Source organism: Culex quinquefasciatus, chromosome 2, assembly GCF_015732765.1.
Source record: "Culex quinquefasciatus strain JHB chromosome 2, VPISU_Cqui_1.0_pri_paternal, whole genome shotgun sequence".
NCBI classification, from domain to species: Eukaryota; Metazoa; Arthropoda; class Insecta; order Diptera; family Culicidae; genus Culex; species Culex quinquefasciatus.
In genome coordinates this window covers 8,352,559-8,462,434 of record NC_051862.1, presented here as the reverse complement: position 1 = coordinate 8,462,434, position 109,876 = coordinate 8,352,559, and the positions used below count along the sequence as shown (strand labels likewise).

Here is a 109,876-nt window from a genome sequence, read left to right as displayed (position 1 = left end):
GTGCTACATACTAAACTCGCTGTTTTTAGCTGTTTTGTTCTGTTTTGCCGGCAAGTTGGCTCTCACACATTGCGATGATGGTGATGATGCGCGGGTGTTGATGGCCAATTTTGATGGGATTCTATAGGTGGCCTCCAGGTCGAACATTTGGAATCATTTTTACGCGCACGGGTGAGTTTTGGAGAGGCCTGATTTGTGGTGGTGGAGCGATGTTGAAATGAAAACTACACGCAGAATTGTTAAAATTTCCTTCGTTTGGAATATCGTTGAAACTATAAATTTTCCCATATTTTTTTTTCGGAGTTTTTTTATGTGATCGTCAAACTCCTTAAGCTTAAATATGTTTCTATTGTAAAATCTTTTAAATATTTTTTGTTATTTTCCAAGTAAACTGATCGAACAAATATTGAAAATTTTCATAATTAGTGAAGCTTTGCCAAATAATTAATATTTTGTTTATTTGTTTATTCAAATATTTCCGAACACAAAACATCACATAAATATCACAGTTTAAATTATTACAGCTTTACACCAAAATCCGTCTCTCTTTACCATTTGCCAGTAAACTGATACACCGCTCAAAATGCTTCTATTGAAAACAAAAAATTACAGACAAATCTGAAAAAAAAACTTTATATCAAACTCATGAAACAAAAGTGACAATGACCAGAAAAAAAAACTAAATAATTGCTTGGAAAATAAAGAGTATGCTTTTTGCAATTATCGACATAAACTTCGAAACATATTTGCAACGGCCTAATGCAGCTATAAGAATTTTGGCTGATTTCCTTTGAAAGGACAAAAGGTAAAAAGTGAGATAATTGAGAAAAGTCTCAACTAATACATTTTAATACATTATAACAAAATATTTAAATTATTAGTTTATTTACTATCTTTTAACGATTTCAAAAGTGAGCAGATCTTGACTACTGACTATTTTCTAAGTATTTATTTCATCAATTTCAAACGTGTAGGCTTAATGATTTTTTACAATAAAATTGCTATTTTCACGGGGACCACTATCCGAAAACACAAAAATTCAAGAAAATTTCAAAGAGCGTAAAAAATGCTATCTTATTTTATGAAATCATATGTTTAACAACAGGAATGACTTTCGCATATTTAATTAAATAATTTAAATAATTCTGGAAGAGGCTGATTGTTATGATTAAAATAGTATTTGAAAGCCCAATTCATTTAATCTTCAATAAACCAAGTTTCAATGTAGAAAACTACTATTAAACAGAAATGGTAGTCAAATTGTTATTACACGGAGAATTTACCTAGCATATTATACAGCATCATTATTATTCAAAAAGTTTTCACTATAAGTCGTAAAAACTCTCTACCGTACTGTATATGTAAATTTCACTAATATGTTATATGATTTTAAGCAAACTCAATCATGCTAAAAATGACAACAAATGTAGGAAAATTGTTTTGTCTTCAGTTGACTGCACTTCTATTTTCACTAAACAGTTCAAATTATTTGAAATATAAACAATTTTTGTTTCTAAAAAAAACAACATTTTCTTAACATCAAATTGAGAGAAGCATTTTTTTAATTTGAAGCAAACAGCTCTATACATTGTTTAAGTTATATGCTACTGTGAAAAAATATCAAAAAGCAATAAATTTTTCAAAAAAAATCCTAATTTGTCAATCTGGTGGTTCCAAAACTCAAAATCAGGGAAAAAATCTTAAAAGTGCCAATTAAATAAATTAAAACGTGAAAATGAGATGATGAGATGAAAATGATTTATTTCAAATTTAATTAAATTCTTTCAAAAAAAAATATTCAGCTTTCGGTAAATTTTTGGGAGTTTGTCCATTCTTTCAAACATGAACAAAAAAAACTCAAAAAGAACTGAGTCTGAACTTAAACATTTTTTAAATAATTTCATTTTATTTCAAAGTAAAATATTTTTGCTGTTGATATAATTTTCACAGTTTTGAAACATAAACCCTTTTTCCCAAAATCAAGCATATTTTGAATCCTTTCACATTCATTCGCTTTTACAGGCGTAGGAAAAATACGCTCGTAAAAAAAAATCTTTTTTAGTTACCATTTTGTTAATTTGAGTGATCTAACATGACACATATGACGTCAAAGCGAAAAAAAACTTTCAATAAGGCTAGTACAAATATTATTTAAAGTTTCTGTTCCTCGGCTCTGGTCGAGGTCGAGGGGCGGGAGGTAAAAACATATTTTTTTATGCTATCAAATTTTAAAAAAATATTATTAAATTAATGATAATTTTTCTGAAACTTTGTCGTCAAATTTAAAATTTGAAAAAAAAGATTAAAAAGTCTTCATTTGATAAAAAAAAATACATTTACACAGAAAGAATGGAAATACTCACAGAAATATGATAAAAAAAATATTGATTTTTTAAAAAGAAAAACACAGAAATATATGTTATTTATTGAATATTTGATAGCAAAACAAAACTGGAAAAGATTTCTTTTTTTCCAAAAACACATTTAAAAAAACATAACTATATGACACGAAATGGCGTCTTTTTGTCTCTTAAAACATAATATTATGATAAATCACAAAATTGAAAAAAAAAACGAATTTTGGAACATCATTTTCTTCTAAAAATATTTGATAACTTTCAAAATAATCCTTGCACCTTTTTTTCTAAAAAAAAAACCAAAACTTAAAAAATGCGCAAAATCACCCGATTTTGTAAAGAGTTGCTTATTTGTCTTGTTTATTATTTTTCCGCCTAGACTAATTTTGCACCAAAGCAAAGGCAATGTTACGTAACATACTCAAAAATGGGAGGAGTTCATTAATATGATTCCAAGTATGATTTTTAGAAATTAAAACCTGGAATTTTCGACGCGCCGCGCGCAAAAACAGGAAAATAACTAAAACAGGGGGGCACTAAAACACTCAAATTGGGATTGATCCAAACACTTTTTTTCCGCCTGGGTTCGTAAAGAATTCCTGTATACATCTTTCCAATACCCAATTTTCATATAAGAAGTCAGATAAAATAAAGAGAATCAAAAAGAAAAATGTACAAAAAAAACAAAATTTTGGCTTGGTTTGAATAAAATAAAAACGGAGATGTATTCTACATGTTCTAAATGTTCTTACTTGCATCAACAAAAATATACGGTTTATTACCCAATTCAAATTCTATTGATCCACTCTGAATCGCAATAATAACAGTGTTTTCACTGTCAATTTACATAAATTCACCATAATTTTGCTAGTAATGCGGCTGAAAGAGCACAAATTTCCAGCCGGTAACCGAAAACAAACACAGTTCCAAATTACCGTGTACTTTTGCCAATGCGTCAGATTTTACCTGCAACACACGATTCGCTGCCAGTTTCCCGATCATCAACCAAAAACCCTTCCATTTTCCCATCGCACTCACTGCAGTGCTATGCAGCACCCCCCCCCCACCATTCTAATTCCAAATCCAGCACCCGGAAACGCTCGTCTGCCTTTTGGAACGGAAAATGCATTCACAAACAGCCCAGTCACGTGTGTTTGTTTTAGCACTCACAAATCGCAATGCCACCCCCGCCTTCCACCTCCACTCACTTTATCAGAAACGAGACGAGGCAAACCCCATTCATCCTGGAATCAAATTATTTCAAAATTGCTTTTCCCCAACTCCCTTAAACTCCCTGCTCAACTCCCCCACCCTGCCGGAACTAGGGAAAAGGGTTGTTTTGGAGCGAGCGGATAAAGTGCAATAAAGTGACCGTTTTAAAACCAGCCGGCGCGTTACCAAGCGCCATCAAATGGTGTTTTATTTCAATTTTCTTTTTTTTTGCTTTTCTTTTTTTGTGCGATGTTTTTCAATTACATCGCGCCGGTTGGTGTTTTGTATTTAGAACACGCAATAGCGAGAGCGCTTTGGTTTATGTTTAATTTATTTTCCAAATTTCATTTTAAATCCAATGACCAGAAGCGGGTGCCGCACACAATGCGTTGGGCGGTGGTGGTCACAAAACACCACCCACCACCCACCTACCAACGACTGGAATACTTAAATAATGTGAGCTGTAAGGTTCGGGGGAATGGGCCAAATGGGTTGGATATCAAACTTTCAATACTTTTGTTAATTTTCATATATCATTCAATGCAAATCATTATACCATCAATTACATCATAATTATCACCATTACAACCCTAGTAACATTTTTAAACTTACAGGTTTTATCATGGTTCTGAAAACCCTCATACGGCCTAAATTAGCTTTTATGGCCTACTTAAAACCTAAAATGCTACTAGGGAAGCATCGAGGTTCATAGCTTAGACAATTTTGTTTTTACAAATCAAAATTTTTGCATCTTATTTTCAAATGTTTTTTTTTTTTAAGAATAGGAAGTAGCAATCCTTCACGAAAACCAAAAATGTATTTTTATTTTTTCATTCGTCTAAAATTGTTGTATTGGGCTGCTCTATGATTATAAAACAATTTGGCATCCTTGGTTCGCCATTCAAGTCACCATAAATATTTGATGCCTTCCATATTGATCCTTGCACTGTAACTTGGATTTGGCCCGCACTTTTCTCTCGCACTTTTGACAACAAGAATTCGAAAAACTAGGCAATAGCAGTTGTTTATTTACATTTCCAGTCGCAGTTTCCACCAAACTGGACATTCGCACTTTAAAATTGCGATTGACAGGTGAGCAACATCTGCTCGCTTTGATCATTTTTTGAGAAAAATAAAATTTCCCAAGCCAGTTTGACAAGTCGCAATAGTGCGATCGATAGCAATAATTTAGTGCGAAGTCCAAGTTAGTGAGAATTGCGCAATACGAAAAAAATAGATATTCTGAAATCTGTATCTTGGGAAAGACAGGTAACGATCATTGCTAAGTCAAAGGTAGGTTTATAGTTACAATCTTTACAAAAATTTACGTATTTCTTACATTAACGTTCTATCACTATCACGAATTCCCAAAATACATATTTTTAAGATTTTTTTATATACTTTATAAAACCAAAAAAGACTTCTCTTGAGCAATAGGACAAGAGCAAACAACTTGTCGCAGAGATATAGATGTCACCAGAACAAATAAAAAAAACAACATTTATAAACAGCTTAGACTCGATTATCCGAAGCTCCGATTATACGAGATTTCGATTACCCGAAGCTCTCCAAAGAACCTCCAGATAATTGTATCACAAAAATGATTAATAATTTATTTTTGGATTTGATTTTTCTGACTTCAAATTTGATTGATCTATTGTCTGTTTAGTTACAAACAGACATCCTCAATATTTCATGGCCGTCATTTTGGATTGCTTATTTTAAAAGATCATATCTGGAGAACATATATTCGAGCTCAACGACATCTCTAAAAAGGCATCGACACATTTGTTACGTGATTCGATTATCCGAAGTTTTTTTATGATCGAGTCTGTACTGTACAATCAAATTATCTACCGAAAAGTGCTCAATTTCTCAAGCATTGTTTTCGAGTTTAAGTCTAAGTGACTTCAATCTCATTTAAAATAAAATTACCATTCGAAATTCTGTTTTTTGAGCAGAGATTTTATAATCAAGTGAGAAAGGATTTTATAATCAATTTGGTAACTTTGGTAAAGTTGGAGATTGTGATTAAGACTTTTCAGAAAAAATTAACGCACAAAAAACCCCGATTTTTTTTTTACTTTTTATTAGTAACAGATAAAATTCCATATTACAGATATTAAAATTTTCAATCATTTTGGATATGTTTCACAAAAGTTTAGTTTTTAACATTGGAAATTGTAGCATTAATTTCTGAGAGTTGACAATGAGAAAAACTCTAAGATGCTGTAACTCAAAAACCAGCAGCGCGATCAACTCTAAAAAAAGTAATTTTCACAGCTTCTCAAATATATTTTTTGCAGTATTTTGAATGCTCCAAGACATTTTTTTAAAGTTCACCGTAAAATAACTAGAACTTGGAAAAGGGCATTTATCAAAATTGTAAAGTCAGTTTTGATTGCAAATTTTATTATTCATCTAAAAATATTTTTTTGATATTTGATTTGACGAAACATATTTTTTTTTTAAATCATGAAAATATATAAAACCAATTTTTTTTAAATCCACAGTGACTTGTTGCCACTAAAAGTGGATTTAAAAAAAATGGTTTTATATATTTTCATGATTTAAAAAAAAATATGTTTCGTCAAATCAAATATCAAAAAAATATTTTTAGATGAATAATAAAATTTGCAATCAAAACTGACTTTACAATTTTGATAAATGCCCTTTTCCAAGTTCTAGTTATTTTACGGTGAACTTTAAAAAAATGTCTTGGAGCATTCAAAATAACACAGGATTATTTTTTCGTAATTAAATTTTTCTGAAAAGTTTATGATCGAAGACCTGGTGTTAGGAAATCCAATGCATCGACAAATTTCCTTCAAATTAAAAAAAAAACAAAGAAAAGTTGATTGATGAAAGCGTGGAGAATTGCTCAAATGCTTAGTATTAGACGAACACAGTTAAAAAAAACTATTTAATAATAATAAATAATTAAAGGGCCAAATCAAAGCATAATTAAAAAAAAAAGTAATTTTTATTTGATCGATTCTATTTTTCATAAAACATTAATTTTAGTAATTCAATTCAAAACAAAGTTTTTTTTTTTTTTTTTATTTGAAAAATAAGTAATTTTATATAGTGGTTTTGTTTACATCCTAATAGTCCTAAGCTAAACTTACAGCTATGCCGAAAACACAACATAAACGAAAACTAAAAATTATCTGAAAATTCAATAGATACTGATTACATATGCATATGCTGCAAATTGTGAATTTAGGGCCAAACATTGAATATTAGGTCTTTTTGAAATGTCAGTCTAGATTTTAAAAAAATTAAAATATTATTTTCGGAAAGATTGAAATTTCGGAATTTCAGTAGAGTAGTTGCTGAGATATCGACACTTGAAAGTGGTGGGTTGTTTGGGTGAAACTTAGAAAACATAAATTTTCCTGTTTTTAAACCTTTGCATGGCAATATCTTAGCAACTAAACGTCGTATCAACAAAGTTCAAAAAAGCAAAATATAGAGAATTTTCTCAGCTTTTCAAAAATATTTTTTCAAAAGTGGGCAAACATGGGCACGAATTTTGGACAAACTAATGATGCAAAATGGCTTCTTTGAGCATACCGAAGGCACCAAAAAAGTTTCAGCCGGATTAAAAAATACAAAAAATAAAATTTAAAAAAGCCCCATTTCTTAGAGACTGCTCCATAATCAAATATTTCATAATAATTATTTTGATAGAAATTAATGCAGAACCGTAGCCAGGGGAAAGAAGAGAAAGATCTATCAATCAATTCAAACTCAAACTCATTATTAACATATTTCTTTCTCCCAAATCTGAAATTTAATTATCCGTAGCTTTCTTAAAATCATCGAATAATGGAATCAAAGACAAATTCATTATTTCTCACTTTTAACACAAAACTCGAGTTCCGCTACCCAATTTTAGTTAAATTTGTATAAATGATTGTCTTTACATTTCCAAATGCTTTTTTGTTTTAACTAAAAAAAAATATTGGGTCATACATATTTCTGTAACCCCTGATGACGCTATAAAATTTTGTGCATGATACAGAATTTTGATCGAGATTTTTTATGACTTTGGTAGGATTTTTCAATCTAACTTAACATTGACTTCTACCACAGACGAGAACACTATGTTTGTTTTGAAATCATTAAATTATAACACATCTTTATGCTAAACTTGTTCGTAACAATTAAAACCCTTAAAACCCTTTAATAAACACTTTCCTTTTTTTCTACTTTCAGATGTTAAACTATAGTTTTCAAATTCAGCAAAAAAAAAAACCTGCCCCAAAGCTCATCACACCTCATCATCCCCCACTCTCTCACTCTCTCCATCATGCCAGTAAACCAGAACCCATCAAGGGCGCGTTGAGGTGCTAAATGTCATTAAACATGGTTCTGGTTCAGCATTTCTCCACCAGGTCAAACGAGAACAAAAAAAAAACCGCGCGGTCAACACAAAACACGTGGCATAAAACACAACCCGGACGCGGACTTGGGAAGCGAGGAAGGATGGTGGCCGGAGTTCGAATTGCAAACGTTTGCCATTCTGGCTATTCGGGGCTATTAATTTTCACGAGCGGACAGCGATTTGACACCTGCGCGCACCACGTGGCTATCAGGACAGGGCCAAATAAAAGCTCTCACGCCAAAGTCATCACGAGAGAAAAAAAAAGGTGAGCTTTTTTTATGCTGCCTTTGTTGAATGTTAAATTACATTTATAAAAATTAATTGCTTGTGTTACATGATTGCGGCAATTAAACTCTGAACGGAAGAGACAGGAGGGAAAAATAATAATCATCACTTGTTTGCTGACTTTTTTTTTATTCGACCTAAATCCATGAGCACTACCTGGGATTGTTTGCTGGAAGCCAATTTATTATATTTATTTGTTCGATTAATTTATTTGCATCACAACTGGTGCAACTTAGCAAACACTTCAAAGTAGAGCACATTTGTTTTGTTGAACAAACACTTGATTTTACTGGCTTAATCAGCATCAAATCGCATTAAAATTATGAAAAAAAAAACATGTTTTGACAAAATCTCTTATCATGGACCGTTTGTTTTCTCTCAAACGTCCACCAGTAATCAGAAGGAAAACAAAATTATCTCAGATTCCGTTGAACCTCAATTCAGCTCCGAAAAAAAAAATGCGAAATTTGTCCTTCAAATTAGAGGAAAGCGTAACATTTTCATTCCAAATGAAATAAAAAAAGGGGAAAAACTAACCAAGCGTCAAGAACAACCCACATCATAGAATCTGCAACAATTTCGCAACCCGCATTCCATCGGACACCATTCATTTTCAGCCACTTCCGGGGATCCTTCGTTTTCTGGACCCTTCACCGAAACTGGCGCGTCAATTAAATATTATCTTTTCACTCTCATCAGGACTGTGCGAGTGAGGAAGATGAGAAAAACCTCTTCCTACCCCCCGATGGGATGTTCTCACTCTAGCGAGTTGGCAAATAATGGCCAACGGGTACGGGAAAATTAAGATGTTCAAATTAAAATTAATAAAATCAAACATTAAACTTCTATTTTTCATTCTTCAATCTTCTGTAATCAATCAAAATTTTCAAACATCAAGTTACAAACTTTCAAGCATCAATCTTCAAACCATAGAATTCATACAATAACATTCAATCTAAAAATTTCAAACTGCAAGCAGAAAACAAAATTTATTTTAAATCTGTCTTCAATGTTGGGTAATTCTCTACCAACTCACACGAAATCGGGAAAAGTTGCCCCGACCGCTCTTCGATTTGCGTGAAACTTTGTCCTAAGGGGTAACTTTTGTCCCTGATCACGAATCCGAGGTCCGTTTTTTGATATCTCGTGACGGAGGGGCGGTACGACCCCTTCCATTTTTGAACATGCGAAAAAAGAGGTGTTTTTCAATAATTTGCAGCCTGAAACGGTGATGAGATAGAAATTTGGTGTCAAAGGGACTTTTATGTAAAATTAGACGCCCGATTTGATGGCGTACTCAGAATTCCGAAAAAACGTATTTTTCATCGAAAAAAACACTAAAAAAGTTTTAAAAATTCTCCCATTTTCCGTTACTTGACTGTACATTTTTTTGGAAAATGTCATTTTATGGGAAATTTAATGTACTTTTCAAATCTACATTGACCCAGAAGGGTCATTTTATCATTTAGAACAAAATTTTTCATTTTAAAATTTCGTGTTTTTTCTAACATTGCAGGGTTATTTTTTAGAGTGTAACAATGTTCTAAAAAGTTGTAGAGCAGACAATTACAAAAATTTTGATATATAGACATAAGGGGTTTGCTTATAAACATCACGAGTTATCGCGATTTTGCGAAAAAAAAGTTTGCCTTGAGTTTTGAGCTGACTTTTTCGAAAATATTCAAAACAAACCAAATTGACAACTAAATTAACGCAGAATTTCAGTTCAACTAGCTGATTTTTACACTTCGATAGTTAGGCGGCTATAATCTCCTGTCACTCACAGCGAAGGAGAAACGTGATTTTATCTCGCAATAAGCAATACAATAGTAATTGTCTATATAGTAAGCAGAGGCGACGCGTGGCCAAAATGTTTACCTGTTCAAACAATCTTTTAAGTAATTTTCAAGTTTTTAGCTCAACTATATTTAAAAATATCTTTTATTCATAATAAAGAGACATTAGATAATGTTAGCAACATTGTTGTGAGAATTGTTGATCACATGATTTTTATTGAAATAGTAACTTTTATAAATTACAGCAATGATCATTCTTTAAGAAGTGTAAAATTGAAATGCATTTTACATTGTAGTTTTCTATAATTTGCTTGTTTTGTCAATAACAAAAAACTAAATCAAAACTTAAGGCGTAATCCAACCACAAGTTTCTCCCTGGAGTTTTCTTTAGAATGAACTTCTCTTATGTTCCATTGGATTAGATTAGAGCAAAAATTATTCATTATTTTCAAATCTCACTAAGAAAAGATTCCGGATGTTGACCCTTCTAATCCTGAAATCACGTGCTCTAGTTTCCTGACCAAAACAATTAGGCCATAAAAAAATTGTATATTTCATTTCTCTTAAAAATTTCCCTAAAAAGACTAGAAGGAAAATAATTAATATCGATGAAAGTTAAATTTTTCATTAAACAAAAACTCGTGCAATCGATTGGACGTTTAACGTTTATTTTTGCATTGATTTTCAAAATGGGCTTTTTAAGCATATAACAAATTTTGAATTGATAGCCACAAATAAACAAATATTTTTTTTAGATTTGAGATTTTTTTGTTATTTTACTGCATCTCATATCTCAATATAAATCCATAAAATAAAATAAAAATATCACTTTTTACAATTTTCCGAAAAAAAATTACACGATCAAAACTCAAGAATTCAAACCAAGTAGACATTATTACGACAGCTTATTTAAGCTTTGTTTTGATTTTTGTTTTTGTACAATTAACAGGAAATTATTGTATGCTTGGTAGGTTAAAGCTTTTGTCCTATTTTGTTCCAAATTAATTTTCAAATCTGCCGGTGAACTTGCCTGCTCACTTTTAACAGAGCTATTTATTACTTTATTTCAATTAAAAACGCTTTTTGGAAGCAATATGCCGTTCTACTGTTTATAACAATTAAAAAAAATATTTGAGCGAACACGCCAAATCGTCTTGGAATCATGGAACAGCCAAGCGCATTCGTATCCATAGAGCTCTCAATGAAAATCTAACGCGCATTGAAAATCCTCCCAAGCAGCCGCCAACCTGTTCGGATTTCTCCATGCACGAGTTCCCATACAACGCATCCAAAAATACACAGAAAACCCCCCTTATTTGTACACGCTGGACGGTATGAATGTGGTAGTTCAGGCTGTGCATGAAAGCTTTTGCACAGTCGACATAAAAGCGCGCGAGCCGAGACACGAGCAGGGAGAGAGCAAAGTTCAAAAAGAGAGAGAAAGCTCCATATTTTGCTCTCTCCCTGCTCGTGTCTCGGCTCGCGCGCTTTTATGTCGACTGTGCAAAAGCTTTCATGCACAAACTGAACTACCACATTCATACCGTCCAGCGTGTACAAATAGAGGGGCTTTCTGTGTTATTTCGGAAGCGTTGTATGGGAACTCGTGCATGGAGAAATCCGAACAGGTTGGCGGCGTGCGCGTTAGATTTTCATTGACGCTCTATGATACGATTGCGCTTGGCTGTTTCATTATTCCAAGAAGAGTTGGCATGTTCGTTCAATTATTTTGATGAACATATTTTAATTCTTTCTTCAAAAAGAAATCAAAATGATCACCTGTCCTATGAACAGGTTGAACAGGTGGACGCGACCGCCTCTGATAGTAAGTCATAATTTGTTGACAGTAAATTGTCGACGGTAGATTGAGAAATCACGATCGAATAATTTCAACTGACCATCGAGAAAAACTCGGTTTGTGTTCCAAGCTTGTTTTCAAAATTTAAATAGTCCAAGATCACAACAAATAAAAAATTGAGGATTCAACAGACTTACCTTTTGACGGGTGCGACAACGGTTTGCTATGATACCGGTTTTTCTATGCGCACCATTTCTCGTCACAACCCAAACCCAACACAGCTCGGTAGCTTGATCGGTGCACCGAAACCGAAGTTTGGTGTGACGGCGGTGTGGATCGGGTACACAAAACTGACATGGTTTCTGCGCCTACCACACGGGAGAAGTTTGGAACTCTTCATGCCTAGCAAGCCAACCGAACAACAGTTCTTAATGGTGTGGTTGTCAAAGGCAGTGCATTAGTATTTTAAAGGTTCTTGGTTCGAATCTCGACAGTTATTATTTTATTTTTTGAATGTTTTTTATTTGTTTAGAATAATTTGCTAGGAATAGAATTTCGTAGTGTCATGAAATATAAACTTTAACTTCTCATGCATAGAATCCTGAAATAGTCATTTTCACTTAAACCTGCCTGCATAATATGGAACGTTTTCTCTATTCCACTACAAAAATCCATTCAATTTTCAAACTCTTTGACAAATGCGTCGCAGGTTCGAAGAAGTTACTTAAAAAATGTATATAATCAGTAATTTTGACAGCAAATATTGAAAAAAAAACCTCAAAAATATTTGTACTCAGGATTGAACCAGGAACCTCAAGGTAAAAAGACGGAGACAACAACCGCCACGCCATCCCGAAGTTGTGAATGATGGCTGACAAACCTCAATCAAAACAATGTCGCCTCCGGTTTACTTGGATCAACCATATGTTGAGTTGCATCCTTGGTATACAGTTTGGGTGCACCGGTGGTGTACCAAGGTGCTTTCGGTACAGTTGCTATGGTGTGACAAACAACAGCTCGGTTTGGTTTCTAGAGTGACACGAAAACCGCACCACGGCGCACCAGATCTTGGTGTTCAGTGAAGCCTGGGATTCAAAATTTAAAAATGAACAGATAGATAGATAATTAGAAAATTAGAAAATTAATCAAATAATTTAACTAAAAAATATACAATCTAAAATTTTAAAAAATAAGATTTTAATTAAGATTTTTTTACATAAAAACCATATTTTTTTTTTTAAATTATACAAAACTTCTTTAATCATTTACGAAATTTTTAATAATTTTTTTCATAATTTCACAAAATCTTTTTTTTTCAAAAAAAATACACTTAAAAATAAAAATTATAAAAAATAGCAAAATTTTAAATTTTAAAAAGTTTAGGAATCTGAATTAAAAAAATATATTATATTTTTTTAAATTCTTCATAGTTTAAAAACCCCTTGAAAAATTAAAAAAAAAATATAAAAAGAAAAATATATAAATAAATCAAAATCTCAAAAATAAAAAAAATCTGAAATTTGTTAATTTTATTTTATATTATTGAAACTTTTATAATTTTTTGAGTTGAAGATCTTTTTAAAAAAAAAATCTTTAATAAACCAATTTAAAAAAAAATTAATACATTTTTGGACTAGAAAATTAAAATAGTTTTAAAATTTGAAAAAAAAACATAAAATCAAAAAAAAAAAGGTAAAATATTTCAAGAGTTACTTTTTTTATTTTATTTAGCTTTTAAAGATAGCAAACTTTTCAACAATTTATAAAAAAATGTTGCAATTTAGATTTTTTTTTAAACATGTTAATAAATTAAAAATTTTGAAAATAACTTCAAAACTTTTATTTTCTTTTTTAATTTTTAAACAGTTATTTTCAATTTTAGAATTTCTACAGACTTGTAAAAGTAAGAATGAAATCAAAATTTTGAATATTTATTTTAGTTTTGAAGATTTTTTAGATTTAAAATGAATAATATCAGTTTTTATATTTTTTTAATTTTAAAGGATATTTAATTTTGTGAGATTTCTAAAATTTTAAAAAAATCAGAAAAAAAAGTTTTTTACATTTTAATAAATTTTTAAATACAAAAACAAACTTAAGAAAATTAAAAATGCAAAAAAAAAATTTCACAGTTTTAGAGATTTTACACTTGGTTACAATTGAAAACAATGATTTTTTCATTCTTTAAAAATTTATATTCATTTTTAGTTTTTTTATTGGCAATTCTTTGAAACTTTTTTTTAAATTTTCGATTATTTTGTTAACAACATCAAAAACTCAAGAATGTTTCAAAAATTTTAAAGAAAGGAAAATCAGTTTTTATTGTATTTTTTAATTTCAAAGATTTTTATATATTTTTTGTATTTTTAAAATTTACAAGAATTTTTTTTTTTTGAAATAATTTCAACTAACCCAAGTCGCATGTACTTTTTTGTTTCAAAATTTTGTTTTTAAAGATTTTTAATTTTGTGAGATTTTTACAATTTATAAATTTTTTAAATAAAAAAACAAACTTAAGAAAATTAAAAACGCTAAATTTTTTAGAGGTTGTAGGGATTTAAACTTGGCTACAATTGAAAACAATGATTATTTCATTCTTCAAAAAATGATATTTATTTTAAGTTTTTTTTCGGCAATTCAAATCAGTTTTTATTGTATTTTTTTATTTCTAAGATTATTATATATTTTTTGTATTTCTAAAATTTGCAATAATTTACATTTTTTAAATAATTTCAACTAACCCATGTACATTTATTGTTTCGATCACGATCGTAATTTCTCGATCGACGATCGAGATTTCTCGGTACTGAGTCGTAGTTAGGTGTCATCCATAAAGTATGTCACGCTCTAGGGGGGGAGGGGGGGTCTGAGCAAGTGTGACATTGCATGTTATAAGTATAGGAAAAGCGTGACAAAGGGCGGAGGGGGGGTTAATTTTGGCAGATTTTAGCGTGACGTACTTTATGGATAAAGCCTTAGTCGATGGTTGATCGAGATAAAGAATTGCACAATGTTTGATGTTTTGACAATGATTGAAGCTAATAGTTTGAATCTGGATGATTGATGATTTTGAAATTGATGATTGAAATCTAAAGATTTATATTTTAAGATTGAAGTTATGAGTAATTGAGAATTGAAGATAGTATAATGAATTTTGATGCAAGAAGAATGAAATTCAGAGGTTCTAATTCTAGAACTAAACTTTCAAGCTTCAAATTTTATTTTGAATGAAAGATTGTTGTATTCAAGAAGTAAGAAGTAAGAAGTAAGAAGTAAGAAGTAAGAAGTAAGAAGTAAGAAGTAAGAAGTAAGAAGTAAGAAGTAAGAAGTAAGAAGTAAGAAGTAAGAAGTAAGAAGTAATAAGTAAGAAGTAAGAAGTAAGAAGTAAGAAGTAAGAAGTAAGAAGTAAGAAGTAAGAAGTAAGAAGTAAGAAGTAAGAAGTAAGAAGTAAGAAGTAAGAAGTAAGAAGTAAGAAGTAAGAAGTAAGAAGTAAGAAGTAAGAAGTAAGAAGTAAGAAGTAAGAAGTAAGAAATTGAAGAAAATTATGAGTTTGTTAAAGTTTATGCATTTAGAAACAGTTAATAACAATTGCTAAAAACAATCAATTTATAAAATGACCACCCCTAACCGCCACCTCCCAAAAAATCATCCTTATCTTAACTCAAACCATCCCGCGCAGATCTCCCTTGCTTCCTAGAACGATGCCATAAACTTAAAAGCAATTTGCGTTTATCTTATTAGTCGCAAAAATATTTCCCTTCAGCAGCATCTCGGCAGCTTTAAACGTTTCACAAATTTCGTGAAGCTCAGAGTTCCCATTTTCAACTCATCCGAGCAAAAGTTAAAAACGTTAACATACCGACGAGACAGTTTTTTAGTACAACGCTGTTCTTAGTGAAAGTGTAATTTCGAGGACGGTTCAGATTTATGCATTTTCCGTGGGGGTGGTGTTAATTGGGAAAAAAGAAGTGGAAGATTTGATAGCTGACGAAAGTTGGGAAGGAAAAATTCGGAGCGCGGAAGTGAAAACGATGTCGGAGCGTTGTTCTGGCAAAATTCAGAATGGCCGGAGGAATAGAGGTAATTGATTTCGTTTCTTAATTAAACTGCTGCTCGCGATAAGCGGCGACCACGATGTAGCAGGTTCATTTGATGATGATTTCTGGGAAGTTGTTTGGCAATTTCGGACTTAACAGTGGGGTAGAGCAGAATATGGGAAAATGTTTAAAATGTTTGATTCTGAAATGTTTTCTTCAAGTTTGCTCGCATGTTCATACTTTTTTTTTAATTTAGTGATTTTTTGTGACCACTCATAATCAGCCCACAATCCCCAGAAATTAAAATATCCCCTCATCGAATTAGCTCCCCTAATGAAACGTTTTGTTTGCTTGTTTGTGTCCCCTGATGCTGCCACTCCTCAAACTCAACTTCTTTCTCATCAATTTGTCCACTCCTCCCTACAGGCGGCCTGTCCCGGCCGGAAACGTCGTCGTCCTGCCGTTTGATGTCGATGCTGATGTTGTTGCTACTCGGCGCCATTCCCTCGTCGACGCAGCAACAGCAATACTCGGCCGGTTGTGACTTTTACCAGGACGTGGCCTCGGGCCAGTCTTATGCCATCTATTCGCCCAATTACGGCGCCCCCTATCCGGTCAACATCCGCTGCCGCTGGACGCTGGCCACCACGCCGGGCTCGAGGATTGCGTTGACCTGTCCGGACGTGGCCATTCCACAGGTGAGTTTTGGAGGATTTTTTGTCATGTTTCAACGTTGCTATTTCTATGGATCGTGCCCGGTTGCAATCTTTTTGATCTCTCCGAGGACAGTTTTGGTTTCCTGTGAGTGAAATCGGATACGCGACGAGGCGGCGTCCGGGCACACTGGGACAAATTTTTGAACTCTAAACTCTTATCTCTTAACTCGTTGACTCGTTGACTCGTTGACTCGTTGACTCGTTGACTCGTTGACTCGTTGACTCTTGACTCTTAACTCAATATTTATTTCCAACATTTTGTCCAAATATCTAACCAAACTCCACCACCGTGCAAATCCCACCAGAGTCCTGACCCGGATTAACCAAAATCGTCATTTTGTTTTCCGCTTCTCTATCGCTCACAAAATCTAAATTTATTTCCACCGAAAAAAACAAAATCCAACTCACCATCAAGAGCGCCTCGTGTTACTACGACAAACTGCTGATTTCGACCGGTGGCCAGGCGAACCTGGGCGATGCCCGCGCCTACTGTGGCACCGGAACGCTGACGATGGAATCGACGGGCAGTTCGATGGTGGTCGCGTTGGACGTTCCCGCCAGCAGTGCGGGCGGTGGTCGATTCTACTGTACGGCCACAAAGCTGGACTGCGCCTGTGGGATGCGGCGAAAGGTGAGTTTGATTGGGACGGGGGCTGGTTGATGAAAGTTTATATTTTTGAGCTTTTTTTTTTGTTTGTTTTGGGCGTAGAAAAGAATTGTTGGTGGGACGGAAACACTGGTGAACGAGTTTCCCATGCTGGCGGCACTGGTTGATTCGACGGGAGGAGGAATCTTCTGTGGAGCCACAATCAGTAAGTTTTTATTTACACATGAACTTGAGAGATTATTCGTTAGTACTGCATCTTAACTTGATTAACATCAACTAGGGCCAATGCAAATATTTTTCAAAGTTCCACTCTGGACGGGGTCGAGGGGGGCAATGAAATAAAAAAAATATAAAAATTTAAATAGCAAGTCATAGTTTCAACATTTGTACGGAGAAATTGTTTTAAAATGCATTTTAAATTAGTTCAGTTGTTTTGCAATTATTCGTTTTCAAAAAATGTAAGATTTGACGAAATCAAAAAATTTAGCGAAATTTTGTAGTTTTTTGATAAAATATTGTTTTTGCCCCCTGATTTTTCGGGCCAAAATTCAGATGGGGGGGGGAGGGAAGACAAATGATTTTAGTCCATTCAAAATGTTTATGTTGCTTTCAGCGATGGAAGATCATCAAAAGAAAATCTTTGAACGTTCATCAAGAGAAAACATCCAAAGTGAGCATGGCTCTCCCCTCTCGCGCACGAAAGATCGGTAAAAGAAATTGAAAAAAAAGTCATCATCTTGATTATTCGGTTGAACATCTTTTTCACTACTACACTTGCAAGTGTAACGTCACACGTCGAAAAATGACCTGTCACATTTTGTAGATGGGCAATGTGTGTAAACAAAGCGAAATAATTAATTTTAAGTGGTGCTGCCAAGTAAATTCACTAAAAATCATCAACAGATTGATTTTCTTGGAGAACTTCGGGAACGATTTTCTTTCACGTGATTTGCCTCCTCTCTCTTTCGCGGGTGAAAAAAAAAGATTTTTTTGTGAATATTCCATCCCTGGTTGCTTTTAAAATTTTGAAATTATTTTCATATTAAAAGAGCAGAAAATTCACAAAAGTTTAATTTATAACATTGAAAATCGAATCAAAAGTTTCGAAGATTGTCGCGAGTTGAAAAATGTGGGCTTATTAGTTAACTCATTTTTAACACTGGAACGCCCAACGCATGTCCAACTTACACGGATGCCCAAGCCTCCCAAAAAAGGTGGAACGGTAACTTCAACTCGCTGGTTCTCGGGCATTACTCAACCAATCGGGACAATTCTTGTTTCCAGTGATTTGTAAGAATGTCTAGATGATCCTAAAATTTTGCAGAACTTGATTTGAACAAATCTGTAATTTCTGCGACCGAAAACATCGTTCCAACTTTTTTTAAACGACTGCCAACGCGAAATTTTTGTCGATTTTTTTTTACACGCGAAAAAAAAGTTGGAACGATGTTTTTGATCGCAAAAATTACAGATTTGATCAAATTAAGTTCTGCAGAGTTTTAGAATCATCTAGACATCTTAACAATTCACTGGAAAGAAGAATCATTTTGATTGGTTGAGTTATGCCCGAGAACCATTTAGTTCAAGGGTGCTCAAAGTTTTTGTAGGCCGGGCCAAATTTGAAGCTCAAATGAGCTTGCGGGCCAAATTTACAAAACAAGTTTAAAAAAAAAAAAATTACGTTATTTTAATTTAAAATACAAGAAAATACATTTACAAGTTGATTTTTTTTTTTAATTTATGTTATTTTTTAACATTTTCGTTCAAAATAATAAAAAACATAAGTCAGAATTTTAACATTTCAATGAAAAAAAATGTAAGAAAATGTTTAAGCACTCGTTAAGTTAAACATTAATCATTATTTTCAACAAAAAAAAGATTCGACAAAAAAAATTAACGAAAAAACATTTTAAAAAAAATCAAATTATTCGCTCTACAGCATTGCCTTGGCGTTCTCGATTGCGAGATTCCTACTCGAAACTAAGTGTCCGAAGGCTTGATTGGTTGAGGCAATTGCAAACCTCTTTTTACACCTTAGCTTCCATCCATCCCGGGATTCGAACTGACGACCTTTGGATTGTTAGTCCAACTGCCTACCAGCGACTCCACCGAGACAGGACCCAGGGAGACGACTCCTACACCTGGACTGAGCTAACGACCTTAACTTTTTTTTAAGGTTAGTCCGGGGCCAACATTTACTTCCCGTCCGACGGAAGGCGTGATCAGACAAATCTCGTCTCGAAAAATGCCACCGGGACCGTCTGGGATCGAACCAAGGCCGACTGGGTGAGGGGCAATCACGCTTACCCCTACACCACGGTCTCGGCAGAAAAAACATTTATTCATCGAAAATTCACTAAAATTCCAATAATTTTAAATAAACCCAAACATGCCCAAATGTTTCTAAACGCAGAGGAATGCATTTTTAATTGATTTCAGCTGATTGCACTTAAATTTCCATTAATTTTTCTTTTAAGTTTTTTCAAAAAATATTTTGGCTCCTGGTTTTTCGATCCGACAAAAGCTTTGTAAAATATTTGCAACAGCCTTGATCTTCCGATTTCAACATTTTGTCTGTCTAAATTAGATGGTAGTCAATCAGATTCGTTATCTATCTGAAATGAGTTCAAATCCCGAAGGAAGGTTTCTAAGTGCAAAGTTAGTTAGAGGGTCAGGGACAGGGTTCATAAAAGGGTTATTATAATATATATGACATATATGACTTTCAAATTAATATCGAATACTTTGAAAATACCTTTATTTTTGCAATTATTACAAATTTCTACCAAAATCAATTTTGAACATTTTATAAATATTTCCAAAAATGTTTGATAATTTTGTTGACGATATTTAATAGTTACTCCCATTGAAACGTGTGAAATTGTTTTAATCATTCAAATGTTTGAACAAAATATTAGTGTCCTAAAATGGGGATCAAAATATTGATAAATCATTAGTTTTTTATTAACAAAAACAAAAGATTAGCTCAAAAAAGATTAAAATAATTCTTAATGGTAAAAGAGTAAAAAATCACTTTACAAGTGGTCAACGGGCCATTTTACATAATCATTCAAAATGGTTCCGCGGGCCACGTTTGGCCCGCGGGCCATACTTTGGTCACCCCTGTCGTAGAGGGTTCATATTTGACATGAGTTCATCTCATGTATAGACAAACAAACCCTGAAAGTTTCATCCAAATCGGACCACCTCGATACGACCTCTAGAACAAACCGAGCAGAATCTACAAATACTGCCTCTTAAAGAGAAAATTGTTGAAAATTTTGGAAGTTTTTTTATATTGTAAAAAAAACTGATTTTTTTTGCAAAAAAAATGCTTTTATTTTAATTGAAAAAGGGCTTTTATTTTTATTAAAAAAAAAAGAAAAGGGTTAAGTCATTGCAAATTTGATTTTGCATCTAAAAAAATCATTTTGCATCTTAAAAATGATTTTTAAAATTATATTTGACAATAATTTTATTTTTTTCCATAAATCATTTTTTTTTTTTTCAAAAATTTGTATATCCGATACCAGATTTTGCACCATCCCAAACCGCAAAAGATGCCTTTTTTAGTCCACTAAGCAGTATAAAAAAATCGAAAATTAATTAAAACCAATTTGGTGATGAAAAGTCCCATTTTGTATGACAAGCCCGCAAAATTATATGGAGCCTTGTATAGAAAAACTAATGATGCAAAATTATTCATTTTACAGATGATATGCTTGGACAAAGTTCCATCCAAATTGAAATAATATAACTTTTAAGATGGTCGATTTCACAATTAAAAAAAATTAATTGGTTTTTATTGCATAAATATACGTTAAATAATGTATTCTTAATAGTTTATAATCGATTTAAAAAGTTTAGTTTCTAAATGAAAAATACAATTTTAAGCAATAATTATTTGTTTTGCCACTGTTTTGAATTATAGAGAGGAGGGGGGGGGGGGCAAGAATTTGAAACAAAATTTGTATTTTCCTAACGATTCGTTTTTCTTGTTTTTTTTTTTAACCATAGAATTAAATTTTAAGCCCTGCAGCAGTTGGAACAAATTTTCAAAAAACATGCACTTTTTGCTTGAACACAAATTATATAGGATTCATAGTTTTTATTTAGTCTTGAGAAGAATTTCGGTATATTTCTACACAGTAAAAAATGTGTAAATTAGGAAGGTGTAATTTTGGAAGGTTAAATATTTCCTCAATTATGATGTAATTTTACCTCGATTTAGACTGAAAAAAGTGACATTGCACCAGAAAAGTGGTAAAAAAATTACACATTTTCAGAGGGAAATTTACACACTTTTTCTAACATAAAATATGTACCCCTTCCCAGATGTAATATTACCATGATTTTGTTTACTGTGTAGTATTTTTTTTTAATTTTCATAAAAAATATATTTGAAATTTTTATCAACATTCATTCACGGTTTTTGGTATTTGACCGAATATGTTTTCAGTATTACAATAGGCCGATGCAAATATTTTTCAGAGTTTTTGTCCCTCGGCTCTGACCGGGGTCGAGGGGGGGGCAAAAAATAAAAAAAATATATATAAATATTGAAATAACCAGCCACAGTTGCAGCATTTGCATGGAAAATGTGTTTTAAAATGCACTTTACACTACTTCAGTTGTTTGCAATCATTAATTTCAAAAAAATAAATGAAAGATATGACGAAAACAAAATTTTTAGCGAAATAAAAAACTTAAACATCGAAAATTTTCAAGCATTCAACAGATTTTTAAATCAACCCAAACATGCTTAAAAAATGATTCCAAACGCAGGGAAATACATTTTAAATAGATTTCAACTGATTGTTCTTAAATTTTCATTGAAATATTGAAGTTTTTTTTTTTTTAATATTTATTTTGCCCCCTGATTTTTCAGGCCAACTTTGAAGGGGGGGAGGGGGACAAAAACTTAACATAAAATTTGTATTCGCCATTTGGTTTGTTAAAATTTTTAAAATTTCGTTAAAACTTTTTTTTACAAATCGATATCTTTGTAGAACATTTTCTAATAAAACTCTAGAAATGTTCGTTTAATGATTGTTTAACTGATCAAGAAAATTCTTTTCAAGATAAAGTTTTTTTTTTAACAGTAAAGAAAATCATTCCACCATCTTTAAATTGTTTAAATTAATGCATAACATAATTTTACCTACACATTTCTAAAATCATTAATGTCAATTTTAACATCCCCCAGTTACCAACTACCACGCCCTCACGGCCGCCCACTGCCCCCTAGGCCGTTCCATCACCAACCTGGGCCTGCTCGTCGGCGACCACGACATCACCTCCGGCACGGACACCTCGTACGCCGCCCTGCACCGGCTAGCCTCAATCCGGTCCCACGAGTCGTACAGCACCGTCACCAAGCAAAACGACATCGCGATCGTGCGAACCCAAACGGAGATCCTGTTCACGGCAGGAGTTGGACCGGCCTGCATGCCGTTCAAGTTCTTTGGGGCCTCGTTTGTGGGCGTTGAGTTGGAGGCGGTTGGCTGGGGATCGACGGACTTTGGCTATCCCAAGTCGAACGTTCCGATGAAGGTGGATCTGCCGGTGGTTGATCCGGGACGGTGTAATGGGAGTTATAGCTATTTCTCGAGTAGTCAGTTGTGTACCTGGAACGATGGGAAGGACACCTGCCAGAGCGATTCTGGGGGTCCGTTGTTCTATACGGATTTCTACAATGGATTGGTTTACTTGACGGGGATCGTAAGTTATGGTAGGGCTTGTGCAACTAATGATCCGAGCGTTAGCACCAGAGTTACGGATTTCATGAGTTGGGTTATTCAAAATACCCCAGAGTGGACTTATTGTTATCAATGAATGAATAAAACAAGGAACAAACAACGTCTACAGGTCTTGTTTATTTGAGATTACATGAAAAGTACTTGATTACACCAAGATTAAGGTGTTTGGTTCTGCTATCTGACTTCGTTGGAACCGTCTTCATTTCTCCAAATTTTGTTACGTTGATATCACTGAAATTTTGCAAACTGATCTGGTTGCTGAACTGCTCTCAACTCGACTGATCACATCCAAAATGCAACTAACAATACTAGCATTGTATCACCCACTACACCAACTTGTTTGAACAGTTGTACTTTCTGGAGGTCGTCACCAATTTCCAATGCCAATGCAATCGATCTTCCCTCAGTCTCCAAAATGATCTTGTTACGATCGCTACTGGTGCTCGTCACCACCTCGCTTCCCCTAACCTTCGCCCTTTTCGAGGGCTGCGACCAGCAATACCAACTGACCTCAACAGCCAACGTCCAGCTCATCTCCCCGTTCTACCCGAATCGCTACCCATCAGGCAGTTCCTGCCGCTACACGTTGATCGCCCCCTCCGGCTACACGATCGACCTAACCTGCTCGATCAAGATGGACACCACCGCGGGAAGTTCGGCCTGCTCGTCCGAACTCCTCTACATCTCAAAAGAGGGATTCCCATCCGTCGTTGGCAGTGAGTTCTTCTGTGGAAGTGGAACCGTTGCGCGACGATCGCTCTTCAACAAGATCATGATCGCGTACTCGTCAAGCAGTGCCAGCGCCGCTGGGTCGTTCAGCTGTCAGGTGCAGGTCAAGCCGCAGGACTGCGATTGTGGATGGTCAGTTACGCAGAAGATCGTGGGAGGTAGTACGGCGGGGGTCAACGAGTACACTTCGTTGGTTGGGCTGCTGGACAAGATCACCGTGAACGTGTTTTGCTCTGGGGTCATCAGTAAGAACCCAGCTATAACTCAGTAGAATCAGTACTAACGATCTCCAACAGTCAATTACAGGTACATCCTGACGGCGGCCCACTGCGTGGACAACACTCCGAGTCCGGATCGTATCCAAGCCCTGGTTGGCGATCACAACTACCGGAACGGTCTCGATACCCCCTACTCTCGGTTGTACGACATCGAGAGTATCGTATGGCACGAGAATTACGTCGCGTCGACTAGGGATAACGACATAGCGGTCCTAAAAACCACCGTGGACATGGAGTGGACTCGGGGTGTCGGACCAGTTTGTCTTCCGTTCAACTACTGGTACTACGACTTCAACACGCTGCAGGTTGACGTGGCGGGTTGGGGAACTACAAGTTTCGGAGGTCCACAGAGTACGACCTTGCTGAAGACCACCTTGGACGTGATCGCGAATGGAAATTGTCCGGTTCAGTACGTCAACAGTAAGAAGATTTGCACTTTTACACCTGGTAAGGACACGTGTCAGTTCGATTCCGGTGGTCCGCTGTATTTGCGTGGGGTTCAACGGATGTACACGATCGGGATCGTCAGCTATGGAGGAGCCTGTGCAGCGGCCACTCCGTCAGTGAATACAAGAATTACGGCGTATCTCGATTGGATACAGACCAAGACACCTGGAGCGACTTATTGCGTTAAATAAATACTTCATGGAAAATGTATTTTTATGTATGATTTTTTTTTTTAAATGACAAAAACAAAACCAAAACCAAAACCAAAACCAAAACCAAAACCAAAACCAAAACCAAAACCAAAACCAAAACCAAAACCAAAACCAAAACCAAAACCAAAACCAAAACCAAAACCAAAACCAAAACCAAAACCAAAACCAAAACCAAAACCAAAACCAAAACCAAAACCAAAACCAAAACCAAAACCAAAACCAAAACCAAAACCAAAACCAAAACCAAAACCAAAACCAAAACCAAAACCAAAACCAAAACCAAAACCAAAACCAAATTTTAAGAAAATTTAAATTGCATCCCTGGTTTTTCATACCATCGTTCATAAAATAAAAAGCTTTGTCATAGTAGGCATGAATGGAGCAAAGCTTGGAAAGAGCGAGCTTTGCTATAACGAAAAGCTTTTACGGCTCTCTATCAAACTTATAGCTCAGTCCGTTTTCACCAAGCCTGCTTTGTTATTCGATAAAAGCTTCTCTTCTGCATTCCATAGCAAAACAACTCTCATTTTTAGAAGTCATCATAACGAACTGGAAAAAGAGGATTTTTGCAAAGCCCATCGAAACATTTATTATTCTTGACTAGATTTTCAATTCCTAAATTCCTAAATCGACCTCACTGATATGTTTTTTACACCTTTCTAATCGAATTACAAACCTTGCCATCCTAAAACCCCTCCCCCTTTCGCAGTCTTTTAGGTACTCTTCTCCTTCGAGCTGGCCACGCACTCCCGAATCTGGTGCACCATCCACTGCACGCCGTCCTGCAGGCCCTCCCCGGTCAGCGCGTTGCTCGAGCTGATGTGCCACGGCTTGTCCTTGATCTTCTCCAAGCCCAGTCCAGCGGCGATCTTCACGCTGCTCAACGCGTCCGCGCAGTCCATCTTGTTGGCAAAGAACAGTATCGGAACCCGGCGGTTCGCAATGTCCTGGTGCTGCAGCAGCAGCTCCAGCTCGTCTTTTACGACCACTGAAAGAGAAAATTTAAATTCAATTGCGAATTTTAAAATAGCAACAAACGAAAAGTCACCTAGCCTCATTCGGTCGCTGGAATCGATGACGAACACTATGCCCTGGCAGGACTTGAAGTGGTGCTCCCAGAGACTGCGGTATCGCGTGGCACCGGACATGTCGAACGCCGTGAAGAAGACTCCCTGATCTGGAAGGTGAGTAGATAATGTTTTGAAATTTATTAGAACCGCATTCAATCTGAATGAAAGACTATAATTTCTAGTTCTATAACAATCATATTCTATTTAAACTATTGATATCATTAATTTTTAATCGTAAAACAACGTCGACGGTTTTATAAGGACACTTATGATTTTTTACAAAATTATAGAAGTAACTGTCGAAATCAGGCTTCAAAATTTGTGTGTTAAAAACATCCTAAAAATGTGAAAAACTATAAATTGTTTTCATTTTTATTTTAAAACAATTTTTGAACCTATAATCTTGAAAAAGACATTTTTAGTGCTTCTTATTAATATTCCAAATTAAAAATTGTGACCTGTTTGAAATCTACTGTTTAATGTCACCAAAATAAATTTAAAAATATTCAAGCTCATTCAAACTCTTCTAAATATTAACGATTTTCTTATATGAAGTCCTTTACCAAGTCCCAACCCTCCTCTTGACAGGCTTCGATCCAAAAAATCGCAATAAATATTTTTTAGGTATAAATCTTTAAAATGCATTGTAAAGACGAACCCTTGAATTCAAAAAATAAATCTTCGGTTTAAGGACACTACTTGTTTTATGAAAATATGCCAATGTTTTGAAAAAAATAGGTAGATTGCTGGGGTAAATTTTGTACCGTATTTTTGACAGACCGTATTCTTGACTGATTTTTGACCCTTACTTTTATGGCAAAATAAGTAGTAGAGTTTATATTTAAAAAATGAAATAACACTAAAAACGGAAAAGTGAATGGAAAATTATGAAAACACAAAGATAACTAGCAATCAAAAACAAAAACTTAGCAAGATAAATGCATATAAAAATACTTAAAATGAATGAAGAAAAACATAAGAAAGAAAACTAAAGTTAAAGTAAGTTTCGAGTAAAGAGAACAGAGAGTTCTGATCAATTTAGAAAAGCAATAGTGGAAAAAAGATTATTCTCGGTATTGGCATTTTTTTGTTTCTTTAGTATGAGTAAATAATATTTCCTTTTAATTCTGGATTAACAGCGGACCGGGAAGATAAAGTTTGAAAAACCGGAATAAAAAGATTAATACGACATTTTCAAACGTCAGTCTCTTTTTGTCAAATTCATTACTAGTTTCCCCTAAAATAATGCAGCAATTAGGCTAAAAAACAAGGAAAACTTGAAAAAGTAAAATTTGTAATGAAGTATTTTCCAACATCTTATTCAGAGATCAATAGATTGTTCCGTTTTACCTTTCTTCCAGAATTTTCAATCGTTTTATATTTTCAGTCTGTTTCTAATTGTAGATCGAAATTGCAATTCGAAGTATTTTTTTTTTTAATTGTTTTGTTTTTTGATTCCTAATGTTCGTATAAGTCATTTTTAATTATTAGTTTCTCCGTACACATTTGGAATCTGTCCGTGTCCATATGAAAATATTAGGAAATCTATATCTTGAGAAGTGATTTTCTTATCGATTACGTGTCCTCGGGAAAACATTTTTTTTCAAAAAAAATGGATCCACAAATAATATGATTTTTCACTTTGTATCACAAAAACTCTCTCTCTCTCCTTTTTTTATTTTTAGAAAATGCACTGTTTTCGAGTTAAACCATTTTTAGTATAATTGTTCGAAAAAAAATGATCTTCATAATCACGACTTACATTTCAAAAGGCCCAAATCATTCATTTTCCTGATAAAAAGTGAAATAAAAATTCGCTAATATTTTCCGTGTACCCATTTTACCGAAAAGTCCTAATCATAACCTATAATTTTGCCTCAGATACCAAATAGATTTTAAAAAATAATAGCTTTTTTTCTGAGATTTTCGTGGCATTTTGTTTGGACAGGTCTTAAATTTGTGTGAAGATTTGTATGGCAGGGATGGTATTTTCTCGTTTCCTCGCCGATGGTGAGGGCTTTTAAATATCGTCCCTCGCTCAAATCATCAAATTTTCGGCGTTCTCCCAAAACTACATCAAGAGAGCGAAGCGAAAACGACGCCGATGAAATAGCGAGCAACGAACAAACCGATGCGTAAGACGGAAAAAAATCTCTCACACGGCCAGTCCCCTCGCTCAAAAGGCAAGAGAAAGAGCAATCGTGAAATTCTCTCGCCCGTAAGCGCTGTAGAAATGAGTTCATTTGTGTGCGTGAGCTCCAGTGTACGTATACAGCAATTTCGTGTGCGTGTCTCTCCGGTTGGAACGATAGTTCCATCGGAGCCAGCGATACGGTATTTCTCGTCGGTTCGTTGGGCTTTCGATATTCGCGATAGCAAGCCGACCATCACTCGGCTGCGAAAGAGAAGAGAAATTTTAAGAGACGAGGAACGCACCGAAATATGCATCAATGATAGTGCGATGGTGATGGTTTACCTACCCTGTTGTATGGAAAGAAGTTTAAGAAGCAGTAGAGAAAGGTAGAGAATCGCTCCTTTGATTTGAAATGAGAAAAAACCTGAAAAATCAGAATTATTTTCTATTAATAAAAAAATTAATGTTTATTTTTTTCTGTAATAGTAAACATTTGAAAACAAATTCGTTTTTGATTTTTTTTTTTTTCATTTATTTTGAAGTTTAACATCGCAGAATTACAATTTTTAATGGTTTTTATTCTTTAAATAGCTACATTTTACTAGGAATTTTTAATCAAATTGTTCAAGAGTTTTGCTTTTATTGATAGATTTTAAAAATACTTAAATTTCTAATTTTGCCCAAGAAAATGAGGATATTTCGAAAATTATGGATGGCCCAAATTTTTTTTGTTCTATTAATTTAAGAAGTTTTTAAAGCATTTTTGGATAATATTCAGTTTGAATATTGTCTTGAGGGGTTCTTCTTAAAAAGCCTTATAAACGGATTTTCAGTGTTCAAGAATGTTTACAAGATACAAAAATTCAATAAAATAATCAAACTCACAACAACCAATCCCAATTTCAACCGCCAGGGAGGTGTGTTTCATCACTCGTATATTCCTATACGAACACACCACTCACGCTGCTCATCAACCGCGCCACAAGCTAAGCTCAAGTTTCCTGTTTTACGCCCTCGGAATGTGTTGACTTTAGGACTAGAACCGGCAAAACTTACTGAGCTCACAGCTTCTCCGCTGGTACACTCTCGAAAATAATATCAAAGAAGAAAAGTGCAATAAGTACAATGTTAACCCTTAAGTGACCAAGACTTTTTCAAATTTTTCAAAAACAGCTGAAAATATTACTAGAATTGCATTACATATTTATTATTCAACAATTTAAATGAAATTGATACCGAAAATGATGTAATTGACTGCAAACGGCTACGCCCGGTCTAATAGTCAAGATAATAAAGTAATCAACTCACACACAAGTTCGCCAAGTAAGTAATCTAGGAAGCCGAAAACAGCTGAGCTTGATGGTCAGAGACCAACCAGGCCTACTATTTGAGATTGATAGCGCAAAGCTTATATATTGTCCTCTGCGTTCGTCCCGAGCAGTTCAGTCAGTTCTAGTAGTTCGTACAGTGAACAACTCTCCGGCTTTTCTTAGTTCGCTTTTTGTTCGACAAGTTTTGTGGTGCAATTCAAGATGCGTATCGGATCAACCATTCCCAACTTCAAGGCCGACAGCACCAAGGGCCCGATCGATTTCTACGAGTGGCTGGGAGATTCGTTAGTGTTCTCTTTAGAATTTATTGCTTGAAAGTGAAATTAAAGCAGTTTTTTTGTGATTTCCATCAGATGGTGTGTGCTGTTTTCCCATCCGGCCGATTTCACCCCGGTTTGCACGACCGAGCTGGGCCGGATTGCGGTCCACCGGGAGCACTTTGAGAAGCGAAATGTGAAGATTCTGGCGCACTCGGTCGATGACCTCAAGTGTCACGTCGATTGGGTCAATGTGAGTGTGTAAATTGTCAATCGGCTAATCATTTATTTAGTGTTGTGATAACGATAGTTTAATCAACAAAATGTTGTTTGTTTGATGGTTTGTGATAGGACATCAAATCGTACTGTCCGGACATCATTGGCAACTTCCCGTATCCGATCATTGCCGACCCGAGCCGTGAGCTGGCCGTTCGGTTCGGAATGCTGGACGATAACGATAAGGACGATCCGGAGCTGGCCCAAACCGTGCGGGCACTGTTCATTATCAGGTGAGAATGAAAGCTATTATAATTTGAATCTTAATTACACTCAAACCCCGATGGTTTGACACCAACTGTTGTCAAACGAACGGGGTCACGTTTTAGTTTGACACACCTTTAACACGGAGTTCACACACACTACCAAGCGTTTGTTTTAATAGTGTGCGTGAGCGCCGTGTAAAAAGTGACAGTTCGTCACTTTTTAGTTTGACTTTGACCAACCAACGGGGTACAAACTAAAAAAGTGTCAAACGAAAAAGTGACCAACCACCGGGGGTTGAGTGTATTTGTATGCTTCTTACGTTTGAAAATGATCATAACATTTTTTAAAATTTCTTTATGAAAAATAATAATAAATAAGGATTTTTAATTGTTTTACCTGACCTTGATATCATTAAAAAAAAGCATCGAAATAAAATAAGTCGTAAGGAAGTTAACATATTTTTGCAATTCTGTTGTGAAACTACATACTTATTCTGTCAATCTCGAAATTTTTCAGCATCCATTTGAGTGTTGAAAAAGTCACCTTTTCAGCATTAGTATCGATAAGTAATACTTTTTGATACTGTTTTGAAGTTTGGCAAATAACATTCAAGCAGGAAAATGTTTTTAATATTTTGAATATTTTGAAAATTTTGAAAATTTTGAAAATTTTGAAAATTTTGAAAATTTTGAAAATTTTGAAAATTTTGAAAATTTTGAAAATTTTGAAAATTTTGAAAATTTTGAAAATTTTGAATATTTTGAATATTTTGAATATTTTGAATATTTTGAATATTTTGAATATTTTGAATATTTTGAATATTTTGAATATTTTGAATATTTTGAATATTTTGAATATTTTGAATATTTTGAATATTTTGAATATTTTGAATATTTTGAATATTTTGAATATTTTGAATATTTTGAATATTTTGAATATTTTGAATATTTTGAATATTTTGAATATTTTGAATATTTTGAATATTTTGAATATTTTGAATATTTTGAATATTTTGAATATTTTGAATATTTTGAATATTTTGAATATTTTGAATATTTTGAATATTTTGAATATTTTGAATATTTTGAATATTTTGAATATTTTGAATATTTTGAACATTTTGAATATTTTGAATATTTTGAATATTTTGAATATTTTGAATATTTTGAATATTTTGAATATTTTGAATATTTTGAATATTTTGAATATTTTGAATATTTTGAATATTTTGAATATTTTGAATATTTTGAATATTTTGAATATTTTGAATATTTTGAATATTTTGAATATTTTGAATATTTTGAATATTTTGAATATTTTGAATATTTTGAATATTTTGAATATTTTGAATATTTTGAATATTTTGAATATTTTGAATATTTTGAATATTTTGAATATTTTGAATATTTTGAATATTTTGAATATTTTGAATATTTTGAATATTTTGAATATTTTGAATATTTTGAATATTTTGAATATTTTGAATATTTTGAATATTTTGAATATTTTGAATATTTTGAATATTTTGAATATTTTGAATATTTTGAATATTTTGAATATTTTGAATATTTTGAATATTTTGAATATTTTGAATATTTTGAATATTTTGAATATTTTGAATATTTTGAATATTTTGAATATTTTGAATATTTTGAATAATTTGAATATTTTGAATATTTTGAATATTTTGAATATTTTGAATATTTTGAATATTTTGAATATTTTGAATATTTTGAATATTTTGAATATTTTGAATGTTTTGAAAATTTTGAAAATTGAAGATTTTGAAGATTTTGAAGATTTTGAGGATTTTGATGATTTTGATGATTTTGATGATTTTGATGATTTTGAAGATTTTGAAGATTTTGAAGATTTTGAAGATTTTGAAGATTTTGAAGATTTTGAAGATTTTGAAGATTTTGAAGATTTTGAAGATTTTGAAGATTTTGAAGTTTATGATGATTTTGAAGATTTTGAGAATTTTGAAGATTGTGAAGATTTTGAAGATTTTGAAGATTTTGAAGATTTTGAAGATTTTGAAGATTTTGAAGATTTTGAAGATTTTGAAGATTTTGAAGATTTTGAAGATTTTGAAGATTTTGAAGATTTTGAAGATTTTGAAGATTTTGAAGATTTTGAAGATTTTGAAGATTTTGAAGATTTTGAAGATTTTGAAGATTTTGAAGATTTTGAAGATTTTGAAGATTTTGAAGATTTTGAAGATTTTGAAGATTTTGAAGATTTTGAAGATTTTGAAGATTCTCTAGCCCCAATGTTACATTAGCTTTTGGATTGTGAACTAGTTGGAAAAAAGGCTGAAACTGGCTTTGTTGATTTTTTTCAATAATTTTTAAAATAATCTAACCACATGCATCACACGCTAATTCTGCATTATTTTAGATAAGCAGTTTTGTATGATGCTTCCAAATTTCATGCAACTAAATAACTATGCATTCATCTAATCCAATTTGGTGGCTATAATATTTACCCCCAGGCTGTGCTGGCCAAGATTTCAACGAGAAAAGTGCTGAAATATATTAAGAAAAAATCTTGAAATATTAAAAAATCGACTGATTTTGTACATGCTTCTACATGATCTGATCGGATACAAATAGGAAAGGAAAGATTTTCAAGAAGACTTCATGAAGTATTTTATGAAGCTTTGTCAATGAAAATCCTGAGAAAATCGTCACTTAGTTGCCGCTACTGAAAACATAAGAAATGTTTCCAATATTTCTAATCCCTTAATCAACTCAAGGCCAAAACTAATATAACTCAATTCTAATTCTTATTCCAGTCCCGATCACCGCGTCCGTCTGACGATGCACTATCCCACTTCTACGGGCAGGAATGTCGAGTAAGTAAACAACACCACACCATTTTTCCACTTTATGTAAATTTAGTTTGCTCGAGCCCCCGGAAAGAAAACAAATCATCCACTTGAACCTGACCAGACTCAATTAACATACTGCTTTTTTCATTACTCTATTTGTCTCTGCTCGGCCGGCCGACTTGACACTTGATCCAACAACCGACACTAAACCAGTGAGATTCTGCGTGTCATCGATTCGCTCCAGCTGACGGACCGGATCAAGGTGATTGCCACACCCGCCAATTGGACCGTAAGTTACAAACTGACATTTGGTCGAAAATTATGTGACTTAATATTCGTTACATTTTCAGCCCGGAACCAAGGTGATGATTTTGCCCAGTGTTTCCGAGTCGGACGCCGACCGGCTGTTCCCCAACGGAATCGAACGCGTCTCGATGCCCTCGGGCCACGTGTACGTCCGCACGACCACCGATTACGAGTAAAAGGGTTTGAGGGGAGATTTATTGTTGAAATTTAAATACTATTTTTAATAACGCTTCGAACAGCACTTTTCAAGTACACATTCCAATTGGCATCGTAGCAAACAGATTTATTTATCACAGCCGATGACACTCCCACGTGATCAATGCAAAACAACAATTTTGTTTTGATTTGCCACAGATAAGCAGACGTGAAATAAGGAACATTTTTACTGAAAAACCACCAATCACTCTACACTAGAGTCATCTTGTCCAGAGCAGTGGTGAGTACGAAATTGCCGTGGTGAGTTTCTGATTTACGTCTACTTGTCTGTAGATGCTTTGCGTCAAGCTAAATGCTGAACTATCCCACGACTATCAATTTTTAATAAGACTGCGAGAGGGCTGGTGTTGCGCCGGTGATACCTTATATAGACGAATCCAGTTTGAAATGGCCGCTAGGTGGCCAATGGTGTTAGAAATGACAGCTTCCATGTATTTGAATATGGGAGCTCAGGAAAATTAAATTTTTAAGCAATAAAATGATTATTTATGATAAAAGTATTGATTGATTAGGTGCACAAAATGTGGCTAGAATATTATTAAAATAAAAACTGTTCGAAAATTTTGCAATCGAGATAAGTACACCATTCGATTCAGCAGGAATTTTGGGCACCAAAAATATATAGTTTTCATATATTAAGTATTTTATTTTAAAAGAAAATTAACAAAAAGTATGAAAATCGAGACATTTAGTATGGGAGCTGTCAAATCTCTCACCATCAAAAAGCAGCGTTGAGCTTTCGCTGGATTTGTCTATTGAGGTGTTTTCGCCCGTCTGGACATGTCGTGCCCCGTGAGAAGGTCGTCTGTCTTTCAGACAAGGAAGGAAGTCGGAGAGATAATTGTAGGCGAACAGCCCAAGTAACCGCGAGGCACTAAATAGCGGCATTAAATCAGCATTATATTGGCATTTAATACCAGCAAATAATGCTTCAAAACATTAAATCAGCACTTTTCCCTTGAGAAATATTTCAAGTGGCGCACAGTGATGCCGATTTAATGCCTCACCGAAAGCTCGAACAAAAAAAACTGCTTTATCGACGTCAAGGCTGGGGGAAAAAAGGACAGCTAGCTGCTCCACACACTTGGTGGTGGGCCTCCTTTGTTTTTTTTTTCTCCTGTTGCGTTTCATGTGTGAGTGTGACACTACGATGTTATTCTTGCATTTTTCTCGTCGATCTCCAGGATGCGCGCCAGTCAACTGATGTATTCTGAAATGAGTGTTTGTTTTGAAAGTTTTAATCGATGTGGTTGATGCATCGAACATTAAGGAAGACTTTCTTTCTGCTGTTTCGAGTTTCTGGTTCATGAGAAAAACCCGTTGTCATTTTGTTGGACGAAAATTATTGACGAGTCACTCAGCAAATTGCGGCCATCCAGTCAAGTACAGTACAATCAATTACGGAAGGCTTGGGGTTAATAGGGACAAGTAATGGCTAACGGCTAACCTAAACTGTTTTTCCGAGGAGTGCTTGGTCCACGGTTGGCAAAATTTCACAAAGTGTATCAGACTTCCGGAAAGCAGCTTTTTGCTTGCGAGAAAAGTCATTCAATTTACCAGGGAACTTTTGATAATATCCTTTGTGCTATGGGCATATGTTTTGAAAAATTGGCTTAATTACAGGCTGCAGTTTTCCACAAAAAAAAAAATAACAAAAAAACACTTCAGTCAGCGGGAATTGAACCCAGTTCACGCAAAAATAAAACTGTTGCACACTGGGGGTAATGCGCCTTAGCCCGCACGCTTATTGGAACAGTATAACGGGAGAAGGATAAAAGTCAATAAGAGCGTGACTGGCTGAAATGTTTCCCGTATGGATGGGTTACTTTGTTGATAAACATCAAATGCTTTGAAGCACATTTTCAAGGTCGTAAATGGTGATTTAATGCCAGTTGTAATGCTGCAAAGTGTTGGTACTTTGAGGCATTCGCAAAGCTTATTTACTACTTCAAAGCATTCGAGTGCTGATTTAGTACGGAATAAATACTTCAATTTAGTGCTTGTGGTTACTTGGGAGGTTATTCATTTTGAACTCAGTACATGAAAACAAGAATGTAGGGCATGCAGAAGCTTTATCAACTACAAAGCGGATTGTTTGCTTTTTTGTCTCTTCCTCTTCTCAATAGTGATAATGACTCAGTTGGATTGTTATGCAAGCTTATTGCATGCATCACGAAAGCCCTCGAGATCAACAAGTTATCTGGCCAAGGGCAAATGTTCACAATATTTTGCTACTGGCATTGCATTTTAACAAGTTTGCCAAAACAATCAACAACAATATTTGGTTCAACAAATATTTCATGATTTTCAAATACTAACAATCAAGTCAACAGTCAATAGTAACCCCCGTCAAAGTTAACCCGAAAAATAAGGGGGCAAAAAAATTGGAAAGTGAAATCAATATAAATGCATTCCATTGCATTTAGAATCATTTACAGCATGTTTTAATTGATTTTAAAATCTCTGGAATTTTTGAAAATTGTCGATATTAATTATCGCAAAATGTTTTTTTTGCTATAATTTTTGTTTTCGTAAAATTATACATTTTTGAAAACTAATGATTGCAAAACAACTGAACTAGTGTAAAATGCATTTTAAAACACTTTTTCCATGCAAATGTTGAAACTAAGGCTTGTTATTTCAATATTTATATTTCTACAAGCCTTACCCGACAAACGACGTTGGTTGACGTCTTTAGCTTGTTTGCTTATTCAGCCTCTTGTGATCAAAATTTCAGTTTACGTAAATTTTCCCATACAATCTGCAGATGCTCCGGAATCGGTCCCAGAGTGGCCAAATTTGTCACTTTTTTGTGTGAGAACCTTTCTTGGGCTTATACGAACCCAACGCAACAAAAAGCACCTCGATCCGACGCTCCGTATTGAACTGATTCGCGTTCGAACAAAACTGTCGGAATTTTTAATAGATATAGATTTGAAAATGTGAATTTTATATATCAATCAAATCCCAATTTCAAATTCCCGACTTTTCTTGAACCTCAAATAATAGGCAATATTAATTATAAATATCAAACAAAATTTCTAAATAACAACAAATCTAACGATTGACAGATGCTGTAAAATTTAAGCATTGATAATTTTGATGCAGATAATCAAAAGCTTTACAATACATTACATTTCATGGTTCATGTTATAAATTGTCGAAAATAAAGTTTTGAATGAGATTGCAAAAAGTAAAAAAAATAACAAAAACATTTGTTTTAGTCATTCCATCACCCAAATTGTTTTTTTTTCAATGCCTTCTTTGAATGAAATCTGGACTCTACCACTAAATTTATTTTTTTATTTCTAGTTTTCATATAAATGAACGTTTGATGATAGTTTTTAATATTCCCAAAAAAATATTTAGAAATTAGTGTTAATAAATATGTTTAGTTGTAAGAATATTCCGAATTATTTGTGGATTTTGATATTTTATTAAGTTGTTGTTTTGTGGTTTTTGTTGTTTTTTTTTATTTTATTTTTTTTTTCATTGAAAAATCTAGTTAAATAAGCTAGCTTTACCACTAACTTTTTTCTAGATTTATGAAGAGACAATTAAAAAAAACATAATTTTAAGAAATAAAGCATTTTTTCCATTTAACACGAAAAACATTTGATTTTTTTTTAATAGTTAGGTTTCTAAGATTTATGAAAATCAAGCTGTATCTTCATTTTTTAATATACCTACTAATAAAAAAAATGCGAGAGTTAAGAAAATTGAAAAAAAACGCAAAGACTTAATGCATTTATGCCAAGTTGGAATCGTTTTACAAATATTCAAGTTATATGTCAAAATAGAACAGAGTATTTGAATAATATTTGTTTGAAAACTGTTAAAAAATATTATAGAACAATTCAAGAGTTACATTACGCGGGTTTCCTGACTATTTGACAACAAATCACAAAATCCGATTTTTCACGATTTGTGTAGCCACCCTGTTAACTGGTAAAACGTTTGCTTATGCCTTTTTTGAATCGAACAAAGACTTTTCAATCTTTTTTCAAATTTAAAATTTTGGTATCGTACAATTGTTGGAAAAAAATATTTTCTAAGATTTATTGATATTTTGCAAACTTGTGACTGAAGCATAACTGTAATAATTTGTAATCTCAAACAGCATTCGGTGATACTTTTTGCTTAAAATGGTTAAAATATGACTTAATATATAGTTTAATTGATTTTTACCGCAGAGACGATTCTGTGAACGGATCACTTTTCACAGAATCTATCGAATCCCTTACCATAACAAGGCCAATGGATTTTTTTATATTTTTAAATAACATTTTAAACTTTTGTGAAATTTTCTGATCCTTCAAAAAAAAAATATTAAAAACATTTTATAATTTGGTTGAAAATATGAGAAAAGAAAATTTGTCTTTTGTTAGAGGTGTTCTAACGTTAAGATAAAAAAAAATAATATTCAAAGAATTTTTGCAAATTTTTCTTTTTTAATATTGAAAAACGGATCAATAGATATCTTCAGTTGGAAATTAAAGGCTTAATTAGGTGACAAACTCAGAAAATTGTAGGCGAGCAGATTTTCAAAAAATATTTTTTCGGGAGTGCTTTTTTCAAGAATTAATTTTAAACTCAAAAAATCTCTAAAAAATCGAATATTTATACCTAAAAGTAGCTATAACTTGTAAAATATAAATATTGTAAAAGGTACATTTTATTTAAAAAAAAAAACAGTAAATTTCGATTGCAAATTCAATTTTGGTTTCGTAACTTTTTCATATTTTTCATCCTAAATTACAATATTTAAAAAAAACATTTTTTTCAAAAAAAACATATCTTGAGTTTTTTTAAAAAGCTCCTAAAGACATTTAAAACATAATAGCTTATAGGACCTTTTCAAAAAAATCTCTAGTTATCTCCTAAATTAGATTTTGCACTATCATGCACTTTATTACTATAAGTTGGCTCAATAGATGTTTTTTTCAGTCCCTTAAAACAAATTAAAAAAATCGAAAATTAAAAAAACTCCTATTTTGGGAATTCAACTTATAATAATAAAGAGTTAAATAAAGAAATGGGACTTTTTTCCGTGTGCTTTTTTCTGAAAAGTTCTAATGATAACCTACAACTTTGCCGAAGACAACAAATTGATAAGAAAATCCCTTCTCAAGACAGAGATTAGAAAATCACGAAAAAAAAAATGCGAAATTGTAGGGAACTACCTATTTTCATTTCATTTTAAAAGCGTCGGAAATATTCAATTTTTTTTTAAAATAGCGATAATTAGTTACATAAAAATACATTTTTAAAACTTCTATCAATCTCCAAATGCCGTTCATCAAACGACATTCATCGTGCTTTCATATTGAAACATCGATCACATCGCGCCACAAAGTCACGAAAAAACACAATTTATGTGACGTGACATTTGCGAAATAAAAATCAAACAAAGTCACGACACAACATAAACTGAAGCCAAAAAACTAAATAAAAACAAAAAGGAAGTCACGCTAATCGTTCACATGAAACTGCAACCTTGTCTACCCATTTTTGAGCGACTTCGGGAAGGTTCGCGTGTGACCAAGTCTTGCAAACCCCTTTTGACGAAACTAACCTCCAAAAAAAAGTGTGGTAAAATCGATAAACCTTGAGCATTCCCAACCATACGTTACACAAAATAAAAACCCCTCCATCAAGGCCTTCTAGATTGCATCAAACAAAACAAAAAAAAGCATGCACAACATTACTCACTCTGAAACCGCTCGATGCTGAATCCGACCGTCGGCACGATGACGTTACTGCGCTCGTCCGGGTTCTTGAACCGGTTCACAATCGTCGACTTGCCACTATTGTTCAACCCCACCACCAGGATGTTGATCTGCTCTTTTTTGATCTTCAGCATGCTGGACAGCTTGTCAAAGAGACCCATGGTTGCGTGCCTCCAGGCGATTGCCCCCCGTACAACTCCGCCAAGTATACCTTCAAGGCGCGTCGAATCGTGTCAAGGTCCCGCGCGCGATTCACACACTTCCGGCCGAACGCTGACCGCTGACGGATTGCCACCCCAGCGCGCGGCGACGACGACGACTGTGAACGGTGGCCACCTTATTGATCATACACATTGTTCTCTGGTCTAGTTAGCCTTGCACGGCGTTGCACACTTACACGTGTCCTTCGGCGGTTCCCAATGGCAGCCAGCGACTGTTATTTCCCTTCGAACCGCGTACGAGCATATATTTACGGCCAAACACAACATTAATCACACACTTTTCCGACAATTATATACTTTCTTCGAAATAGCAAACAAAAAACACCAAACTACTCCGCAGTAGCGAAACTTTTAAAAGATTTCCCCGGAAAAGATTTGCGAGCATGTGTTGCATAACTCAGGGCGCGTTGAATTTTGCATGGCCGCAGCAAAAACTTTTACATTCTCAGTCTGGGGGGGCGAATTTTGCAATACTTGCAACTGTTGGGCAGCGCGATTTGTTTTAAAATCTACACGGTTTGAAGTCTCAGCAGGCACTGGTACTGCCGCTTGCTGTCAGCTGTAAGGGTAGCGCACATTTTGGGAATGTTTGAGGTGTCGGTTGTCAGGGTAACGGCGAAACGAAGGTAGGGTTTGCGACGACGGAAACGCGTGATCCCGCGTGAAGTACTGGATAGTTTTGATCATTCATATAGTTGAGCACCAAATTAGAATTGCGTTAGAAAATTTAAAACAACTGTTCTGTATTGAACTTTTACAGAACGAGAATCAAACTAGCAGCTTTTTAATTCTTAATCCAACACAATACCATTGCGCTATACAGCGCTTGATGGTACATGAGAGACAGAGCAAGAACATGCTCTTCTCTTTGACCCATTATTCGTATTTGCGCCAGCGAAACAGAGTAGGGGCAGGGGGGGCAGAATGGCCCATGGGGGCAGAATGGGCCACCCTTGGTTTTGGGCTTTAGAATGGATTTAGACCAATTGTAAGGCAAGGGTCTTATAAAGGACGTCAAATAACATCACCATACCGAAAACGACGTTTGAATTCATTGTATTTTTCGAAATATGAGCAAAAATGTAAATTTATAGACAAAACTACGCAAATGTTGTTTATTTCGAGGTTTTTAAATAGAGTTTCTGAAAAGTTGGATTGTTTAAAAAAGTTTGCTCAATGCTTATAACGTTACTAGATGTTACTACCAAGGTATACAAACAACAACGGAACCTTAAAATCATTTAGAGGCTTGGTGGTGGAAGTGTTAAATTAAAATCCACTTGGGGGCAGAATGGACCACCCTTTTTCTGCCTTATAAAAACAATCAAATGTTATGAAATTTGGATTAAAAGGATTATTTCACTCCTGGTAGCTTCACAAATCACCTTTAAAGCAACAATAGTTGATTTTTCGGTTGTTTTGACGCTTATTTGTAAAAATAGTGTCTTATTTCAACATATTAACACTATTTTCAAAAATGTTTGTTTTGGTAAGTGACTATTTTTATAAAAGTGGTCCAACTTCATGGAAACTATGTTAGAAAGATACCTTAAGTCATTTCTTATCTCCCTTCAACGTTGTATTAGACGAAATGGCTTGTTTTCTAAGGTGGCCCATTCTGCCCCGCACCCTGGAAAAGTAGTCGAAAAAACATTTTTTTTAAAGTGGCTCAAAAATAGTTTTAAGCTAAAAATTTTCATCAACCAAGTATACAACATTGAAGGGAACATCCCAAAGCATAAGCCTACTACACTGAATTCAAAAGTTTTCATGTTTTTCTATGGTTTTTGGCGCATTTTACTTAGGCGGGCCATTCTGCCCCCCCCCTGCCCCTATTGGTGAAGACTGCAGCAGATCGCTGTCGGGTACTCTATTGACACAAGGGAAAAAACGGTTTAACGCATATTTTTGACAGAAAAGGTATCATGTTATACAGCAAATCAAGGATGGCAATTTTTGCAGCATTTGTTTCCTGTGCGTGTAGTAGTAAAGCGCCAAAACAGTTGAAAGTTGGGAAAAACTTTTATGAAAAAAAAAAATAAAGTGCTTCAGCTTATAGACTTGTTTTATTTTTCATCGTAGAACCACGATATCTAGGTTGAATCTACAGCTGGGGGAGCATAAGGGAAGCTAAAATATATTTAAAAAAATTATGATCATCTACAACATTTTCCAATTTGAGCAATTTTCTACGAAATCGGCCGATTTTGTGCATTTTTATTTTTTTGTATAGTTTGATTTGGCTCAAACTTTGTGACTAAAGAAGCCATTTTGTGTCATTGGTTTAACCATAAAAATCTCATTACAATTTTGGCAGCTGTCCATACGTAAATATTCGAAAATTTATTTTTTGAAGGAATTTTCTGATCGATTTGGTGTCTTCGGCAAAGTTGAGGACAGGGTAAAAATAGTAACACGGATTTTTTTGCCGAGATTTAAATTAACTTTTTTTCACAAAAAAAAATCAAAAAAGTCCAAAGGCTTTTCCAATTTTAGAAAATTTTATATGTTTAAGGACAAAAAACGCACAACAAATTTTGTCACCGAGTTATGACTTTTTGTAAAAAAATGTGGTTTTCGAAAAAAATAATGGAATCTAACCCAGAATATTTTGTTTGTCGTACTTCTCTTTCTCTTAAAAGCTGTGGGTTTTTATCCCCTAAAACATATCAGAAAAATAATTAAATTTAAAAAAACTTTTTTTTTTCTAAAAAAAAAATTGATTAAAAATCACCGAAAAAATAAAATTTTGAGTATTTTTTTCTGAATAGTCCATTTCGACCATTTTTATTTTTTTGTATTTTTGATTTGGCTCAGACTTTGTGGGGGCCTTCCCTATGACCAAAGAAGCTTTTTTGTGTCATTGGTTCACCCATACAAGTCTCCATAGAATTTTGGCTGCTGTCCATACAAAAACGGTACGTAAATATTCAAACAGCTGTAACTTTTGAGTGAATTTTCTGATCAATTTGGTGTCTTCGGCAAAGTTGTAGGTATTGTTGAGGACTTTTGAGAAAAAAATAGGTACACGAAAAAAAAAATTTGCAGATTTTTTTATAAACTTTTTTATCACACCAACTCAATTTCCCAAAATACGTATTTTTTTGATTTTCGAGATTTTTTTATATGTTGTGTTGTGTATTATATTTATATTGAGCCATAGAGAAACATGGTCAAAAAATCTGCCGCCGAGTTATAATTTTTTGTAAAAAAATCGAAATTTCATGCTAAAACAAATTTGAACTCAATTTTGTTATGTTAAATTGAATTTCCAATCGAAAAGTACTGAACAGATTTTTTGGCAAAGGGCTCTGTTTTCAAGATATAGCCACAAAAAGTTTAATTTTAGCGCAATATTTGCAGTTTTTCGATTTTTAAAAATAGTGACCATGAGTGACCATTTTTTTTAAGGTTCAGAAAATTTGCTATAAAATTGTCTAAGAGACATTGAATATTGGACCTCGGGTTTGCTGAGATACATCCGCTCTAAGAAAAAGAAACACGAAAATTGAAGTTTTATAAATCTCACCCCAACAACCCACCATTTTCTAATGTCGATATCTCAGCAACCCGAGGTCCAATATTCAGCGTCTCTTCGACAATTTTATTCAAATTACGTCAAATTTGTTTTCGCATGAAATTTCGATTTTTTCCAAAAATCACTATTATTTCAAAAATTCATAACTCGGCGGCAGATTTTTTGACCATACTTCTCTATGGCTAAAAAGTTGCGGGTTTTTGTCCCCTAAAACATATCAAAAAATCTCAAAAATAAAAAAAAATACGTATTTTGGGAAATTGAGTTTTTCTGAAAAAAAAATGTTATTAAAAAATCAGCAACTTTTTTCCGCTTACCTATTTTTTTCTCAATAGTCCTCAACAATACCTACAACTTTGATCAGAAAATTCACTCAAAAGTTACAGCTATTTGAATATTTACGTACCATTTTTGTATGGACAACACCCAAAATTCTATGAAGACTTGTATGGGTGAACCAATGATACAAAAAAGCTTCTTTGGTCATAGGGAAGGCCCCCACAAAGTTTGAGCCAAATCAAAAAATACAAATAAAATCCATTTCTGGTTTTGTTAGAGAATTGCTCAGCTGCCTAAATTGCATGGAGACTTGTATTACTGAACCAATAACACAAAATGGCTTTTTTGAACATAGAGAAGGCACCAGAAATTCGGGTAGAATTGCTCATTTATCATAATTTACCATTGTCCCTCCTAATAAGTCGAATGCATTCCAGTGCTTGTTCACGCTCTACCGCACTTGTCGAATTTTCAGCGGTTTCTTCGAGCAAACGAATCGTCTTCAGCATAATTTCCCTTGCCATGGCAGCACACGGAATCCGCAGCTCAAATTCAATCAGTTCCACATCCGGTTGAGATTCTTCTGTAGAAGTTTTAACTGGTTTAACGTGAACAATTCTAGTGTAACTAAAATCATTCACTAGAAACTTACCTAAATTCACTGCTCCTGGCGAGTTCTGCTGATGGTGGCTTGAACCGTGGGAATCTTTAGCACTCATGATGTCTAATAATACGAGTTTAGAGAATGCTGACTTTATTTAGTAACGATTCAAAATTTATTTTCAACGTGCACTGCTCACTGCTTCAATTGAAAATAAGCTATTTTCGCAATAATACGAGTTTTTATGTCTCTCGTTACCTGCAGAAGACAGTGACAAACCGGTTTCAACCTGTGTAATTCGGTAGCAATCGGTTTATAAGTACTTTGACCCACGGCCTGGTTTCAGGAAATACAATGGCACAATAGAGAGATTTCGGACAGTCAAGTCAAATATTGTATTTAAAAGATTAGAAAAAGTTTGCTTTCCCTAGTTGACTTTTGGTCATTGTTACTCAATGGTGACTCTGTGCTGAACCCAAATCTCAAATATTGATTGGACGTAACAGGAGCTGGCGCGTCAACCTCTCAATTTTAAATGCGATCCAACCCGTAAAAAGACACTTTTTTTCAAAAATGTAATTTTTTGAGTTTGGCAAAATTTGGCATATTTAAAAAAAATGATCTAAGCAAACTCTCAAATGGCGTCAGAGATTAAATAAAAATTATCAATCGATAAAAATTGATTAAAAAAAAGTTTTTTGTTTGAACGGATTTTTTAACGAGTTTTATTTTAGGTGAATAAATCATTAAAACATATTTGATTTTCAAATTGGTAGAGAAAGTTCTCACTTTAAAAATAGTTTTTTTAAGTTTGTGAATGCGTTTTGACTGTAGAAAAATATTTTATTTTTAACGTGAACTTTGGATAATCTTGATCCTCATCGTGTATGTCAACCAAAAATCGTTCTAAAAAATCTTAAAATTAGAATATCTTTTGATATTAAAACATTAAAAAAAGGCTTGAATTTGTTATATCAAATATAATTTCAAGATCTAGCCACCTAAAAGTCCTAGCCAGTGAAACACTTACAAAATTTAATAAACCGTTTTTTAAACAAATTTTTACCGATACAATATTTTCATTCACAAACCTTTTTGTCTGATTCAGGCCGGAAAAAAACACAACTTTCTAGGAATAAATCTCCAAAGCGGTACTCGGTTCATAATAATTAGCTCCAGCCACGAACTGGTGACGAAAAAACAGAGGGTGAATTTTAAAACTGGGGTGCAATATATCCCCTCTACCCTTTTGGAAGCGTTGTTGTATTACGTAGCCCCCCCCCCCCCTACCTTTTCCCATTTCGTAACAAAAATTTCCACACAAATTTAAAGCGTAACACCAAATTTTACAAAGAATTGACGCAGTTGTGTTCAAATTAAACAGTAGAAAAAATCGACTTGCAAAAATCTTGAGATTTCGTGATCTTGTGTTTACAAATTGGCATCTGAATCTAACCTTGAGTCATCTCATACGAGATTAAACACAGCAAACAGTTTTTATCCGTGTTGAACGGAATTTCCTGGTTTGACAGGATTAGTGGCAATGAAATCATGTATATTCAGATTACTCATTTGAAAAAAAAAACTGCAACATTGATTAAGATTAAGCAATATTTTTTTATTTTTGTTTTGAAGTAAAAAAATTGTCCAAAACCTTCGGAGATCTGATCGGATTTTACGAAAAATAGTTATTTTTTTTTTGGAAAAAATCGAAAATCAGATGTCTTTAAAATTTAGTTTTAGTATTTAGTTTTGAGGCAATAAATGATAGAGTGTAACATAAATGACTTTTTTTGCCAAGCCCAAATTCCAAATATAAGCTTAATTGGGCATAATAGGAGCTCGCATTTGAATTCAAATTGGGATTCTCACTCTAGAATAAAGTTAACAAACGAAAATAACTTTACAATTTGGTAAAACATTTCAAAAACTTTTTGCATTGATTACTTGTTTTTTTTTTTCGAAAAGTCGATTTGTAAGACTTTTCTTTGTATTTTGTTTTTATAAAACTTCGGCTATGTTCGTCCTCTCCAGATGTCCAAAGTTATTTTGCATCGTTATTTTTTCCATACAAAATAGGTATGTAAATGAATGAAATTATGTACAATCAAACCCCGATGGTTTGACAAGCAGTTGACAAACGATCGGGGTCACTTTTTAGTTTGACACCCCTTTTATACTGAGTTCACACACACACTACCAAACGTTTGTTTTGGTAGTGTGCGTGAGCGCCGTGTAAAAAGTGACAGTTCTTCACTTTTTAGTTCGACTTTGACCAACCAACGTAGTACAAACTAAAAAAGTGTCAAACAAAAAAGTGAGTTTGTGTTTGTGAGTGTATTTTGAAAAAGAATTTTATGATCGCTTTGGTGTCTTCTGCAAAGTTGTAGGTTATGATTAGGACTTTTCGGAAAAGAATAGGCACACGGAAAAAATCGTTCATTTATATTTAACTAAAAGTTGAATTCTCAAAACAAGTATTATGAATTTTCAAATATTTTGATATGGTTTAGGGGACTAAAAAATACATCTATTGAGCCATAGCACATGATGGTGTTGTTTTTGAAGTTATTTTAGTCAGTAGAAAATTCGAAAAACTCATTTTCATTGATTCTAATTCTTTGTTCCATTAATCACAAAAAAAGCAAACATTTAGAAAAATATATTTATTTTGGGAATCCAACAACAAAAATTTAATAAAGGAATGTGTAATTTTTTAGTAAAATTGTATAGGTAGTAAATATCAGATCTTGGATATTTTTTTAACAGGCTTAATTTTTAAAAATAGAGAAGGAAGTTTTTGAACTCATAATCTTTGAATGAAAAAAATATCGCAGAATTAACGATACCTTAACCCTCTATTGCCCAAATATTTTTTTCTAAAATTTTTATTTATCCCATGTAGGAGGCCTTTAGAGCAACTTTTGTTCTACGACAAACTTTTCTTCTCTTGTTTTATGTATTTTAATTTGCATTTATCTTATTTAGTTTATGTTTGTTTTTGATAGTATTGGGCCTATTCTATCACTTCCTATCATTACCTTTTGCCTTTTTAGTTTTTTCATGTTTTTACAGTCACTTTTTTAATTTATTGCTTGTTTTCATTTTTTCCGCTATAGAATGAAGCCATTATCATTTAAATTGGAGAAAAATGCGTAGAGGCCTAATCTGGGACACTACAAAAATTACTGCATTCTTATTTTCACTTCAATTATAGCAAATGTTAGTAAAAAACACAGCCCCTAAAACAATTACATTTTTAAAAACATTAGCAAAGCCACAAACCTAAAATAGTCAAACTTTAATATTTTATAAAATATCTTTTTTTTTCAATGCTTTTTAAAGATAAAAAATTGGTTAAAAAATTTGACTTTTGACGATTTTTTAGATCGAAGCTAGTCCAGAGACGGAGTTGGGTTGTTGATGACTATTTTTTTCTGTCTTTTTATTTTTTTCGGATTTTTTTAAGTTTTATTTTTTAAATCAAAGGATGGTTTCGGATAAAATAAGCGACACCCCATTTTTATTTTTTCTCTGAAGACACATATATATGATTGTTTAATCCGTTATTCGTGTTGGGTTCATTTCGCAGGAAGTTTTGATAATAGTAAAAAATACAACATAAAAAAAGAATCACAGAATGTAAAATAAAACATATTCTGAACATACACCAGACTCACACGCAAGCAAACTATTGGAGACAAATACTTAAAACGAAAGCTGTTCGAACCGACTCTCAAAACATTCTCAAATTTCTCTCCCTTTTTTTTTCAGCTCATTTCCACCTTAGACCGGAAGTTAATCAGTCGTTTTTCTCCTGGACAATTTCATCAGTTTTCATCGTTTTTTTTGCATTTTTAAACGTTAGTCTTTCGACACTCTTCACAAACTCAACTGGCATTTATCTAGAATCTAAATCTCTCTTCTTCACTAACAGTGTGTGTGTTTGTTCTAACTTTGCTGCGTGCTTATTTATTTGTAGTTTTTAGTAGTAATAGTAGGTAGTACTGTGTTGTAAGAGAACCGAAAAGAAAGGAACAATACTGTCCGCGCGCGAAGCGCGATCAATCTAGATTGTTTTCTAGATTTTTTTTTCTCTAATAGCTGCTACTTAAAATTAAACCAAAGTCGTGATATGCGGCGATGCGACGAAGTGATTTCGCGCGGCGAGATTTCTTAAGCGAGAGGGGAAAACGATTTCTGTAATAAATTAGGCGATTTTTGTTGTTATTTATTTTATAAATATACATAAAACTAGCGTGAGTTTGACTGTGTGAGACTGCGTTTTGCTGCTCGTTTTTTTTTTTTGTTTAGGTCGGCAGTATTAGTGTGGATATTTTCTGCTTATTTAATGTTTTTTTTTCTTTTCTTTTAGTTCTTCAGCAAGCAATTCTACCTTCACCATGTTGTGAGTTTGGTTTGACGTTTTAATTCTTCCAATAACATTAATCAGTACGGTCGCTAAGGGTTGTTGTTTAATTTCATTTCCCAACTCGTTCACTAAGGGATATAATGTGTGTTTGTGTTATTTTTCGTCTTCTTTTTGGTGACATTTTGTAACGCTCTACAATTTTTGTTTAAGGTTATGCTCTAATTTAGCCGCGCATCTAACAATGATGGCTGAGAATGAAAAGGACGCGATTTTGATCTCTCTTTTCTGTAAGAGGCTTCGGTGTGAGTGTTCAATCTAAACTACAGTCTAAGATTTCCAAACGCAAAAAAGATGTGCTGCTATTTCCAAGATCATTTGCGATTGTATTATCGTTATCGTTAATAAAGCTAGCGATAATTTCATCCAAATTAAAATATCAATCAAAGTAGGCGAGCTGCCAATAAAAAAAAAAATGGAAACAATTCAACAGTCAATTTAAAAGATCGAAAACTCACCACGAAAAACATGAATTCACCATGGCTCATATTTACCTTGATTGTTTTGACAGTTCTAACACAGACAAACAGACGAAATATTTTTTTGAATTTCATCAAACGTCAATTTAACGGTCAGTTTGAATGATTCGAAACTCACCACTGTCATTTTAAACTCACCACAGTTCTTACCAACGCGTTTGACAGTTGTAAGTTTGCACACTACAATACTTTTCGGGTACTTCTGATAGTATTTATTTATGAAAAATAAACTTTCAAAATTTAAATGATTTAGCCCATTTTTATCAAAATTTGATGAAATTATCGCCATTTTATTACTCAAACAACCAAAAACTTCTCACCAAATGTTTTAAGTGTGCTACCGGCAAGCAACCAACGGTTTTCAACTAGCTAACCAAGCATATTTTAATTCTACAAGAGTGTCATTTCAGTCGTGTCTCAACTATAGTTTAGAAAAATAACCCACTTTATTAACTTTTTTTTTAATTTCTTCTTGTAATTTAGCTGGTTGGTTTGATTTTCTCTGTTTATTTTTTTCTGTGTATAACACTATAATAAAATATTTCTATGTAATCTTTGATAATAATTGTTGTATCAATCTGGATTGAGTTTTCTTTTCTTTAAATTTTGGTTTTCACCATTTTTTTATTTGCTCTTTTTTTCTCGATAGCGTCGTTGCTTTAAGCCAAATTCTGCGTGCTTTTTAAAGGTTGAAATCAAAGCAACAAAAAAATGTAAAAATTTACGGAAAATTCATAAAGTTGTTCTAGCTTTTCTAAACACGAAGCTAGGTGAGTGGATGTTTTTCTTCTTTTCACTTCTTCTTTTTTGTTTTTTTTTTTCAAATGTGAGTGATTATTTGTATATTTATCAGTTAAGCTCGACCAGCAATGACGGTCGTGCCTTTTTGGTTCAGTGTAGTTTTTGTTGTTGTAAATGCAAAGTGTTTTTGTATTGTTGTCGTCCTTTTTTAGCAAATTCACCATTTTTTTTTCTTCAACATTAAGTAGTAGGATTGACTCGCGGATTCAGTCAGTGTAGATGCATGCAAACTAGCTGCTTGGTTTACTCTTCTCTGGTAGCAAAAAACACGTTTAGCAGAAATTCGTCGTGGAATTGTAAAATGGTTTTGTTATCGTGTGTGTGGAATCAGTCGTTAACAGGCTCAGGCTGAGGCACGATTTCACTAGTCACCTTAAGCAATCTGGAAAAAGGATTGAAATTTCATAATTTTCAGTCCCTATTTTTTGGAGTCATTTAAAAAAAATCTTTCGCAAAATTCTTTGAAATTTCATATTTTCAAAAGTTTTCTAATTTTTAAATTTCCTTAATTTTTAAATTATCTAAATTTTCTAAATTTTCTACACTTTCTAAATTTTCTAAATTTTCTAAATTTTCTAAATTTTCATTTGTTTTTAATTTTCAAAATTTTTAAATTTTGATTTTTTTTTTTAATTTTCTAAATTTTTTTTAAATTTTGTAATTTTTTTTTTAATTTTCTCAATTTTAGTTAATTTTCTAAATTTTGTAACGTTTTTTTTAATTTTCTCAATTTAATTTTTTTTATTTTCCTAATTTAATTTTTTTTCTGAAGTTTCTAATTTTTTTAAATTTTCTAATTTTTTAAAATTTTCTAATTTTTTTAAATTTTCTAATTTTTTTAAATTTTCTAAATTTTCTCAAGTTTTTAATTTTTCTAAATTTTCTAAATTTTCTAAATTTTCTAAATTTTCTAAATTTTCTAAATTTTCTAAATTTTCTAAATTTTCTAAATTTTCTAAATTTTCTAAATTTTCTAAATTTTTTCAATTTTTTTTTAAATTTTCTAAATTTTTTAATTTTTTTTTTGTTTTAATTTTTTAAATTTTTATTTTGTTTTAAATTTTTCAATTTTTTTTTATTTTCAACTTTTTCTATGCTTTCTACATTTTCTACATTTTCTAAATTTTCTAAATTTTATTTTTTTTTCAATTTTCTAAATTTTATTTTTTTTTATTTTCAACTTTTTTAAATTTTTTAAAATTTTCTAAATTTTCTAAATTTTTCAAATTTTCTAAAGTTTCAACTTACCGATTCAATATCGCTGTTGTCCTCACTTCCGGTCGCTTCCGTCGGATCTCCCATCGCTACGCGAGCGTACTCGTCCGTGTCGATACTCTTGCAGAAGTATATCGCATACTTGAGCTTCTCCTGCAGCACAGCCTGACAAACAAAAAAGAACAGGTTCCTACCAGATCTTCAACGCGTTCCACCCAACAACTCACCTTGCACGAATACCGCGGCATCTTGAGCAGGAAGAAGCACGTGTAGCTCTCGGGCAGGAAGTGATCCGGCGGGTTGTACTTGTCCAGCACCTGCAGCACAAAGTCCCGCCCGCGGAAGTCGGCGATCGTGCGGGGAAGTCGCGTCCGACCCCACACGAACCGCAGAAACAGCGATCGCTCCTGGTTGGTGAACTCTTCCATCACCTCCCAGAACCACTGGACGAGCGGAGCGGTCGATTCGACGCCCTTGTAGGTGGCGACGGTTTTCAGGAGGCAGAGCGGGATGTCCGGGGATCCGCAGACCATGGCTTGCAGTTCGGCGGCGGAGAAGAGCGAGAGGAGCGGCACCGGGATGACCTTGGACATGCCGTCGCGGACGGCTTTGAGCTGCTCGTCAAACTCGTGGATTCGGTAGTTGAGGGCCAACTTGACGTACTCGTTGCGGTTCTCCGGGGTGATTTTGGTAAATCTGCGAAGAACGTCGGGTTTTTGAGAGGGTCGAAATGTACACTTCTAGGGGACCTACCTTGTGGATAGTGGCACCTCGTGGCCCTTGGCCGACGGCGTCGAGAAAGGCAGCTCCATGGACGCAAACACCTTCGGATCGTCCTCGATGTCGCGGATGTACAGCAGACCGGTGATGTAGTCCCGGTCTACCTCCGTGAGGTCGGACGGCCGAAGGGTTTCTCCACACAACTGCCGCCAGACTGGTTCGGCCAAGCTGTAACACAAAAATTAATATATTAGGTTATGTTCTTCTACCAGGTATAGACCAAAATACTCACTTCAAGCTCAACGGCGATCCCGTCCGCACGGCGATGCCCATCAGGACGCCCAAAAAGCGGAACATGTTCATGTGCAGCACCGAGCTGAGCGTCGGATCCAACAGGAAGCAATCCCGGTTGGCACCGGCTTCGCCCCGGCCGTTCGGCGTCTGAATCAACAGCGGAATGCTGCCGTTCTGCAGTTCGTCACACATCTCGGCGATCGACTCGCTGAATCCACCTCCGCAGTCGTCTACGCTTTCCCCAACGAACTTTACCTTCCACACGCGGTGGGGCATCGACAGGGCTTCTTGCGTCAGAAGTGGTAACTTTTGGACCATCTGACCAAACACACTCTTCATGCCGTCAACGCCTGCAAGTCCATTGCCGGAGCGCATCCGCGATCGCTTCACCTGGATCCGATTCAGCTCGATCACTGGTCCGTGCGGTTTGTCCCGCACCATGGTCGTTTGGATGACCTTCCGGAAGCCGGCCTCCTTGATCGAGTACACCAGGATGTCCTTCAGGGCACCGAGCGAGAGTTCGCCGGAGATTGGTAGCATCGCTAGTCCCGGGCAGATCAGTTCGGAAAAGTGATGGAGTAGAACGAGACGGGCGTGAAGAACTTCTGGAGCAATGTCCCGCACCAGGTCGTACTCCAGCGGAGGACTGGGCGGAGGTCGGACGGCTTCGCTAAGCTGATATGTCGACAGTGCTAGAGTATGGGCGGATCCGCAGATGACCTTCACGATGTGCTTTCCTTGGAGGGATTGAACTAGCCGAGGTCGTTGAATCGCCGTTACCGTACCGTCCCCAAGCTGACCTTCGTCGTTGTCACCCCAGGTGAACACTTCACCCGAGTCACTGCAAGCCACGCAGTGCAGCGATCCCGTTGCGATCGAGATGATCTTCTTGCCCTGCAGTGCGGCGACCTTCTTGGGCCTGCGTACGTGATCAGTGTTACCATGACCCAACCGATGGTAGTCTCCTTTGCCCCAGGTGTACACGCTTCCCGATCGAGTCAACGCTACAGAAAACTGCGATCCACACTCCACCTTGATCACTCCCAACCCAGCTAAGCTCTCGATCTTCATTGGGATCTTGCACCCGTCGGAACCACCCCGGCCAAGCTTGCCGTAATCGCCGTCACCCCAACTCCACACATTATCGTCGTCCGTAATACACAACGTCTGTGCATCTCCCGATCCACAAGCAATATCGATCGCTCGATAACCCAGCAGCGCTTCCACCAACTTTGGCTGCAGCTGATCCTCGGAATCTCCATGACCCAACCGTCCGTACCGTCCCTTACCCCAGGTCAAAACATGCCCTTGCGACGTTATGCAAGCCGAGTGTGCGCTTCCACATGCAATGTCCACCACTCCGATCCCGGATAGTGCCTCGATCAACTTCGGCCGATCGTAGCTATCCCGGTTTCCATGACCCAATTTCCCGTCTTCTCCTTCACCCCATGAAAACACTTCTCCATCCGACGACAGCGCCAAACAGTGCTTCCCGCCCGAGTTCACCGCGACCTTCTTGATGATCACGTGCTGCAGCGATTCCACCAGCGTTGGCGTTGACACGGAGTCTGTTCCTCCAATCCCCAACCTACCACCGGCTCCATACCCAGTCGCGTACAACTTCCCATCGGGCGTCACCGCGTACAACGTCTGCTCTCCTCCAGCGATCTGAATCGGCCGCAACAAGCTCAACGCCTCACACGGAGTCGGCATCTTGATCCTGCTTCCATCCAGCCCACCCAACTGACCTCGGTGGTTATGACCCCAGCCGAAGATCGTGCTAGCACCACCCCACGAAAACGCCCAATCTTCAGGCCTTCGGTTGAACCACTGCAACAGCTGCGAATCGTACTGCGGCGTGAAGAAGCTATGATCCTCGTGCACATACTTAGACGTGTCGATCGATTCGATCTCCGTCACAACACCAATTTCAAACTGACTCAAATTCGAGCCACTCGAGGTGTGCTGGATCAACGAGCAGTTACTGCTGGTCAAGCTGTTGGCACTCGTCGGCAGAGCCGGATTCGTCGCTGGCGATGCGATCTCGATCAGCTTCTTGCGAACCTCCAGCGTGAACGTCGCCGGTAGCGCAACCCGTCGAATCAACGACTGTGCAACTCGCACAGCCGAGCAGTACCGTCGGAACCAAGCCCACTTGTGGGCATCCCCATTCGGAAGCATCGAGTCCAGCTGCATATCGCTAGCGAGCGCCACCAACGTCTTGAAGTACTCGGAATGCATCAGATGAAGCCCGCTGCGAACCTGCGGTTCTTCGTACTCGTACTGCCGAAGGATAATTGGGATCAACGGGCTGAGGATGTCCGTCATGGCCGTCTCCGCCATCTTGGGTGCGTCTTTGGTCGTCAGATATTGATGCATCTTCTTCAGCGACCAGATTCTTTGGCTTACCGTGAGCGAACTCAGCTGGGCACACTGCGACAGTGCAGCCGTCAACCGAGTCAACGTAGTTCCACTAGTTGGCGCCAGAGTAGAATCCAGCAGCGCCATAACCATCGCGATCGACGGCTGCGACAGTACGGTCCTGTCCGATCCCAACTCCTGCAGGTACGACTCGGGCATGATCGCGTGAACGAAGAAGCGCCAACCCCACCCGTTGACCGAGTTGTCACTGGTAAACTTCCAGCGCATCTCGTCACCCGCGATCCTGATCTCCGGTGCCCATTGAGCCCACTCGCGACCGGATCGGGTTGCCACCACCCTACCTGCACCGTCAATTATGATCAACGGGTCGTTGCGCCGTTCCGTCGAGCACTGGCTGTCAAACTCGATGCGAAGCGCTTCCGCGCCAGGGATCTTGACGTGACCTGGAAGAGAAAGCCGATCAACACTCAACTAGACTTACTTACGTTCCAAAGCAGACACTTACCAACAAGCGTAATATCATCAATGTACGGATGGCTCGTCTCCTGCACGACCGGCTTCGGCTTGCCCAGCGAGTGCCGCGAGGTGCACAGATCCTCCAGCTCCGTGATGCACGTCTCGATCAGCATGTTCGAGATCGTGGTGCTTCCCTTCGCCAGCGCAATCAACGTGTTGGCGATCGTCTCCGCCGTGTTCGCCGGACCAGTCCGCCCCGAAACGCTCAGCTTGAGCAGCTCGATCAAGTGCTTCGCTTCGGACTCGCCGAGCAGTGCGGTGAAGTCGTCCAACCCGCTGTTGACCGGGTGATCGTGCATCATCTGAAAAGCATTTCCGGGGTCATGTCTACGCTGTAACTTCTACCCTAAACCAACTTACCTCATCGTGATGCGTCATTGTCGCGGCCATCACGGACATCGCACTAGCCGACATCTTCGAATGCCTTTGCGTCGCGTTACAGCTGGAGATTGACGCCGAAAGCGAAAGCGAGCCGGTCAAGCTGCGGTACGCACTAAGCGTGTTGTTCATGCCGGACACGATCGGAATGTCACAGTCGGCAATGTCGTTGGTCTGGATCAGTCCGGACACGTCCGCCGGTCCTTCACCACCCCCGTGCGCGATCACCTCGTTCTGCTGTTGCTGAACGACCTCAGCGTCCGCTTTCGGCTCGTCGTGATCGTTGTCGGAGACCGGCGTGATCGGTCGCGTTTCGTTGAAGCAGGCCTTGTCCTGAACGGTGAGCTGCGAGTGGCAGGTGAGGGACGCGATGATGGATGATCGCGCGTGCAGGATGCTCATCGAGTTCAGGATGTGAGACAGGGCGGCTTGGCGGGCTCCGTAGGTTTCCAGCGAGAGGACACTCTCGGACAGGGACGGGCGCTGCTGTTTGGCGCTGGTTGCGCCGAGTTGGGGTTGGGAAGTCGTTGGCTCGCTGTCTAGCGCGTAGATTCCGAGGCTGTGACTTCCGAGGGGATCTTTGCTTACGGCGAATGGAACGGGTTCTTTTTTGTCTTTTTCCGAGGGGTTTTGCGGTAGACTCCAGGCAACGGAGTGCGAACTGCCGCAAGCTACACGGTTCACGAAGACTCCGTCCAAGCCAAGCACGAGGTTCGGCTTTTTGTTGACTACGGTATTGCCAGAACCTTGCTGACCATGATCGTTGTCACCCCAGGCAAATACCTGGCCACTGTCCGTAACTGCCAAGCAGTGCAGCGCACCAACCGCAACGTGTATGACCTTCTTACCACGGAGTCCTTGGATGGGGGTCGGCTTCCTCACGTGTTGATCCGTTCCATGACCCAGCCGGTAGTAATCACCCTTGCCCCAAGTCCACACCTCACCGATCTTGGTCAACGCCAGACTAAACTGCGCTCCACACTCGATCTGCACAACTCCAACTCCGTTCAACCGCTCGACCTGATGCGGCACCGAACACCCTTCCGATCCTCCCCGTCCAAGCTTGCCAAAGTCTCCGTCACCCCAGGAAAACACCAGACCTTCCTCGGTCAAACAGAGCGTCTGAGCGTCACGACTTCCACAGGCGACCTGAACCACGCGATGACCTTGCAGCGCCGTCACCAACTTGGGCTTCAGCTGGGTGCAGTTATCTCCGTGACCCAACCGGCCGTACTCTCCCAATCCCCAGGTGTACAACTCCCCGGAACTGGTGATCGCGGCGCTATGACTCGACCCACAAGCAATATCCCGAATTCGTTTCGTTCTCAAACTCTCCAGCAATTTGGGCTTCTCCAGCGTAACTCGATTGCCATGTCCGAGCTTCCCGTCTTCACCTTCACCCCAAGAAAAGACCTTCCCGTCCAGGGTCAACGCCATCGCGTGCTTCCCACCAGAGTGAACCGCCACCTTCTTCACCACGTACTGGTTCAAGATCGGCACCTGCCGCGGAGTCGGTACGTTGTTGTTGTGACCGAGTCCGAGCCGTCCGTTGGTTCCTTCGCCGCAAGCGTACAACTTGCCGTCCTGCGATACGATGAACAGTGACTTCGACCCGCCCGAGATGTGTATCGGCTTGAGTTGACTCAGCACCGAAGAGTACGTGGGGAGCTTCACCTTGGAACCTTTGAGTCCACCAAGCTGCTCCTTGTCGTTCAGACCCCAAACCAGCACCTTGGAGCTGATCTCGTTCGAGGACTGCTCGTCGGCGTAATTGGATGAAGTCGAGTAGCTCGGCTCCGCCGCCGAGTCGTTTTCCGTCGCAAGGAAGGACGCGTTCTGGAGCATCATCTCCAGGTCGGTCTGCTTGCGCTTGCCGATGATGTTGAGTCCGTGGATCTTGCACTGGATGCCGTTGTTGCGGCACTGCTTGACGAGGATCTCGATCCACGCGTAGTACTGCTTGCAGTCGTTTAGGAGTTGGACGACCACATCCGTCGGGTTGATCGAGACCCAGTGGAGTTCCTTGAGGGTTGCGACGGAGTCTCCACCGCGGATCACGACCAGCGACGGCATGTGCGAGTAGTCGTCCGGATCGACGTTGATCGACAGGGTTTGGATGAAGACTTGATCGTGGATTTCCAGCCGGATCCAGTGTTTGCCCTGCGTTGATGAACTCTGCCAGTAGTTGGTACTGCGATCGAGTAGGTACTTGGCGGATGATTCGTTCGAAGAAACGGTCAGCGATCGTATGCAGCGTGACCAGTCGTCGATGATGTCGAAGACACCCTGGCCGGAACCTCCAAAGCTCAACGGGTTCGAGATCAACTCCAGCTCGTTCAGGTGACCGTTCCAAACGGTTTGCTGGGGGAACTCCGCGGTCACCTCTGTACCGTTGACTGAAGTTACCGTCCCGATACTTCCCCGTGGGATTGTGTTCAACCGATAGCGGAAGTGCTGCGTATTTCTTATCCGAATCTGCGATCCTACCCCGATCGTGGCGCTATTCTCTGACGGTGGCGCCTCAAGCAATTCCAAATGCACGAAGCACATCCAGTACGGTCGATCGCGCATCTGCCAGTCAACCCTGACGTTCAGATCGTGCAAACCTTCCGGTTCAACCTTCAGCACCGTCCCGATATCACCCTTCCGGATCTCTTCAAAGTCCTGACAGCATCGTACCAACATCCCCGGACAGATCAACCCACGCACGTAGATCGCGTACTGATCAGCCGACTTGAAGTCATCCCGCGACTTGTACACGACCTGCTGCGAATCGTGCAGCGACGACCCGCCATCCATCGTGTCCGAACTAACGCTCTCCGTATCGCTATGGGCATCGTTGTCATCTCCCTTCCCACCCAGGTTCGCCGTCACGTCCGGATGTTCCAGAATCCACTGCACGACCTGCTCCGCAGTCGGCTTAATGTTCGTGTGCAGCGTCAAACTTTTGATCGCCGTCTCCACCGACTTCCGCGTGAATCCCATCTCCATGATCTGCGCCACCAACGCACTCGGTGGACTCCGCCTAGCCGTCCCACGACCCGTCGAAGCTCCACTGATGGCCGCTTCCGCCCCCGAAGGCGTCTGCGCGTCTTCCAGTGCCGACTCGTTGTTGTAGATCGGAACTCCGTGGATCATGGTCGCTTGACTGACGGGGAACGCTCGCTTGTTCGAGGGTGCGTTCAACTCGTTGTGCACGTGACTTGCCAACATCTGCGAGATGTTCAACGCCGCCAGTTCCATCTCCTGGAACGAGTAGCAGGCCTTCAACGGACTCGGCTGCGTAGCCCGCAGCAAGATCGTCTGGATCAACAGTTCCGTGTACGCTTGCGATTCTTCCGAGGTGTTCGACTCACTGCGAGGCTTGCCCTCCTCCGGACTACCGTCCCGATCCGACAAGCTATCCTTCGAGGAACTGCGCGTAATGCCCGGCGATCGCTGCCTCAAAATCTTTCTCAGCAAGCTTTGATGTCGGAACAGCACCTTGGTCGCCTTCAGCGCACTAAAGTTGATCTGCTGCGTCTGCAGCAGTCCCATGTTTATGCTGTTCGCCACGTTCATCGGCGTCTGGCCAATCCCGTAGAACAGCACGGCCCACGAGTTCAGCAGCATCTCGTTGATCGTCAGCTTGGACAGGCTGAACGCGCCCACGTCCGCGCACTCCGACACCTTGAAGATCGGGATCTTTTTCGTCTCCGCTTGCGCGTGCACGTTCATGACCACCTTGCCCTTCTTGGTCATGCGGGAGATCGTTCCGCGGACACCGTCCAGGGTTAGGTTCAGACCTAAGCGAGGCCGCGAGTCACAGCCCCCGATCGTGCAGAGGGCGCCCATGATGGAGGCCTTTTCACCTTCAAAGTTAATCTCCAGCTCGCTCACCAGAAAAACATCCGCCACCAGACACAACTTCTGCGCGATAAACGAATTAATGTTCTCGTTCCACAGCGGCAACGTGTGCAACTTCCGGATCAGCACGATGATCTCCTCCGCGATCGTTCCCGTGTGCGACGCACTGTACAACACCCTGCTCTTGATATCCACCGCGTTGTTCAACAGCGACAAGTCATTCGGACAGTACAAACTAATCTTCCCCAGCACGTCAAACAACTTCACGATAATATCATCGACCCGATGCGACTCCTCACCAGTCCAATTGACCAGCGTCGACTGGAGCAGCCGCAAACAGTGCAACTTCTTGTAGACGTCCTTCTTGCACGTGATCGGCGAGTTCAATATCTCAAACGCCAACTCGACCCAAACCGGCGACGTCAAATGCATCGAAAGCGCTTTCGACGAAGAAATCGCTCTCAAAAACCCTAACGTCGTCCACTGCTCCAGCGCAAAGTTGTAATACGTTATCCGATTGGTCAGAATCGCCCGGAACATGGACGCCACACTCCGAAGCGAGTTTTGCTGCATCTTTTCCGCATGCATCCCAACCGAAGCGAACAACATCTGCAGCGTTTTGATGCAGACGTTGCGCAGCAGCTTCGTCGGATGGGACTCGTTGTACAGATGTTGGTCGATAAAGTCTTCCTTTTCGCTGTCCTTGTCCGGCGAGAGCGCTTTGAGGGCACTGTCCGCAAGCCGCAGGTCGTACTGGCCCTCCTTGCCCATGCGGTACGAGTTGGTGGAGCCGTTGTCCCATTCGACGCGGACCCAGCTGGAAAAAAAATAAGAAAATGGAATGTGTTTGTAGCCTTTTAAAATTACCTTGAGAGGACGTTCTCGGGAAGATCGTACGTGCAAAGCTTGAAGTTAAGTTTTTAAAAAATATTTTAAAATGTTTAATTTATTTAAAATGATTGAAATTTTTAAAATGTTTGAATTTTTTTTAAATGTTCATAAGTTTTTAAATGATTGAAATTTTTTGAACGTTTGAAATTTTTTTAATGTTCTAAATTTTTAAAATGTTTGAATTTTCTGAAATGTTTAACTTTTTTAAAATTATTGAAATTTTCAAAATGCTTGATATACCTATTTAAAATGTTTAATTTCTTAAAATGTTTTAAATTTTTAAAATGTATAATTTTTTTAATGTTTGATTTTTTTATGTTTGAAATTTTTTAAATGTTTGAAATTATTTAAATGTTTAAAATCTGTTAAATGTTCGAAATTTTTGAAATGTTTGAAATTTTTGGTTGTATTTTAAATGTTTGAAATTTTTTAAATGTTTGAAACTTTTTAAATGTTAGAAATTTTTAAATTTTTTAAATATTTAAATTTTTTAAAATGATTGAAATTTTTAAAATGTTTAAAAAATTTGAAATGTTTATAGTTTTTAAAATGTTTAAAATATTTTAAATGTTAAAATTTAAGGATGTTTGAAATTTATTAAATGTTTAAATATTTAAAAACGATTAAAAACGAATTGAAAAAATAATAAAATGCTTAAAATGTTTAACAAGTTTAAAATTGTTAGACATTTTTAAAGTAGTATATTTTTTTAGAATGCTTGATTTTTTTTAATATTTGAAAATTTAAAATGTTTGAAAATTTAAAATGTTTGAAAATTTAATAATGTTTGAAATTTTTAAAATGTTTGAAATTTTTAAATTTTTTGAAATAAATCAAATGTTTGAATATTTCAAATTCCAGTTTTAAATTTTTAAAATGTTTGAAATATTTGAATTTATTAAAATGTTTAAAATTTTTAAAATGTTTGAAGTTTTTAAAATTTTTGAAGTTTTCAAATTTTTTTATATATATTTTGAATATTTGAATTTTTTTAAGTGTTTAAAATTTGCGAAATGTTCAATACTTGGAATGTTTGAAATTTTTAAAATGTTTGAAGTAATAATTTTTTCTTGATTTTTTAAAATATTTGAAGTTTTTAAAATGTTTGAAATTTTTTATATGTTTCAATTTCTTAAAATATTTGAAATTTCTTAAATGGTTGAAATAATTAAAATGTTTCAAAATTTTAAAATGTTTAAAAATGATACTTGAACTTTTACTTGAATTTTTTAACATGTTTACTTTTTTTAAATAAATTAAAATTTTAAAATGTTAAAACTTTTATAAAAAAAAATCTGAAAAACTGACATTTGATATTTTTAAAATTTTAAAATATTTATGAACTTATGAATTTAAAGAAAAATATCCAGAGTTTTTTTTAAAAAGGTCCTATAAGCTATTGTCTTTCATATCTGGAGCAACATTTGAAAGGGGCGGTACGACATTGCTCTTACTGCCTTTCATTACACGCGTTTAAATGGGACGAAAGGCCGTAAGAGCAATGTCGTACCGCCCCTTTCAAATGTTGCTCTGGATATGTTCATAGGACCTAATCAAAAAAGTCGAGATAAATATTTTTAGCAATTTGGAATTTTTGAAAAGGGAAAATTGATATATTTTTTAGAATTTTTAGTTAATTTTTAAAGTTTTCTAATTATTTCTTTTTAATTGTGGGAACTTGTTGATTTATTTTTATTGTTATTATTTTTATTCAAATAAAAAAATAGTTTATTTGCCATTTTTTTTGATTTTGTGGTTTTTTAGTTTTTTTTTATTGTTGAATTAAAATTGAATTAAGTTTCGAATACATATTAAGATGTTCTCGATCGTCAGTCGTAATTTGTCGATGGTAGATCGAGAAGTTACGATCGAATGATCTCAATCTACTATCGAAAAATTACGACTTACCGTTTTGATCAGGTGCAATAATCACCTCGATAAATTCTAAATTATGAAAATTACCTATTTTTTTTTTTTAGATTTCTGTAAAACAAATTCTGTTATAATTTCATCTGACACATGTTGAATTTAGTCATAATGCTAAATATAAAAAACGCATTTTCGACCTTTTGTCCATTCGACCTGACGTCTGTCGGCCTTTACTAATACATTAATTTCAGACAATTTTCGAGGACTTCCAGCAACTCGTCAACATTTTCCGCTACTTACCCATCCTCTCCAATCTCACTGATGATCCGTCCCTCTCCTCCTGGTCCGTCCTGCTCTCCCCACTTCCAATCCGCTCCGCGCGCGATCCTCGTCCCGATCTTCATCAGCTTGGCCAACTCTGGCCCGGGCAGTCCTTCCTTCGATGATTTGAGCTACAAATTAAAAATAATAATTTAAATTTCGCTTCAATAGAACAATTCTCTACCTACATTCGTCACCACGTCCTCGTAAATCACGGAAATGTCCGTGTTGTTTTTGGTGTTTGGAAGATCCGCTCCGGTTTGCCGCAGCAAACCCATAATCGTGCCCAGAATGCCCGAGTTGATCAGCAGACTCAGCTCGTTTGCTTCGTACGTTCTCGAGAGAATTCCAAAAATGCTGAGCAGGAATCGCGCCCGTGGAAGCTTCTTGAGAAACACGTACGTCCCCAGGTTGGAGTTGTCCTTTTCGCCGTGGTTCCGGTGGCGACCGTTGATCTTCTCCTGGTTGACGTACTTTTGCAGCTCCGCCACGGTCCACTCGATGATCTTCGATTGGGCAATCAGAATGTCCGCCTTTTGGAACGCCGTGATCATGTTGAGATTCTCGAGAATGTGCTCGGAGTTTTGGGTCGTGTCGGATTTGGACGCGTGGAGTCCGAGATAACCGTTGAACAGGTTGTACTGGGCGGCGTCGAAGAGTCCGGGGATCTTTAGGAGTTCGTAGAGCATTTCAAGACCTTGCTTGCGAATCTGGTAGCGCTGAATCTGGCAGTACAACGCCCTTCTCAAGGTCTCAACGTCGCACAGGTCGTACAGAATAAAGTCCACAATCTGCTGGCTGACGCCGTTCTTGAACTCCGCCGGATAAGACTCAATCAAGCACTTTTCACTCAAGCTCGCAATCACATTATTGATGAACTCATCCCCACCATCCGGATTCTTCATCTTGGAGTTGTTGTAATCGATCAGCTCGTTCGTCGGCGTCTTGATCTCATCACTTGTAATCGGAATCTTCTTGTCCCCACCTCCATCAGCATCCCCACCACCAACTCCAACCTCATTCACACATCCCACATTCAGCAGATTCTCATCCGACGCCGTGTTGACCTTCTGAACCGCGGCCAAAATCACCGGCGACGCCGATCGATCCCTCCCCCCGGCGTTCAAACTCTCCAAACTCGCCACCTTGATCAGACTCTCGTTGACTAGATTCTCCGTCGACTGATTCTTACAGCTGAGATTCTCCTGCGACTGGATCTTCGTCACCGACGACGTAAACTGGCTCTGAATCGTCACGTTCAATATGTCCTCCGGCTTAGCACAGGTCAGCAGCTGCTTCTTGGCCGCCCTCATCTCCGTGATGATTCGCCGCACCAGCGCCTTAAACCGCGGCAGCTTGTGCAGAATGTGCAGATTCCCGAGGCCGTGCTGCTCCAGACTGATCGCCGGACGGATTTCGTACAGCAGGAAGCGACACTTGTCGATCATCGGAGCGCACACCTCCTTGTAGCTGCGGTTCAGCTGTTGGCGCATCTTCACGATGCTCCACTTGGTCTGGTGGACCTGCTTGATGATGGTGACGATCGGCGGCGGGGGCTTCGAGCAGTTGCCGGAGAGTTCTGGGCGGGAAGAGAAGAAGACAATCAATTTATTTTATTCAATTATTCGTTGTCTTGTCGTAAAAACCTCGTACAATATTATTACTATACATAAGAAAGTAGTTGCGATCACAACCTGCAAGTGCGACCAAAGAGGCCAAAGAGAATTTTGGCAGATGAATTTTTGTCACATATAAATGCCCAACTACTGTCTCCATTTTTTATTGTAACTCGGGAATCCGGCAACCAACTTCAACCGAATTTGAAGCCAAACAAAACTATTAAAAATCAAAAAGAAAGAAATTCATAATTTAAGTGATTCAGAACCTAATTTAATCACAGATCTAAACCACTATTTTTTGTAATTCAGAATTACAAAAATGCAATAAAGTAATGCAGAATCACGTAATCTCAAATTACAATAAATCGACTCTGGGAGTCCGAAATCCAAAATATGATAAAAGACAAATATATTTTTTTAACATTCTATAAATATTTAAAAACACTCAACAAAATTCAAAGATTTAAAAAAATCCCAAAAATTTTAAGCAAAAAGTAGTACTATGGGCCGCTTACACGTAAAACACAGTCGCGTTGCAAAACCTCAATATTTTTGTTCAATTAAAAAATATTGGATTATTTTAATCAAAGAAATATTTTTTTTAAAGAAATCTTAATACCTATTAGATAAAAACAAACAACATTAAAAATAAAAAATGCCAGAAAAATATAAATACTAAAAAATAAAAAAAATAGAAATGTAAAAAAATCCTGAAATTGAATTTAAAAACCAACAAATTTAAAAATGAAATTAAAATAATTAAAATACATTGAAAAATCAATTATGGATAACATTTTTTTTTTGAAAATAATTTCTAAATTAATAAAAAAAAATCCAAAAATCGATAAAAAAATATTAACAATATAAATTAATTTAAAAAATAAATATTCAAAACATAAAAAAGGAAAAAAGGAAACCCCCATCCCCCTTCCTTTAAAACCGGCAAAAAAATCAAAAGCAAAAAAATCATGAAATTTCTTCAAAAATTTCTCAAGAAACAAGAACTTTAAAAAAAATTGCATTGGCCTTAAAAAATATTTTCAAAAATCAAAAAAAAAATTAAGATTTTTTTTTTTAAAGTTTAAAGTTAAAATAAAATAACAGCAGACATTAATAAAAACATCACAAATAAAAGAAAAAATCATAGAAAAATCTTAAAAATATCTGAACATTCAAAATCATTTTAAAATTATAAACATTAGAAAAATATAAAAAATAAAAAAATCTGGAAGATCAAGATAATTTTCAAAATAAAAAAAATAAAACGTTGAAAAACTCATTTCAGCATTTTAAAAAACATACACATTTTAAAACATGAAAAATACCCTGAGTTACAAGAATTCAAAAATCTTTTAAAGGTAAAAAATCCAAATTTGCAAACGTTGAAAAATCCTGTGAATTTCTAATAAAATAAAAACCAATTTAAAAAATATATAGAAATAAAAAAAATAACAAAAAACCCAAAGTTCAAAAAAATTAAAATCTCTAAAAAAAATTAAAAAGTTTTAAAAAATTAAACAACAAAAGTAAAACTAAAATTACTTTAAAAAACAAAAAAAAACATCTAAAATTTAAAATTATTTTAAAAATTCAAAAATTTCAAACATAAAAAAAATCAAAGAATAAAAAAAAACAAAAATTCGCAATTAGGTAAATCATCAGAAAAGTAGAGCAAAAATTTCAAAAAAAAATAAAATTCAAAATATTTTTTTTAAATCTTAAAATTTAAAACATAAAAAATAAAGAATTTAAAAAAAATCAGAAAATTCAAAATAATGCTCAAAATAAATAAAAACATTGAAAAACTCATTATGCATTTTAAAAATTATGAAAATTTTAAAACATAAAAAATACCCTAAGTTACAAAAAATCTAAAATCTTTCAAAAATTGCAAAAGTAAAAAAAAATAAAATTTTAAAAATATTAAAACAATTTAAAAAAATATAAAGAAATCAGAAAAAAATAAAAAAAACATAGTTAAAAAAAACGGTCAGAAAAAATTAAACTAAAATGATAAGAAAAATTACTTAAAAATAAAAAATACATTCAAAATTTAAAATAATTTGAAAAATAAACGAAAATCCAAAAGTTAAACGTATAAAAAATAAAAAAAATTAAACTAAAAAAAATCAGAAAATTCAAAATAATTCAAAAAGTCTAAACATTTGAAAACATAAGAAATTAAAAAAATATGAAAATCAGAAAACAACACCCACGGTTAAAAAACTTCAAAATCTAAAAAAAAACCAAAAATTTTAAAAATATAAAAAAAGTAAATTAATTCAAAAAATAAGAAAAGTGAGATGAAACATTATTTTGATTCTCTTTTTTAAAAATTAAAAAAATAATTAATTCTGAATTAAGAATATTGGCTAGCTTTCGTCATTTCAACAACATGTGTATTTTATAAAATTTTAAATAGGATTGAATCTAGGATTGAATAGTTTTATATGCTTTAAGCATTTTTAGGAAACAACGCATAACATAAATTTAATTGAGATTTTTCAAATATTTTGCTGGTCTGCATTAAGTTTTGGTGTATTTTTTCGAAATGAAAAATCGCGCTCATCCCATAATTTCGAAAGACTAGGGGAAATCTACCCTTTCCAATCAAACACCTATCTTCGTCATATGGAGAGTTTGATGCTCGATTAAAGCTCCAAAAATACAATTTGGGCTATAAACTTATCAGCAACAGCACCGCCTCGAGTAAGCACGCAAATGTATGCCACTTACTGGCCAAAAAGATCACATTTAATGCACTTTTGATCATAATTTGTATTTTGCGAGACCACTTCTCATCATTTTGTTGGCACACACAGTGACACACACGAGAATCCCTCAAACGCTTAATGAATATCGCCAAAATTACCTTTTCACTTTCGCTTACTTTTTCACGGCGCTTAAGATATGAAATTGCTTCCAACTACCGGCAACATGTTCTTTTGATCATTAGTAAGGCACTCACTTGAAGAATAATCCCGAAAAATGTAATAAATTAGCAAGCGCCATCAAAAAAAACAAACGCACCAAGTCGTTTGACGTTTCAAATTTCACTTTGCATTCCAATCGAAGGCTGAAGAAAACCGAGCGAGAGACGAAGGCAAAAAAAGAACAAAGGCTGGCCGTCAACACCACCACCAGCACAGCCAGCGATGCCAGGAAACTTTCCCTATAAATGCCACTTTTCGTGAGTGTTCGTTTGAACTGTCAGCGCAAATGGCAACACTCGACAGAGTGTTGGAAGAAAAAAGAACTAAGCCGATATTAGAAAAATGGGCGTGGCCCAATGCATTCGCCTCGATTAGAATACCCTTGGGATTTTTTTGTTAAATGCTTGGTAAAGAAATAGAATAACTTTTAGTGAAAGTGAAAATAAACAGAAATGTTCACAAAAACTTGCTCTACTCGTTGGTGTACTTGGTTTTAGTAAAATTCAAGGGAGACTCTAGATTATCCAGCATCATTCAAACACGACCGCTTATTAGGATTAAAATGGGTAGATTTCCCCTACCTTGCACAACCTCCCATCAACTTAAAAAAACCAAACTCACCCCGATCCACCACCGCCAGCGCCAACGGTCCCAAATTCTGATGCCTAATCAGCACCGCCATCAACAGTCTCTCCAGCTCCATCACCGGATGCTCCGGCGGAAACTCCTGGTGCCAAATCAGGTGATTCTCCTTGCAGAACCGCTCACAAATCGCAATCCACGACGCCACCAACGGATCCGTTAGCTTTCCCTCACCCAGTTGGGCGAGCATGCTCTCAACACGGTGGGAGATTAGCACCGACGGCCAGTTGGCCATCTGGGGGACGTCCGCGATTGGGATCTGGCTGGATGCGTCCGTTGGGGTACTTCCGGCGGTTGATCCGCTACTGCGGGCTTCGCCCTTTTCCTCGTCGAAGGGGTTGCTCGGTTGGAGGACTTGCAGTCCTCCGCTGAGGATCGTTGAGTTGAGGAGGTTTTTGCACTGGAGTTCCGCTGGTTGGAGGGGGGATGCTGACTGGAGGATGTTGGAGCGCAGGCCGAGCAGGTACGCAAGCATGCACTCCGAGTGGAAGTGGGTGAGGGTGGTCAGCTGGCGTGGGGCGTTGTCTTTGTCGCAGATTTCGTTGATGGCGAAGCGGCCGACGCGGAGGAACGAGGTGATGAACTCGAACGCGGTGCGGTGTTGGGGGTTGCTGATTTCGAGGGAGATGTCGCGGGTTGGTTGGAGGATTTCCTGGGTGGCCGGGGATTCGGGTTGGTAGTCGGCGACGTCGTACACGTTGCCGTTGATGATGACCCAGTTGCCGCCGTCGGCGCAGTGGTTCTCGATGTCGGAGCGGCGGATGAGGAGGGTTTCCTCCTGGACGGGGGGTGATTTGGCGGTGCCGCGGCAGATGATGCCGGGCCAGCCCATGTCGTCCGAGTCGTGCACTTCGCCTTCGTGGGTGAGGCGGTTGAAGTTGTCGAGGGAGTGGAGAAGGGGGATGAAGTGTTTGTTCCAGTCGAAGGAGGACAGGAAGAGGGATTTTTCCTTTTGGATGAGCACCAGTCCGATGAGGAGTTCGTAGAGGAGGGCGTCGGAGATGTCGGATTCGAGTATTTCGGCGACGCCTTCTTTGCCCTGGAGGATGGTTTCGTGGGCTTTGTTGAGGGTTGTGACGCAGGCCGTGACGACCTGTTGGATGTAGGTGTCGAGCAGGGCTTCGGCTCCGCTGAGATCGAGATCGGTTTTGGACTGGTAGATGTAGGAGAGCAGGAGCCGCTGGAACTTGTGCAGGAGATCGAGACTAGGCGAGGGTGGTTCCGGAGAGCTGAATGCTTCCTCAGTCTTGAGATACGGGCCGAGCATGAGCTGGCCGAGGCGGGCCTGAGTTAGGCTGGAATTGTTGCGAAGTAGCTGCTTGAGCAGATGCAGCAGGGACAGATGGGTTGAGCCGGAACCGGAACCGCAGTCTTGCGAGCGTTGAGCGTTGATGGCCTGGTTGAGGGCGGTTTGGAGACCGCCTTCGGCCATGAGGGAACCGACGAGCAGGTCGGTCATGAAGCGGTGACCGGAGCTGGAGTTGCTGCTGGTGGCGTTTGCGGCCGCGTCGTGGCCAACTGGGAGTAAGGAAGTTAGGGTTTGGGCACGTTCCGACGCGGTTGGCAGGAGGATGGACCACCCGACTTGGAGTGTCCACTGGGCGGCTTCCTGCATAGTTTTTAGGACTACCGGACCTCCGGCGAGCGTTAGGATGCGGGATTTGAGACTTGCTAGAAGGCGGGAACCTTCCACGAGACCGACGGCCCTCGCTGGGACATTGTTGACAATCATGGCGTGGAGTTGTAGACGCAGGAGATTCAGCGAAGCTACTGCGATGCACTCGGCTTCTTGACTGGGTGGGTGTCGGATGTCTCCGGGGCCGGTTCCCGGGCAGACCATGCAGAGCAGTTGGTCCAGCTGGCGGAACGTGTGCTCGCTGAGATCTACGACGAACGGGATTTTGGATGCGACTCCGAGCGTTGACGACGCGCACCAGACGATACTTTGGGCCGCTCCGCAGGTCATTCCTGAGATTCGAAGCGTTGGCGGGGTTGTTAGTAGTGGAGTTGTGATGATCGGGTCTCGCGAGACTCCGGACGGGCAGATTTGCTGGTAGTCGTTTCTTCCCCAACCGTACAGCTCTCCCGAGCTGGTCAACGCCAAACAGTGCGCCGAACCAACGGCCACGTCGACGATCTTCTTCCCCTCGAGCGCGTGCACCAACTTGGGAACGTTCGAATGTTCTGAATTGCCGTGTCCCAACCGTCCACCGTGACCCTTGCCCCAGCTGTACAACGTCCCGTCGTAACTCAGCGCCACACTAAACTGCGATCCGGAGTAGATCCTGGCGACATTCGCAACTCCTTCAATCTGCACGGGTAGCGGAGATCCATTGCACGATCCATTCCCCAACTTTCCAAAATCCCCATCTCCCCAAGCAAACAACAGTCCACCGTCCGTAACGGCCATCGAGTGGGCATCACCACTGCCAAGCGCCACGTCCACAACTTTGTACGCCTTCAGCGCTTGCACCTGCGTCGGAACGAACTTGTCGTCCGAGTTGCCATGACCCAGCCTCCCGTAAGTTCCACGACCCCACGTAAATAACTCCCCAACACTGCTAACCGCCGCACTGTAACTCGCCCCGGCGTAGATCGCCGTAACTTGCTTCTCCAACACAATCTTCGTGGGCACTTCCTTCGACGCGGTATCACCATGCCCTAGCCGACCACCCTCCCCGGCACCCCACGAGTACACTTCCCCCGCGGAACTCAACGCCATCGCGTGCCGACCCTCGCAGTGCGCCGCAATCTGGATCACGCTCACTCCCTCCAATCCCTCAACCGACTTTGGCGCAACGGTTTCCGCGCAGCTCGAGTGAATCGAGTAGAGCTGACCGCTGGTGGTCACGATGTAGATGCTGTTCTCGGTGCAGGCCACCTGGCGAACCTGCAGACTTGGAGGAAGTTCGATCGTTGCGGTTGAATACCTCGGAACGGACCCCGCCAACAGCTGCGCCGACGCGTTGCTCGCCTCCGACGTAAATCCGTACATTTCCGGCGAGCACGAGCTCCACCCCAGCGTAAAGATCTTCTGCGCCGAGTTCGTCTTGGCGTTCACCTTCGCCGAGTAGTTCCCCGCCGGCAGGTGCGGCTTCGCCAGCCGATCCAAATGACTAACGATGATCACCGCCGCCTGTTTCAAATCCACCGTCGCCGTCTCCGACTCGGGCAGCGTCAAAAACCGCAAAAACGACTCCGTCGGTCCAAAGTGAAACGAATCCGTGGCCGACGCCGCGAAGCTATCAATCTGCTCGTACCGCTTCAACAGCGGCACCAACGGCGCCCCCGAACTCCCAAACGGCGGACTCCGGTTATCGTCCTGCTCCTCCTGGTCCTTCTCGTGCAGCGTCAACAGCAACGAAATGCCTTCCAACGAGCCGCCGAGCGTGCCCTTCTGCGCGCCCAACTCCAGCAGCAAATTCAACGCAATGTGACGATCCGCCTTCGGCACCAAACACCTCCCCCCCATAACGTCCCCAAGCACCACCTGCCGCAAGAATTTAATCGACTTCTCCACCACCTCGATCCACAGCGACGACATCTGGGACGTATCGAAGAGGGACGCTTCCGGCAGGGTTTGAAGCGCTTCAAGCGCTTCGGAAAGCAACTCCGAGCACAGTTCCACATCTTCGCCGGAGCGCCAGGCGCGGCGTAGAAACGCGAAGGAAAAGTTGAGCGCGGCACGGGTTCCGACGCGGGCCAACCCAAAGGTGGCCTTGTCGCAGTCCTTCAGAGGGGTTGTAGTGGTGGTGGTGGCGGAGGCGCGAGGGTCGCGGTCGAAGCTGGAGTTTTTCTGTGGGGGAGATGAGGAGAGAAAAGAGAGGTCAATCATTCTTAGCTTTCTTTATCACACCGCGTGCGCTTTCTAGACACGCCACCAACGCCAAGTCCACGTGTGTTTGCATTCTTTAACAAGCGCGACGGCCGTTGACCTTCGCGTCGTGCGCTCTTCATTAAAAGCCAGGGTGACCACTCAAATCACATTTTCGAATTCCCGACTATTTTCCAACTTTTCCAGAACCTCAAATAATAAGAATTTCTTACAAAAAATATGATTGCAATTTAAAAAATCTTTTATAAATAAGTCAACAACAACGCTCAAACTATAAACAAATTTAAAATAAATGCAGAAAATTTAAATAAAACTAGAAACTTAACAATTAATTAATGGATAAAAAAACTTCAAAAATGGTAGCACTCATAATTTTGAAATTGAAAACAACAAAATAAAATAAAATAATTCGTCCTGAAATGTTTCAGGTACATCCACAATAGTTGGTTCAAAATGCTGCAAATCAAAACAATACCGTCTACAATCACAAATTACATCTACTTTTGGCCTGCGATAACAGCCTTATGGTAAAAAAAGAAAGCAAAATTCTTAGGAAATCATGTGAAAAACAGCTTGCATCGTTTCCTTTTTAAATTTGTAGTTTTGATATGTATTTAAAAAAAATTGTTTTCTCAAGTTATCAGTATTTTTGTATAGAGACAAGTTATAAAGTATCTAATTTTGTTTTTGAGTAGTTATCTACGATATTGAGATTTTTAAATTTATAGGTATTTTTTTATTTGGATGAAATTTTGTCCATGCATTTCCTATGGCAATACAAATAATTGTGTGGATATGTAAAAAAAATCTTCGGAAGGACTTTTTGTAAAAAAAGGCGCACGGAAAAAAATCTATTTTTTATATAACTTTTATTCATAAAAGTTAAAAAGTTGGATATATTTCTGGGTACTAAAAAATACATCTTTTAAGCCGAGTGCGTGATGGTGTTAAATCTGGTTTGGGAGAAATACATTATTAAAAAAAATATTGTTTTGGAAAATATTGAAAACTTGGACCAAAAATTCATTAAAAATATTTTTTTCGAAGCAAAATTTTAGAAAATGTCCTATAAACATATGAAACATAATAGCTTATAGGACCTATAAAAAAATAAAAAGGTATTGAACTTGCAATCGAAAATTACTTAATTTTTTTTTTTGATAAAATGTACCGTTTCATGTTATAGCTACTTCTAGGCATAAATTTTCGATTTTTTAGGTTTTTTCAGTTTAAAAATATCTCTTCACCTCAGAAAAAATGTGAAAGGCTGATAATTTCAGTATTTTAAGATCAAGCATAACTTTTGCAACGGTCTAAAAATAGATAATTTTGCTTATTTCATTTCTAAAATTATGAAAGGTCCAATAAACAAAATTTCATTTTTTTTTTGCTGTTTTTGAATACCCCTGACTCGAGGCGGTTTCAAAAACACCCAAAAAGCCAAAAAAAATCTTTATTGGACCTTTAAAAAAAACTCTAGATAATTCAGACCAAATTATAAAAAAAATCTGAAATAGTTTTTTGAAAGACCGGAAAATTTCGCAAAACTTTAAATTTTTAACATTGAAAATGGGACCAATAGTTTCCAAGATATCGTCAGATGAAAATTACAGGCGAATAAAAGCGGTATTAGACTATGACAAACAAATAAACAAACTCGCACTCGCAAAGCAAAATGAATGCAGGTTGACGTTTCAGCAATCAAAAACAGGTAAACTGTCAAAAAGTGGGAAGTTTTTTTTTGTTTGTCATAGTCTAATACCTCCTTAAGGTAACACTGGAAAAACCATCGGTTCGAATTCTTTGTGAGGCTTTATTCAGAATATAAGAAATTCTTTCAGCTCTTCAAAAATATTTTTTTTCAGAGGTGCTTTCATATTTTTATATTTTATTTGGTAAAAAGATAAAATGAAACAGAATAATAACTTGACGCTTTTCACAGTTTTTGAAATTAAGCATTATTTTCGAATTGGGGTTTCAACAGTTTTATGTTATTGTTCAATGTTTACTTTTACATTTTTATTTCGAAACTTAGTCAAACATTAATCAAAATCTTATGAAAATGAGCAGTTTAAAAAAAACATAAAAATCAGTGCCAAAGACATGCTGAGGCAAGCACACATGCTAAGGAACTTTTTCACGGCAAAAAATTGAAATTTCGCGGTATGCAAAATAAAACACATTGTCCAAAACGGAAATCTGCTCAATACAAACGCAACAAAAATATTTTGGAATAATTTTGTTCAGAAAAGATACTGAAAAAGAGTAGTTAAATATAAAAAATAACCGCTTGACACAAAATATCCATTTCAAAAATAAAATATAATTTCAAATAAGTGAAATTTGGATGAATTTTCAATTGCTGGGTTCAAAATTCAACTATCCTTATTTTACTATGATTTTAGAATTTAATTAAGTAAATTTTACAAAAAAAAAATATAAAATAGGCCAAACTGATTAAAGTTTTGAATAACGGTCTTTCAGCATTATATTTTTATTATTATTTTTTTTTTTTTTTTTGTTTAAAAAAAGAAAAAATGTTTTAGAAGTTTAAAAGTTCGCGTTTTCACTGGAAATCAAGAATCAATTATCTGCATTTCGTATTACATGAAAAAAAAAAATCAAATTTTTAATACACTGAGGTGCAATTTGACAGAATTTTATTTACCAAACTCAAGATCGTCGAGTCGTTCCTGACGAATCGGTCGTTTACGGTGACGGTGAATGGCGAGCGTTCCTCCGTCCACAACATCCCCTTCGGCGTGCCCCAAGGATCAGTGCTGAGCCCGACTCTCTACAACATCCTCACCTCCGACGTGCCGATGATCGATGGAGTGTCGTACGCATTCTTTGCGGATGACACTGCATACTTGGCATCGGATAAGGACCCGAAGATCGTCGTCACCCACCTACAAGCGGCACAGAACAACCTCGAGGAGTTTCAGCGGAAGTGGCGCATCAAGCTGAACGCCGGGAAAACCCAGTCCATCTTCTTCACCAGGAGGCGTGCTGCTCGGCACCTTCCCCGCAGATCGATCAGCGTCAACGGCCAGCCTGCGACGTGGGACGACGAGGTCAGGTACCTGGGTGTGGTGCACGACAAGAAGCTGAAGTACGACAAGCACGTGAACAACATCATCGAGAAGGTGGATCGTTCCACCAAGGCGCTCTACTCCCTGCTGAATCGGCGGTCGAAGCTGAGCATCAAGAACAAGTCGCTCGTGGTCAAGTGCATCATCCGTCCAATGCTGACCTACGCTGCTGCGGTCTGGGGCAACTGCGCCAAATCGCACCGTAAGCGACTCCAGGTGAAGCAGAACAAGCTGCTCAAGATGGTGCACAACTTGGACCCGTGGTACCCGACCGACGATCTACACGAGCTGGCCGGCGTCGACACCATCGACGCAAGCATCGAAAAAGCAACGAGAACCTTCAGGACTTCCTGTGGGATGTCAACGAATCCGCTCATCGAAGCACTCCTCCGTCAACAACTGTGATATTAGTCTTAAGCCAAACATAGATCTAGGGTTTTTTCTCAAAATTTATTTTCCCTAAAAGAGCATGCAGCTAGCAACATCTAAACTTAGAAACATGTACCCTCCCTGTAAAGGCTAATGAATTGATCTCAGTTGAAAGGTTCTCCAAATCTCTGAATTGCAGATGTAACATCCTGGAGCAGAACTGTTAAATTCTAATAAACACCAATTGAATTGAATTGAAATTGAATTATTTACCAAACTTAACGGCCAAGGGCAAATTTCATGGTTTACGCGGCATCCACAAAATCGCGAAAAATCACTAGCACTAATAATCTTTGACGTAAACGTACCCTAGCATGCTACAACAAATTCCAACTTTTTCCCGACTCGAGTGGTCACCCTGTTCCAAGCCCAACCCAAAAACCAAGACAAAAAACAATTACTCACACTCAACTTGGCCGGATCCGTCGCCATCTCGCTGGCCACCATCTGCTCCGAGGCGGCCTTTTCATCCCCCGCGGTCGCGATTGTCTTTTCGTCGGGTTTGCACCGCTGCAGAGCCACGAAATATCTCCGATAAACGTAGAGAAGTTGTTTGGTGCGCGTGGCCGACAGACAATTAGCCGCTGCTTGGAGGCAGATTTCACGCTGCTCCGCGATCAACTTCCGGCTGCAGATTCGCTTTTCGTCGATTGCTAAAAATTGAAGAATTTTCTTTGTTAGAGAAGAATCTTTCAAGTATTGCTCAAGAGAATCTACTTGGAATGGGACTCCACAGCCACGAGTCCAGAATCGTCCCGGAACATCCTCCCGGCGTCTCGCACTGGTTCTGGTTCTGACTGGTTTGCAGCTGACAGCCGGGCGGCGTCTTCTTGGCAGGTCCTTCCTCCGCTTCCAAAATCTGGCACGCCGAACAGGAACAGCTCGCACTCGCGCTGCACACGCCCTTACAGCAGGAACAACTCAGCGATTGCACTCCGCAGTAGTACTTCCCATCCGGCCGGGCGTACGCCACATCCCCGGCCGCGTTGACCGAAGTCTGCAACCGGGCCGTGACCACTTCCTCATCCTGCACCAGGTGGTTCCACAGATTGGCCAAATCCTCCGGACTCCGCAGCGCCGCACTTACATCCGCCTTGATCCATTTCTTATCCAAGAAAGGCAGCGCCCTAAAGTGCAAATCCGCCCCACTTCCGCTCGTTCCGAAGCTCATCGTCGCGACGACTCAAAATCAAAACAAAGACTAAAACCACCTCCTCGTCGACGACGCCGCCTGCTCCGTTCAAAACAAACCACGATATTTGTTTTTGTTGTTGTCGTCTTCTTCCTCCTCCCAAAAAAACCCACCCCACCACCCCGATTCTTCTTCTTCCCACCACCCCCCGACAGAAAAAAGAGAAACTCTTCTTCTTTTCCCTCCCCCTGTTTCACGCAATGGCCGCAATTTACAAACTGGAAAAAACCACTTTGCGTCTCGAATCCATCGCGCCCCGGCCGGAAAATACGCTGCCGAGGTGCGCAGCCACTCCGGGCAACGTTTGCACCCGCTTTGGTCCGGAATTGGTGCACTTTTCCGGGCTAAATTTCACTTTTTCCACGCACCAGTTCGCGTTTTGCAATTTTCCAAATTTTCTCACCACTGACAGATGGCACGGCAGGGGCGTAGTTCGGAAAGAGCAGGGAGGTGGGAGCGCTCGAGCCGGTGACATTTGCAAGGTGGGGCAACGACGAGGGGTGGTTTGTTTCAACGTTGCCAGATTATTTTGAGGGAGATCTGTATTTTCTTAAAAATAAATCTGTATTTTATCTGTATCTTGTCGAATTCGAAGTCATAGAAGACATTTTTAAACTTTTAACAACAGATTTAAGCTTGTTAATCATATTAAAGCATAAATTAATAACTAAATTGTTGAAACTTTCAAATATAACCGTTTTAAAAAAATCTGTATATACAGATTTTTGGGATTTTTGGGATCGAAAAATCTGTAAAATACAGATTTATCTGTATATCTGGCATGGCTGGTTTGTTTTGGTGCGATGCAAATCATATGGTCGGACAGTGTTGCCGAACTAGGGTAAAATCGAATGAGTACAGATTTTGGGTCTCGGCTAAAATCTGTAAATCTATTTTGTTTTGTATTTTTGTATTTTTTTCATTAATTTTATAATTTTTATATTTCTTATTGCGAGATAAAATCACGTTTCTCCTTCGCTGTGAGTGACAGGAGATTATTGCCGCCTAACTACCGCAGTGTAAAAATCAGCAGGTTGAACTGAAATTCTGCGTTGATTTGGCTGTCAACTTGGTTTGTTTTGATTATTTTCCAAAAAGTCAGCTGAAAACTCAAGGCAACCTTTGCCAACAACCAAAAATTTGTTCTGCGGTTGTCATGCGGCTGTCATGCGACCATTATCTTGCGGTCGTATCACCGCGCGTGAACTCTAATTATTGACGCCCGCAGTAATAAATTTTATAAATTTTATAAATTTTATAATTTTTATAAATTTTATAAATTTTATAAATTTCATAAATTTTATCAATTTTATCAATTTTATCAATTTTATCAATTTTATCAATTTTATCAATTTTATCAATTTTATCAATTTTATCAATTTTATCAATTTTATCAATTTTATCAATTTTATCAATTTTATCAATTTTATCAATTTTATCAATTTTATCAATTTTATCAATTTTATCAATTTTATCAATTTTATCAATTTTATCAATTTTATCAATTTTATCAATTTTATCAATTTTATCAATTTTATCAATTTTATCAATTTTATCAATTTTATCAATTTTATCAATTTTATCAATTTTATCAATTTTATCAATTTTATCAATTTTATCAATTTTATCAATTTTATCAATTTTATCAATTTTCACGGGTCCCCCACAGACCGTTATTATCCAAAAAAAAATTCCACCCAAACCAATGATTGGACATGGTTCCTGGGACCATTCTGCACCTCTGGGCCGAGTTTCAAAATATTTGCCGGCAGAAATTTCGAATACGGTCAGTTTTAGTGTTTTGAGTAGAAATTAAGGGGAAATCGCATGTAAAATACGTAGGAAAAGTTCAAAGCTTTGATGTTTTAACTCTGAAACGTTACTGGTCATAATTTTAAGTTGTTCTTACACGTAGCAGAATGATATAAAACGATTTACCGGACTGACTTAGCCGGATTAAGCCTAAGTTAAGTGACTTAAGTCTATAATTTACAAGTTTATACATGAATATCTAATAAAAACTCCTATATTAGGCAATTTCAAGTCAAGGAAAGCTAGATTGCACAAAACTAACATAAAATGGGGTGACTTTGAGCCAAGGGGTGACTTTGTACCAACAAACGACTAAAGATTGTTTTGATAAACTTGAATTTTATGTTAATTAATATATACAAATTTAGTAGATGGATTAATTTGGTCTATTTATGTTCCCACATAAACAATTTGATGATATTGCTACACAAATCTGCTAATTCGATTTAAATAAGGCCTGTTGATTTAAAGTCACCTCGATTGAAGTGACAAATCTGAAAATCATGCGCAAATTTTTCTGAATCAATTCATACTGAATCTAAATAAAACAATCAAAATATTAGGGCAACAACTTTTGTAAGGTAGCAAATTTGTGGTATTGCAAAATAAATTGTCCTTTTTTGTTTTGAAACTTTTACAAATTTGAAGCATACGAATGAAATCCAGAGAGTACTTCAGCTATCATTTAGCCCATACTTTTTTGTTGTCCTGTGTAATGATTATTATTAGAAAAAGTTCTATGTCACAACTTCCTACAGGATTAATATTTCCAACCAATTATGAATTTCAAACATGTATATCATAATAAAATATTTTATCCTATAATTGAATAAAGTGTTGTTGATAAATTTTGATCATCGTTACAATTCATTGAAACATGTTATTGATCAGCAAGTACGTTTGCTGATAATATATTCAGCAAAACAAAACTTATTCTTTCTCCACGTGAAAACACAATCACTCATCTACTCTTTTAACAAGCTTGGCATATATTATGAAAATTTGAAAATAGTATAGTCAAATATATGTAAACTATTGGGCTTACAAATACTTACATACGATGGCCGATGCATGAATTGTATGTAAGTAGTTGTAGTTGTCCCGCCCGTGTGGATCAATCGGACCGCGCACTGGACTCACAATTCAGAGGTTGCCGGTTCGAATCCCGCGGCGGGCGCTCTTAAATTCTTTGTGTAAATATGGGTATTCGGCGCCGTCGCTCCGTGCCATACTTCATACACTTAGGAGCCCAGGGCGGCGAAGTCCTTGTAGATTAAAAGGAAGACACTAGTGGTTGGTACTAGCAATGGTGGCCGACAGCTATAAAGTCAACTTCGTTAGTTGTAGTTGTAGTTTGTGTTTTAAAACTCTTGTCGGGTTCAGGGTAAGGCTAATAACACTAAAGCGTTATCTTTTTTTTATGTTTTTCGTGATTATCTAACTTTTTACGGCATTTTTGAAAATGTTGGGAGAGTGCAACATAAACTATGAACAATATTTGCAACGATTAAACCTTACAATTCAAGCCTATTGAGCTTGTAGTTTAGCTATATAGCTATTACGCAATCGTAAAATTGGTAGAAAGTCACCCTTTTGGCTCAAAGTCACCCCATTTTATGTTAGTTTTGTGCAATCTAGCTTTCCTTGACTTGAAATTGCCTAATATAGGAGTTTTTATTAGATATTTATATATAAACTTGTAAATTATAGACTTAAGTCACTTAACTTAGGCTTAATCCGGCTAAGTCAGTCCGGTAAATCGTTTTATATCATTCTGCTACGTGTAAGAACAACTTAAAATTATGACCAGTAACGTTTCAGAGTTAAAACATCAAAGCTTTGAACTTTTCCTACGTATTTTACATGCGATTTCCCCTTAATTTCTACTCAAAACACTAAAACTGACCGTATTCGAAATTTCTGCCGGCAAATATTTTGAAACTCGGCCCAGAGGTGCAGAATGGTCCCAGGAACCATGTCCAATCATTGGTTTGGGTGGAAATTTTTTTTGGATAATAACGGTCTGTGGGGGACCCGTGATTTTATCAATTTTATGAACTTTATGAATTTTATGAATTTTATGAATTTTATGAATTTTATGAATTTTATGAATTTTATGAATTTTATGAATTTTATGAATTTTATGAATTTTATGAATTTTATGAATTTTATGAATTTTATGAATTTTATGAATTTTATGAATTTTATGAATTTTATGAATTTTATGAATTTTATGAATTTTATGAATTTTATGAATTTTATGAATTTTATGAATTTTATGAATTTTATGAATTTTATGAATTTTATGAATTTTATGAATTTTATGAATTTTATGAATTTTATGAATTTTATGAATTTTATGAATTTTATGAATTTTATGAATTTTATGAATTTTATGAATTTTATGAATTTTATGAATTTTATGAATTTTATGAATTTTATGAATTTTATGAATTTTATGAATTTTATGAATTTTATGAATTTTATGAATTTTATGAATTTTATGAATTTTATGAATTTTATGAATTTTATGAATTTTATGAATTTTATGAATTTTATGAATTTTATGAATTTTATGAATTTTATGAATTTTATGAATTTTATGAATTTTATGAATTTTATGAATTTTATGAATTTTATGAATTTTATGAATTTTATGAATTTTATGAACTTTATGAATTTTATATTTTTTTTCGTACAATATAAAAAATACAAAAATACAAAAATACAAAAATACAAAAATACAAAAATACAAAAATACAAAAATACAAAAATACAAAAATACAAAAATACAAAAATACAAAAATACAAAAATACAAAAATACAAAAATACAAAAATACAAAAATACAAAAATACAAAAATACAAAAATACAAAAATACAAAAATACAAAAATACAAAAATACAAAAATACAAAAATACAAAAATACAAAAATACAAAAATACAAAAATACAAAAATACAAAAATACAAAAATACAAAAATACAAAAATACAAAAATACAAAAATACAAAAATACAAAAATACAAAAATACAAAAATACAAAAATACAAAAATACAAAAATACAAAAATACAAAAATACAAAAATACAAAAATACAAAAATACAAAAGCTGATTGCACTTGAATTTCCAATTAAAATTTGGAAGTTTTTGAAGTCTTAAAATTCTCAATATTCTGAAAATTCTGAAGATTCTAAAAATTCGGAAGTTTTGAATTTCTTAAAATTCTTAAAACTTTAAAATTCATAAAATTCTTGAAGATCTTTAAATTCTTAAAAATCTTAAAATACGCCCTTTTAAAATGTTGCTCCATAATGCCTTGCTTTCCTCTGCAGACTTTCTTCTATTTTACGCAGACTTCTCCAACTGTCATCCGCGGCAGCTTTGTTTTGAAGCGTCACTTTCCAAACGATCGAATCCTTGCTTCAACTTCGTTCGAACAAAACTTACGCACTTTTCAAACACTTCTCGTGAGATTTTTCCGTTGCTCTGCGCGCAGATTCCATCGCCTGCTTTTCCCACCCACAAAAACATCAGACCTCGAACTTGAACGTCGTGTTTTCAGTGCGCGGAGTGAAAAAATGTAAATAAAAACAACAACATTTTGGTGACAACTTTCGGTGCGGGTGAAAAATCGATAGCCCCGCGACGTTCGTTGTAATTGTAATTGTAATTGTAATTTTATTTGGCAACGATATCCTGTTAGTCAGACTTTTTATCAGGGCAAGGAGGTGTACAAACCGGAAATTTCAATTAGGACAAGTTGCGTCGGAATGTCCTCGGACGCGAGTGTTTACGAGCTGGTGGGTGCGTTGGTGCACGCAATTGGCCGCGACGTTCCGGATCGTGCCGCGAAGCGGGCCAAATCGGTGGCATTTGGGATTCTGCTGGGGAAGTGGTCCGCTCCGGGGAGGGCGGATGGCGGGGTTGCGGCGCGGTTGATTGAGGAGGAACCGCTGGAGATGCTGCACTGCCAGCTGTTTGAGATGGAGATGAAGGCGCGGTACCAGTTCCAGCGGAGACGGTGTGACCGGTTCCGGAGGTTGTTGGATGAGGTGGGGTTGGAGCGGGGTGGGGGGTTGGAGGGGAAGGAGAGGGATGTTTTGCAGTTTTTGCTTTTGATGAGGAATTCGATTCCGGACGGGAGTGATTTGAAGGAGGGGGAGTTTTTGGTGGGGGATTTGATGCCGTCGACGCAGTTGGGACCGTATCCGGTGTTCCGGCCGGAGGATTTCCTGCCGGATGCTAGGAAGTTGAACCAGTATGGGAAAATGCAGGCTGGGAATCCGTACTGTCCGAAGTCGTCGGCGAATGTCTTCTCCGAGAGCCTATCCAGCATGTTGGCCATCACGGATGGTCCAAAAAAGGTCAACAAGACGCTTCCGGTTGTGGAGAGCACCTACTTCAGTGATCCGATGGCCGAGCTGGTCAGCTATCAGGGTCCGTTCCGGTACAATATGATGAAGGGCGGTGCCTTGGATGAGGACGAGCAGCTGCTAACCAGTTTCGAGATCATTCCCGGGGACACCTCCGGACAGCAGGAAGTGGCCCTTGCCAAACCACGCGACCAGATCTTCAACTTCAACTGGGAGAACCTCGGCAACCGCTTTGTCCCCGTGCAGAGTCCGTTCGCATCGGAATGCAACTCAACGCTTCAGCTGGAAACGCTGAAATCTTCCCGCCGAACTCGTGTCGACCTGCTCGACATCCGGCTTGTCCGGAACGACGACTTCCTCGAGGACGTCAAACTACTCCTCACAGGGATCAGCTCCCGGTGTTTCCACTACGACGACTCGAATCGCTTCCTCATGAATGCCAACTTCACCGTCGACGGAGTGTCCCCCCGGACGATGGGCGCCCTCGTGGACCAGTGCCTCGAGCTGGGAACTTGCTTCAAGCGGCTCCAGAAGATGACCAAGAAGAACCCGTACAATCACGCCATGATCTTGGAGGGCTTCGTGTTCAAGGCGTTTTGCGACTGCGTCGAACGCATCCTCAGCTGCTTCCGGATTGTGGTCCACAGCTACTCCGGACGCTCGCTGCTGCAGCTGCAGCGCAAGGTGGAACCACTTAAGAAGCAGATCCTTGCGCTTGCCAAATTCTGCGGAATTCATCCGAGACGTAAGAAATTCCGAAATACTCACTTCAAACTCCCAACTCAAAAAACTTAAAATTTTCCAGACGAAACCGACTACGACTTCCCGATCGGCTCCGTCTTCCTGGATCACCTCTACAAGGAGCTCATCCACATCACGGACACGGACGTGTCCACCTTCCTGCTGCACATCCTGAAGCACTGCTGCCATGCGTACTTCCTGCTGTTTCAGCAGTGGCTCTTTGCCGGACAGCTGCACGACCCGAGTGGGGAGTTGTTCATCTACTTTGTGAACCATTATCGGCCCAAGACGAAGCACTTTTTCGACAAGGCGTTTCTGATTCGGAGGCAGGCGGTTCCTGGGTTTTTGAAGGGCTACGAGGAGGACATTTTGCTGTGTGGGAAGTACACGATGCTGCTGAAGGCGTTTCGGCCGACGGTGAGTAAAAACTGAAGTAAAATTGAAATTTAAAGTTTTTTAAATGAGTTGGCATTATAGAGTTAGATCGTCCACGGGAATTTACCGTCCCGGGAATTTACGGTATTTCCGGTAGATTTTTTTTTCAAATTCTCGTTTCCGGGGTTTTTGTAACCTTGCTCTATTTGGAATGTTCTTGCTTTCTAATTCAGAAAAATCTGAGGAAAAGCCAGCAAGGTTTAAAAATATTCATTGCGCTTATTTTTGAAAAAAAAAAACAATTGTAAAAATTTCTATTTCAGAAGATTTTGTGGAAATTTTAAAACAAAAAACCAAACCAAAAGGCTTCGAAATAAATAAAAGAACGTTCGCTGATTTAGAAATTTCAGAAAATTTTAGTATGCTCTTTCGGAAATAAAAAAAAACAAAAAAACATAATATTTCGAACTTAAAAAAAGTACGACGTTTGAATATTTATAAAGTTGTAGAAAATGTAGAAAATATTAAATAGTTTTTGGAAGTTGAGAATGTTTATGAAAATTAAAAATAATATAAACATCAAAAAGATTATTTTGTTTTTTTTTTTTTTGCAAGTTTGGCAAGTGTCTTATGCCTAAACATGTTTGAATGTTATGAAAAAACGGTATTTTTTTATAATTTTTAAAATTTTAACAAAATTTATGAAAAAAAGCAAAAAAAAGTTTTTTACTAAAATTTTTTAAAGTTTTTAAATTTTAGATAAAAAAAATAAAGTTTTCTTTTATTTTATAAAATTTTAAGAATTTTGATTTTTTTTTGCAAGTTTGGCAAGTGTCTTATGCCTAAATTTGTTTGAATGTTATGAAAAAACTGTATTTTTTTAAGTTTTGAAAATTTTAACAAAAATAAAAAAAAGCAAAAAAAAAGTTCTTTACTGAAAATTTTGAATTTTTTTAAATTTTAGATAAAAAAATGGAGCTTTCTTTTATTTTATTATATTCTAAAAATAAAAAAAAATACAATTCTGAATTTATTTTTAAAAAACAACATTTAAACATTAAAAAAAAGAGAGATTAAGGTTATGTTGAAAAGTTTAAAAATTGTTTGGAAGTTTAAAATGTTAGAAAAAATTGAAAATTAAAAAAAAATCTAAGGTGAAAAAATTGCTAAATTTATTTATGTTTAAATTTCATAATTCTTAAGAACTTATAATTTTAATTTTTTATTTAAATTTTCTCGTTTAATTTTTTATTTTTCTCAATTTCAAATATTCAAAATTTACAAAACTTTAATCATTTTTTTTAAATTTTATTTCAATTTCTAAATTAGTTTAAATTTTTACTTTGTTCTGAAATGTATAATTATTTTTTAAATATTTTTTATTAGTTTTTTTCCTAATTTGTTATATGTTATAAAATGTTATGTTATTATTTAAAACTTGTTTAGCTTTTTTAATCTTTTTTTCCGTCCACCTATTTATAATGTTTCGAAATTTTAAAGTATTTTTTTCAAATAAATTTTAGATTAACATAATGTAGAAAAGTGAAAAATGTTGAAAATTGGAAATAAAATTGAAAACGGAGAAAAAATGCAATGTTTCTTCGTTTTTAAACTTCTAGCATTTTTAAAAACCTAAAAAAATGTTTTTTTTTTCAATTTATTTTTTTTGCTTATTTTTTTATTTTTCTTCATTTTTAAACATTTAAAATTTTAACTTTTTTCAAATTTTATTGTAATTTTCTAAATTAGCCTGAATATTTTTTTGAAATATATATATTTTTTCAAATATTTTTTATTTGTTTGATTTCTTTATTTTTGATTTACGTAATATTTTTTTCAGCTTTTCATATCTTTTTTTTCCTGCCCGCCTATTAATAATTTCAGTAAAGATAAATAAATTAGAAATGTTTGCATGTTTCGAAACTTTAGAATTATTTCAAATTAAATTTCTAATGTCTTTTAAAAAAACATGATTTGAACATTTAATAAAATTTAGAGCGATTAAGATGATGTAGAAAAATTCAAAAAGCATTTGGAAAATTAAATGTAAAAGAAAGCATACAAATATATAAAATCTTAACAAAATAAGAAATTTACAAAATAAAAAACAAAGTTTGAGAAAATTTTAGACTCTTGAGGGTTGGTCCCATTGCAATACTTGATATGACAATTTCAGGAGTCTTATGGTACGTTCGTTTGAACAGCCAGTGTGGCACTGAGTGCCGCACTCGTCGGTGCCAGTTTTGGTTCAAACGAACATTCTTTTTCAGTGTGCATGGAACTCGCATGAAACTGAAAAAATATCGAGTGCGGCACTAGAGTTTCAGTTCCAAGATGGCGGCGAAACTCGTGCGGAACTAGCGCAAGTTTCTTCAAAGAAACACTTTGACAGCTCTGAGTGCGGCACTCAGTGCCGAACTAGCCATCAAACGAACGTACCATTATTTTACATAATATCACGTTTTTCGGAATAGACGTTATCTGAAATGGATTTTTTTTCGGAGTGTACATTCACCGGAGCTCAAATGTCTAAAGTTTCTGTCATACTAAATGTTGCTCAATTTCTTAATTTTTAAATTTACAACATTTTTGAAAACATTAAAAAATTGTTGTTTTGAAATTTCAATTTAAAAATTTTTTTGTTTATTTTTTTACTTTTCTTGATTTTTGAATATAAAATATTTACTAAATTGAATACTACATATTTCTAAATTTATTAAAAATTTCTAAATTTGTTTGAATTTCAACTTTTTTTTTGATTTTTGTATAATTTTTTTAATTGATTAATTTTCTAGATTGTGTTTTTCTTAATTTTATTTTTTTTTTCAGATTTTCTTACTGTTTTTTTCTTTATCCCGGGAATTCTCGGGACAAAATTCCCAAGATTTTTTCCAAAACCCGGAATTTCCAAATCCCGTGATTTTTTATTTGTTATCCCGGAATTTAAAAAAAAAATTCTGGAAATTCATATTCTGTTGTAAAAAAAAAAAAACAATTGAATACTAAGTAATATCAGCATTAACTTGGCATATTAGGTAAAATTGATTTTAATATTTTCTTTGTAATTTTATATATTTTAAAAAAGTTTTGGTATTTTGTTTACGTATTTTACTGATCTCAATTTTGAAAAAAATATCATATTTCATAATTTCAAGACTATGCTATGTAGCTATGTATCGAATTAAGACAGCTACAATGTAGAAATGGGAAGATTGTAGAAGGTATTGTTTTGATTCATGTTCATCGAACTGTTGTGGATGTACCTCGAAATTCGCCGAGTTATGGAGTTACTTTCAAATATTATGATTGTTACTCATGTTGTTATAACTGTTACTCATGTTGATGTAATTGGATATTCTTACATCAATTAATTACATAAAAATTAAATTTTAAGAACACATTCTAAACTAACAATTTTCAAATTACAAAAATAATGTTTTTTTCTCTCCTCCCAGCACCCCATCTTCACGCTGAAATTCCCCAAACTGGAAGTATGCCTGTCATACCGCTCCATCAACGCGCTCAAGCTCCGCTGGCTGCAGTACGTGGCCCGGGCACGCGACATTTGTGGCGCGTCCGTATCGGTACGTGCGCTGTACGAGCAGAAAGAACGCGAACGGCAGGAGTTCTTCCGGCTGGTGGAGGAAAACTTTCGCCGCAGCATGGACCAGTGGCGCCAGGACCAGGACGCGGAGGCCGCTGAACTGCGCCGGAAGAGGGAACGTCAGGCTGAGGAATTGCGCGATCAGCTGATTGAGATCCGGGAAGGCAAGCAGGCGGCCAAGAGGGCGGAACTGGAGCTGGAGGAGAAGTACCGGCATGAAGGGTTGGTCTTTGAGAACCGACGCATGATGGCGGAGAATTTGGAGCGGGAAAAGACGGTTGAAAGTTATCGTGAGCTGAACCGGATGATGGACGAGAGGAAGGTGAAAGCGGAAGCCGAGGTTGACCGGTTGAAGGTTCAGCTGAGGGGTGACGGCGGGGACAGCAGCGAGAACGACTTTGAGTCTTGCGTTGGAAGTGCCACGGAAGATGAGGGGGCGTCGATCTACGAGGACGCCGAGAAGAGTCCCCAAAAGCAGGACGCGCTGGCAGGTTCCAGCGACGACGAAGCGGAAAAGACAATCATCGAGAGTCCAACTGACGTTGCAAACTCGAACCAAGCAGAAGTCGTAACTGACATTGAGCGAAACAAGCAACGCATGCTTGGATCGAACATTGGCGATTACTACGGCGAAGAAGATCACGCGAATGCCAACGTGGAAGCGATCATGGAAACGGCTTCGGCCGGAATCCGCCAGCTTACGGAGGCCCAGCGGAACAAGTTGAAGGCCATGTCCCACGAGTGCAACATTGATGGGATCGGGCAGGACACGAAGGTGGTGGCGGCGAAGGTCGTGGATGTGAACAGTAATCAGACGACGGCGTCGGCGGATGACGAGAGACTTCGGAACCGGCAGCGGATCTTGATTAGTGATTATACGAGCAGGGGGAAGGAGGAGGAAGAGGTGTCTGCGGGGCAGGATGGAGAGCCGAGGGAACTGACCGACTTGGAGCGGAACCGGATGAAGATCATGAGCCAGGAGTACAACGTGATCGTGGATGATCATGATCATGGTAAAAAAGGTAAGATTTTATTTTGTAACTTTAAAATGAACATTTAAATACCACAACACATAAAAAATTACAAAATTCTACAAAATTATCAAAATAATCAAAATTAACAAAAATATTAAAATTAACAAAATTAACAAAAATATCAAAATTATCATAATTATCAATATTATCAATATTATCAATATTATCAAAATTATCAAAATTATCAAAATTATCAAAATTATCAAAATTATCAAAATTATCAAAATTATCAAAATTATCAAAATTATCAAAATTATCAAAATTATCAAAATTATCAAAATTATCAAAATTATCAAAATTATCAAAATTATCAAAATTATCAAAATTATCAAAATTATCAAAATTATCAAAATTATCAAAATTATCAAATTTATCAAAATTATCAAAATTATCAAAATTATCAAAATTATCAAAATTATCAAAATTATCAAAATTATCAAAATTAACAAAAATATCAAAATTAACAAAATTAACAAAAATATCAAAATTATCAAAATTATCAAAATTATCAAAATTATCAAAATTAACAAAATTATAAAAAAAAACAAAATTAACAAAATTAAAAAAATTAACAAAAATATCAAAATTATCAAAAATATCAAAATTATCGAAATTATCAAAATTATCAAAATTATCAAAATTATCAAAATTATCAAAATTATCATAATAATCAAAATTATGTAAATCATCAAAATTATCAAAATTATCAAATTTCACAAATTTACAAAACTTCTTGCAAAATATATAAACCTTACAAAATTTACAAAACATACAAAATTTATAATAATTACACAATTCCAAAGCTTCCAAATTTACAAAATTTACAAAACTACTAGAATTTACAAAATTTTAAAATAAAAATAAATAAAGTTAACAAACAAAAAAAAAAAAAACAATCAATAATAATCAAATTTAGAAATTTACTAAATTTCAAAAATAAAAAAATAGGTTGTGAAATAAACTAACTAAGCCTAAAAATTTAACAAAATTTTAATAATTTACAAAATTTAGAATTTTTCTAAGTTAAAATATAAAGAAAACAAGGAGAATATACAAAAACTGATTGATAATGAAGAAAATTTTATTTTTTTAATAGTTTCAATTATTTACAAAAAAGACATTTTAAGAATTTTTAAAAAAAGATTATGAAAATTTAGAAGACTTAGAAAATTTAGAAAAAATTAAAAGTTTAAAATCTTTTTTTAAACAAATCGAGATATCTTGTAAATTCAGATATTCTAGATAATTAAGAACACTTAAAATATTCAAAAAATACAAAAAAAGCAGAAAAAATATGTATATATATGAAAATCTGGACGTTTAAAAAAATAGAAATCTTGGAAAATTCAGAACATTTAAAAAATTTAAATGATAAATTAAAAAAAAAGGAAAAAAGAAAAAAAATGGAAATTAAGAAAATTAAGAAAATTAAGAAAATTAAGAAAATTAAGAAAATTAAGAAAATTAAGAAAATTAAGAAAATTAAGAAAATTAAGAAAATTAAGAAAATTAAAAAAATTAAGAAAATTAAAAAAAAATTAAAAATTTTGAAAATTTTGAAAATTTTGAAAATTAAGAAAATTAAGAAAATTAAGAAAATTAAAAAAATTAAGAAAAATTAAGAAAATTAAGAAAATTAAAAAAATTAAGAAAATTAAGTAAATTAAGAAAATTAAGAAAATTAAGAAAATTAAGAAAAGTAAGAAAATTAAGAAAATTAAGAAAATTAAGAAAATTAAGAAAATTAAGAAAATTAAGAAAATTAAGAAAATTAAGAAAATTAAGAAAATTAAGAAAATTAAGAAAATTAAGAAAATTAAGAAAATTAAGAAAATTAAGAAAATTAAGAAAATTAAGAAAATTAAGAAAATTAAGAAAATTAAGAAAATTAAGAAAATTAAGAAAATTAAGAAAATTAAGAAAATTAAGAAAATTAAGAAAATTAAGAAAATTAAGAAAATTAAGAAAATTAAGAAAATTAAGAAAATTAAGAAAATTAAGAAAATTAAGAAAATTAAGAAAATTAAGAAAATTAAGAAAATTAAGAAAATTAAGAAAATTAAAAAAATTAAGAAAATTAAAAAAAAATTGAAAATTTTGAAAATTTTGAAAATTTTGAAAATTTTGAAAATTTTGAAAATTAAGAAAATTAAGAAAATTAAAAAAATTAAGAAAAATTAAGAAAATTAAGAAAATTAAAAAAATTAAGAAAATTAAGAAAATTAAGAAAATTAAGAAAATTAAGAAAATTAAGAAAATTAAGAAAATTAAGAAAATTAAGAAAATTAAGAAAATTAAGAAAATTAAGAAAATTAAGAAAATTAAGAAAATTAAGAAAATTAAGAAAATTAAGAAAATTAAGAAAATTAAGAAAATTAAGAAAATTAAGAAAATTAAGAAAATTAAGAAAATTAAGAAAATTAAGAAAATTAAGAAAATTAAGAAAATTAAGAAAATTAAGAAAATTAAGAAAATTAAGAAAATTAAGAAAATTAAGAAAATTAAGAAAATTAAGAAAATTAAGAAAATTAAGAAAATTAAGAAAATTAAGAAAATTAAGAAAATTAAGAAAATTAAGAAAATTAAGAAAATTAAGAAAATTAAGAAAATTCAGAAAATTCAGAAAATTCAGAAAATTAAGAAAATTAAGAAAATTAAGAAAATTAAGAAAATTAAGAAAATTAAGAAAATTGAGAAAATTAAAAAAATTAAGAAAATTAAAAAAAAATTGTAAATTTTGAAAATTTTGAAAATTTTGAAAACTAAGAAAATTAAAAAAATTAAGAAAATTAAGAAAATTTAGAAAATTAAGAAAATTAAGAAAATTAAGAAAATTAAGAAAATTAAGAAAATTAAGAAAATTAAGAAAATTAAGAAAATTAAGAAAATTAAGAAAATTAAGAAAATTAAGAAAATTAAGAAAATTAAGAAAATTAAGAAAATTAAGAAAATTAAGAAAATTAAGAAAATTAAGAAAATTAAGAAAATTAAGAAAATTAAGAAAATTAAGAAAATTAAGAAAATTAAGAAAATTAAGAAAATTAAGAAAATTAAGAAAATTAAGAAAATTAAGAAAATTAAGAAAATTAAGAAAATTAAGAAAATTAAGAAAATTAAGAAAATTAAGAAAATTAAGAAAATTAAGAAAATTAAGAAAATTAAGAAAATTAAGAAAATTAAGAAAATTAAGAAAATTAAGAAAATTTAGAAAATTAAGAAAATTAAGAAAATTAAGAAAATTAAGAAAATTAAGAAAATTAAGAAAATTAAGAAAATTAAGAAAATTAAGAAAATTAAGAAAATTAAGAAAATTAAGAAAATTAAGAAAATTAAGAAAATTAAGAAAATTAAGAAAATTAAGAAAATTAAGAAAATTAAGAAAATTAAGAAAATTGAGAAAATTAAAAAAATTAAGAAAATTAAAAAAAAATTGAAAATTTTGAAAATTTTGAAAATTTTGAAAATTTTGAAAATTTTGAAAATTTTGAAAATTTTGAAAATTTTGAAAATTTTGAAAATTAAGAAAATTAAGAAAATTAAAAAAATTAAGAAAATTAAGAAAATTTAGAAAATTAAGAAAATTAAGAAAATTAAGAAAATTAAGAAAATTAAGAAAATTAAGAAAATTAAGAAAATTAAGAAAATTAAGAAAATTAAGAAAATTAAGAAAATTAAGAAAATTAAGAAAATTAAGAAAATTAAGAAAATTAAGAAAATTAAGAAAATTGAGAAAATTAAAAAAATTAAGAAAATTAAAAAAAAATTGAAAATTTTGAAAATTTTGAAAATTTTGAAAATTTTGAAAATTTTGAAAATTTTGAAAATTTTGAAAATTAAGAAAATTAAGAAAATTAAAAAAATTAAGAAAATTAAGAAAATTTAGAAAATTAAGAAAATTAAGAAAATTAAGAAAATTAAGAAAATTAAGAAAATTAAGAAAATTAAGAAAATTAAGAAAATTAAGAAAATTAAGAAAATTAAGAAAATTAAGAAAATTAAGAAAATTAAGAAAATTAAGAAAATTAAGAAAATTAAGAAAATTAAGAAAATTAAGAAAATTAAGAAAATTAAGAAAATTAAGAAAATTAAGAAAATTAAGAAAATTAAGAAAATTAAGAAAATTAAGAAAATTAAGAAAATTAAGAAAATTAAGAAAATTCAGAAAATTCAGAAAATTCAGAAAATTCAGAAAATTCAGAAAATTCAGAAAATTCAGAAAATTCAGAAAATTAAGAAAATTAAGAAAATTAAGAAAATTAAGAAAATTAAGAAAATTAAGAAAATTGAGAAAATTAAAAAAATTAAGAAAATTAAAAAAAAATTGTAAATTTTGAAAATTTTGAAAATTTTGAAAATTAAGAAAATTAAGAAAATTAAGAAAATTAAGAAAATTAAGAAAATTAAGAAAATTAAGAAAATTAAGAAAATTAAGAAAATTAAGAAAATTAAGAAAATTAAGAAAATTAAGAAAATTAAGAAAATTAAGAAAATTAAGAAAATTAAGAAAATTAAGAAAATTAAGAAAATTAAGAAAATTAAGAAAATTAAGAAAATTAAGAAAATTAAGAAAATTAAGAAAATTAAGAAAATTAAGAAAATTAAGAAAATTAAGAAAATTAAGAAAATTAAGAAAATTAAGAAAATTAAGAAAATTAAGAAAATTAAGAAAATTAAGAAAATTAAGAAAATTAAGAAAATTAAGAAAATTAAGAAAATTAAGAAAATTAAGAAAATTAAGAAAATTAAGAAAATTAAGAAAATTAAGAAAATTAAGAAAATTAAGAAAATTAAGAAAATTAAGAAAATTAAGAAAATTAAGAAAATTAAGAAAATTAAGAAAATTAAGAAAATTAAGAAAATTAAGAAAATTAAGAAAATTAAGAAAATTAAGAAAATTAAGAAAATTAAGAAAATTAAGAAAATTAAGAAAATTAAGAAAATTAAGAAAATTAAGAAAATTAAGAAAATTAAGAAAATTTAGAAAATTAAGAAAATTAAGAAAATTAAGAAAATTAAGAAAATTAAGAAAATTAAGAAAATTAAGAAAATTAAGAAAATTAAGAAAATTAAGAAAATTAAGAAAATTAAGAAAATTAAGAAAATTAAGAAAATTAAGAAAATTAAGAAAATTAAGAAAATTAAGAAAATTAAGAAAATTAAGAAAATTGAGAAAATTAAAAAAATTAAGAAAATTAAAAAAAAAATTGAAAATTTTGAAAATTTTGAAAATTTTGAAAATTTTGAAAATTTTGAAAATTTTGAAAATTTTGAAAATTTTGAAAATTTTGAAAATTAAGAAAATTAAAAAAATTAAGAAAATTAAGAAAATTTAGAAAATTAAGAAAATTAAGAAAATTAAGAAAATTAAGAAAATTAAGAAAATTAAGAAAATTAAGAAAATTAAGAAAATTAAGAAAATTAAGAAAATTAAGAAAATTAAGAAAATTAAGAAAATTAAGAAAATTAAGAAAATTAAGAAAATTAAGAAAATTAAGAAAATTAAGAAAATTAAGAAAATTAAGAAAATTAAGAAAATTAAGAAAATTAAGAAAATTAAGAAAATTAAGAAAATTAAGAAAATTAAGAAAATTAAGAAAATTAAGAAAATTAAGAAAATTAAGAAAATTAAGAAAATTAAGAAAATTAAGAAAATTAAGAAAATTAAGAAAATTAAGAAAATTAAGAAAATTAAGAAAATTAAGAAAATTAAGAAAATTTAGAAAATTAAGAAAATTAAGAAAATTAAGAAAATTAAGAAAATTAAGAAAATTAAGAAAATTAAGAAAATTAAGAAAATTAAGAAAATTAAGAAAATTAAGAAAATTAAGAAAATTAAGAAAATTAAGAAAATTAAGAAAATTAAGAAAATTAAGAAAATTAAGAAAATTAAGAAAATTAAGAAAATTGAGAAAATTAAAAAAATTAAGAAAATTAAAAAAAAAATTGAAAATTTTGAAAATTTTGAAAATTTTGAAAATTTTGAAAATTTTGAAAATTTTGAAAATTTTGAAAATTTTGAAAATTAAGAAAATTAAGAAAATTAAAAAAATTAAGAAAATTAAGAAAATTTAGAAAATTAAGAAAATTAAGAAAATTAAGAAAATTAAGAAAATTAAGAAAATTAAGAAAATTAAGAAAATTAAGAAAATTAAGAAAATTAAGAAAATTAAGAAAATTGAGAAAATTAAAAAAATTAAGAAAATTAAAAAAAAAATTGAAAATTTTGAAAATTTTGAAAATTTTGAAAATTTTGAAAATTTTGAAAATTTTGAAAATTTTGAAAATTAAGAAAATTAAGAAAATTAAGAAAATTAAGAAAATTAAGAAAAGTAAGAAAATTAAGAAAATTAAGAAAATTAAGAAAATTAAGAAAATTAAGAAAATTAAGAAAATTAAGAAAATTAAGAAAATTAAGAAAATTAAGAAAATTAAGAAAATTAAGAAAATTAAGAAAATTAAGAAAATTAAGAAAATTAAGAAAATTAAGAAAATTAAGAAAATTAAGAAAATTAAGAAAATTAAGAAAATTAAGAAAATTAAGAAAATTAAGAAAATTAAGAAAATTAAGAAAATTAAGAAAATTAAGAAAATTAAGAAAATTCAGAAAATTCAGAAAATTCAGAAAATTCAGAAAATTCAGAAAATTCAGAAAATTCAGAAAATTCAGAAAATTTAGAAAATTCAGAAAAATCAGAAAATTAAGAAAATTAAGAACTTTTGTGTTAATTTTTTAAAATTCTAATTTGAGAAATAAAAAATCAAAAATTTAAAAAAAAAGAAAATTAAAAAAAAAGTTTAATATTCAAATAAAATTGAAAATTTAAAAAATAAAAAAATAATCGGAAATAAAAAAATTAGTAAACTGTAATTTAAAATAAATTTAAAAATTTAAAAAAAAATCGAAATTAAAAAAAAATTAAAAAAATAAATTTTAAGCTGAAAATTAAAAAAAAATGATGATAATTTAGATAGGTTTTAAAATATTTTAACTTATTATATTGCCAGGTTCCAAAAAGCCGGAAATGTTCCTCAACCTGGACTCGGACCGGGCCCGAAATCGCCGCCGCATCCTCGAGTGCGAGTACAACATCGTAACGGGGGCGCAGAACTTCACAGCGGACACTCCGATGTCGGTGGACAGTGACACGGTGAGCGAGGACATCCAGCTGCCGATAATTGCGCTCAACGACGTCCCGCAGGACATCAACGCGAATCCGATCGAGGGCGGGAAGCTGCGGCTGGACACGGTGGCCGCCCAGGACAAGTTCAACGAGAGTCGGTTTGGGGTTCCGGATACGGCACTGTTGGCGCAGGAGACGCCGGACAGTGGGTTGAATACGGCCGGGAAGAACGCCAAGGAGGGTTTTGAGTTTCCGTCGGTGGGGGTGAGGAAGAGTTGCTCGGTGCTGGAGCTGGAATCGGACGAGGATCAGCTGGAGGACGAAATCTATCGGGAGTTTTTGGCGGCGATGAAGAAGCGAGATTTGAATCTGTGCGAGTTGGCTGGAGGAGGCGGAGGGGTGGAGTTGAGTGGAAGTATTTCGGAACTGCGGGAGCTTGATGGTGAGTTGCGCAGCGTTGACGTGCTGACCGTGACGAGGTTCCTGCAGAGTTCGCTGGTTATTCCGCTGAAGGCTCACATGGAGATCGTCAACAGTGAGATCATGAAGATGTGCTTGAACGATCTGGACATTCTTGGACACTTTGAAAGCTTGAGGAACTACTTCCTGTTGATGGACGGCGAGTTCTCCTGTTACGTCTGCGACAATGTCTTCATGCTACTTGAAGAGGTTCAATCTCCAGATGAACTCCTAAACTACCAAACCCTGCACACGATCCTCGACTCGGCACTCTGCTCCAGCGCCGCCGGCGCCGACAAAAACGCCGATCGCCTCTCCTTCAACGTGGAACAAATCCCGGAACGGTTCGACCTCTACCACCCCAACGTTGTAAGCATGCTGAACCTGAGCTATCGCGTAGAATGGCCCCTAAACCTAATCCTGAACCCGGAAACGATCGAGCAGTACACGAACGTGTTCAAATACCTGGTCAAAGTGCGTCGCGTCAGCTTCGTCCTGGGCAAGTCCTTTCAGCTGTTGAAGGAGTGCCACAAGCAGTACGGCAAGCGGATCCTCGGATCGCCCCAGTACAGCCGGGTACAGCTGATTTGTCACAAGTTGTCGCACCTGGTGAACGCGCTCAAGAATTACATCACGAGCAGTGCGTTGCTGGCGTCGTGGGACGCCTTCCGGAAGGATTTGGAGAGCGCGGAGTCGATGGAGGATTTGTACCGGAAGCACACGAACTACATCAAACGGATACTGTTTCTGTGCTTGTTGAACAAGCGTAGTGTAGAGTTTTACAACAACATGGAGGAGATATTTAAGGTGAGTGGATTTTAGGTCTATTAGGTATATTTTTCTTGTGTTCTAAAGGCTCATACTACTGGTCACCATAAAGTGCGTTATTTATTTATTTCAATTCATACTGAAATCCAGTATGCGCTTACAGAACCTATGAAGGTTGATTCACACCTTTCCGTTTGTTTTTTAGGTTACAAAAAAAAACGATTCTTTACTAAAGACCGGCCCGTGGCTTAATGGCTACGGCTCCCGCCTCATAAGCGGAAGGTTCCGGGTTCGATTCCCGACCGGTCTCCTTGAAATTATTCGACTATAATTGAACTTTGAATATGAACAAAAAACGCATGGAATCAGGTGGGATTCGAACTCACACCTTTAGATTGGTAGTGGTAAATAATGTCACAAGGTCATTTACTATATACAACAATCCCTTTCCCTACGATTCCCCTACACACACCACACACCATATTCTATAAATAACTCGAAGTGGTTGGTACGGTATGTCCCCACTTCTTCTTCTTCCCCTGATGATTCCATGAAATGTGGGTTCCGTTCATAGAATCTGTCTCTTGCGGTTAATGCAACGCAGTGGGCCGGGCCGCTTTAGTGAGTGTTGGATCTGGTACGTTTCGCCGAATGTCGTTTCGCCGACGGTCATTTCGCCGAATGTCGTTTCGCCGAATGGTACGTTTCGCCGAAAGTCATTTCGCCGAATGGACGTTTCGCCGAATCGAATAAAAATTAACTTTTTTGTATAATTTATGCTATTTGTTCGCTACAGTGCCATCTTGTAATTCACTCATGCAAACTTGAGAAGGAGTGGCAAGATAATAATATAATAATTTAAAAAAAGTAAAGAACGTCTCATGTTTCAAAGAATGCATAAACTCACCGAAATAATACAAATAATTTGCTTAAAAAATTAAGAATGCAAAAACTAACAGAAATTTTTCTAAATGTTATGCTAAAAATCAAAATAACTGCTCATGTTTGAAAGAATGCAAAACCTCCCAAAAATTATAGAAATAATATGCTTAGAAAACTAATAATGCATAAACTCACCGAAATATTTGAAAAGTATGCCAAAAATATAGAATGCAAAAACTAACAGCAATTTTGCAAAATGTTGTGCTGAAAATCAAAAGAACTGCTCATGTTTGAAAGAATGCGAAAACTCCCAAAAATTATACAAATAATTTGCTTGAAAAACAAAGAATGCAAAAACAAACAGAAATAATCTAAGTTATAAGCAGCCGATTAAAAGAACTGCTCATATTTGAAAGAATGCAAAAACTAACTCACAGAAATAATTAAAAAAATATGCTCAAATACAAAGAATGCGAAAACTAACAAAAAAATTCCAAAATGTTATGCTGAAAATCAAAAGAACTGCTCATGTTTCAAAGAATGCAAAAACTCATAAAAATTATACAAAAATTTGCTTAAAAAACAAAGAATGCAAAAACTTACAGAAATTTTCCAAAATGTTATGCTAAAAATCAAAAGAACTGCTCATGTTTGAAAGAATGCAAAAACTCACAAAAATTATAAAAATAATTTGCTTAAAAAACAAAGAATGCAAAACAAACAGAAATATTCAAAATTATGAGCAGAAAATAAAAGAACTGTTCATGTTTGAAACAATGCAAAAGCTCTCATAAATAATTTAAAAAATATGCTCAGTAAACAAAGAATGCAAAAACTACCGGCATTTTTTCAAAATGTTATGCTGAAAATCAAAAGAACTGCTCATGTTGGAAAGAATACATAAACTTACAAAAAATATACAAATAATATGCTTAAAAACAAAGAATGCAAAAACTAACAGAAATTTATCAAAAATATAAGCAGAAAATTAAAAGAACTGCTCATGGTTAACAGAACGCAAAAACTCATAGAAATAATTCAAATGATATATTAAAACAATAATGCAAAAAACTAACAGAAATTTATGCAAAAACTCACAGAAATTGTATGCTGAAATTAAATAACTGCTTAAGTATGAAAGAATGCAAAAACTCGCAGATTTTTTTTCATCTAGATTATTTTTTAAGCGATTGTTTATGTATATAATAATGCATAAACAATACTAAGAAACAAAAAAATACATTTTTTTAGGAAGATTGAAAAATCACCTTTTAGGGACATTATACTTTTTCAAAATATTTTAATACAATTTGTGTCCATTTTATATATTTATTATACGATTATTTGCCAATTCGGCGAAACGTCCCATTCGGCGAAACGTCCCATGCGGCGAAACGACATTCGGCGAAATGACCTTCGGCGAAATGACCGTCGGCGAAACGACATTCGGCGAAATGTCCCGCACCCATCTAACCATAAGTTCTTCCCGGATGCTTTCTTTGGACTGGCTGCGCTTGTGTTCGATTAGATTAGATTAGATTTGAACCATAAACGATTCTTTACTAAAGTTGTTATTTTTTACTATTTATTTTTCCCAACGAAATGAGGCAACAATATGCTGATTTATCATTTTAAAAAAGAGATGTATTGTTTTGGTCACACTATTTTTCTGGACGTCGCTAAGTTTTTTTACAGTTAAAACATAATTCAAGCTTAATTTAATAAAACATCATGTTGTCATAACTATTCCTCAAATCCTGGAATGTCGTTTCCCACAGTGCTATACTTACTACCATAAACTGATCAAATTAGAACCGACAGAAAATTAACACTTATCTTAAGCTAATTGGAGCCAACATCATCGATCGATTGATCGATGAAATCATCACCGAACATTTCTTTGTGCTTATTTATACAAAACTGGTGAGGATATGCTGAGTTGTATTTGGCCGAAAAATCGCGGTTTCGACAAACTTTACCACCTTAGATTTTTTTTTCGTTTTTCGATAGGTTTTAGTAGACAAATAGTGCCAACTTTCTTAACACTGGAACGCCCAACGCATGTCCAACCTACACGGACGCCCAAGCCTCCCAAAAAAGGTGGAACGGTAACTTCAACTCGCTGGTTCTCGGGCATTACTCAACCAATCGGGACGATTCTTGTTTCCAGTGATTTGTAAGAATGTCTAGATGACCCTAAAATTTTGCAGAACTTGATTTGAACTAGGGCGTCCAATTTTCCCGGGTTTAGAATTTCCCGGGAAACGGGAAAAATATTTTTGGAATCCCGGGAATTCCCGGGATCCTGGGAAATTTTTGAATCAGTAATTAAATCTATGTTTCATTAGTGTTTAGGATTTTAAATCAACTTCTATTTTTAATTCCAGTATGATTATTTTTTTTTTGATTTGCGATTCAAATTACATAATTCTTGAGTTTTTTTTTGAAAAGGTCCAATAAGCTTTTGTCTTCCATATGTTTATAGGACCTATTCAAAAAAACTCTGGAATTCTTTTATATTTTTTTTTCTTTTATATATATTTTTACATGACATGACTAAAACAGCTCAACAAATTTATTTTACATCTAAAAAACAAAAAACGATAATAAATAAAATGATACCAGTCAATGTAAAATTTTAGATAAGTTTTGAATTCTTTGTTTTATATAAAACATATTTTACAAATTATCTTCAAGTTACTACCGCCAACCGAGGGAAAATCAGAATTACAGTCTAAATAGGTACAGGAGATTTTAGAGCAATACATTTGGAAGTACAAAATGTTTTGTTCTGTTCCTGTTTTAACCGAAGTCATCCATAACGTCATTGAATTATTTTTTGCTTTAATAGCTGTCTTTATTCGTTACATTTGTACTTGTTTGCCCTAGATGCCGGTGTTTGATTATAATTAATTTGATATGAGATTGTTTTTTTTTCAAATTTAAAATCGAAAATATACGTAAATATATCCAGTCTTTAAAAAAATAAAATAAAGGAGAAAAAAATTTGAAGCTCTAGGCATTTTACGGACCTGTTAATTAAAATTATAATATTTTTTCCTAAAAAGCCAATTTAATGCTGAGATTTGCTGAATACAAATTTTAATTCATTTTATTGTTCTGCTATTTTCACAACCAAATCTGAATTTCCAGACCAAAATATGATATATTTTTTTTCAATTTCTTGAATTCCCGGGACAAATTATAGAAAATCCCGGGATTCGGGAATTCCCAGTTTTGGAAAAATCCCGGGATTTTTGTTCCGGGAATTCCCAGGATGGACGCACTAATTTGAACAAATCTGTAATTTCTGCGACCGAAAAAATTGTTCCATCTTTTTTTAAAACGACTGCCTCCGCGGAATTTTTGGCGATTTTTTTTTACAAGCGAAAAAAAGTTGGAACGATGTTTTTGATCGCAAAAATTATAGATTTGATCAAATTTAGTTCTGCAAAGTTCTAGAATCATCTAGACATCCTAACAAATCACTTGAAAGAAGAATCATCTTGATTGGTTGAGTTATGCCCGAGAACTATTGAGTTGAAGTTACTGTTCCAACTTTTTTGGAGCCTTGGGCGTTGGAATGTTAAGCTATAAAGAAAACTAAATAAAAAAAAATGTTAGAAAAAATAATGAAAAAATCAGGGATATTCACAAAAAGATTTCACAAAAAAATTGCTTTGTTTTCAAACAGTGTCCATCACGATCATCATCGCTTCAAGTCACCCTCACCCGAGATATAATCTTGGGACAGCCGAATCGAAATTAGCAAGTCAAGTGTATATTTAGTAGTTTACAATCGATTGTACTGTACGTACATGTTTTTCAATTTTAAATTAAAATTAAAGCATTTTTTTGTCCCCGATTTTCTTTTTTTTATGCGGCTCTTTTGCTCGTTTTTTTTTTAAATTAATTATAGTGTAAATTTTGTTCTGTCATCAGGGTCTAAATTGGGTCATACAAAAATGCTGAATGTTGACCTTCAAATATAAATGGATACAAAAAGGGTAGCAAAAAGGTGTGAATCTACCTTTAAAATCGCATACTGGATTTCGGTATGAATTGTCGAAAATAAAATATAAAAAATCACGCTGAACGCTAGTGTGCTCGTATAAAATAAATTGAAACTATGTTTTTTTTTGTTTTTTAACAGGTCGTGCTCCGCTTCTACAAGCATCTCAAGTCCAAGCCGTGGCGCCCGGCGGATAAGGCCCTCGCGAACGCCCCGTACGTGCACCCGCGCTACGATCAGATCCTGCAGGACGAAAACGACTTTGAGAAGCTGATCAAGTACACGATCTATCTGGGCAACAAAATGTACGACTACGGCTACCAGAAGGAAATTCACGAATTTATCGACGTGATCAACATCAACGGATATTACAGTGGCAGCAGCACCGTTGATAAGGACGGGACCAAGTAGATTCCGTACTAGAAGATGGGTTAAACCTCTCTTCAAAAGAGCTTCCTGTTGATTAGAGAAATGTAAGGTAAGTGTGGTCATCGTAATTGTGCTCTCTCATAAACTGTTTGGTTGTTAGCTTGATAAGAAGATTGGGCTTTAATCCCACCCCGCGATAGATAGAAATAACACTATGTTGAGTGGGCGATTAAACTACCTGTTACTATGTATCGACCACTCGAAAATCGCTCGCTCTATCTCTGTCTTACACACGTCCTAAAGCACACAAAACAAAATGTTGCATGAAATCTCCACCTAAGTCTATACAAAACTAAAAAGTATCACCTAATTGTTATTATTACTATATATTATTGCAAAAAATGCTTCGAATACAACAAGAGTAAAACTACAAAACGCAAACTTTCAATTTCTGGAAATAATAGAGAACGACGTCGTCATTCAGAAACTCATTCACTTTTGCTGATTAGCGCACTATCAAAAGAAGCAAAAAACTGCTGATTACTGTGTTTACACTTCTTCGTTCGTGAAGTTGAGCCTCGCGCCGCATACAAAGTCCGTTTTGATTGTAAAAAGAGTCAGCAGCACCATAATCTGAAACGGTCTGTGTGCCAGCTTGGGTCGACCAAAACTCGCAGAAATATAAACATTCTTATCAAATTTCGTCGAGTCTGGGCGAGGGAGCTGTTACAAAAAATGTACTTGAATAAGCAAAAAGATGACTTTTTCGCCGAAGTCGGTTCAGCAAATAATGGTTCAAATGTCTGTCAAACGGGTTGATGGAAAAATCAATCCTCAAATAATTTTGACAAAGGACTTTGTCTTAAAGCTCTATCTGCGGTGTCAATGCAAAATTTTTCGAAAATGTAGCGTTACCGTCGCAAGCCCTCGGCGTGACATTCTGTTTCTGTTGCGTAGATGCCGTGAAAACTATTTAAGCTAAAAGTTAGCCTCTGGAGGATTTAGTGTCCATCAGACTTTCATCAAAGACGGACCTTACGTTGGGAATTTTATTGCTCACACACACACACACACACGCAGGTGGTGCACGAACTTGAGAGGAGGTCCAAGAAGTTATTGACGGTAGCCAGAACGGTCACCGGAATACCGAAATTATTGGGAACAATTTGGTAGGATATCGGTCACACCCGGAGTGGCCAGTGCCCTGTGGGAAGGTTCTACCGGGAGGACATTTACGGAACCATACAAATTTGGGCAATATGGGTATCAAAATTCATGGTTTTTGATACTGGTGATGAAAATGGCCATTTTGACCGGATTGGCCAGTGCCCTGTGGGAAGGTTCTACCGGGGGGACATTTACGGAACCATACAAATTTGGGCAATATGGGTATCAAAATTCATGGTTTTTGATACTGGTAATGAAAATGGCCATTTTGGCAGGATTGGCCACACCCGGAGTGGCCATTGCCCTGAGGGAAGGTTCTACCGGGAGGACATTTACGGAACCATACAAATTTGGGCAATATAGGTATCAAAATTCATGGTTTTTAATACTGGTAATGAAAATGACCATTTTGGCAGGATTGGCCACACCCGGAGTGGCCATTGCCCTGAGGGAAGGTTCTACCGGGAGGACATTTACGGAACCATACAAATTTGGGCAATATGGGTATCAAAATTCATGGTTTTTGATACTGGTAATGAAAATTACCATTTTGGCAGGATTGGCCACACCCGGAGCGGCCATTGCCCTGAGGGAAGGTTCTACCGGGAGGACATTTACGGAACCATACAAATTTGGGCAATATGGGTATCAAAATTCATGGTTTTTGATACTGGTAATGAAAATTACCATTTTGGCAGGATTGGCCACACCCGGAGTGGCCATTGCCCTGAGGGAAGGTTCTACCGGGAGGACATTTACGGAACCATACCAATTTGGGCAATATGGGTATCAAAATTCATGGTTTTTGATACTGGTGATGAAAATGGCCATTTTGGTAGAATTGGCCACACCCGAAGTGGCCAGTGCCCTGAGGGAAGGTTCTACCGGGAGGACATTTACGGAACCATACGACTTGGGGCAATATGGGTATCAAAATTCATGGTTTTTGATACTGGTAATGAAAATGGCCATTTTGGCAGGATTGGCCACACCCGGAGTGGCCATTGCCCTGAGGGAAGGTTCTACCGGGAGGACATTTACGGAACCATACAAATTTGGGCAATATGGGTATCAAATTCATGGTTTTAGATACTGGTAATGAAAATTACCATTTTGGCAGAATTGGCCACACCCGGAGTGGCCATTGCCCTGAGGGAAGGTTCTACCGGGAGGACATTTACGGAACCATACCAATTTGGGCAATATGGGTATCAAAATTCATGGTTTTTGATACTGGTGATGAAAATGGCCATTTTGGTAGAATTGGCCACACCCGAAGTGGCCAGTGCCCTGAGGGAAGGTTCTACCGGGAGGACATTTACGGAACCATACGACTTGGGGCAATATGGGTATCAAAATTCATGGTTTTTGATACTGGTAATGAAAATGGCCATTTTGGCAGGATTGGCCACACCCGGAGTGGCCATTGCCCTGAGGGAAGGTTCTACCGGGAGGACATTTACGGAACCATACAAATTTGGGCAATATAGGTATCAAAATTCATGGTTTTTAATACTGGTAATGAAAATGACCATTTTGGCAGGATTGGCCACACCCGGAGTGGCCATTGCCCTGAGGGAAGGTTCTACCGGGAGGACATTTACGGAACCATACAAATTTGGGCAATATAGGTATCAAAATTCATGGTTTTTAATACTGGTAATGAAAATGACCATTTTGGCAGGATTGGCCACACCCGGAGTGGCCATTGCCCTGAGGGAAGGTTCTACCGGGAGGACATTTACGGAACCATACAAATTTGGGCAATATAGGTATCAAAATTCATGGTTTTTAATACTGGTAATGAAAATGACCATTTTGGCAGGATTGGCCACACCCGGAGTGGCCATTGCCCTGAGGGAAGGTTCTACCGGGAGGACATTTACGGAACCATACAAATTTGGGCAATATGGGTATCAAAATTCATGGTTTTTGATACTGGTGATGAAAATGGCCATTTTGGTAGAATTGGCCACACCCGAAGTGGCCAGTGCCCTGAGGGAAGGTTCTACCGGGAGGACATTTACGGAACCATACGACTTGGGGCAATATGGGTATCAAAATTCATGGTTTTTGATACTGGTAATGAAAATGGCCATTTTGGCAGGATTGGCCACACCCGGAGTGGCCATTGCCCTGAGGGAAGGTTCTACCGTGGGGACATTAATCGAACCATACGACTTAGGGCAATATGGGTATCAAAATTCATGGTTTTTTAAACTGGTAATGAAAATGGCCATTTTGACTGGATTGGCCACACCCGGAGTGGCCAGTGCCCTCGGGAAGGTTCTACCGTGGGGACATTAATCGAACCATACGACTTAGGGCAATATGGGTATCAAAATTCATGGTTTTTAAACTGGTAATGAAAATGGCCATTTTGACTGGATTGGCCACACCCGGTGGCCAGTGCCCTCGGGAAGGTTCTACCGTGGGGACATTAATCGAACCATACGACTTAGGGCAATATGGGTATCAAAATTCATGGTTTTTTAAACTGGTAATGAAAATGGCCATTTTGACTGGATTGGCCACACCCGGAGTGGCCAGTGCCCTCGGGAAGGTTCTACCGGGGGACATTAATCGAACCATACGACTTGGGGCAATATGGGTATCAAAATTCATGATTTTTTAAACTGGTAATGAAAATGGCCATTTTGACTGGATTGGCCACACCCGGAGTGGCCAGTGCCCTCGGGAAGGTTCTACCGTGGGGACATTAATCGAACCATACGACTTAGGGCAATATGGGTATCAAAATTCATGGTTTTTTAAACTGGTAATGAAAATGGCCATTTTGACTGGATTGGCCACACCCGGAGTGGCCAGTGCCCTCGGGAAGGTTCTACCGTGGGGACATTAATCGAACCATACGACTTAGGGCAATATGGGTATCAAAATTCATGGTTTTTTAAACTGGTAATGAAAATGGCCATTTTGACTGGATTGGCCACACCTGGTGGCCAGTGCCCTCGGGAAGGTTCTACCGTGGGGACATTAATCGAACCATACGACTTAGGGCAATATGGGTATCAAAATTCATGGTTTTTTAAACTGGTAATGAAAATGGCCATTTTGACTGGATTGGCCACACCCGGAGTGGCCAGTGCCCTCGGGAAGGTTCTACCGTGGGGACATTAATCGAACCATACGACTTAGGGCAATATGGGTATCAAAATTCATGGTTTTTTAAACTGGTAATGAAAATGGCCATTTTGACTGGATTGGCCACACCCGGAGTGGCCAGTGCCCTCGGGAAGGTTCTACCGGGGACATTAATCGAACCATACGACTTAGGGCAATATGGGTATCAAAATTCATGGTTTTTAAACTGGTAATGAAAATGGCCATTTTGACTGGATTGGCCACACCCGGAGTGGCCAGTGCCCTCGGGAAGGTTCTACCGTGGGGACATTAATCGAACCATACGACTTAGGGCAATATGGGTATCAAAATTCATGGTTTTTTAAACTGGTAATGAAAATGGCCATTTTGACTGGATTGGCCACACCCGGAGTGGCCAGTGCCCTCGGGAAGGTTCTACCGTGGGGACATTAATCGAACCATACGACTTAGGGCAATATGGGTATCAAAATTCATGGTTTTTTAAACTGGTAATGAAAATGGCCATTTTGACTGGATTGGCCACACCCGGAGTGGCCAGTGCCCTCGGGAAGGTTCTACCGGGGACATTAATCGAACCATACGACTTAGGGCAATATGGGTATCAAAATTCATGGTTTTTTAAACTGGTAATGAAAATGGCCATTTTGACTGGATTGGCCACACCCGGAGTGGCCAGTGCCCTCGGGAAGGTTCTACCGTGGGGACATTAATCGAACCATACGACTTAGGGCAATATGGGTATCAAAATTCATGGTTTTTTAAACTGGTAATGAAAATGGCCATTTTGACTGGATTGGCCACACCCGGAGTGGCCAGTGCCCTCGGGAAGGTTCTACCGGGGACATTAATCGAACCATACGACTTAGGGCAATATGGGTATCAAAATTCATGGTTTTTTAAACTGGTAATGAAAATGGCCATTTTGACTGGATTGGCCACACCCGGAGTGGCCAGTGCCCTCGGGAAGGTTCTACCGTGGGGACATTAATCGAACCATACGACTTAGGGCAATATGGGTATCAAAATTCATGGTTTTTTAAACTGGTAATGAAAATGGCCATTTTGACTGGATTGGCCACACCCGGAGTGGCCAGTGCCCTCGGGAAGGTTCTACCGTGGGGACATTAATCGAACCATACGACTTAGGGCAATATGGGTATCAAAATTCATGGTTTTTTAAACTGGTAATGAAAATGGCCATTTTGACTGGATTGGCCACACCCGGAGTGGCCAGTGCCCTCGGGAAGGTTCTACCGGGGACATTAATCGAACCATACGACTTAGGGCAATATGGGTATCAAAATTCATGGTTTTTAAACTGGTAATGAAAATGGCCATTTTGACTGGATTGGCCACACCCGGAGTGGCCAGTGCCCTCGGGAAGGTTCTACCGTGGGGACATTAATCGAACCATACGACTTAGGGCAATATGGGTATCAAAATTCATGGTTTTTTAAACTGGTAATGAAAATGGCCATTTTGACTGGATTGGCCACACCCGGAGTGGCCAGTGCCCTCGGGAAGGTTCTACCGTGGGGACATTAATCGAACCATACGACTTAGGGCAATATGGGTATCAAAATTCATGGTTTTTTAAACTGGTAATGAAAATGGCCATTTTGACTGGATTGGCCACACCCGGAGTGGCAATTGCCCTGGGGAAGGTTCTATCGGGGGGGACATAAATCGAACCATACGACTTGGGGCAATATGGGTATCAAAATTCATGGTTTTTTAAACTGGTAATGAAAATGGCCATTTTGACTGGATTGGCCACACCCGGAGTGGCCAGTGCCCTCGGGAAGGTTCTACCGTGGGGACATTAATCGAACCATACGACTTAGGGCAATATGGGTATCAAAATTCATGGTTTTTAAACTGGTAATGAAAATGGCCATTTTGACTGGATTGGCCACACCCGGAGTGGCCAGTGCCCTCGGGAAGGTTCTACCGTGGGGACATTAATCGAACCATACGACTTAGGGCAATATGGGTATCAAAATTCATGGTTTTTTAAACTGGTAATGAAAATGGCCATTTTGACTGGATTGGCCACACCCGGAGTGGCCAGTGCCCTCGGGAAGGTTCTACCGGGGGACATTAATCGAACCATACGACTTAGGGCAATATGGGTATCAAAATTCATGGTTTTTTAAACTGGTAATGAAAATGGCCATTTTGACTGGATTGGCCACACCCGGAGTGGCCAGTGCCCTCGGGAAGGTTCTACCGTGGGGACATTAATCGAACCATACGACTTAGGGCAATATGGGTATCAAAATTCATGGTTTTTTAAACTGGTAATGAAAATGGCCATTTTGACTGGATTGGCCACACCCGGAGTGGCCAGTGCCCTCGGGAAGGTTCTACCGGGGGACATTAATCGAACCATACGACTTAGGGCAATATGGGTATCAAAATTCATGGTTTTTTAAACTGGTAATGAAAATGGCCATTTTGACTGGATTGGCCACACCCGGAGTGGCCAGTGCCCTCGGGAAGGTTCTACCGTGGGGACATTAATCGAACCATACGACTTAGGGCAATATGGGTATCAAAATTCATGGTTTTTTAAACTGGTAATGAAAATGGCCATTTTGACTGGATTGGCCACACCCGGAGTGGCCAGTGCCCTCGGGAAGGTTCTACCGTGGGGACATTAATCGAACCATACGACTTAGGGCAATATGGGTATCAAAATTCATGGTTTTTTAAACTGGTAATGAAAATGGCCATTTTGACTGGATTGGCCACACCCGGAGTGGCCAGTGCCCTCGGGAAGGTTCTACCGGGGGACATTAATCGAACCATACGACTTAGGGCAATATGGGTATCAAAATTCATGGTTTTTTAAACTGGTAATGAAAATGGCCATTTTGACTGGATTGGCCACACCCGGAGTGGCCAGTGCCCTCGGGAAGGTTCTACCGTGGGGACATTAATCGAACCATACGACTTAGGGCAATATGGGTATCAAAATTCATGGTTTTTTAAACTGGTAATGAAAATGGCCATTTTGACTGGATTGGCCACACCCGGAGTGGCCAGTGCCCTCGGGAAGGTTCTACCGTGGGGACATTAATCGAACCATACGACTTAGGGCAATATGGGTATCAAAATTCATGGTTTTTTAAACTGGTAATGAAAATGGCCATTTTGACTGGATTGGCCACACCCGGAGTGGCCAGTGCCCTCGGGAAGGTTCTACCGGGGGACATTAATCGAACCATACGACTTAGGCAATATGGGTATCAAAATTCATGGTTTTTAAACTGGTAATGAAAATGGCCATTTTGACTGGATTGGCCACACCCGGAGTGGCCAGTGCCCTCGGGAAGGTTCTACCGTGGGGACATTAATCGAACCATACGACTTAGGGCAATATGGGTATCAAAATTCATGGTTTTTTAAACTGGTAATGAAAATGGCCATTTTGACTGGATTGGCCACACCCGGAGTGGCCAGTGCCCTCGGGAAGGTTCTACCGTGGGGACATTAATCGAACCATACGACTTAGGGCAATATGGGTATCAAAATTCATGGTTTTTTAAACTGGTAATGAAAATGGCCATTTTGACTGGATTGGCCACACCCGGAGTGGCCAGTGCCCTCGGGAAGGTTCTACCGTGGGGACATTAATCGAACCATACGACTTAGGGCAATATGGGTATCAAAATTCATGGTTTTTTAAACTGGTAATGAAAATGGCCATTTTGACTGGATTGGCCACACCCGGAGTGGCCAGTGCCCTCGGGAAGGTTCTACCGTGGGGACATTAATCGAACCATACGACTTAGGGCAATATGGGTATCAAAATTCATGGTTTTTTAAACTGGTAATGAAAATGGCCATTTTGACCGGATTGGCCACACCCGGAGTGGCAATTGCCCTGGGGAAGGTTCTATCGGGGGGGACATAAATCGAACCATACGACTTGGGGCAATATGGGTCACGGCGTCTTTTTCAGGGGGGTAGTATTTTTTGAGAAATAGCAAGAAAACTGTCATATACATATGAAAGTGTGGAACATCCCCGTTCATTTGCGGGGCGTACGAAAATCTTTGGTCGGGAAAAATCAAAGTTATCTTCATTTGAAGTTTTTGAACTTTTTTCCTATGGGGCCAAATTTCGTCTATTTCAATTTAGTATTGTTATAAGTCTACATGGGCATGATTTATGGTTCAGATCATATGATTTCTTATGGAAATGATGCAAGGAACATTTTTCCTGAAGCACGCAAAGTGATTGAAAATAAGGAAAAAGTTATAAAGGTTTTATTGAAAATTTGGGAGATTTTCTGATAAAATTGCACACCCCTTTCCCAAAAACCACAATGTTTTTGATATTCAGATCATTATTTCGATGAATTCTTTTTTGAGAAATGTTTCTGGACCCATTGAGTATATAAATCACTACAGAAAAGTGTAATTGGTTGGGTTTAAGCTCAACTGTATGTCACATTTATGAATTTTGGATTTCACCGAATCAACATATTTTTGTGTGTTTTGGTTATAAAATGTACCGTTT

At 36.0% G+C, this 109,876-nt stretch overlaps 6 protein-coding genes across 7 annotated transcripts; 4 read left to right on the top strand and 2 right to left on the bottom strand.

Annotated features, from left to right (window-relative positions):
- The first annotated feature begins 15,883 nt into the window (after nt 1-15,883).
- Nucleotides 15,884-23,059, top strand: LOC6043944 (venom serine protease 34). The gene is made up of 5 exons (XM_001861492.2): nt 15,884-15,918; nt 16,302-16,573; nt 17,007-17,222; nt 17,301-17,403; nt 22,405-23,059. The coding sequence occupies exons 2-5, from the start codon at nt 16,343-16,345 to the stop codon at nt 23,031-23,033; spliced, it is 1,179 nt and encodes a 392-aa protein (XP_001861527.2). The 5' UTR covers nt 15,884-15,918; nt 16,302-16,342; the 3' UTR covers nt 23,034-23,059.
- A 313-nt stretch (nt 23,060-23,372) lies between these two features.
- On the top strand, nt 23,373-24,602 carry LOC119767685 (venom serine protease-like). Its single transcript, XM_038256840.1, has 2 exons — nt 23,373-23,931; nt 23,983-24,602. The coding sequence occupies exons 1-2, from the start codon at nt 23,373-23,375 to the stop codon at nt 24,600-24,602; spliced, it is 1,179 nt and encodes a 392-aa protein (XP_038112768.1).
- Nucleotides 24,603-25,186: 584 nt separating this feature from the next.
- LOC6043943 (ADP-ribosylation factor-like protein 6) lies at nt 25,187-39,740 on the bottom strand. 2 transcript variants are annotated; one of them, XM_038254715.1, is made up of 4 exons: nt 38,966-39,740; nt 32,387-32,425; nt 25,672-25,800; nt 25,187-25,611 (listed from the first exon to the last, which is right to left on the bottom strand). In XM_038254715.1, exons 1-4 carry the CDS (start codon nt 39,141-39,143, stop codon nt 25,337-25,339), a joined length of 621 nt encoding a protein of 206 aa, XP_038110643.1. In that variant the 5' UTR covers nt 39,144-39,740; the 3' UTR covers nt 25,187-25,336. The 2 variants fall into 2 exon arrangements, with proteins under 2 accessions (XP_038110643.1, XP_038110644.1); XM_038254716.1 differs by lacking the exon at nt 32,387-32,425.
- On the top strand, nt 29,271-33,310 carry LOC6043942 (peroxiredoxin-6). Its single transcript, XM_001861490.2, has 6 exons — nt 29,271-29,442; nt 29,512-29,668; nt 29,767-29,924; nt 32,696-32,755; nt 32,945-33,020; nt 33,082-33,310. Exons 1-6 carry the CDS (start codon nt 29,360-29,362, stop codon nt 33,211-33,213), a joined length of 666 nt encoding a protein of 221 aa, XP_001861525.2. The 5' UTR covers nt 29,271-29,359; the 3' UTR covers nt 33,214-33,310.
- Nucleotides 39,741-47,147: 7,407 nt separating the features above from the next.
- On the bottom strand, nt 47,148-75,637 carry LOC6043941 (probable E3 ubiquitin-protein ligase HERC2). Its single transcript, XM_038254711.1, has 12 exons — nt 75,030-75,637; nt 74,718-74,965; nt 66,936-70,752; nt 61,951-63,341; nt 61,742-61,893; nt 54,818-59,498; nt 54,447-54,759; nt 51,558-54,384; nt 51,299-51,493; nt 50,773-51,241; nt 50,579-50,710; nt 47,148-49,712 (listed from the first exon to the last, which is right to left on the bottom strand). Exons 1-12 carry the CDS (start codon nt 75,481-75,483, stop codon nt 49,704-49,706), a joined length of 14,688 nt encoding a protein of 4,895 aa, XP_038110639.1. The 5' UTR covers nt 75,484-75,637; the 3' UTR covers nt 47,148-49,703.
- A 5,197-nt stretch (nt 75,638-80,834) lies between these two features.
- Nucleotides 80,835-101,491, top strand: LOC6043959 (gamma-tubulin complex component 6). The gene is made up of 6 exons (XM_038254544.1): nt 80,835-80,970; nt 81,079-82,436; nt 82,497-82,849; nt 86,263-87,433; nt 94,451-95,832; nt 100,829-101,491. Exons 2-6 carry the CDS (start codon nt 81,089-81,091, stop codon nt 101,096-101,098), a joined length of 4,524 nt encoding a protein of 1,507 aa, XP_038110472.1. The 5' UTR covers nt 80,835-80,970; nt 81,079-81,088; the 3' UTR covers nt 101,099-101,491.
- The last annotated feature ends 8,385 nt before the right edge of the window (nt 101,492-109,876 follow it).

Bases quoted from the DNA above. Each gene is read 5' to 3' on its own strand.
- LOC6043944 (XM_001861492.2), top strand. From the start codon at position 16,343: ATGTCGATGCTGATGTTGTTGCTACTCGGCGCCATTCCCTCGTCGACG. The intron at 16,574-17,006 runs GTGAGTTTTGGA...CTCACCATCAAG, and splicing joins CGGACGTGGCCATTCCACAG to AGCGCCTCGTGTTACTACGA. The intron at 17,404-22,404 runs GTAAGTTTTTAT...AACATCCCCCAG, and splicing joins CTTCTGTGGAGCCACAATCA to TTACCAACTACCACGCCCTC.
- LOC119767685 (XM_038256840.1), top strand. From the start codon at position 23,373: ATGATCTTGTTACGATCGCTACTGGTGCTCGTCACCACCTCGCTTCCC. The intron at 23,932-23,982 runs GTAAGAACCCAG...GATCTCCAACAG, and splicing joins GTTTTGCTCTGGGGTCATCA to TCAATTACAGGTACATCCTG.
- LOC6043942 (XM_001861490.2), top strand. From the start codon at position 29,360: ATGCGTATCGGATCAACCATTCCCAACTTCAAGGCCGACAGCACCAAG. The intron at 29,443-29,511 runs GTTAGTGTTCTC...GATTTCCATCAG, and splicing joins TACGAGTGGCTGGGAGATTC to ATGGTGTGTGCTGTTTTCCC. The intron at 29,669-29,766 runs GTGAGTGTGTAA...GGTTTGTGATAG, and splicing joins GTCACGTCGATTGGGTCAAT to GACATCAAATCGTACTGTCC.
- LOC6043943 (XM_038254715.1), bottom strand. From the start codon at position 39,143: ATGGGTCTCTTTGACAAGCTGTCCAGCATGCTGAAGATCAAAAAAGAG. The intron at 32,426-38,965 runs GTGAGTAATGTT...AATATATTTCAG, and splicing joins CAGCATCGAGCGGTTTCAGA to CACTTTTCTCGTTGAAATCT. The intron at 25,612-25,671 runs GTGACTTTTCGT...TTTCTCTTTCAG, and splicing joins CAGCGACCGAATGAGGCTAG to TGGTCGTAAAAGACGAGCTG.
- LOC6043941 (XM_038254711.1), bottom strand. From the start codon at position 75,483: ATGAGCTTCGGAACGAGCGGAAGTGGGGCGGATTTGCACTTTAGGGCG. The intron at 59,499-61,741 runs GTAAGTAGCGGA...TTTTTTTTCCAG, and splicing joins AGTGAGATTGGAGAGGATGG to CTGGGTCCGCGTCGAATGGG. The intron at 51,494-51,557 runs GTGAGTATTTTG...TTTGTGTTACAG, and splicing joins GGATCGCCGTTGAGCTTGAA to CTTGGCCGAACCAGTCTGGC.
- LOC6043959 (XM_038254544.1), top strand. From the start codon at position 81,089: ATGTCCTCGGACGCGAGTGTTTACGAGCTGGTGGGTGCGTTGGTGCAC. The intron at 82,850-86,262 runs GTGAGTAAAAAC...CTCTCCTCCCAG, and splicing joins TGAAGGCGTTTCGGCCGACG to CACCCCATCTTCACGCTGAA. The intron at 87,434-94,450 runs GTAAGATTTTAT...TTATATTGCCAG, and splicing joins TCATGATCATGGTAAAAAAG to GTTCCAAAAAGCCGGAAATG.